The sequence below is a fragment of the Salmo trutta genome, chromosome 5 (assembly GCF_901001165.1).
Source record: "Salmo trutta chromosome 5, fSalTru1.1, whole genome shotgun sequence".
NCBI lineage: Eukaryota > Metazoa > Chordata > Actinopteri > Salmoniformes > Salmonidae > Salmo > Salmo trutta.
In genome coordinates this window covers 12,199,646-12,343,824 of record NC_042961.1, presented here as the reverse complement: position 1 = coordinate 12,343,824, position 144,179 = coordinate 12,199,646, and the positions used below count along the sequence as shown (strand labels likewise).

General features: G+C 42.7%; 5 protein-coding genes across 10 annotated transcripts; 4 read left to right on the top strand and 1 right to left on the bottom strand.

The window, feature by feature from the left end:
• Positions 1-50,053: 50,053 nt before the first annotated feature.
• Positions 50,054-67,738, bottom strand: LOC115193664 (TBC1 domain family member 12). 4 transcript variants are annotated; one of them, XM_029752536.1, is made up of 14 exons: positions 65,991-66,118; positions 63,673-63,850; positions 63,332-63,464; positions 61,187-61,308; positions 60,847-60,929; positions 56,978-57,095; positions 56,309-56,415; positions 55,975-56,055; positions 55,717-55,811; positions 53,827-53,898; positions 53,513-53,641; positions 53,032-53,141; positions 52,595-52,853; positions 50,054-51,791 (listed from the first exon to the last, which is right to left on the bottom strand). In XM_029752536.1, the coding sequence occupies exons 1-14, from the start codon at positions 66,088-66,090 to the stop codon at positions 51,723-51,725; spliced, it is 1,656 nt and encodes a 551-aa protein (XP_029608396.1). In that variant the 5' UTR covers positions 66,091-66,118; the 3' UTR covers positions 50,054-51,722. The 4 variants fall into 4 exon arrangements, with proteins under 4 accessions (XP_029608396.1, XP_029608394.1, XP_029608397.1 ...); XM_029752534.1 differs by lacking the exon at positions 63,673-63,850 and having other exon boundaries at positions 65,991-67,737; XM_029752537.1 differs by lacking the exons at positions 63,673-63,850; positions 65,991-66,118 and adding an exon at positions 63,614-63,633.
• A 13,939-nt stretch (positions 67,739-81,677) lies between these two features.
• Positions 81,678-83,081, top strand: LOC115193381 (D(1C) dopamine receptor). Its single transcript, XM_029752100.1, has one exon. It carries the CDS (start codon positions 81,678-81,680, stop codon positions 83,013-83,015), a length of 1,338 nt encoding a protein of 445 aa, XP_029607960.1. The 3' UTR covers positions 83,016-83,081.
• An 11,791-nt stretch (positions 83,082-94,872) lies between these two features.
• On the top strand, positions 94,873-96,805 carry fgfbp3 (fibroblast growth factor binding protein 3). Of its 3 annotated transcripts, none has more exons than XM_029752531.1 (2): positions 94,873-95,016; positions 95,751-96,805. In XM_029752531.1, exon 2 carries the CDS (start codon positions 95,858-95,860, stop codon positions 96,500-96,502), a length of 645 nt encoding a protein of 214 aa, XP_029608391.1. In that variant the 5' UTR covers positions 94,873-95,016; positions 95,751-95,857; the 3' UTR covers positions 96,503-96,805. The 3 variants fall into 3 exon arrangements, with proteins under 3 accessions (XP_029608391.1, XP_029608392.1, XP_029608393.1); XM_029752532.1 differs by lacking the exon at positions 94,873-95,016 and adding an exon at positions 95,066-95,143; XM_029752533.1 differs by lacking the exon at positions 94,873-95,016 and adding an exon at positions 95,216-95,262.
• A 13,836-nt stretch (positions 96,806-110,641) lies between these two features.
• On the top strand, positions 110,642-113,284 carry LOC115193662 (protein phosphatase 1 regulatory subunit 3C-B-like). The gene is made up of 2 exons (XM_029752530.1): positions 110,642-110,811; positions 111,260-113,284. The coding sequence occupies exons 1-2, from the start codon at positions 110,798-110,800 to the stop codon at positions 112,233-112,235; spliced, it is 990 nt and encodes a 329-aa protein (XP_029608390.1). The 5' UTR covers positions 110,642-110,797; the 3' UTR covers positions 112,236-113,284.
• A 16,640-nt stretch (positions 113,285-129,924) lies between these two features.
• On the top strand, positions 129,925-132,585 carry LOC115193661 (protein phosphatase 1 regulatory subunit 3C-B). The gene is made up of 2 exons (XM_029752529.1): positions 129,925-130,126; positions 130,575-132,585. Exons 1-2 carry the CDS (start codon positions 130,113-130,115, stop codon positions 131,548-131,550), a joined length of 990 nt encoding a protein of 329 aa, XP_029608389.1. The 5' UTR covers positions 129,925-130,112; the 3' UTR covers positions 131,551-132,585.
• The last annotated feature ends 11,594 nt before the right edge of the window (positions 132,586-144,179 follow it).

Below are 144,179 nucleotides of genomic sequence, written 5' to 3'. Positions count from 1 at the left end.
AAAGGACAGAGACTGGTGGGAGTGACAGGATCTGGAGAGTGGCCTGCAGTGTGTCAAGTTGTGGTGAATTGATCCTTGCCACAGGTCCTATTCTTGTCGATCAGTACAATCACTTCTACAAAGAAAGGGAAGAGAGAGATATGAAGGAATGAGACACTGTTGGCTAGGACCTCAGCAAGTAACCACATACAGGGCCTATCATCAGGGCCAGCCCTAGCCTTTTAGGGGCCCTGAGTTTTGATTGCCATCTGTGTTAGGTAGATTTACATTTTTGTCATTTAGCAGACACTCATCCAGAGCGATTTACAGAAGCAATTAGGGTTAAGTGCCCTGCTCAACAGTTGTTTCGCCTAGTCGGCTCAAGGATTCGAATCAGCAACCTTTTGGTTACTGGCCCAATGTGCTTAACCTCTAGGCTACCTGCTGACCCACAATATGGTTATCCTATCCACAATATAGTTAGCCTTACAGCAAAACAACTCCTTGCTCTTCCAGAGGACCCCTTTTGGATGACGGGACACTTCGCCACAAATAATCATTCTTGTGTGAAGATATAAAACAAAACGTTCAAGCGCTGGTCCCTGTTTGCTTTCAAGCAAACCACTGTCCCTGCTCCACTGGTTTAGTTGCCCTAAGGTATATGTGTAAATATAGGTCTAATAGACCAAATTAACCTGCATTTCCGTATGCTGTGTTTAAATCCAACGGACTCAAATACTATAACAAAATTGACTGGGCCCCCTTAGCGGTCAGGGCCCCTTGGCACATGCCCAGTTGGTAATCCTGCCATTATCACTGTAAGGTTTAGATAGCTCGGTGGCCTAATTTACCTAGCTAGCTAGCAAAAACTTTAGCTGACAATCGGAAAACTACTGAGGCAAATTTTGCAATTGGACCTTGTGTATTCTCCTATTCAAACTCTCAACAGTTTTGTCAGGGACCCCTTAGCGGCCGCGGGGCCACATGCGGTCTACACTGTCGCTTTGTGGACTGGCCGGCTCTACCTATCATGGTATCATTGCCAGTCTTCCAGCTGACACAGAGACGGAGCTCCAATCTCAGAACAGTGCAATGAGAATGTCTACGCATTTTTTCACCCCACACCCTCTGCCACAAACATCTCTGAAATCCCCAGATGAATTACACACAATCTTCATTATACAACCTTGGTGGAGTTTACCTCTATAAAAATCACAATCTGGGAGACATGACGTTCATAGGGACCAGGAGGGAGTTTTGACTGTGGTTTGTGTGTTGATGTAAATGTTTTTATGTGTGTATGTGTGTTTACAGTGTGTGTGTGTGTGTGTGTGAGAGAGAGAGAGTTGCGTGTATGTGTGTTCACAGTGTTTCTGTGCGTGTTTTTCTAGCCCAGGGGTAGGATGATTACAGGAGCATTCAGAGTGCAGGACACAGGTTCCATCTCTGTCAGCGTGCTTCAAACATCTGCTTTTGTTCCAGCATCTGCTCAATAAAACCCCTTTAACATTACCTCCAGCCAAACAGCAATTACAAGCGGGCCGCAGGGCAGAGGGGAAAGGGGGCGGTGGGCCGGGGACTCTGCAAACTTGCAGACGAGGAGCGGAATGCTCGGAGTAGCCCCGTCATCGCTGGACTGGAATGTCTGCCTCCCCTGCCTCCTGCCCTCTTTCACAGAGAATTTCTCAACTCTGGAAGAAAATCCTCCAGACAACAAAAGTGAGGGCACAGGTATGAGAAAAGGCCTTGCTCATCATGTGAGCTGATTTCTCGAAACCAAGGGCCTTCTTTGTGGATCTGAGTGTACAGGTGCAATTTGATTGCAATATCGCTGAAAATTGCTGTCATCTTAAACTTAAGTAATTCCAAATCACTGGTTCAAGATCCTCTCTGGCAGTTCTGTCTCAATTGCTAAACAAGAAAAGCTGTTTCGCTTGACCACTGCTTGACCACTGCTTGACCACTCTACATCAGTCAAGTGAAGTCATACTTTATTTAAAGCTCATCTCAGAGTTGATATCCACGCTTCAATCTAATTAACATAATAAAACAATCCTCATAAAAATCTGTTTTAGCTTGCGATATCTGTATTTTTGTATGGGCTGTCTCAATTATCCCATCTGCCTATGTTGACCTTCCGCATCTGTGGTCTGAGGTGGCAGGAGCACAGTGCTGTTTGCCAGACCAGGATGCATCCAAAAATCGGTCTTCTCATAAAAACGTCTGCAGCGTGTGAACAGCTTGGGCTATAAACGAATAAACTCTATGGACAGGTGAGACACTCACAAACACGATTGTGTTCTCTGTTTTGCTCTACAACCCCCACAAGCCCCACCAGACGTGTCTGAAGTTGGTACCGCCGATGTGCCAAAGTCCAAATGTTTGCCCTACAAACTAATATGACCCCATCGTCTGAAGGTAACCTGGTACTGGTTAAAAAAATTAATGGAAGTAGTTTTGTGCCGAAAAGGGGTTAAATAATATATAAACAGTACCAGTCAAAAGTTTGGACACACCTACTCATTCAAGGGTCTTTCTTTATTTTTACTATTTTCTGCATTGTAGAATAATAGTGAAGACATCAAAACTATGAAATATCACATATGGAATCATGTAGTAACCAAAAAAGTGTTAAACAAATCAAAATATATTTTATATTTGAGATTCTTCAAAGTAGCCAACCTTTGCCTTGATGACAGCTTTGCACACTCTTGGCATTCTCTCAACCAGCTTCATGAGGTAGTCACCTGGAATGCATTTCAATTAACAGGTGTGCCTTCTTAAAAGTTCATTTGTGGAATTTCTTTCCTTCTTAATGTGTTTGAGCCAATCAGTTGTGTTGTGACAAGGTAGGGGTGGAATACAGAAGATAGCCCTATTTGGTAAAAGACCAAGTCCATATTATGGCAAGAACAGCTCAAATAAGGAAAGAGAAACGACAGTCCATTATTACTTTAAGACATGAAGGTCAGTTCAAGAACTTTGAAAGTTTCTTCAAGTACAGTTGCAAAATCCAACAAGCAATATGATGAAACTAGCTCTAATGAGGACCGCCACAGGAAAGGAAGACCTTATCCTCTGCTGCCGAGGATAAGTTAACTGCACCTCAGATTGCAGCCCAAATAAATGCATCACGTAGTTCAAGTAACAGACATATTTTAACATCAACTGTCAGAGGAACCTGCATGAATCAGGCCTTCATGGTCGAATTGCTGCAAAGAAACCGCTACTAAAGGATTCCAATAATAAGAAGAGACTTGCTTGGGCCAAGAAACACGAGCAACGGACATTAGACTGGCGGAAATCTGTCCTTTGGTCTGAGTCCAAATTTGAAATATTTGGATCCAACCGCCTTGGCTTTGTGAGACGCAGAGTAGGTGAACGGATGATCTCTGCATGTGTGGTTCCCACCGTGAAGCATGCAGGAGGTTTGGTGGTGTGGGGGTGCTTTGCCGGTGACACTGTCTGTGATTTTTTTTTAATTCAAGGCACACTTAACCAGCATGGCTACCACAGCATTCTGTAGCGATATGCCATCCCATCTGGTTTCTGCTTAGTGGGACTATCATTTGTTTTTCATCAGGACAATGACCCAACACACCTCCAGGCTGTGTAAGGGCTATTTGACCAAGAAGGAGAGTGATGGAGTGCTGCATCAGATGACCTGGCCTCCACAATCACCTGACAACCCAATTGAGATGATTTGGGATGAGTTGGACCGCAGAGTGAAGGAAAAGCAGCCAATAAGTGCTCAGCATATGTGGGAACTGTCATGCTTGCTCCCGCTCCTCCTCCCTGGTGCTCGAGGGGGCCAGGCTACCCATCATCATACACTCCTGTTACCAACATTACGCGCAGCTGCGCTCATTGGACTCACCTGGACTCCTTCACGTCGTTGATTATCCCCTATGTCCGCATTGTTACGTATTGTGTTTGTTATGTGTTCCTGTCCAGACACTGTTCCTCTTCCATTTCATGTTCGTCAGCTAATAAACCTTCACTCCCTGTACCTGCTTCTCATCTCCTGCGTCGCACCTGAAAAAATATGTGACAGAATGCGGCCACCACTACAAGAAGCATCGGGGAGTTATTTCTGTTTTGCGGATGACGGTGGACTCGGGGGCCGCCATCGATGGAACCGGGGTTGTCTAAGCCAGCTCGTCGGGCTTCCATGCCCTAGCTGGATCAAGATGTTTCCTTGCCTCGGTTGGCTCGTCAGGTTCCCATCCCACGTCATGCTTCAGCCAGCCCATAGGGTTTCTATGCTGCAGCCGGATCTCCAGGCTCCTACGCCTCAGCCGGTTCTGTTACGCCTGCTCCTGCTCCTGCTCCTGCTCCTCCTCCCTGGCGCTCAAGGGCACCAGGCTACCCGCCATCATACACTCCTGTTACCAACATTACGCACAGCTGCGCTCATTGGACTCAACTGGACTCCTTCACTTTGTTGATTACCCCCTGTATATCTGTCTGTTCCTTGGTTGTGTTCCCTGTGTCCGCATTGTTCCGTATTGTGTTTGTTATGTGTTCCTGTCCAGACGCTGGTCCTATTCTGTTTCATGTCCGTCAGCTAATAAACCTTCACTCCCCGCACCTGCTTCTCATCGCCTGTGTCGCTCCCAAAACAATATGTGACAGGAACTACGTCAAGACTGTTGGGAAAGCATTCCAGGTGAAGCTGGTTGAGAGAATGCCAAGAGTGTGCAAAGCTGTCATCAAGGCAAAGGGTGGCTACTTTGAATTATCTCAAATATAAAATATATTTAGATTTTTTTTAAACACTTTTTTGGTTACTACATGTGTTATTTCACAGTTTTGATGTCTTCACTATTATTCTACAATGTAGAAAATAGTAAAAAATAAAGAAAAACCCTGGAATGAGTAGGTGTGTCCAAACTTTTGACTGGTACTGTATATATATCAAATCAAATTGTATTGGTCACATACACATGTTTTGTAGATGTTATTGCAGGTGTAGTGAAGTGCTTGCGTTTCTAGCTCCAACAGTGCAGTAATATATATTACATGTAATATCTAACAATTTCCCAACAATACACACAAATCTAAAGTTAACAAATGCAATTAAGAATATATAAATATTTGGACGATTAATGTCGGAGCGTCATAGACTAAAATATAGTAGAATAGAATATAATACATTATATACATATGAGATGAGTAATGCAAAATATGTAAACATAATTAAAGTGACTAGTGTTCCATTATTAAAGTGGCCAGTGATTTCAAGTCTGTGTACAGTTGAAGTCGGAAGTTTACATACACCTTAGCCAAATACATTTGATAGAGTTGATTGATGATTGAGTTGGAGGCGTGCATGGCCACGCAGTCATGGGTGAACAGGGAGCACAGGAGGGGGCTGAGTACGCACACTTGTGGGGCCCGTGTTGAGGATAAGCGAAGTGGAGGCGTTGTTTCCCACCTTCACCACCTGGGGGCGGCCCGTCAGGAAGTCCAGGACTCAGTTGCACAGGGCGGTGTCAGACCCAGGGCCCTGAGCCTAATGATGAGCTTGGAGGGTACTATGGTGTTGTATGCTGAGCTATAGTAAATGAACAGCATTCTTACATATGTATTCGTCTTGTCCAGATGGGATAGGGCAGTGTGCAGTGCGATGGCGATTGCATAGTATGTGGATCTACTGGGGTGGTAAGCAAATTGAAGTGGGTCTAGGATGCCAGGTAAGGTAGAGGTGATATGATCCTTGACTACTCTCTCAAAGCACTTCATGATGACAGAAGTGAGTACTATGGGGCAATAGCCATTTAGTTCAGTTACCTTTTCTTTCTTGGGTACAGGAACAATGGTGGACATCTTGAAGCATGTGGGGACAGCAGACTGGGATAGGGAGAGATTGAATATGTCCGTAAACACTCCAGCCAACTGGTCTGTGCATGCTCTGGGGACGCGGCTAGGGATGCCGTCTGGGCCGGCGGCCTTGCAAGGGTTAACACGCTTAAACGTCCTACTCACATTGGCCACGGAGAATGAGAGCCCACAGTCCTTGATAGTTGGCTGCGAAGATTGGCACTGTGTATATATATATATATATATATATATAAGGCCTTTTCTGAGCTTTCTTATATCTCCTAGATTTAGGACAGACACTTCAAAACCTTATCTCTTGTGATTTTTGCCATTTATGAATGTGTAATTCAATGCGTTTCTATGGGCTTTAGCAAAGGCTGACTTCTATATTTTATCAAATAATTTGTCAATATTTCATTTTTATACCTACAGGGGTCCTAAAATTATAAATCAAATAGTAAGATGACCATCTCAAAACAAGGGAATAGAACCGAAACTGGAAAAGAAAGACATTTTACGAGAAACAGAATCAGAACCGTGAACGAAAGTGACCTAATCTGTTTTGGAACAGAACCGTTATTTTAAAAGCACGGGAACTAATGTTAATAATGTCTTTTTACATTCCGGCCATTTTTTCCCCCATTTTCACAAAAAATGCAAAGCGCCTATGCAAAGGCCTCACACTGTCACTCAGAAACTTATTCCAATGTCTACCTTCCTGCCTTCTAGCTGAAAATCTTTGCCAGTCAGTGTGTATGCGTGTGTAGGCAACATGCCCCTCCCCCACCAGAGTAAAGTCTAGCAACCTATTGATGTTACAAGAGTGATTCAGAAATTAGGGAGAAAGATTTTTTATTATAGAAGAATGGATTAACCATTTTAATGCTAGTTAAGGATTCCATAGTTATCATGCTTCACATTGTATTTATTAACTACAAAAAGGTAAGATGTGTTTTTATTTTAATTCTGGTGTCGCTATGCACACACAAGCTTGTTAGCTAGCTATCTAGCTAGCTGGCTGGTCCAACGTTACGACTACTCTCTGAAGTTCAAAGACCTTCAAAGTTCCTCATAGAAGCTGCTCCTCCGTAAATATAATTCTGTGGACCTAATTCAGATAATGCATGTCATAACAACAAGATGTCCAGTGTTCCAACTCCTCAATCCTCTCTCGCTCTCTACCCACCCGCAAAATTTCAGTCACATCTTGCGCCCTACACTCTTCTGTCCTAACTACAGATGCGGTAACAGATTGATGTACATTCAACAAATCTGATCTAACAAAGTGGATATTCGTCATCCGTCATGATTTATGTCTTGTAACAGGCTCACAATGTGGTTACTTAAGACCGATTTGGATATAATTGGCTGTGTTCGCTGCATAACATTTAGAAGTGATTTCTAAATGCTAACTCCTGTTTGTATAAGCTGGTTAGCATAGCTAGCATACAGAAATCAGTGGGGGTAGTGAAAGTCATTTCTAACTGTAATGCAGTTAATTGGTGACGATGACATGAACATGTGTTCGGGTTGACGTCCATACAAGCATTATACTCTGATTCTTACCTCAACATATTGTGAAATACACGTATAAGCAATAGCTTAAATCTAGGCAAATTTTGCTGGAGGGCAGCCATGAGGACATTTGGGATCTTTCCCCCACAGCCCTTTCCCACTGCGTTTCCATGGCAATTCCCTTTTCCTTCAAGGTTTAGACTTTTAGGGGTTAACAAGTCTCAATACACTTTACAAATAATTAACCCCCCACCTCTGGAGAAACAGAGTAAGAGCAGACATACGGGGGGGGGGGGTGAGACAGAGTAGCGGGAGAATGCATGGGGTTAACCCAGCAAACCAGAAACATTTCCAGGACATAAGCTAACATTCCCATTAGGTTCTAGGTAGGGTTTGAGCTAACATTAGCATGATAACCTCCCACAAACATTGTAAGAGTGTTTTTATCATCAAATACTTTTTCTAAGAAAAGGTTTGAAATGATATATCCTTGGAATGCTCTCCTAACATTCACTAAAATGTTGTGCACACATCTGTAAAAACTACCACAGAACATTCCCCTAATAGTTCTCATTAGGTTGCCAGGCATTGTAATAACACAATGTTCCGGCAATGTTCTTATCACATTCTGCCACAACAAAATGTGGGAGCAATAGAAGTTGTTCTTAGGGAACATTACAGGAACATTCTGCTAATGTTGATGGATATGCTGTTCAAAACCCCCATAACAAGCGGGGGATATTTACAATGGTCTAATAAAGTTATAATATGATGTTAGGATATGTTGTTCCAAAAACATTCCCTGAACTTACAGTGCCTTCAGACCCCTTGACTATTTCCACATTTTGTTATGTTACAGTCTTATTCAAAAATGTATTAAATTGCTTATTTCCCTCATCAATCTAAACACAATATCCCATAACGACAAAGCAAAAAGAGGTTTAGAAATATTTGCAAATGGATTAAATAAAAAAACTGAAATATCACATTTACATAAGTATTCAGACCCTTTACTCAGTACTTTGTTGAAGCACCTTTAGCAGTGATTGCAGACTTGAGTCTTCTTGGGTATGACGCAACAAGCTTTACACATGTATTTGGGAAGTTCCTCCCATTATTTTCTGCAGATCCTCTCCAGCTCTGTCAGGTTGGATGGGGAGCATTGCTGCATGGCTATTTTCAGGTCTCTCCAGAGATGTTCGATCGGGTTCAAGTCCGGGCTCTGGCTGGGCCACTCAAGGACATTCAGAGACTTTTCCTGAAGCCACTCCTGCGTTGTCTTGCCTGTGTGCTTCTTTTAGGGCTAGGCGTCACGCTAGCGGGACAACTTCCAGTGAAACTGGAGGGCACGCAATTCAAATAAATAATCATAAAAATTGTGGATATTAAACATTTAGGTACATGTAAGTGTCTTATATTGGTTGAAAGCTTAAATTCTTGTTAATCTAACTGTCCGATTTACATTAGCTATTACAGCGAAAGCAGGCCATACGATTGTTTGAGGACAGCGCCCCACATCAAAATATTTTTCCACCGGCACAGGTTTCATAAATTCACAAATAGCGATTAAATATTCACTTACTTTTGAAAATCTTTTTGAAAATTGGATTTGTCATCCAAAGGTTCCCAGCTATAACATGCAATGTCGTTTTGATAGATAAAATCCTTCTTTATATCCGAAAAATTCAGTTTAGTTGGCGCCATCGATTTGAGTAATCCACACGTTCAACAGGCAGAGAAAGGAATCCGAAAAAATCTACCCCTAAACTTTGTTTCAACAAGTCAAAATAAATTTCTATTTACTCCTCAGATGCCCTAAAATGCAATCAAACTATAATATTTCTTACGGAAGCAAATATGTTCAATAGGAAACCGATTTTAGCAAGTGTGTTCTGTCTTCATGGCGCGCGCAAACATGAATTTCGAAGACTGTGTCCCTGTACTAAAACTGATATTTCTTCTTAGTTTATGAAGTTACAAGCCTGAAACCTTGAACATAGACTGCTGACACCCTGTTGAAGCCATAGGAATTGCATCCAGGAAGCTATGCCCTTATACTTTCCATTGTAAGAGCATGGTATCTCAAATAAATAATTCTGGTTGTTTTTTCTTTGGATTTTCTCCTACCATATCTATTGTGTTATATTCTCCTACATTATTTTAACATTTCTACAATTCTAAATTTCTGTTTTCTTTCCAATGGTATCAATTATATGCATATCCTGGCTTCAGGGCCTGAGCAACAGGCAGTTTACTTTGGGCACGTCATTCAGGCGGAAATTGAGAAAAAAGGGGCCTAGCCCTAAGAAGTTTTAATTAAGGTCATTGTCCTAATGGAAGGTGAATCTTTGCCCCAGTCTGAGATCCTGAGCGCACTGGAAAAAGTTTTCATCAAGGATCTCTCTGTACTTTGCTCCGTTCATTTTTCCCTCGATCCTGACTTGTCTCCCAGTCCCTGCCACTGAAAATCATCCCCACAGCATGATGCTGCCATCACCATACTTTACCGTAGGGATGGTGCCAGGTTTCCTCCAGACGTGATGCTTGGCATTTAGGTCAAAGAGTTAAATCTTGGTTTCATCCGACCAGCGAATCTTGTTTCTCATGGTCTGAGAGTCTTTAGGTGCCTTTTGGCAAACTCCGAGCAGGCTGTCTTGTGCGTTTTATTGAGGAGTGGCTTCCGTCTGGCCACTCTACCATAAATGCCTTATTGGTGGAGTGCTGCAGAGATGATTGTCCTTCTGAAAGTTTCTCCCATCTCCACAGAGGAACTCTGGAGCTCTGTCGGAGTGACCATCAGGTTCCTGGTCAACTCCCTGACCAAGGCCCTTTCCCCCGATTGCTCAGTTTGGTCAGGGGGCCAGCTCTAGGAAGAGTCTTGGTGGTTTCAAACTTCTTCCATTTAAGAGTGATGGAGGCCACTGTGTTCTTGGGGACCTTCAATGCTGCAGAAATGTTTTGGTACCCTTCCCTAGATCTGGACCTCAACACAATACTGTCTTGGAGCTCTATGGACAATTCCTTCGGCCTCAAGGCTTGGTGTTTACTCTGACATGCACTGCCAACTGTGGACCTTTAAATAGACCTTTAGATAGAATTGAACTGAGCTCAATTTCGAGTCTCATAGCAAAGGTATTTCTGTTTTTTATTTTTAATACATTTTGAAAAAAATTACTTTGTCATTATGGGGCATTGTGTGTAGATTGCGGAGGATTTTTTAAAATGTAATCCATTTTAGAACAAGGCTGTAGCGTAACAAAATGTGTAAAAAGTCAAGGGGTCTGAATACTTTCCGAAGTCACTGTAGTTCAGCAATTATGTCTGGATTCAAATGAATATGTTCTGGAAAAAAATATTACCGAACTGTTCTGTGAACGTTGATGGAGACGTCATCCTAAATACCCAAAACAACATGCAGGGAATATTCCCACAAGGCTCTCATCAAGTTATAATGTGATGTTACGTTTCCTAAACAAACTTCAGCAATTATGTCTGGATTCATTACAAGTGGTTCTGAGAAAAAGTTACTGGAATATTCTGCTAATGTTAATAGAGACATTATCTCAAACACCCATGTCAACAAACAGGGAATAATCCTACAAGACTCTCATAAAGTTATAGTCTGACGTTACTGACATGTTCCAGTAACATTCTCAGAACATACTGCAGCAATAACATGTGTGAGCAATTTAAGTTATTCTGAGAAAACATTCCTGGAATATTCTGATAATGCTGATGGAGATGTTATTAATAATCACCTATAACAACAAACAACAAACATTGCTACGAGAGTCTAATAAAGTTATTCTGCAATGTTATGACTTGATGTTCCAATAATGTTCTAAAAACATACTTCCATGATAAAGGAAGTGGTTCTAAAAACACTTTTTAGTTATGTACTTAGACCGCTACGCAACTGGGATTTAGAGCTGAGCTGGAAGTCTATAGGCACGGTAATGACTGGAAGTCTATAGGTACGGTAATGACTGGAAGTCTACAGGTACAGTAATGACTGGAAGTCTACAGGTACGGTAATGAATTGAAGTCTATAGGCACGGTAATGACTGGAAGTCTATAGGCACAGTAATGACTGGAAGTCTATAGGCACAGTAATGACTGGAAGTCTATAGGCACAGTAATGACTGGAAGTCTACAGGCACAGTAATGACTGGAAGTCTATAGGCACAGTAATGACTGGAAGTCTATAGGCACAGTAATGAATTGAAGTCTATAGGCACGGTAATGACTGGAAGTCTATAGACACGGTAATGACTGGAAGTCTATAGACACGGTAATTTTATTTATTTTATTTATTTATTTGACCTTTATTTAACCAGGTAGGCAAGTTGAGAACAAGTTCTCATTTACAGTTGCGACCTTGCCAAGATAAAGCAAAGCAGTTCGACACATACAACAACACAGAGTTACACATGGAGTAAAACAAACATACAGTCAATAATACAGTAGAAAAATAAGTCTATATACAATGTGAGCAAATGTGGTGAGATAAGGGAGGTAAAGGCAAAAAAGGCCATGGTGGCAAAGTAAATACAATATAGCAAGTAAAACACTGGAATGGTAGATTTGTAGTGGAAGAAAGTACAAAGTATCAATAGAAATAATGGGGTGCAAAGGAGCAAAATAAATAAATAAATAAATAAATACAGTAGTGGAAGAGGTAGTTGTTTGGGCTAAATCATAGATGGGCTATGTACAGGTGCAGTGATCTGTGAGCTGCTCTGACAGCTGGTACGTAAAGCTAGTGAGGGAGATAAGTGTTTCCAGTTTTAGAGATGTTTGTAGTTCGTTCCAGTCTTTGGCAGCAGAGAACTGGAAGGAGAGACGGCCAAAGGAGGAATTGGCTTTGGGGGTGACCAGAGAGATATACCTGCTGGAGCGCGTGCTACAGGTGGGTGCTGCTATGGTGACCAGTGAGCTGAGATAAGGGGAGACTTTACCTAGCAGGGTCTTGTAGATGACCTGGAGCCAGTGGGTTTGGCGACGAGTATGAAGCGAGGGCCAGCCAATGAGAGCGTACAGGTCGCAGTGGTGGGTAGTATATGGGGCTTTGGTGACAAAACGGATGGCACTGTGATAGACTGCATCCAGTTTATTGAGTAGGGTATTGGAGGCTATTTTGTAAATGACATCGCCGAAGTCGAGGATCGGTAGGATGGTCAGTTTTACGAGGATATGTTTGGCAACATGAGTGAAGGATGCTTTGTTGCGAAATAGGAAGCCAATTCTAGATTTAACTTTGGATTGGTGTTTGATGTTTGATGTGAGTCTGGAAGGAGAGCTTAGTCTAACCAGACACCTAGGTATTTGTAGTTGTCCACATATTCTAAGTAAGAACCGTCCAGAGTAGTGATGCTGGACGGGCGGGCAGGTACGGGCAGCGATCGGTTGAAGAGCATGCATTTAGTTTTACTAGTATTTAAGAGCAGTTGGAGGCCACGGAAGGAGAGTTGTGTGGCATTGAAGCTCGTCTGGAGGGTTGTTAACATGGTGTCCAATGAAGGGCGAGAAGTATACAGAATGGTGTCGTCTGCGTAGAGGTGGATCAGAGACTCACCAGCAGCAAGAGCGACATCATTGATGTATACAGAGAAAAGAGTTGGCCCAAGAATTGAACACTGTGGCACCCCCATAGAGACTACCAGAGGCACGGACAATGACAGGAAGTGTATAGGCACGGTAATGACTGGAAGTCTATAGGCACCGTAATGACTGGAAGTCTATAGGCACAGTAATGACTGGAAGTCTATAGGCACAGTAATGACTGGAAGTCTATAGGCACGGTAATGACTGGAAGTCTATAGGCACGGTAATGACTGGAAGTCTATAGGCACAGTAATGACTGGAAGTCTACAGGTACGGTAGCATACTAGCGTACCCATAGCCTTCCAGTCATTGCGCTAACTCTAGTTAGCATTGGCTCACGAAACTACCTCCAACTTCCTTCAAACTGCACACAGAGACATGCAAATGGTATCCTCAAGTTTATCTGACTCTGGGTAAGTAGACCCTCGTAAGTAGAATCTCTTTTGCAGCCAAGCCCAACATCTTTTCAAAACGATAACAACAAAAATAGGAGCACCTTGCAACAGTTATGCCAACCTAATGCAGCTCATTGAGTTTGGACCTGAAGAGCTTAGCTACCTTTGAAACTCAAGAGGTGTCTGTGCGTATTCGAAAAAATCTATGCATGATTGTTCCCCCTGGGATTGCTTGCATATACATTCAGCACCAATAACATCTTCATGAATCAAATACTAAAGTATCCTCTCAAACTGTCCTTTCTGGTCATGCACTGCCAGAGAGACAGTGAGAAAATTCCACACCTCTCTCTCTCTCTCTCTCTCTCTCTCTCTCTCCCAGCAGTCAGAGCCCTCCCCTATTCTCTCCGTCCCTCCCTAATCCATTTATCATTTACAGTAGGAGGTTACCTGCCACTCCTGGGTTATCTACACCCCAGCCACCAACCTCCACAACCCCATACTAATGGAAATGTCCCAGCTGAGAGCATCAAGCCTGAGGTTGCGTGGAGGAAGGCAGGAGGAGGGCCACTGGGTTGGGGAAATAAATCTCAACTCACAACTTCCCCCTCTGAATTCAACTGAAAACAGGCCGAATGTCTGGAATGCATGTCTGAGTTTGTGAATGAATATAACTGCCTTAATGTTGCTGGACCCCAGGAAGAGTAGCTGGTGCCTTGGCAGCAGCTAATGGGGACCCTTAATAAATACAAATACCACAACCACCACCCCACCTCCCTCCACCTTCAGACCCACCTCCCACCTCCCTCCACCCCCTCTTTACCAGAGCCAGCTTCAATGCACTGCAAGCAGGTTCTCTCTGCCCTGTGGCACTTTGTCAACACACTCGGCATTGGCTTGTGTATCTGTAAGAGTATGTGTGTGTGTCAACCCAATTATCTTGAAATCTCAAACTGAGTCACCAAAAGTGCAATGTCGAAAAAATGCCTGTCACAATATCAGAAGTCTGTTGTCGGCAGTCAGCAGACCAGGAAGTATGGGAGAACTTTTCTGAGCAGAAGGTCCAAAGGGAGAAACACTAGCATCTCAAGGTCAGGCCTGAGGAAAGGGCTCAGTTTAACTCTCTGGTTCAAAGCCCAGTGTGACCCTCCCCAATATGAGACGAAAGAGTCCCACTTCTGACTCTCCCTTTGAATCCCAGTGCATCACCTGCCTCAGAGTGCATCAAATCACTCTATATTGTTGAAAGGTGTAATTACATTGTCTGGGGGAAACCCGCTAATAGCCAAGCTGCTATTTGAAATTGTACACTGCGTGGTGATAAATTAGGGGGCTCCACCTTCTCACTCGTTTGAACCTAATATGAGGTGGTATACCACAATGGTACCTAAGTGAGTACACTTTTTTACTGATAGCATTTACAGTTGAGGTCATTTAGTAACAAAGGTGAGAGTGATGCTTTACGGACGTTGTAACAAATATATACATATTCAAAATGTAAGGAAATTCTATCTATGACAAAAGGAGAAGCTTTGCATTCCTTACAGGTGTATCTTTGCTTTAGGGTTTGACTTACATGGACCAGAAGCCTCTATTTTTCTAAACAGATAGCTCTGACATGGACCATTGTGATGCATTCTTGGAGCTCACCACAGCAGGGTACATTGGTAGACTCCATAGACACACCTGCTTATGAAAACAGTCTGGGATCTCCCCTTCATTACCAGGCATGTTCTCACACACCACCCAGCTGCCTTGTCAATCATTCTAAGGCCATGCACGTGAACCCTGGTCCCTTTCTAATTAATGAGCGAGGGACGTTTAACCTTATTCTTGAATGCCTTTAGACTTAACGAGGTACTAACGACCCTCCATTCATGACTGTGTCGTATGGCGTCTGAGCCCATCCAATTAAAATTGGGCCTCATGTGATGTTGATTGACCAGACACCCCAGTCCTCAACTTCTTTATTCATAAGCCCCATAAATACCTGGTGCTAAGATGCATCCCTTGTCCTAATCTTGTCCACATTCTGATTATGCCATGGACAATGAAACCATTTAAATCATTATAATCCAGCCTTCTAAAATCATTGACTGGTGCCACCATTGACTCAGGGTATCATGATGTGTCTTGAAATAAATAATAAATATTATTTTCAAAGAATATCTCACAAATCATTTACGTACAGGGAGAGACCAGGAAATCTGGTCACAATTTTGTATTTATTTATTTAACCTTTATTTAACTAGGCAAGTCAGTTAAGAACAAATTCTTATTTACAGTGACGGCCTAGGAGCAGTGGGTTAACTGCCTTGTTCAGGGGCACAATGCGGACACAGTGGACGGATAAGAGCCACATTTTAATACCATGTGAAGACGGTCTGAAAATGTGAGCAAAAGAAAGAAGGCATGTCAGCACCAGGTATAAACGGGACATGTGATCAGCCATGGTGATTTTAAGACAGCCTCCACTATTTATTAATTTGTAACTAGAGCGACTTGCATTACCCACCACTGTAGATTTGTTCTGGCCATGCAGCTCCTCAACAGCACTCAGGACCAGTTGCATGTAGCAGCCAGGTAAGAGTAGTAAAAGCATCCAGTCCTAACCCTCCCCCACGCCCCAAGGGCCAGATAGAGGCAGACACTGACAAGACAGGACAATAACCAGAGGAACCTCTAACAGAGGTGAGATAGGCTACTGTACGTATATGACAGACGGTATGGAGGAAATACATCTACAGCAGTTCAGTTGGCAAGTAATGTATGCAACATAATTACCCACTAAAAGGATGAGACTAAACATGTCATTGATCCCATTTGTTTGATCGTAAATAGGGAGAATACAGTAAAAGTAGAAGTCAGGATTGGGGTCATGTCACGCCCTGACCATAGAGAGCCCTCGCTTCTCTATGGTGTTTAGGTCAGAGCGTGACTAGGGGGGTGTTCTAGTCATTTATTTTCTTTGTGGCTGGTTTGTATGGTTCCCAATTAGAGGCAGCTGGTAATCGTTGCCTCTAATTGGGGATCCTATTTAGGAAGCCCTTTCTCCCACCTGCTTTGTGGGATATTGTTTTTGAGTGAGTACATGTTGCACCTCAGTACTGCATGGTCGTTGTTTGTTTCTTGGTTTGTTTTAAGTTTCACTAAAAATAAAGATGTGGAACTCCAATCACGCTGCGCCTTGGTCCGTCTCTCCACACGATCGTGACAGAATATCCCACCAACAAAGGACCAAGCAGCGTGAAAATGAGGTAAGGAAGTTTTGGACTTGGGAGGACATGAGAGGACACGAGACCCTTCCTTGGCGGGAGTCGCCAAGGAGCATAGGGCAACGACACCGGGGACCGCGGCCACAGAAACCCCAAGATTGTTTTTGGGGGGGGCACATGGAGCGGCAAACTCTGGAGGAGTACAACGAGGGATACTGGAGAGAGGTTTTGGCGAGTAGTATGCTGCAGCGCAGGCGCGTTAAAGAGCGCCTTCTCAGCCCGGTACCATCTGTGCCGGCTCTACGCACCAGGCCACCAGTGCGCCTCCCCAGCCCGGTACGTCCTGTGCCTGCTCCCTGCACTCGCCCTGAAGAGCCAGAGACTGCCAGGGAGGCAATGGGGAAGTTGGGAGAGAGAGAGATGAGACAGATGTTGTGCAAGTGTGTTCTGCTCAACCTCTGACCAGAGGATCTGGTTAGCAGTCTGGTGCAACCTGGGCCGGCTCCATGCTTCTGGGCTCCAGTGCGCCTCCCCAGTCTGGTACGTCCTGTGTCTCCTCCTTGTACTCGCCCTGAAGAACGTGTCACCAGTCCGGTGCAACCTGTGCCGGCCCCACGCATCAGGCCTCCAATGCGCCTCCACCGTCCGGTACGTCCTGTGTCTCCTCCTCGTACTTGCCCTGAAGAGCATGTCACCAGTCCGGTGCAACCTGTGCCGGCCCCACGCATCAGGCCTCCAGTGCGCCTCCCCAGTCTGGTACGTCCTGTGCCAGCTCCTCGTACTTGCCCTGAAGTGCGTGTCACCAGTCCGGTGCCACCTGTACCGGCTCCACGCACTAGGCCTCCAGTGCGCATTCACAGTCCAGAGCTTCCGGCAATGGTTCCCAGTCCAGAGCTTCCGGCGACGGTTCCCAGTCCGGAACCTCCTGCGACGGTTCCCAGTCCGGAACCTCCTGCGACGGTCCACAGTCCGGAACCTCCTGAGACGGTCCATAGTCCGGAACCTCCTGAGATGGTCCACAGTCCGGAATCTCCAACGACGGACAACGGACCGGAGCTTCCAGGGACGGTTAACGTCCGGGAGCTTCCCGGGAAGGTCAACGGTCCGGAGAGTCCAGGCACGGTGTCCAGTCCCACTCCATGGCCGGAGCCTTCTTCTGCACCGGTGCCCAGTCCAGGCATGGCGTCCAACCCAGCTCCAAGGCCGGAGCCTTCCTCTGCGCCGGTGGGTAGTTCAGGCACGGCGTCCAGTCCCGATCCATGGCAGGAGCCTTCCTCTGCGCTGGTGCCCAGTCCAGGCACGGCGTCCAGTCCAGCTCCAAGGCCGGAGCCTTCCTCTGCGCCGGTGCCCAGTCCAGGCACGGTGTCCAGTCCCGCTCCATGGTGGGAGCCTTCCTTTACGCCGGTGCCCAGTGCAGGCACGGCGTCCAACCCAGCTCCATGGCTGGAGCCCTCCTTTGCGCCGCTGCCCATTCCAGGCGCGGCGTCCAGCCCGGCTCCATGGCCGGAGCCCTCCTTTGCGCCGATGCCCAGTCCAGGCACGGCGTTCAGCCCGGCCCCTTGGCCGGATCCGGGGGCGGGGCGGGGGCTATGGCCCGCACCGGAGCCGCCACCGACACTAGCCACCCCCCCACCCTCCCCATTTGGTTTCAGGTTTGCGGCCGGAGTCCGCACCTTTGGGGGGGGGGGGTACTGTCACGCCCTGACCATAGAGAGCCCTCGGTTCTCTATGGTGTTTAGGTGAGAGCGTGACTAGGGGGGGGTGTTCTTGCCATTTATTTTCTTTGTGGCTGGTTTGTATGGTTCCTAATTAGAGGCAGCTGATAATCATTGCCTCTAATTGGGGATCATATTTAGGAAGCCCTTTCTCCCACCTGCTTTGTGGAATATTGTTTTTGAGTGAGTGCATGTTGCACCTCAGTACTGCATGGTCGTTGTTTGTTTCTTTTTTTTTTTTTTTTTAAGTTTCACTAAAAATAAAGATGTGGAACTCCAATCATGCTGCGCCTTGGTTCGTCTCTCCACACGATCGTGGCAGGTCAATTCAGAATTTCGCAACCCATGAATTCACATTTGATTTGGACACACCCCACAGGAAGCAGAATTTGAATAGAATTTGAACAAAATTTAGTTCAAAACAATTCAAAGAAATTAAATTGGGACATGAAGTCTCATTCCTTTTAGCATCTGACACTTATTAATGCAGAGAATGCGTATCATTTCAAATATGACAAAATTATCTTAGAATATTTCAAGACTGCACTGTAATTTTTTTTACATTCGTATAGTGATGTGAAGAAAAAATGAGCAAATTGAATTTTATTGAAATTCTATTTCCTTTTAATTCAAATTCAATTCTGCTTCCTGTGGGGTGTGGTCAACTCACGAGCAGGAGCTCACTGATTTGACAGCTCCAATGCAGTTACACCTCCGACACCGGCAAAACACCCGCTTTGGGGGTGTCGTTTAGCGCGGGTTAACACTTGATCTGATTTAATCTTGGCCTTAAAATGGACCCCAACCCTGGTAGAAGTGAAACAATTTAATTCAATAAGTATTTAATCTATATCACAACACAAATCAGTCCTGCTCAAAAATAGAATAGTAGCTATGATTGTTTGAATGTTAAAGCCCTCAGATTCTTGTGACTAAGATAATTGAAGGAAGAAACAGAGACAGAGTTCATTCAAACGTGTTATAAAATGAAGATTAAACAAAGAACGCTGGAGTCTCCTTGGAAACTGCATAGATGGCTTATCAATACCTTCACAATTCACAATAATTCACAATTACTTGTGAATACTGCAGAGTAAGGAAATCGGTGGTCCAAACTAAATGGATAGGAACAGATGAGCTGCTAAAAAGAAATGCCTTGAACAATGCAGGGTCAGCATGCATGGAGTGCCCTGGTCCCCGTTGGCATCCCCTCATCCCATGGTAATTATATTGGGAGAGCCATGCCAACCCGCCACCCAAGAGGGCCACCATCAATATGAAAGGAGAGAGGAAGTTTGGCCAGAGAAATAATGGGTGATTAAATGAGGAAGTAATAGGTTGGAGATACTTAATTAGACAATGTTGTCTTAATCTAATGGATGGCATAGGGGTGCCCCTCTCTCCCTCACCTCTCTCTCTCTCTGTTCTGATTCATTCTGCCTCTCTGTAATACAATAAGAGCACAGCCAGATTAATCGTCTGTCAGGGAGAGTTCAAACAACCATTACATCTGGGTGTATATGCACAGGAGTGTGCTAAAAAGGGATTGCTTGAAGTGGCCACGGGTGGTCAGTGTGAATGTGTGTGTGTTTGCATATATGTGTTTTTCTATACCGAGTGGAAGACACAGATTCCATCTTTCTGAAGTTATACTATAAATAAGAAATGAATACGTTATATAGCTTGATAATCATTAAGGTGGCGGTCATAGAAAACTTAAAGGATCCCTGCCTTGTAGACCTTTGATGTGATCTTTGTTTGAATGGATTCTGCAAGACGTAGGTATTAAATCTGGTGGAACTGGGACACTGACCACCAAGCATTTCCAGGGGCTACACTCAGACTTCACACTTTGCCATCAGCAACGTGCACGTTAACCCTTCTTCAGCAGCAGGCTACGTGAAGAAGAGAACCGCTTAGCAAACAACTTCTATTTCAAAAGGAGATCTGCTGACACAATCAATCCTTTCTTGGGCCTAGAGAAAAGCTTTTTAAAATGGAAGGACAATTGCAACAAAGATAACATTTTGCTCTCAGGCAACATTCCCGATGGGGTCAATCATACTTCCATTCAATGCATTCTTTCCTTTTTTTGGTTGCTTGAGAAAACAAAGACGAACGAGCAGAAGACAGAGAGAGGAGGAGGTAGCGAGGAAAAAAATTTGCACGGTTTTCTGAACTGCCACAAGTTGAGCCTGACAGGGAGCTTTCATCATTGAGGGCAACGTCAGTCAGTATGACTTACATCTTGCATTGGGAGAAGTGGGAGCTCCCTGAATGAGAAATATGACTACTATCTGTAAATTCTTTAGCATTGATCCATTTAGTGAGAAAAGAGCGGCGGCTCTGGGGCCTTGAAGCAGCGGCACCATAACCAAGCCTCTGTGACAGCTCCATCCATCCTCCCTGCTCCGGCCATGCCAATCAAACCCAGTGTGAGGTGACATCAGCCTGGTCCGGCCACTAGGCCCATTCTCCCAGCCCCAGGCCAAAATGGACCCCTGATTGACATCCTTTCAAACTCACTGGTGGGGGACGGGACAGGGGATAGTGGAGGCTCTGTGTGTGTGTGAGAGTGAGTGAGTGTGTGTGTGTGTGTGTGTGTGTGTGTGTGTGTGCATGTGAAGCCAGGGGTTGTGGTGTGGGGGGACTCTCCTGCGATGGCTACTTCAGTGCCAGCTGGGGTCCCGAACTGACAAACACAGCAACAATGAACAACAGGGCGCCCCCTGCCCGTTGCCCCCCATCCCCCCAGCTGAGTAATGGACCCTCCTCCTCCTCCTGCTCCACACTCACACAGATGTGCGCACATGCATGCATGAAAATGCACTCTTGCATGAACACACACACCCATTCTTTTAAATCAATTAAAATGTTTTGCTGATTTCTGGAGACAGTTGACAAAAGACATATTCAAGTACTCAGATCCCAAATAGCTGAATGTAAAAAGCAAAAACTATATCAAGTGAAGACAGATGAAGACAGAGGAGTGGGATCATACGATGAGAAACCCTTTGAAACCAAACCTTGTAAAAACAATTTGTGATTAGCTGTGTTTAGTTCTTTAAGCCCTGTTTCTACCCTGTTTGTGCAGTTAAATCTGCTGCAGGAGCAGAGCTGCGAAGTGAACCAGTCTAAATAAGTGTAATTGTCTCTTTCCCCTTTTCATGGAATTCAGTAATAGGATTAAATGCCACCTAGAAGGGCCATTGAACCGTTCAGTGAACTGCTGCAGTTCCTTCTGCAACCATAATCATATCAACCAGCAACGCTTCCTGTTCTGACAGAGGCTATTCAAATCAAACCGGTAACTGTCTTTCCGGAATAATTCAAAAATAACATTCTGATACATGTTGACTTAACGAGCTGTTTGTGGAGTTTCTTTTTTTCTGTCTGTAAAAACATTGCTTTGTACATGAACCGAAACGTGTACTCTTACAGCGCAAGAAGTAATTTCAGACTCATCCCAGAAACATGGTTAGCGTGTACATGATTGGACTGAGTGTGACAAAAAACTCTGGTTTCTTTCAGCCAATAGGCCTACATCTAACAGGTTTCTCTCATAACTTAAGTGGTAATGAGCTCAGCTTAGACACAAGCATTCTGAACTTGATATGATAATTGCATAGAGCCATAATAACCCTATTGAATGTTGTAAATGAAACAGGTGATGAATGAGGCATGATGACCTAATAGGACAGAATAAACAGTATTCTACTGTAAGGGTATTAGATCTTCTCTTGGTTCTTAGAGAACAGCCAGAGGATACCTTAGGCAACAGATATCCAGCAGCATCTCAGTGCCTCCCACACCCCATGCCACCTCAAGCGTTTGTCTGAGCGATAGCAGATTTTTGACTGGATGCCAATGTCTCCACTGAAGACCACAAAAAATGACAACTACTAGGAGTTCAAAAACACATCCTACGCACTCACTCCACTATGATGGAAAGTTCTTTCTACTTTTTTGTTCACCTTCACGCTGCACCATTTAATTGCAATAATTACAAGCAATTACACAATGTATATTCACTCCCCCAGGCTTCAGCATCAGTGGATTTAAAGACTCCTTGAGGAGACATGGAGGTCTTGTCCTTTAATGAACACTACCCCTAGAAACCCTTTTTTCTTCTTCTTTTTCTTCTTCTTCTTCTTCTTCGTCTTTGTCTTCGTCTTTACCGGCACATCATTTCCAATATGCACATTTATTTGACGTAAGATCAAGTTCCCAATAATTTATGTTTGTGTTGTTGTAGTAACATTATTGTAAATCTAATACAAACATTACCAGTAAGCAATTTATATGGAAGTTCAGTTGTGTGAAAATCCAAGAGTACAGTAGATTGTTTTTCAGGTTCAGTCAAAGTCTAACCTTTGACCCCTTTTCAAAACAACTATCAATGATTCAAATGAGCTGCTAAATCACTTGATATAATCTAAACCATTATAAATTGTCTACTGACTTAATCTAATTAGTTTGTTTGTATTAGCAGTGGTTTAAACAAACACCAATTACCTGGCTAATGACCTGACTGTTAGAGAGCTGCCTGTGATTGCTCTCTCCAGCTCAGTTGATTGACTCCTCTCACGGCCAGAACCACTAAGCAGCTTCTACTGAGCTGTGTTGGGCAGACATTTGCGAAACAGTCTAGTCGTGATCAAATGTTGACACAAAGCAGCAATTAGCAGGCGATGAAAGGCTTATTTTCATTCATTGTCACTATGGGTGTTTAATGTGTTTGTAATAGATAGAGGATGTTAGTTGATTAATAAAATGTTTGTGCTCAAACCAAATATTTTTAGTGCTTGGCCAATATTTGTGCATCAACAAAACACAAGAGAAAGAACGCAAAGGATTCTCTCACCGGTGTAAATCTCCTGTGTTACCCTCTAAAGATTTGTCCTTACCTGTCCCTATTCCAGAAGACACATACTTAGTATATGGCATGTATTTTGAAAACAGGAATACTTCAGCGTGCTATACACACTGTGCTATTTACTCAATACTGCTCCGAAACCACTGAATCTGTAGGCACATGCACAGTCATCATCAGGTTGAAACAACGGCAAATGCCTAGTAAGGACAAAGTGCAGGTACGTGCATATGGTTTTTCAAGAGCCCTGTTTATACCTGTAGGCTTGTGCTAACATGTGTCCGTTGTCCTGATATTGTCCACATTACTTTTGTGCCCAAAATTTCAGACATGGATCTACACATTGTAAGAAAACGTGTCTCTTATCTGTCCACTGTGTCCGCATTGTGACCAGATTTCCTGGTCCCTCCCTGTATGCAAATGATTTGCCATATTCTTTCAAAAATAATATGTATTTGTTTAAAACACATCTTGATGCCATAAGTCCATGGTTCCACCTGTCAGAGGTGGGATAATAATGATTTAAATGGTTTCTCTGTCTAGATCCGTCTACACTTGTAAGATTTTCAGACTCAATGCGTGCCTGACTACCTCCTGATGTCACAATGAGTCTACACCGGTCCAAAAATGTGTGCACAATCAGAATGTGGAGAAGTTCAGGACAAATGACGCATGTTAGCAATAGTTATCAACAGGGCTAAGGACAAGGTTGGTTCTCATCAGGTACATTGAGCAGGAGCTACCTATAGCCAGTAGCCTGACAACTCACACTAACTTCTTCCTCTGTCGTTTGCTACATTTTTTAGTCTGAGACTTCCATCATTGAAGTCGTTTGTGGTGATGGGGGCACGATGGGCGTTATACAAAACAAAGTCATCAGCGATTGGATCGTCTCTAACCAATCAGAGTATCAAAGCCTATGACAAAATTTCAAAGATGGCCCCGAATGTGTTCGCATTCAGTGAACGGTCGGTGAGGTTCTCAGATGCAGACTCATTGCGGAAAAGAAACTAACGTCTGTGGGCGTGGCGTGGCGTAGCGTTTGGCTGGAGCAATAAGTCTGGGTAGCCAGGCAACAGAGCCAGGCTCCTGCACCTTGAATCAAAGGGAGAGCCAGGCAGAGCTGAGACCCAGCACCTTATGAGTCCAAAGACAAAAGTAGGAAAAAGTAGGATAAATCAAGGTTAGGGTTAGGGTTAGGATTGAGCCTGGTTGTGGACATGAAGCCGTTTTGGGGAAGCTACTCTGAAAATATAGTTTTCCAAACTACCAATTACTTCACGCTGGAAGAAGCTGAGCAAAAATAAAGCTACCCTTAAGAAAAAAATATAGTTTAAAAAAGTTGTTCACTACATCAAAACTACAGTACCTCATGAAAAATGATCACATCTAAATCTGAAATGTCATATAATAAAAAGTTTGGAAACGTAACTGCAAGAACATCATTCTGGAGTCAGATGTTATCAGTGTAGTGAGATCTGTGTGACAGCTAGAAAGTGAGTGGGTCTGCTTTGCTGAGTGTTCAGGGAGAAAGAAAAAAAACGGGGGGAGTTTTTTGCAAAAAAAGCTATATATATTTATTTTGTTATGTAGTTGGTAGTCCTAGTAGTTACATGCTAAAAAGTAATGAACTACTGAAAGTCCTACTAAGATTTGACTTAACTGCCACCAAGCTACTTGCTAACCCTATTTGCTCCTGTAAATCACTCTAGATAAGAGCGTCTGTTAAATGACATGATTTAACCCCAGGGTCTCGTGCTTACATGGGCAGAGAACATTATGAAATATACAGGGTTTATGGACTAGAGGTTGTTTTTGGATGGAATTTTAGGAAACTTCATATGGACTTTCAGATAAACAACCGATGTCCTAAAGTCTCAGTACCCATTATAAACAACCTGGCAATGCTGCATGACATGGTTTCTGTAGTTTTCATGCTAGAGGTGCATTGCCATCAGCACTTTTTTTCTTAGCAATATGCAATTAGCGAAGGGGTCAAAGGTTAGACTAAATATAAGCCTGAGCCTTACTAGTCACTCAACAGATCCTTCCAATCCCCTGGATTACAGAATGGAAAACCACTGATGATGGATTTGACCCCCCCACACACTCTTCGTCCTCCCTCCCTCCCCCCACCCCCACTCTTCGTCCCCCCTCTCCTCAGGGACCAGACTGCTGCTGTGTCATGTCTTCTGTCGTGTCTCCGTGTCTCCATCTCTCCTCTCCTCCGTGTGAAACACAAACATACGTTCATTTTCCGTCACTCTGGTGGGTATTATGCAACGATGGAGTGCCTCAGTTCAGGCCAAACGATTACCTGGTGCTGAAAGGTGCTCAACAACTGCATTGTAGTTGACGAAACAAACACCGGCCCTGCAAATTCCAACATGAAAGCTCACTGTGCCACATACCAGGCTCACAAACATGAAAGGCTATATAGTTTGATCACCATAGAGTGCACCTTGAGTTCAGTGCAGTTCAACAACACACCTTCCCTCCCTTTAAGTCTTTGTAATACCTGACATAGTTCACTCAGGGGCCTTGATCTGTGGATGAAACTAGACAGTGAACCTGGGTCCAGTGAACCTGGGTCCCCAAACATTAAGTGTGTTATAGGTCAAGTCCCACGCAGGGTGTCCTAATAAGAAAGGCCCCATGAGCAGAGCAGACTACAGAGAGCCAGAAAGTCCTGCCTGTCAATTAGAATCTCCCTTCGACTGTTCCGCACCAGTAATCTCCTGCGTTAATATAGAGTGGCTGTGTTCTGGGGCCACGTAACCGTAGAAACGTGTCCCAGGGACTGCTTAAGGCGCTGCTTGGGTCCTTAGCATCAGGGGATGGTGCAAGATGTCTAATGGGGCGGCTTCTGGGGTGTTTGGGACCTAATGTTCAAGGAGGAGGCCCCACTACAAGGCTGGGGCCATGCCCTATATACCTGGGTCATGGGGTGGAATTAAAAGTGGGGAAAGGGGGAATACCAAAGAAGAACGGTTAGGCTAGACAGAAGGAGGTAGAGGAGGGTATGAGTATGAAAGCAAATCTGACATCAAACAGACCACATCATGAGAGTCTATGAACTTAGGTTGTGTAGGTATGTGACCAGTGATGTGCATTTTGATGACTCATTATAACAGGGCTTGCACATTGAACAAAAAGTACACCAAAATATGATTATAAAAATAATAATATTTAGTGAGGTAATTGCATATTAATTCCTCAGAAGGATTTTTGTGTTATCCTCCTGTTGAGAGAACACTTGTAATGATGATCTTCCTCACATATGTTTTATAACTTTTATTATGGCAATGTAACTATTTATAGTAGAATAAGCAATCTGACAGCATTATTAAAATATGTCATTTAAACGGAATATTGCAGCACAAATGTTTTAATAGAGCACATAGCACAGGTCTTATAAATGAAAACGTAGAACTCAGTGTGTGTTTGAGGTTCTCAAACAAATCTCCAAAGTAAGTTTATGGTCTGAACCAGTGTTCATTATTCATAAGACAGTGAGCTAAGCCTCCAAAGTGTCCCAGTCCTCAGAGTGATCACTTTCAAAAGAGAAAAGAAAAGGAAGAAATCCCCTAACAGGAGCAAGGAGAAACAATGGGGAAGAGAGAGCGAGATAAAGCAAGCAAAAGAGATAGAAAGAAAGAAAGAGAGAGTGAAAGAAAGTGACAGAGAGAGAAAAAGAGAGAGAGAGCGAAAGAATGAAAGAGAGAGCGAAAGAAAGAGAACGAGAGAAAGAAAGAGAGAGCGAAAGAAAGAAAAAAAGAGAAAGCGAAAGAGAGAAAGAGATTCTGGGTTGAGGAACACACATATACTGCTATCGTTTCTATTAGATACACCCTCATCAATGCTGCACCCCTCACTGCAACCCCTACAAGATGTGTACAAGCCGTTATTAATCAATGTAGAAAGAAGTAAAAACTCTTCCCACTGTCTCTGACAACACTCCGAAAAAAGCCACCCTTTACCACAGAAGCGTCTGTGTGTTGATTTGCGACTGTGGGGCCTGTGTGTTTGCCTTGTTAAACATTGACACCCAGACCTGCTTTCTGCCCCCCCCCACACACACACACACAACCTGCCTGGAAGGCAGACAGTGTGGGATAGTGTGTAAATCACTGAGCTGAATAGGGAAAGGTCTGGCTGTGACACGTCGCAGCAGCTCTGGGCGCAGGTCTCTCCACTGACCACAATCACTCCCACTGTTAACAGTTCACATGCTAAGTACTCACTAACACAGCATAGACTAGATTGGTATTCCCTATCCTGGAATTGAGCTATTGTTGGGGCAAGGGCATAGCCTTTGTGCAGCTTTCACACATTGTGGACCTGTATGACTGAGTGATCTTTTTGCTGTATGTGATTAAATGTTTTTCATTAACAATAAATGTCAGGTAAACATGATACCAGTTTCAAACATCTAGTTTTAAGGCAAGGTTATTTTCATAACTGCAATCAATTCTCAGCACATTCTCCATTCAGATTCTCTTAATTCTTTAAGTTGTATAAAATTACTTCTTACTTTAGTAAGCATGAAACCATGTGTTAATTAAAACAAAAAGCAAAAGAGGTGATCAGCCCAGGAGGCAGGCGCCCATTTTATTTCCAGTTTCCTTGGGCCTCTTCTCAATTGGATTTCGTGACTCCTTGCAACTTTCTTCCGTCCTCTCATCGCTTCCTTTTGAAAAATGTGTGAAGTGGTGAAAAGAAATGTAGGATTGGCAACAGTAGGGTTGGCAACAGTAGGGTTGGCAACAGTAGGGTTGGCAACAGTAGGGTTAGCAACAGTAGGGTTAGCAACAGTAGGGTTAGCAACCGTAGGGTTGGCAACAGTAGGGTTAGCAACAGTAGGGTCAGCAACAGTAGGGTTAGCAACAGTAGGGTTAGCAACCGTAGGGTTGGCAACAGTAGGGTTAGCAACAGTAGGGTCAGCAACAGTAGGGTTAGCAACAGTAGGGTTAGAAACAGGAGGGGTTTATTTTGTAAAAAAATGTGTTCTGAGAACTTAATGAGCCGGCGGTGATCCATCGGCTCATTAAGTTCTCCTGATCTAATAATGAGCTCAGTCAGACCCTTATGAACACTGACTGCAGCAATAATTGTATATGAGCGCGTCTCAAGTTTGGGGTCAATTGAACTTCATGTTTATTAATGGCAGACGTGCATAAAGATGGCGGCTTCTATACACATACCACAAATGCCCCGTTTTCTAAGTTAACTGTATTGTAGCTTATTCTCTGTATTTTTGTATCTGTATTAGCACAGTATACATGATCCCAATTCTAGCTCCAAGCAGCAATTTGAAAAAACTAAAATTAGATTCAACATGAACTTTAACTCAATCAATCAAAGTAATTAATCTCTTGGCATAACTAAGGCATACAAAAGAGATGCTACCTCTCAACACAAACGTCAGCTTCCAGGTCACCTGCACCTTCCCATCACATTTCTCAAAATGTAACGCAATTAACAAGCTCTCAGTTGGGAGCACATGGGTCAGCATACACACTCTGACCAGTGACCGCTCAGGCTGGTGTACTGTAGCTGCAGTGATTATAAGCGGTGGGGGAAACCTGGACGAGGTGGTTTAATTTGTCTGTATGTCCAGTGGCTGCTGATCCAGGACGCTTGTGATGACAGAGCTACAGAAACAGCGGTTCTGGGTGCCTGTAACCTCCTGAAAGAGGGCCCCACTGGGGCCAGTGGAGGGGTCAGTTGGTGGGACGCACAGGTGTTTCATACACTGTCCTATATAGACATCCTCTAAGAAGAGGGCTTGAACATGCTTGGACGCCTCCACAAGCTTCCTGGGGAGGTCCATGGAGAAGACATAGCTGTGGCCCACAGTATTAGTTGCGTATTAGGCAGAAGAGGCTAGTGGGAGGAGTTAAAGGAGGACAGGCTCATTGTAATGAAACGGTATCAAACATAGTGCCAGTAACTGAAAAGTTGCTGGATCGAATCCCTAGCCGACAAGGTAAAAATCTGTCATTCTGACCCTGAGCAATGCAGTTAACCCCCAACAACAACTTCTCTCCAGGGGCCAATGACATGGTCGTGGATTAAGGCAGCCTCCCGCACCTCTCTGATTCAGAGGGTTAAATGCGGAAGACACATTTCAGTTGAATGCATTCAGTTGTACAACTGACTAGGTATCCCCCTTTCTCTTTCCTTTGTTTGACTGTTCCATTTATTCCATTCCAGCCATTACAAAACCTGTCCTCCTATAGCTCCTCCCACCAGCCTCCTGTGGTACAGTCTCAGGAAACTCCTTCTTGGGAATGTATTATTTGGAGTTGAGATCTCTTATAACAGGATTTGAATAGATCACCTGTCCAGTCACTTAGTTCAACTTTGAAGGGTTAAGCAGCATGTTGATCAGGTTGTGCACCTTGAGGAACACGTCGGCGTCGATCTTCAAAGCACAGGAGGCGTTGGGGCAGCGAGAGCTCAGCCACTCCAGCATCACCATGGTCAGGTTTTTGTAGCAGTCCTTGATATCGCTCTGCAGCAGATCCTAGTGCTCTTTGCTCTCTTGCAGCACTTTCTCCTGGAGGAAGAACAGGCCTACCTCTTTCCCCAGTACCTGTCTAGCATTACTTTAAGTATTGCGGGCGCTATCACCAGCCACCATGTCGTAGGGCGCCACTGGCATTATCAGAATCAGGAAGGGGTTCCGCTCCAGGCATTTCTCCGGCTCATCCAGGATGAAGTGGTACTCATGTGGTTTTTCTACATGGTACATTCCTGGGGACACATACTGGGCTGGAGTGGTCAGTACTGCCTTGATTTCTGTGGTCAGATTAGTGATTATGGTCAGTGCTGTCATGATGGTTCTGGTTTCGTTATTTATGGAGCTTCTGAATTGAGGTTTCTGACCTGTTGAAGTGCTGAGTGGAGTCGGTTGCACTGTTGAACTGGCCCATTCTGCAGAGAGATTGGTGTAGATGATGACAATCACTGTGGAGGAGTTTGAGGAAATAGTTGTGGGAGCGGGACACCCGACAGTATCTCCCACCTTCTGGCATCTCCTGACTGGGAGGAGAGCAGGAGAGAGAGCTTCATGGATTATTGCTTTTTGGGAAGAGACTCAACGAGTGACACTGAGATTTTACACTTTTAAAATGTATGTCAGACAAAAAACAATGATTGCGAAGTTAAACGAACCATATACCTATGCACAAGGACTACTTTTAACAATTTCCACAGAGAATTTAACAAAAACACATTTACTTGAAGAACAGTGCAGCTGCAAAGTTTGGTAACAGAATGACAGCACAAACCGTCATTCTGTTACCACATTATGAATCTGCACTGTTCTTTAAGTTAATGTGTTTTTGTTAAATGTTCAGTGGAAATTGTTAAAAGTAGTCATTGTGCATAGAATTGTATAGTTTGTTTAACTTTGCAGCCATTGTTTTTTGTTTGACACATTTTAAAGTGAAGAATCTGTCTGTCACTCTGTTATCGTGGAATTGCCCTCCAATGGAATTGCCCTCCTGTTTTGTGCTGAACCACCAATGACCTCTTAATCTCTGCCTCAGGTGGGCTTTTCACAGGTAATGGGTTTCACATAGTGACATATGAATACTATAATTAACATGCAAGCAAAGAGAAATAATATGTTAATAAAAGCAACAAATGCACCTGTCACACGTTGACCTTAGTCACACGTACAGTGGAAAGACTATATCACACATTGATGATGGCCTAATTAGAGGTGCTATAAAAGGATAAATGATTAGGTACTAAGCTAATGGCTAACAAAGGCAGTGGAAGGTGGAACACATGGCAACAAAATCACACTAACATAGGAAATACTTACAGTAGGTAAAGGTCAAGATTGAAGGACTATAAATGACATGTCAAACATTTCTACAAACACTACACATTCACTAGCCATGCTTCCAGTCCATTAGGTAGCCACACTGGTAAACGGCTCCCCCTACACTGGTTTCCCTCCTCTTCTTAAACCTAGCAGTCACAGCATTGTGGCTTCCCCTTAATGCTTGCCATTTGCTTTAAGAGTTCTGCTCGCTTTCTTTGGAAGTAGGCGTACAGCCGGCTTGAGTTGGCTGCTTTAACATTGCTTTTGCTCTAGAAATCTCAGGGCTACAAACATTATTGGATACAGTATCAGCTTTGTCAGAAAACATCATAGGTTATTGTATACAGAGTGAGTGAAGCTCTTTACAATGGCTCTTAACCACATCAGCCTCTCTTTGAGGTCACCTGGGATCTGCCAACACAGGCCAGATAAGTTGTCCTTCTCCTCTACTGAAATACATGAATGGCTACTGGAGAAGACAAACACTTTGTTGAGCTGTATGTCCATGTTAGATTGAGTGGAATGATATAATACATGGGGATCATAATACATGGGGATCCATTGTAAATACAAAAATACAATACACATATATTAATGTGCTCATTATTTCTAAGGGTAAATATAATCAAGTAATCTGTCAAATCTTTCTCTATTTTCACCAGAGGCTTCTTTACCCTTACAGATACCCAACTCTAACCATTTGTTGCTTAGTAGCAAACACAGTAGCAAACACATATGTGTTAGATACTAAGCAACAAATGGAGCTTGGTATGGTACAGAAGCCAAACCATTCCTTCTCCTGCCTAGTGCTCTTTTTCCATAGATGCGTAATTCACTATTTGTCGGCTTTGGGGTGAAAAGTTCCCAGACTTTGTTTGGCTTGGAACAGAGCCTGCTAATCGACAGTTTCATTTTTTACCGTAAAGAGGGTGTGGGAGAAAGAGGGAAAAAGAGGGAGAAAATGAGAGAGAGAGAGAGAGAGAGAGAGAGAGAGAAAATGAGAGAGAGAGAGAGAGAAAATGAGAGAGAGAGAGAAAATGAGAGAGAGAGAGAGAGAGAAAATGAGAGAGAGAGAGAGAGTGAGAGAAAATGAGAGAGAGAGAGAGAGAGAGAGAGAGAGAAAATGAGAGAGAGAAAATGAGAGAGAGAGAGAAAATGAGAGAGAGAGAGAGAGAGAGAGAGAGAGAGAGAGAGAGAGAGAAAGAAAATAAGAGAGAGAGAGAGAGAGAGAGAGAGAGAGAGAGAGAGAGAGAAAAAAAATGAGAGAGAGAGAGAGAGAGAGAGAGAGAGAGAGAGAGAGAAAATTAGAGAGAGAGAGAGAGAGAGAGAGAGAGAGAGAGAAGAAGCCTTGAGACTGAAGGAGAGGGTCAGGAGGAGCTGACATTTGTCAGAGGTGGCTGAAATATAAACCCCAGTGCCGGACCACACCACACAGAATTTAGGGAAAGTCATGAGGCCTCGGTCAGGCCATGATGTCTCTGACAGATGTTGGAGCTCCATGTCTACCTCAAGGAGCCCTTTTAACCCTCAGCCATCAACAGAGTGAGGACAGACACACAAATGGGGCCTAAAAGTTACATTTCACCTCGGTTGGAATGTCTTTTCCCTCTTGCAGAAACCTTTTTTGCTGCAGAGTTCAAGAAGACTCAAGTGAGAATCCAGGACCCAGCCACACCCAGGGTGCAACAGTGAGGAGAGTATTATTTGATGCACACTCCACAACAGCAGCTGTAATTAAACTGTTGTCATACTCTATCCATTACCTCATGGTGAATTAAAATGGATGAAATGTTCAATGTCTTTTCTTCCCAGATCTGGTATGAGTGTGGCTATTTGGGGAACAGCAACTTTCCAAACCACAACAAAAGTAGTTTGCCACCTTGTAGATGCATGTCCAACATTTATCCGGTTGGTTTATTGACTAGTCTAGTAAATGCAGTTCAACCCTCAGTAGGGGTGCCAGGAATTTGTGTGTGGTGGCCTCTAGTGGTTAAAAATTAAGAGTTAACTCTGACCATCAACGTACTTCGTAAAGACAAGTGAAAACACATTTTTCCTAATCATTAGTATTTTTCTGTTGAAGCCTCGCCCAAATGTTGCACTAGCCACAGGTATTTAAAAAAATAATACTGTAGTAGTGGGTTGACTGCCACACCCTTACGTCAGGCTCATGTTGCTGACGGAATGTAAATTGAACAGGGGTTTATTAAGCTTCAACCAAAAACAAACAGTGGTCATCAGACCCTGCCCCTGTTGTGAGCATAAGTATACCTTAGTGCCACTTGAAATGATGTATAAACGTAAAACCTCCTTTCTCTTATTTACCTTTTCTACCTCATTGGTTTGTCCCAGACGTTCTCCTGTTCTTTCTTTCTCACTTTCTCCCTCTCTGTCTCCTATCTCCTTCAGTCGCTCTCTCATACATTCTACTGGTCTCTTGAACTCTTTCCCTCTCTGTCTCCTATCTCCTTCAGTCGCTCTCTCATACATTCTACTGGTCTCTTGAACTCTTTCCCTCTCTGTCTCCTATCTCCTTCAGTCGCTCTCTCATACATTCTACTGGTCTCTTGAACTCTTTCCCTCTCTGTCTCCTATCTCCTTCAGTCGCTCTCTCATACATTCTACTGGTCTCTTGAACTCTTTCCCTCTCTGTCTCCTATCTCCTTCAGCCGCTCTCTCATACATTCTACTGGTCTCTTGAACTCTTTCCCTCTCTGTCTCTCTGTATTCTCATTAATGGCTCTATTGAGGGGAGCCCCCCCCCTCCCCTCCCCTATTACCCCCCTTTTCACCGAAGCACAACGCTGACTCATCTGCCGCGCAGTGCAGTTCGTGCACAAGATGAATACAGAAGCTTCATTTTTTTTTCATTCTTTATTTCTCCTGCCAGAGGTTACTGACAGGTCAAACCTATTAGACTCTGAACTGTTTGCAGTATTAAAGAACACGTTTCAATAATTCACAACAGTCACTGGGCTTAGAGGATGGCATGAAACAAAGAGTAAAGTCCTGTGCTGAATAAACGATTTAATTCAGCCTTACAGCACAGTAAGGATGCTGAGACTTCTGTCCAAAACAGTGGAAAGCTGCAGCTTATGTAACGTAATGACCTTATACAACAGGCAAATCAAAAGGGGTCTTCTAAACAATGGCTGGTAATTATATTGATCAGGGAGAGTAAGGGGTCAACTGTAGTGTCAATGGATTTAGAAAATGTTCCATACCTATTTGAGAGTGTGAGAGTGTTTTATTACTTTTGGTAGAACAAAGAACTAGCTTGCCATGAAAGGTCTTGATTGCCATAAAACATGAAATACGTGTTTTCAAAGGTATTGAAAACATATTTTACCAATATGATTTATTTAGTAAAAACAGCTACATAAACTATTCTCTCCATATCTAGCAACACCTCTGAAGATTTTTTACAATGTCTTCAGAGTATGAATGTCACATGTATTTTCATTCTAATTTCTGCTGCTAACATACCTGACAACAAAGAAAAGGGGTCAATTGGAAACACCAGATGAAAAATAGACCACTTTTTCTGGAAAGCGTGTCAGTGCCTTCCCATACAGGGCCTAAGCCTTAAACCCAAGAAAAAATCAAATTAATGTTCTGGTGGAACTGAAAGACTCTTATCCCTCACCAATGTAAGATGTAATAGACTCACCCCATTCCATTCCAATCCCTTCCCCACCCCCCACAGCCCCCAACCCAGACGTCCCATGCCCACCACTACCCCACCCCCCACAGCCCCCAACCCAGACGTCCCATGCCCACCACTACCCCACCGCCCTCAGCCCCCAACCCAGACGTCCCATGCCCACCACTACCCCACCCCCCACAGCCCCCAACCCAGACGTCCCATGCCCACCACTACCCCACCCCCCTCAGCCCCCAACCCAGACGTCCCATGCCCACCCCTACCCCACCCCCTCAGCCCCCAACCCAGAGGCCTCCACAGATTTGGTACAGTAATACCATAGGCGTATGGCTCTACATATAGGTTGCACCCTTATCGCTTCTTACAGAGGCGCACAGACGAAAGAGGAACTCTAAATCCGCAAGAAGGCATAAACATTTTTATCAATATCAAAAGTTTTAATTTGAATGATACGGATGGGCTTATCTGTGTGAGTTTTGTCAAGTAAGCTAATCAGTATTACTATTGTCCAGCTCAGATTCACAGTAATTATATATATTTGAAGGCCAGGTCCTTGCCCAAAATATGTGGGCCTTGTTCTAGGTCAGCTACAGGTCAGGATTTAAACAGTCTCCATTTTGCAAAATACTTTTTTGGCTCTGAGTTAGAATTCTTAGCAAACGGATTATTCAATTAAAGCAGGCTGCTTAAGATGTAGTAAAAACATAAAACTATAAATTCATAAATGCAATTAAAGACAAAAAAGTGTCTGAAAACATTACAGCTGATCATTCCTTTGAGGTTGATTTTATGCGGCTTTCAGTCACAACACTGAATATGCAATATTTCAATGTTACCACAAACTGAGTAATGCGCAAAACCTGTACTCAAAATACACCTAAATGTTATTACATTGTGATATTTAAGGACGATAGTCTAATCATAAAGCCATGCAAATCAACATGTATCATAACGATTTTCTGTTTCACTACTACACAGATTTAGACTATGGCAACAAATAATTAAGTTCTAATAAGAGAGACTCGACCTTATTCACTGAGGCCAGTCCCTTTTTCTCCCAGCCAGGTGTACCAGTGTCTATATCTAAAGGGTGGAGTCGTATATGGAGTTGCATTACTTTTGTTGTTAACCCCTACTCCTTCAGACATACAGGAGACAGTGGCGGTCCTACCCAGCAGGCAGAGGGGAACATTACCTTGCCCCGACCTTGTTCCGCCCTTGTGGCCCAGACAGACAAATCCCCAAAGATTACATGTATAAAGCAAGAGGGTGTGTGCTTGGTTCAAAAGTACACCACCACACAAGATCACAAGAGTGTGAGGCCTACTGTCAAAGCAGTGTTTTTCAGCTGGGGTTTAATGACATATTTCCTCCAACAGGATGCTCTCCGAAAAATGGCAGGAAAACACTATTCCAAAACAATTTATATTAAACTGTGAATGACAAGACTTGAAAACTCATGGAGGCTACTGGCTCAGTAGCTAAACTAAATACAATTTCAAATGCCAAAAGTCCACTAGGGGCTCTTCAACAAGCTTACAGCACTGAACTACGTGCTGCCCTGGCCTGAATGGGCTGGATGCTGTGAGAGCGGTATGCTTGGCCCCTCTCTGAGCCAGTCAGAGATGGTTGTGAACTCTGGGGGAATCCGAGACTGATTAGGCCATGTCCCGGCGCCGTCATTAGCGCACAGTGGAGACTCAGCTTAATGGAGAGACACATCGCCGCTAATTGCCTCAATTTGGATGAAGCCTTGTGACAGCTCTATGGTGAAGAAGGGCACACACAAGGTCAATTGTCTTGCGATGGAATACTAAACTCATTTCTGATGTGTTATGACTGACTAAGCAGACGCTTATGAAGAAGGAAGGGTCATTATTTTAGAGTTCAGAGTGTACTTCACAACAGAAGGCTCTTTCCGCCTCAACGAACCATTTTAATTTATCAAATCATATCATTTCAACTTCCGTAATCTTGACGTCAAGTTTGTCAATTTGACTTCATAAAACCTTGCCAATATTCTATACACATGAATTGTTTATGAACAAGCAACAAGCAACATGCAGAAAAGTACAAGACAAGCAGTTTACGAGTTCACGATCAAACAAAAATACCGCCAAATTCAACAAATGGAATAATAATGGTTCCTTTATACAAAAGATTATTGTCCTCCAAGACATTTTTATACATAAAGAACACCAAACAAACTTAACTTCTAATACTATATATATATGTAGAAATGTCTATAGTCTTTATATATAAAAATGTCTTGGAGGACAATTGAAGTAGAAGTTTACAAACACCTTAGCCAAATACATTTAAACTAAGCGAATATACAGTGAATTATAAGTGAAATAATCTTTCTGTAAACAATTGTTGGAAAGATTACTTGTGTCATGCACAAAGTAGATGTCCTAACCGACTTGCCAAAACTATAGTTTATTAACAAGAAATTTGTGGAGTGGTTGAAAAACGAGTTTTAATAACTCCAACCTAAGTGTATGTAAACTTCCGACTTCAAATATATATTATTAGAATACAAGATAGAAAGGTTATTATACTGTATATATATATATATATATATATATATACAGTACCAGTCAAAAGTTTGGACACACCTACTCATTCAAGGGTTTTTCTTTAATTTGACTATTTTCTACATTGTAGAATAATAATGATGACATCAAAACTATGAAATAACACATATGGAATCATGTAATAACCAAAAAAGTGTTAAACAAATCAAAATATATTTTAAATTTGAGATTCTTCAAAGTAGCCACCCTTTGCCTTCATGACAGCTTTGTACACTGTTTTATATACAGTTGAAGTCGGAAGTTTACATACACTTAGGTTGGAGTCATTAAAACTTGTTTTTCAACCCTTCCACAAATGTCTTGTTAACAAACTATAGTTTTGGCAAGTCGGTTAGGACATCTACGTTGGCAATGACACAAGTCATTTTTCCAACAATTGTTTACATACAGATTATTTCACTTATAATTCACTGTATCACAATTTCAGTGGGTCAGAAGTTTATATACACTAAGTTGACTGTGCCTTTAAACAGCTTGGAAAATTCCAGAAAATGATGTCATGGCTTTAGAAGCTTCTGATAGGCTAATTGACATCATTTGAGTCAATTGCAGGTGCACCTGTGGATGTATTTCAAGGCCTACCTTCAAACTCAGTGCCTCTTTGCTTGACATCATGGGAAAATCAAAAGAAATCAGCCAAAAATTGTAGACCTCCACAAGTCTGGTTCATCCTTGGGAGCAATTTCCAAATGCCTGAAGGTACCACGTTCATCTGTACAAACAATAGTACGCAAGTATAAACACCATGGGACCACGCAGCCGTCATACCGCTCAGGAAGGAGACGCGTTCTGCCTCCTAGAGATGAACGTACTTTGGTGCGAAAAGTGCAAATCAATCCCAGAACAACAGCAAAGGACCTTGTGAAGATGCTGGAGGAAACAGGTACAAAAGTATCTATATCCACAGTAAAATGAGTCCTATATCGACATGACCTGAAGCTGCTCAGCAAGGAAGAAGCCACTGCTCCAAAACCGCCATTAAAAGAGCCAGACTACAGTTTGCAACTGCACATGGGGACAAATATCGTACTTTTTGGAGAAATGTCCTCTGGTCTGATGAAACAAAAATAGAACTGTTTGGCCATAATGACCATCGTTATGTTTGGAGTAAAAAGGGGGCGACTTGCGAGCCGAAGAACACCATCCCAACCGTGAAGCACGGGGGTGGCAGCATCATGTTGTGGGGGTGCTTTGCTGCAGGAGGGACTGGTGCACTTCACAAAATAGATGGCATCATGAGGGAGGAAAATTATGTGGATATATTGAAGCAACATCTCAAGACAGGAAGTTAAAGCTTGGTCGCAAATGGGTCTTCAAATTAACAAGGACCCCAAGCATACTTCCAAAGTTGCTGCAAAATGGCTTAAGGACAACAAAGTCAAGGTATTAGAGTGGCCATCTCAAAGCCCTGACCTCAATCCTATAGAAAATGTGTGGGCAGATCTGAAAAAGTGTGTAAGCAAGGAGGCCTACAAACCTGACTCAGTTACACCAGCTCTGTCAGGAGGAATGGGCCAAAATTTACCCAACTTATTGTGGGAAGCTTGTGGAAGGCTACCCGAAACGTTTGACCCAAGTTAAACAATTTAAAGGCAATGCTACCAAATAATAATTGAGTGTATGTAAACTTCTGACCCACTGGGAATGTGATGACTGAAATAAAATCTGAAATAAATCATTCTATCTACTATTATTCTGACATTTCACATTCTTAAAATAAAGTGGTGATCCTAACTGACCTAAGACTGGGAATTCTTACTAGGATTAAATGTCAGGAATTGTGAAAAACTGAGTTGAAATGTATTTCGCTAAGGTGTATGTACACTTCCGACTTCAACTGTATATATATATATATATACAGTGCATTCGGAAAGTTTACAGACCCCTTTTTTTTCTCCAGATTTTGTTACCTTACAGCCTTATTCAAAAATGTATGTAAAAAAACAATACCCCATAACAACAAAGCGTAAAACAGGTTTTTACATTTTTGCAAATGTATTAAAAATAAAAAACAGAAACAACTTATTTATATAAGTATTCCGATCCTTTGCTAAATATTCATACCCATTGACTTTTTTCACATTTTGTTACATTACAGACTTATTCTAAAATTGATTAAATAGTTTTTTCCCCTCATGAAACTACACACATTTTGATGTGTTACTTCAATTCAAAATGTATTAAATTGATTTGTTCTCACCCATCTACTCACAATTCCTTATAATGACAAAGAGAAAACATGATTTGAGAAATGTTTTGCAAATTGATTGAAAATGAAAATGAAATATCTCATTTAAATAAGTATTCACATCCCCGAGTCAATACTTTGTAGATGCACATTTGGCAATGGTTACAGCTGTGAGTCTTTCTGGGCAAGTCTTGAAGAACTTTCCACACCTGGACTGTGCAACATTTGCCCATTATTTTTTTCAAAATTCTTTAAGCTCTGTCAAATTGGGTGTTGATCATTGCTATTCAACCATTTTCAGGTCTTGCCATATATTTTCAAGTAGATTTAAGTCAACACTGTAACTCAGCCACCCAGGAACATTCACTGTCTTCTTGGTAAGCAACTCCAATTGTAGATTTGGCCTTGTGTTTTAGGTTATTGTCCTGCTGTAAGGTGAATTCATCTCTCAGTCTCTGGTGGGAAGCAGCTTTTCCTGTATGATTTTGCCTGTGCTTAGCTCAATTCCATTTACTCTTTATCCAGAAAAACTCCCCAGTCCTTAACGATTACAAGCATACCGATAACATGATGCAGCCACCACTATGCTTGAAAGTAGTTTGGAGTGGTGCTCAGTAATGTGTTGTATTGGATTGACCCCAAACTTAACACTTTTTATTCAGACAAAATGTGAATTGCTTTGCCACATTTTTTGTAGTATTACTTTTGGAATATTTGTAGTCTGTACAGGCTTCCTTCTATTCACTCTTGTCAATTAGGTTAGTATTGCAGAGTAACTACAATGTTGTTGATCCAACCTCAGTTTTCTCCTCTCACAGCCATTCAACTCTATTACTGTTCGAAATTCACCATTGGCCTCATGGTGAAATCCCTGAGCGGTTTCATTCCTCTCTGGCAACTGAGTTAGGAAGGACACCTGTATCTTTGTAGTGACTGCGTGCATTGATTGTAAGGAAGTCTGTGTGTAGCTGGTGTATTGGAGTCAGGTGCAGGACAGCAGATAGGAGTAAATAACCGTATTTTACTCAACATATAATAAATGCAATACAAAAACAGAGCCCACAATAACGGACCTTCCTACATAGAAACAATCACTCACAAACAAACATGGGGGAACAGAGGGTTAAATAATGAACAGGTAAGTGTGTAAGACAAAGACAAAACAAATGGAAAATGAAAAGTGGACGCCGCCCGAACCAGGAGAGGGACCGACTTCGGCGGAAGTCATGACAGTACCCCCCCTTGACGCGCGGCTCCAGTAGCGCACCGACACCGACCTCGGGGACGACCCGGAGGACGAGGTGCAGGGCAATCCGGATGGAGATGGTGGAACTCCCACAGCAACAAAGGGTCCAAGACGTCCTCCACCGGCACCCAGCATCTCTCCTCCGGACCGTATCCCTCCCACTCCACGAGGTACTGAAGGCCCCTCGCCTGACGCCTCGAGTCCAGGATGGCTCGAACAGCATACGCCAGGGCCCCCTCGATGTCCAGAGGGGGCAGAGGAACCTCCCGCACCTCACACTCCTGGAGTGGACCAGCCACCACTGGCATGAGGAGAGACACATGGAACGAGGGATTAATACGGTAATCTGGGGGAAGCTGTAACCTGTAGCATACCTCGTTCAGTCTCCTCAGGACTTTGAATGGCCCCACACGCCGCGGACCCAGCTTCCGGCAGGGCAGGCGGAGGGGCAGGTTTCGGGGCGAGAGCCAGACCCGGCCCTCAGGCGCGAACACCAGGGCCTCACAGCGGTGGCTGTCGGCGCTCGCCTTCTGCCGCCTCACGGCTCGTTGCAGGTGCACATGGGCGGCGTCCCAGGTCTCCTCCAAGCACTTAAACCATTCGTCCACCGCAGGAGCTTCGATCTGGCTCTGATGCCACGGTGCCAGAACCGGCTGATACCCCAGTACGCACTGGAAAGGAGAGAGGTTAGTGGAGGAGTGGCGGAGTGAGTTTTGGGCCATCTCTGCCCAGGGGATGTACGCCGCCCACTCCCCCGGCCGGTCCTGGCAATATGACCACAGAAACCTACCCACATCCTGATTTACTCTTTCCACCTGCCCGTTACTCTCGGGGTGAAAACCTGAGTTGAGGCTGACCGAGACCCCCAGATGTTCCATGAACGATCTCCAGACCCTGGACGTGAACTGGGGACCCCGATCAGAGACTATATCCTCAGGCACCCCGTAGTGCCGGAAGACGTAAGTGAACAGGGCCTCCGCAGTCTGTAGGGCCGTAGGGAGTCCGGGCAAAGGGAGGAGACGGCAGGACTTAGAAAAGCGATCCACAACGACCAGGATCGTGGTGTTGCCCTGTGATGGAGGAAGATCTGTCAGGAAGTCCACGGACAGGTGCGACCACGGCCGTTGTGGAACGGGTAGGGGTTGTAACTTCCCTTTGGGCAGGTGCCTGGGAGCCTTGCACTGGGCACACACCGAGCAGGAGGAAACATAAACCCTCACGTCCTTGGCCAAGGTGGACCACCAGTACTTCCCACTAAGGCAACGCACCCTGTCCGACCAATGCCAGGGTAACCAGAGGAGGGTGATGTGTGGGCCCAATAGATCAAACGGTCGCGGACAGCAGACGGAACGTACAGGCGCCCAGCTGGACACTGGGGGGAGTGGGCTCTGTGCGTAACGCCCGCTCTATGTCCGCCTCCAACTCCCACAACACCGATGCCACCAGGCAAGAGGCCAGAAGTATGGGAGTGTGATCCATGGACCGCTCCTCTGTGTCATACATCCGGGACAGTGCGTCTGTCTTAGCGTTCTGGGAACCTTGTCTGTAGGACAGAGTGAAAACAAAACGTGTAAAGAACATGGCCCACCTTGCCTGGCGAGGTTTCAGTCTCCTTGCCGCCCGGATGTACTCCAGATTGCGGAGGTTCGTACAGATGAGAAAAGGGTGTTTAGCCCCCTCAAGCCAATGTCTCCATGCCTTCAGAGCCTTGACAACAGCCAACAGCCAACAGCCAACAGCTCCCGGTCCCCCACATTATAGTTTCGCTCCGCCAGGCTGAGCTTCTTCGAAAAGAAAGCACAGGGGCGGAGCTTTGGTGGCGTGCTCGAGCGCTGAGAGAGCACGGCTTCTATCCCAGCCTCGGACGCGTCCACTTCCACTATGAACGCCAAAGAGGGATCTGGATGAGCCAGCATGGGAGCCGAGGTAAACAGAGCCTTCAGGTGACCAAAAGCCCTGTCCGCTTCAGCGGACATCTGCCAATTGGTGCCCTTTGCTAGGCATTGGAAAACCTCCCTGTTCTTTGTGGTTGAATCTGTATTTGAAATTCACTGCTCGACTGAGGGACCTTACAGATAATTGTATGTGTGGGGTACAGAGATTAGGTCGTCATTAAAAAATCCTGAGTCCATGCAACTTATTATGTTACTTGTTAAGCACATTTTCACTCCTGAACTTATTTAGGCTTGCCATAACAAAGGGGTTGAATACTTACTGACTCAAGACATTTCAGCTTTAAATGTTTTATTAATTTGCAAAATAAAGAAAAAACATGATTCCACTTTGACATTTTGGGGTATTGTGTGTAGGCCAGTGAAAAAACATCTAAATTTAATACATTTTAAATTCAGGCTGTAACACAACAAAATGTGGACAAAGTCAAGGGGTGTGAATACTTTCTGAAGGCACTACAGTATATGTTGTAGGAAAACACAAATATGACATTTGTCATTTCTCTCTTAGCCATCCTAAGTGGGAAATTAAGAAACAATTGAGGCTGATGGAAATGTTCTAAAGGTTTGAGAAAGACAAAATAACATTTAAAGAAGACGTGTGTGTTCAGACTTCAGACGACTGAGTAGACTACAGTTCCTCCAAAAATGACAATTGAACACATTTCCATTTACTAAAATGTAAATAAAAATACATGGTAATTTCATGAGTGTTCTTTTTTATGTATAATCCACCATTTAAAGGATTTATTGATTGTACCCAATACAATAATGTGATACATTTGCTGTAAGTTAACCATAAATGTTAAAGTTGTGATGGGACCAGGGCTAGCACTAGCCTTTCGGGGACCCTACAGTAAGTAAGATTTGGTTGGGGCCCCCACCACCTCACGGGCAAAGCATTTTAGTGCCCCACCTCTTGATGTGGAAGAGAACATTTTTACGTTTTAAAGTTAATTTCCTTAAATTCCACAGATCTTGCCAGTGGACATAGAGAAAATTCTGCCTTGGCACATGCTCTTCGTGTTCAGTAGGTAATTCGGTAATGATTACTATAAGTTTAGATAGCTGGCTAGACTAATTTATCAATCAAAAAAATGTTAGCTGACATGGGCTAACATAACAGGAAAACTGCTGATGCAAAACCACATTTCGAATTTTGAAATTGCAACTTGTATATTGTATTCTAACTCTCAACAGTAAGTTGAGACCCAGACTGAGTTCCTAAAAGCAGCCAGGGGCCTAAGCGACGGCTTATGTGCGCTATTGACTAGGGCCAGCCCTGGATGGGGCAAATATGCTTTTTTCCCCAGAAATGAAGTGGAAAGGACCAGGGATAAGCTGCTTTCGCGTGAGGAGCGCTGAGGACCATGGAATGAGTGGATCTGACAACGGGGAGGAGGGCTGTATGTTTTTCTCTTTGGAGACACCAGTGGTGGCACGTTCAACCGCTGAACCTGCTGGCCAATCACCTCCTCCCGTTTGGCCTGTCACCCTACATCAGCAAGGTCAGAGGGCTAGGCGCCTCGCAATTAATGAGGCGGCACTGTCTCAGCTACGTAACAAACTCAACTAACTCCACTAAAAGTTCATGTCACATAAAACTACATGTAAAGCAATGTAAAGTGTATCTAACCATGCCCTCTGTTTTTTTTTACTTTCATTGGTATCTATAACATGGACGGAAAAAAATAAGATCAGTTTTATTAGACAAATAAGCACACAATTCCCCGTTGTAACTGTTCACCCTTGTAATCAGATCATGCTTCATGAGGAGTCAGGAACAAAGGGATGCAAATTCAAATTAAATCTGCAGCGGGGTACTTGGCCGTTTGATCGCTGGGCCCTTTCATGCACTTTAATCACTCCTGACAGCCCTTTCTAACAGATTCTGTGACAAACTTCTCAATTTTACTTGGGATTTTTGAACTTTACTTGCTCCTCCGGGTCTGTCAAACAATTCAAATCAATGACCCAATTGACCAGTGGGCCCCTTGTTGATAACCTCAATGAGCTCTATGTGCCATTCATTGTGTGAGGCAAAATGCTGATAGCCTTTTCTGGTAATTAAACATTCATTTCCCGCTGAATACAAACACCGGGTGGCTGATTCACATCAAATGTGGGGACCTCCACTGCACTGTAGCAGAGCAGAGCCGCAGGTGCAGGGGGGACCGCGCGACCCCAGACTTTCCCACATACTGGACAACTCATTAGGTCATCGTAATAAGGAAGCACATTTTGTTTTATCAAAAAAATCTCATTATTTCTTCAACAAAGACGCACAGTGACCTAATTGATGCTGTAGCTGCCCCCTTGTTATCTGAATATCCTTTATATAATGCCTGTCTAATTGCAACTTTGAGCTAACTACTTCCGCGCCATTCTGTGCACATATTTTACCCGTGCAAGTGTAAGGGGAGCTAAAGAGAACTGGCCTGGACCTCACCCACTCCTTTCCCCATGATATGTGTGCGAGTGAAGCAGAAACTCTGCCATGTTTTGCAGCTCAGTGGTGCATTCTGTATTCCACAATAAAGTATATGTATCTGAATACCAATTTTGTGAAGGGAATTATTTCTAAATTATGGATTTAAGGGGTTGCAACTGTGTTGACTTTCTAAAATCGTTGACACTTCCACCCGACAATGCCCCACCACTACGCCTTGTTCTCTGTCGCTAGTCTGCCGCTGTGCGTGTCAGCGTGATTTCGGGAGGACCCCCCTCTCTCTCCCCTGGTAATATGAATGCTAATCCTGCGGAGGCCTTGGCTGGTCAGCTCCGTCCTTGAGTAGGGGGTCAGGGGGAGCCGAGGGGGCAAGTGGACTCGTGGACGGGGAGGAATCTAATAGCACCTCTCTGGTAGGGGCTCAGGGTATTAAAGCAGGAGGATTAAGAGGGTTAGTCTGAGGAAAGACAGGGCACAGTGCCCCCCACCCTCAGCGTGAGAGGTATGCTGAGCTCTCAAGTCTCACATGGTTACCATTCAGATTAGGGAAAGACTCCTAAAAAGCGAGGATGGGAAGGTGGAGAGGAGAGGGGAGGGAGGGGAGGCTGCTCTGACCTCTGGGCCCTACAACAACCATCTCATCATCTGCTCTCTGATTCACACCAGTCAGTCCGTCGAAGCCCAGAGCTGGCCCTATCGAGCGGTCTGTCTGTCTGACAAGGCACAAAGAAGACTAATGGAACACGTAAAGACACTGGGCTATGACAGAGGACACACATAGAACTCCCCAACTAATACTGAATTGCATTGGGGAAAAAATGCATAGAAAATTCATGGTTGCACCAACTCTGGGGTTCAAACTTGAATGTGTGTGTGTGTGTGTGTGTCTGGTTGGTATGACAGAGAGTGAAGGATAAGCTGATTAAAGCCTTTAAAGCGGCAGGTCTGAGTGCTGCTCGGCCGACGCCTCCTCTTAAGCCTCTGACTCTCATTCAGCCTCATGTTCCCGAGCACAGAGGAAAGACATGCACCATCTCTGAATCATCTACCTATTGATCTCCCATCAGAGTAAAGAGGGGCATCCATGACAACTGAAACACACAAACACATAGCAACCCTGTCTCATTTTCTTCAACCATTAACGTCAGCGTTGACTACCAGCTTTGCGATGGTGTCAACAACAGCTTTAATGGCAGTGACATATTTCCTGCATTTGTGCGTCACACTGTGGATTGGTGTATAGTATGTATCAAGTTTCTCAATTCAACTGCGTGTTTGTATTGGAAAATGTCACATAGGACATAATAAAACAGGAAAGTAATACCCATGAATGAGTCACGTAATAGAAATCATTGCAAAACCCTTGTCATAACAAGTGCCACAGTTAAGTAATAGCCTAGTCAATGTAATGTCTACAGCCCAAATTGTGACATAATAAAATACCAATTATAGTAGTGCAATGATCTTTGATTCTACAGAAAATTGAGAAACAGATTCTCAAACTATTCCACATTAGCCACATGGGTGGTTCCAAGAACAGACTTTCTTTTTCAGTCATGGACGTCAATTTGTCTGGTCCAACTGTCTTTAACAAACACCTTGATGTCAACTCAAAGGCCTTGACTGGGGATCACCTCCACTCTTGGAGTTGACGTCCGACTTCAAAGTAATAAGCTGAAAGGCAAAACCTCTCAACCATAAAGATGATCACTGCACAAGTCAGACCACACACATCTATATGAAGCCTGAGGAGGAAAGCCATTCCATTATGGGGGGGGGGGGCATCAGCCAATATACATTTGAAGTCGGAAATTTACATACACTTAGGTGGAAGTCATTAAAACTCGTTTTTCAACCACTCCACAAGTTTCTTGTTAACAAACTATAGTTTTGGCAAGTCGGTTAGGGCATCTACTTTGTGCATGACACAAGTAATTTGTCCAACAATTGTTTACAGATAGATTATTTCACTTATAATTCACTGTATCACAATTCCAGTGGGTCAGAAGTTTGCCTTTAAACGGTTTGGAAAATTCCAGAAAATGTCATGGCTTTAGAAGCTTCTGATAGGCTAATTGACATCATTTGAGTCAATTGGAGGTGTACCTGTGGATGTATTTCAAGGCCTGCCTTCAAACTCAGTGCCTCTTTGCTTGACATCATGGGAAAATCTAAAGAAATCAGCCAAGACCTCAGAAAAACATTGTAGATCTCCACAAGTCTGGTTCATCCTTGGGAGCAATTTCCAAACGCCTGAAGGTACCTCGTTCATCTGTACAAACAATAGTACGTAAGTATAAACACCATGAACCACGCAGCCGTCATACTGCTCAGGAAGGAGACGCTTTCTGTCTCCTAGAGATTAATGTATTTTGGTGCGAAAAGCGCAAATCAATCCCAGAACAACAGCAAAGGACCATGTGAAGATGCTGGAGGAAACAGGTACAAAAGTATCTGTATCCACAGTTAAACGAGTCCTATATCAACATAACCTGAAAGGCCGCTCAGCAAGGAAGAAGCCACTGCTCCAAAACCGTCATTAAAAAGCGACTACAGTTTTCAACTGCATATGGGGACAAAGATCGTACTTTTTGGAGAAATGTCCTCTGGTCTGATGAAACAAAAATAGAACTGTTTGGCCACAATGACCATCGTTATGTTTGGAGGAAAAAGGGGGAGACTTGCAAGCAGAAGAACACCATCCCAACCGTGAAGCACGGGGGGGGGGGGGGCAGCATCATGTTGTGGGGGTGCTTTGCTGCAGGAGGGACTGGTGCACTTCACAAAATAGATGTCATCATGAGGAAAATTATGTGGATATATTGAAGCAACATCTCAAGACAGGAAGTTAAAGCTTGCTCGCAAATGGGTCTTCCAAATGGACAAGGACCCCAAGCATACTTCCAAAGTCGTGGCAAAATGGCTTAAGGACAACAAAGTCCTCAAAGCCCTGACCTCAATCCTATAGAACATTTGTGGGCAGAACTGAAAAAGCGTGTGCGAGCAAGGAGGCCTACAAACCTGACTCAGTTACACCAGCTCTGTCAGGAGGAACGGGCCAAAATTCACCCAACTTATTGTGGGAAGCTTGTGGAAGGATACCCGAAATGTTTGACCCAAGTTAAACAATTTAAAGGCAATGGTACCAAATACTAATTGAGTGCATGTAAACTTCTGACCCACTGGGAATGTGATGAAAGAAATTACAGCTGAAATAAATCATTCTCTACTATTATTCTGACATTTCACATTCTTAAAATAAAGTGGTGATCCTAACTGACCTAAGACCGGTCATTCTTTTACTAGGGTTAAATGTCAGGAATTGTGAAAAACTGAGTTTAAATGTATTTGGCTAAGGTGTATGTAAACTTCCGACTTCAACTGTACCTATGCTCCAGCTTGCAGTATAGCTTATGGTACATGAGTCCCGACTGCCTGGAAAGACCAACTATAAGGACATCTACACACCATATATACCCCATATACAAAACCAAAACACATTTATATCAACAACAGATTGGTGGCTGGTCAGAGGTAGAAAAGTGAGCAGCAGTGTGTGTGCGAGCGAGAGAGAGAAGCCAAGAGGGAGGGGTAGTAGACTAATTAATGGTCAACATTCTCCTTCCTGTCCCCAGGGGTTGGGTGGATCACTCATCTCCAGGCTCTCCCCAGGGCAGGGCAGCGGGCTGTGGCCTTGCCCCCCTACCCTACCCAGTCTACCCCATCTCACTGGAACCCCTCACTGGAGAGACATATTCCCCAACAGCTCCAAGTGAGTGTATGACTGTTACTGTAAGAAGAAGAAAGAGACGAAAGGCAGCCTGCATGTGGCAAACATTACATTGTATGTGGTATCACTTTATTTTCAGAGTAGTCTACACTTTTGCCAATTACATTTAGTCATCCAAAAACATACATGATACGAAGTACTGGGAGATAAGCGCAGGTATGCACATACAGTACCTTCAGAAAGTATTCATACCCCTTGACTTATTATACATTTTTCTGTTACAGCATAAATTCAAAATTGATTAAATGTATATTAATTCTCACCCATCACCCCACAATTACTACAATGTTGTTGATCCATCCTCACTTTTCTCCTATCACAACCATTAAATTCTAACTGTTTTAAATCACAATTTGCCTCATGGTGAAATCCCTGAGCGGTTTTCTTCCTCTCCGGCAACTGAGTTAGGAAGGACGCCTGTGTCTTTGTAGTGACTGGGTGTATTGATACACCATCCAAAGTGTAATTAATAACTTCACCATGCTCAAATGGATATTCAATGTCTGTTTTTTTTTTACCCATCTACCAATAGGTCCCCTTCTTTGCTAGGCATTGGAAAACTTCCCTGGTCTTTGTGGTTGAAATTCACTGCTCAACTGAGGGACCTTACAGATAATTGTGTGTGGGCTACAGAGGTGAGGTAGTCGAACATCATGCTAAACACTATTGTTTCACAAAGAGTGAGTCCATGCAACTTGTGAAGCATATATTTACTCCCGAATTGATTTAGGCTTGCCATAACAAATGGGTTGAATACTTATTGACTCAAGACATTAACTTTTCATTTTTTATTAATTTGAGAAAAACATGATTCCACTTTGACATTATGGGGTATTGTGTGTAGGCCAGTGAACATTTTGTATTGAAAATTCAGGCTGTAACAAAATGTGGATAAAGTCAAGGGGTGTGAATATCTTCTTACTTTTGTCATGCAGGGGATGTTCAGTGACATTGGCCGGCTCTTATGTTATACTCCCCCTGGTGGATGTATCCAACCACTACATAGAATTGCCTTACCTTATACTTGCATGGCCTTTCCATTTCCTTGGCAACAGTAACCAGACAAATACATGAGCATGATTATTAGAAAATGCAATTAACTGTGTTTTGGATTTTTTTCAAATAAATTAGATCAGATAGTGTAGTGTCTTACAAAAAAAAGTGTTTTGCTTAGAAAAAAATAAGTAAAAACAAACCCCACTCAGCAATTCTGTTGCCCAGATATTTATTTACACATTCAACTAGTGGCCATTTACGAAATAGATCTTTTTTACATTACATATACAGTACCAGTAAGGCATATGAAAACTGTACAATTGTAAATTGGACAAAAACAAGCGGAATGATTATTTTACATGAAGCAATGCTACAACTTAAATAGTATGCATACAGACCAAATGTCAATCTTAAAATAAATGAAACATCTTGCAAGAATGTTGTTCTCCTCCACTACTTTCTAAATATTTAATCAAAGCACTGTACTATCACCAACTGTAGATTTAACTCAACATAAAGCAGTTACTCAAACATGTTTCTCCAAAAACACTGCATCATCATGGGGCCCTTGAGATTCATAATGCACTTTTATTTCGAAATGATTCCCCCCCCCCTCTTCAGGGCTTTATTTAAAAGGCCCAGTGCAGCAAAAAACGTGATTTGCCTGTGTTTTATATATGCTTCCACACTACGAGGTTGGAATAATATTGTGATAATGCCCTTTTAGTGTTAGAGCTGTTTGAAAAGACAGCCTGAAATGTCAACCTGTTTTGGTGGCATGGAGTTTTGGCCTGCCTGGTGACATCACCAGGCAGTACATTTGTTAATACACCAATAAGAAAGAAAGTTCCAAATCCCTCTGCCAATAACATCTACTATTCCGTTTTCCCCTCATTCAGACCACTCCCAGACACTGCGATCAAAATTCTTCCTTGAGAAATTGCTCTTTGTTAAGAAGCTATTTGTTTGTTTTCAATTAAAATAGTCAAAAAGAATCACATTAAGGTACTTAATTGTTACCCAGAAATGATTTGATATTGAGATAAAAATGGCTGCATTGGACCTTTAAACTAACATAAGAGCACTCGGATTCAATAGTTTTCCAAAAGATTTCACCAAGTCGCTCTTTGATTTACCGTTGGTATTTCCTATTCCAGAATCACTGTATGCCAAGGGTCCTGTTGAATTAGTAAACACGAGGAAAATACTGTATGTGTATATCATACATTAATACATACAAATATAGGTACATATGTTTAAGTTCATATTTACAAACACTTAGTCGTGGAGAAATTTGGTATAACCTAAAAACAAAGAGACAAGTACATTTAACAGCTTTACAATCTGAAGGTATAACATATTTCTGACCAGACTGTATGGGTGAGTCAGTGGTTTCATGGTCCACCTAAGGCCTGTTTATAATGCTGTTATTATGTGAGTGTGTGTATGTGGAGATATATGTAGGGATGAAAATGGACATATAATTAATGTGTGTAGTGTATGCAAACCAATGGAGTGTTGATAGGAGTTCTGGGAACTCCTTATAGCCACTTGCCGTATGCGCAATAACAACGACAGAACTCTCCCGGCCTAAAGTATTTTCTACCAGATTTCATCATTCATAGTTGCTAATGCTTCTCTGATGCACCAACATTCATTTCAGTCACACTTCTGATGCCATTTTTGTGTGTGTGTGTGTGTGTGTGGGGAGAGATATGTAGGGATGTGTTGCCACCTCCCAGTATTACATCCATTTGGTGTCCATTTCATAACCAAGCAAAGCATTCCTGTTGCCTTAGCAACAGTCCCCAGAAGAAATCCAAGTGCGTGTGTTACAGATTCAGAAACACATTGGGTAGTGGGGTTCGTGTGTCTAAACCGTTAGCTTCTTGGAGCCGGACTGTGGTTGGCTATTTCCTTACTGCCATCCTTCATCAATGCAGAGAAGACCTAATGGAAATATGTACATGTAAAATTAAATACATAGAGTAGTTCTACATATCCAACAGAAGGTACTGTTGATACAAAAACAAAGCAAAAAACATACAAGCTTCCCTCTCCTCATCCGTTTTCCTCCAAAACCACTAATATTTAAAGACTTTAAGAGAAGAAGCAACATGGTAACAACTACCCAGGAGTCCTCTCCCCTATAGAGTGCGCCAGCTTGTAGTCCTAAAAAATGGAAATGAGGGCTTTTGGGATAAATGCCGAAAATAAGGTTTGAAGTTAACACAAGCTTAGATCTTCTTCTACGTTTTGTTGTGAGATAATATCAGTCAGTTAACATGACCTTTATGAATTATGATGCCTTTATGTGCTTGTTTTCATTACATCAACACAAAAATTCACAAAACGTGATGTAGCTGATGACGATTATATCTAGAACCAAAACGTAGAAGATCTAAACCAGTGTTCACCAGATTTTTTTTTGCAGTTTATCCAAAAAACCCATTCATTTTCCCATAGACTTTGGCCAACAAGCCATTGAGGAGTTTGCCTCTGTTAGTGCCTACAGTAAGACGCCATTATTATTGCTCTCTATCGGTTGTCATGAAGGGAAGATGAAGGGAAAAGGAAGCCTTTGGAGAGCACTGACACCACCCCATCGTAGCACTGATAAAACCCATCCACAGCAGGCCCCACTTTATAAAAGTCATTAAATAGATGCCCACTTTTCAAATATTGAATTGGAATTCCAGTTTACTTCTGCTCCACAGGTCAGAGTATAGAATCAGACAGTGGGTCTAACTGACCTGGCCCCACTTGCGGTTGCTGCTGAGCATCTGTGTGGCAGTGATGCAGCTGAACAGGTTGTCAGCGGCCATGTCATCAGGCAGGCGGGTGAGGAACTGGGCCATATGGATGAAGTCCATCTGCAGTAGGACCTCCTGGTAAAGGCGCAGGATGCCCAGGCCTGTCCGGAACAGACACTCCTCCCCGTCCCGACAGAACACATCCCACACGCGACACGCCACGTCCAATGGCAACGACTTACTGTACAGGGTGAAGATCCTGCAGGAATGGACCGACACACACAGAGGTCAACAACGGTTTATTGGCGAGGTGAAGCGAAGCACATGCAAAGGTCACTTTATAAACTGACAATGAATAGAAATGGACAAAGTCTCGAACCATTTTACTTTAGTTCAATGAGGGCAAGCACTGAAGTTTCATGTTGTCCTGCACTCACCAGTCTATGAGATAAAGGTCAGGGGTGAGGTTGTTGATCTGAAAGTGATTGAACAGCCGTGGGAGGTTCTCTTCAAAGAACACCTCGAAAGCAGCGAAGTATTTCAACATCTGAAAACAAGAGGAAAAAAAGGTTTACACCATGGAAATAACAATTATTTCTTCAGCATTATAAACTGGCTGTTTCGAGCTCTGAATGCCGATTGGCTGACAGCCGTGGTATATCAGACCGTATACCAAGGGTAAGACAAAACATTTACTTGAACTGCTCTAATTACGTTGGTTAACAGTTTATAATAGCAATAAGGCACCTCGGGGTTTGTGATATATGGCCAATATACCACAACTAAGGACTGTCCAGGCACTCCACATTGCTTTGAGCGAAAGAACAGCCCTTAGCCGTGGTATATTGGCCATATACCACACCTCCTCAGGCCTTATTGCTTAATTCTCGCAAGACAAAGTTGTGTGTGTGTCAGTACCAGGTCGTGGTCCACTCTGAAAAAGGCCATCTGACAGGGCTTGTTGAGTAGGTTGGCGAAGGCGATGAAGGCTTCAGCTTCCTCCAGATTCAGGATTAGCACTGCAGCGATGAAGGACATCCCCTGGACCTGGAAAACACAAGGAACACGTCTTAGATCAATTCATTTTTCACTAAAATAAACAGTTCCATTAAGAACAGAATCCAATTTAATTGCAGACGTAGGGAGAAATCAGTTCACGGGACAAACATTTAGTCAACGTGGATTGAGAGAAAACACAATTATCTAGGATAAATGAAGTGTTTGCTACTTACATAGCCCACGTCTGGTCTATAACACGTGTATGCCCCCAGAACACTGCGCAAGAGGTCATGATAGGGCCCACCCTATAGGGAGAGTATGAGTCAAATTAATGTCTTAACTTTTTACTTGAGGTTTATATTGCTTTTGCATATGTACCAAGATGTTCAAATAAACCGAACACTGACCAAACAACAGTGGCACATTCAAAGTCAACACCAGCAGATCAATGAGAAGAATACATTAAAGAACAAAAGCTTCCACACACCACAACACCAGGATAATAACAGCCGTGGACAGTATGAGGGTTCTGTTTCTATAGTAACAACCACAGAGATATCAAGCCTCTGAGATCAGGTACTGTATTGGTGATGACAGGAGAGACCTACAGTACCAGTAAAAGGTTTGGACACACCTACTCAATCAAGGGCTTTTCTTTATTTTTTTTACTATTTTCTACATTGTAGAATAATAGTGAAGACATCAAAACTATGAAATAAAACACATGGAATCATGTAGTAACCAAAAAAAAAGTGTTAGTTAAATAAAAATATATTCTAGATTCTTTAAAGTAGCCACCCTTTGCCTTGACAGCTTTGCACACTCTTGGTATTCTCTCAACCAGCTTCATGAGGTAGGCACCTGGAATGCATTTCAATTAACAGGTGTGCCTTGTAAAAAGTGAATTTGTAGAATATCTTTCCTTCTTAATGCGTTGGAGCCAAACAGTTGTGTTGTGACAAGGTAGGTGTGGTATACAGAAGATAGCCCTATTTGGTAAAAGACCAAGTCCATATTATGACAAGAACAGCTCAAATAAGCAAAGAGAAACAACAGTCCATCATTACTTAAATACATGAAGGTCAGTCAATACGGAACATTTCATGAACTTTGAAAGTTTCTTCAAGTGCAGTCGCAAAAACCATCAAGCGCTATGATGAAACTGGCTCTCATGAGGACCGCCACAGGAAAGGAAGACCCAGAGTTACCTCTGCTGCAGAGGATAAGTTCATTAGAGAGTTACCAGCCTCAGAAATGACAGCCCAAATAAATTCATCACAGAGTTCAAGTAACAGACATCAACATCAACTGTTCAGAGGAGACTGCATGAAATCAGGCCTTCATGGTCAAATTGCTGCAAAGAAACCACTACTAAAGGACACCAATGAAAAGAAGACTTGCTTGGGCTAAGAAACACAAGCAATACCGGTGTCCTTTAGTCTGATCAGTCCAAATTTGAGATTTTTGGTTCCATCTCCACATGTATGGTTCCCACCATGAAGCATGGAGGAGGTGGTGTGATGGTGCTTTGCTGGTGACACCGTCTGTGATTTATTTAGAAATCAAGGCACACTTAACTAGCATGGCTACCACAGCATTATGCAGCGATATGCCATCCCATCTGGTTTGCGCTTAATGGGACGATCATTTGTTTATCAACAGGACAATGACCCAACACACCTCCAGGCTGTGTAAGGGCTATTTGACCAAGAAGGAGAGTCATGGAGTGCTGCATCAGATGACCTGTCCTCCACAATCACCCGACCTCAACCAAATTGAGATGGTTTGGGATGAGTTGAACCGCAGAGTGAAGGAAAAGCAGCCAACAAGTGCTCGGCATATGAGGGAACTCCTTCAAGACTGTTGGAAAAGCATTACAGGTGAAGCTGGTTGAGAGAATGCCAAGAGTGTGCAAAGCTGTCATCAAGGCAAAGGGTGGCTACTTTGAAGAATCTCAAATATAAAATATATTTTTGATTTGTTTAACACTTTTTTGGTTACTACATGATTCCATATGTGTTATTTCATAGTTTTAATGTCCTCACTATTATTCTACAATGTAGAAAATTGTAAAAATAAAGAAACTCTTGAATTAGTAGGTGTGTCTAAACTTTTGACTGTACCTTCTGAAAAATAAAGAGAGAGGGGAAGGTCCTGGAGATGTCCAGCTTTATCAGGTCCAGACTTGACTCTCTGTCTGTCTGCAATGATCCAGAGTCTGTTTTGGAGAAAAACAATTACAAATGGACTTTTTCATGCAAACATACAATTAGCTTTTTTATAATGATCAATAAACAAAGCACAAAATGTGTTTCTAACTTATTTTAAATAATGATGGGGCTAATTCTTGCTCTGGGTCTTTGTGTTGCCATGGTACCTACCCTCTATCTCATTTTCAGAGCTGGTCTCACTGAAGCTCTTCCACCTCTCCTTGGCCCGAGACAGAAATATCTCAAACAACTCTACAGTATCAGACACAATCAACAATACTGTGGTTAATTATCGCTTCATTATAGTTTATCCAGATTATATACGGCTACTGGTCGTTCAACAGACTATGTGGGCGGTAGGATGGCTGTCATTATCACAGTAGGCAACTGCTTAGATTGTATACATTAAAAGCTGCTGTAACAGTGAATATTAGCAGACCGGCTGTGAGAACGGAGAGGGGGGGGGGTTGGATAGACAGCGTTAAGTAGAGTGTTGTGTTTTTACCGGGGGTGATGTTGAGCTCGTTGCCGATGGCCAGGCTCCAGACTCGTCCTCGGACGCTGGGAGGAAGGCCCTGCCACCAGAGCTCTCTGACTCGACGCGTGTTACGCCTGCCAGGGGACACAACAACACACGTCTATCATTCCAGAGGAACTTTAACAGTGTTAAAACTATGGTAAAGTACCTGAATAGTCTATATATGTCAGTGGAGGCTGTCGAGGACGGCTTATAATAATGGCTGGAATGGAGAGCACGGAATGTTTTCAAACACATGGAAGCCACGTGTTTGATACCATTCCATTTATTCTGTTCCATTACTGTGAGCTGTCCTCCCCTCAGCAGCCTCCACTGTTCTATGTACATTTGACACCACAACCTATTTCAGCCTCTGGTAGTCATTTGTTTCAAATGAAAATAATGTTCAGGAGGATTATTTGTGACAAAGCAAGAGGTCTGCTGTAGCTCAGTTGGTAGAGGCTGGCACTTTCAATGCCAGGATGGTGTGTTCGATTCCCAGGACCACCCATATGTAAAATGTACGCACGCATTAATAAGTTGCTTTGTATAAAAGGTGTCAGCTAAATGGCATATATTATATAGTATCAAGTGTTTGTGCTGGATGATAAAATGCATTAAAACGGTACTGATCCCCTCAGTGTAGGGAATACTGACATGCAGTCCCAGTTGGGCAGGACGTCATTGTTCCAGATGACCATGGCGTTGGCGATGCTGTCCTCCTGTTTAAACCTCTCCTTCATCTGACGCCTCTTCTTCTGGGCCTCCTTCAGCTCTGACAGGGCAAAGAGAGAGAATGGGTTAAGCGTGTGTTAAAGTTCATTTTTCAACTTTATTGTCCCAATTGGTTTGGCAGCAAAGGAGCATAAAAACAACATTGAACATACAGTTGAAGTCAGAAGTTCACATACATCTTAGCCAAATACATTTAAACTCAGTTTCTCACAATTCCTGATATTTAATCCTAGTAAAAATGCCCTGTCTTAGGTCAGTTAGGATCACCACTTCATTTTAAGAATGTGAAATGTCAGAATAATAGTAGAGAGAATTATTTATTTCAGCTTTAATTTATTTAAATCACATTCCCAGTGGGTCAGAAGTTTACATACCCTCAATTAGTATTAGGTAGCACTGCCTTTAAATTGTTTAACTTGGGTCAAACGTTTCAAGTAGCCTTTCACAAGCTTCCCATAAGTTGGGTGAATTTTGGTCCATTCCTCCTGACAGAGCTGGTGTAACTGAGTCAGGTTTGTAAGCCTCCTTGCTCACACATGCTTTTTCAGATCTGCCCACACATTTTCTATAGGATTGAGGTCAGGGCTTTGAGATGGCCACTCTAATATCTTGACTTTGTCGTCCTTAAGCCATTTTGCAGCAACTTTGGAAGTATGCTTGGGGTCATCGTCCATTTGGAAGACCCATTTGCAACCAAGCTTTAACTTCCTGACTTCCTGTCTTGAGATGTTGCCTCAATATATCCACATAACTTTCCTCCCTCATGATGCCATCTATTTTGTGAAGTGCACCAGTCCCTCCTGCAGCAAAGCACCCCCACAACATGATGCCACCCCCGTGCTTCACGGTTGGGATGGTGTTCTTTGGCTTGCAAGTCTCCCCCTTTTTCCTCCAAACATAACGACGGTCATTATGGCCAAACTGTTCCATTGTTGTTTCATCAGACCAGAGGACATTTCTCCAAAAAATACAATCTTTGTCCCCATGTGCAGTTGCAAACCGTAGTCTGGCTTTTTTATGGCGGTTTTGGAGCAGTGGCTTCTTCCTTGCTGAGCGGCCTTTCAGGTCATGTCGATATAGGACTTGTTTTACTGATGATATAGATACTTTTGTACCTGTTTCCTCCAGCATCTTCAAAAAGGTCCTTTGCTGTTGTTCTGGGATTGATTTTCACTTTTCGCACCAAAGTACATTCATCTCTAGGAGACAGAACGCGTCTCCTTCCTGAGCGGTATGACGGCTGCGTGGTCCCATGGTGTTTATACTTGCGTACTATTGTTTGTACAGATGAACGTGGTACCTTCAGGCATTTGGAAATTGCTCCCAAGGATGAACCAGACTTGTGGAGGTCTACAATTTTTTTCTGAGGTCTTGGCTGATTTCTTTAGATTTTCCAATGATGTTAAGCAAAGAGGCACTGAGTTTGAAGGTAGGCCTTGAAATACATCCACAGGTACACCTCCAATTGACTCAAATGATGTCAATTAGCCTATCAGAAGCTTCTAAAGCCATGACATCATTTTCTGGAATTTTCCAAGCTGTTTAAAGTCACAGTCAACTTAGTGTATGTAAACTTCTGACCCACTGGAATTGTGATACAGTGAATTTTAATTGAAATTATCTGTCTGTAAACAATAGTTAGGAAAATGACTTGTGTCATGCACAAAGTAGATGTCCTAACCGACTTACCAAAACTATAGTTTGTTAACAAGACATTTGTGGAGTGGTAGAAAAACAAGTTTTAATGACTCCAACCTAAATGTATGTAGACTTTGACTTCAACTGTAAAATTCACATGGCTCACAATGACCTAGTTATAGTGAATACAATGAGCTAGCTAGTACTTTAAGTCTTAGGGCAGACAGCTATCAATACACATGTACAGTAGGCCTACTAGTGACCGACATTAGCAACAGCACAAAAGTATGACAAGCCAAAGTTGCTTAATAACTAAAGTGCTCTTTGCATTCTTAGATCATCCGGTCAACAATGTGCTGACAAAAACAAAAAACATCAGCAACATATTACCACCGTCATACTCGTCCTCATCCCTAGCCTACCGCAGTCTCTTCCCAGTATTTAAAAAGGCAATGGCCATAGGGGTGAAGGAGTGCTTGTACCTGTTAGTCTTAACAGTGGGGCTCTAAACTGGGAGCCAGAGAGTAGGACCTGGGGCCAGTTGCATAAAACTTAAGTTAACGTCCCCCTTATCCCTTAAAGTTTCCTTAACTGTAAGTCAGTTGCACTAAACCTTTTAAGGGGAATTTTCCCCTTAAATTAAGTGAAACAGTTAAGGGTGCCCATGAGGTCCCTTAACTGCTTCATTCAGTATGGATATCAATGTAAACAGCATTTGTGGAGGTGAATGTTGCTTTCATCTGCCCTGGTTACAAAATGAAAACGTCCACCAGCTAGCTAGCTACTTAGCTAAACAATGGAAAGTACGCAATCCATGGCTACAACGCGTGTTATTATCTTCTGTATCAATTGGTTTCGCCTGTCTTAAAATGCAGAAGCTCTATTTTATTGCAAAATAAATGTGATCTCTTCAATGAGACCTTCAGTCAGTGAATCAGGTCACCTCCATAGTAACCAGTGACTCTTTCTGCTGTACATTCCCTCAAAGTACCATAAAACCTTTAGGTTATGCCCTTATCTAAGGAAATGTTTGAGCGGCTCTTCGCAACACCCTTAAAAATTCCCTTAGGTAAGGGAACATAATTCCTTAAGGATAACCCTTAATCTGCATTGCTTGCTGTTTGGGGTTTTAGGCTGGGTTTCTGTATAAGCACTTTTATTTTTTTAAACTAGGCAAGTGAGTTAAGAACAAATTCTTATTTACAATGACGGCTTACCCCGGCCAAACCCGGACGACGCTGGGCCAATTGTGCGCCGCCCTATGGGACTCCCAATTACGGCCGGATGTGATTCAGCCCGGATTTGAACCAAGGACTGTAGTGACACCTCTTTCACTGAGATGCAGTGCCTTAGACCGCTGCGCCACTCGGAAGCAGAGATGTAAAAAGGGCTTTAAGTACATTTGATTGGATGTTTTATGCAACTGGGTCCTGGACTTCATGGTATACGGGAGGTGGGCACAGTCAGACAGGATGGATTCGGTCTTCCTCACCACTTGTCTGTTGTGCAGATCAGACAGACTCCTCTGCTGGATCAGACAGACTCCCGTCATCTTACTGCCCACTTTCACTACTCTAGGTAGATATTTTTTGCTTTTACACCAAGGTTGCCGTACCAGCAAAATCATAGAAAATGTTAATACAGACTATGTATGACTTATAAAACAGTCATCAAGGTCCTGTCGACCGGGAACTTTCCCAGTTTCCAGAGACAGAAAATGCACTGCTGGCCTTTCATACACGTCAGTGTTACACTCAAAGTTCAATGTATCATCAATCATTTTGCCAAGATACTTGTAGTTGTCTATAGTGTTTACTACCTGGCCCTTAGTGTTCTGAAATCAATACACATACTAAACCTTTGGCTGTCACATTCAGTTGTAAGAATGCACTGTCACACCAATGCACTAAATCATCAACAACAGGGCTGTGGGCAGTTTCATTGGCACGAAGGAGACGGACTATTACAGTCATTCTCAAACTTCAAGATCGGTTCTCTAACTGGCTATGACAATCAACAATCAACAGTGTACAGGATATAGAGGAGCGGTGAGAGGACACACCCCTTTGGGTGTTGTTGATGACAGCTCCCTGACAGGCACACAGTCCCCCTCTGGGTGTGTGTAGACAGTTAAAACTGTGGTTAGCACATACCTCTCCTCCTGGCTCCTGCCACCATCTCGTCATACTCTTGTTTGTGACGCATGGCCTCCTCAACAGACTTGGCAGGAAGGTTCCTGAACAGAGGGGACGAGATAGATGCCTTCAGAGAGAGGCGTGTGGTTTGGGCATACACACTGGCCATACAGAGTATCAGGAATTACATGTGCATGGTGTTGAGATAAGGAAAACAGGCCATCCCCCTGTATGAGGGCTCTGCTCTACACACACACACACACACACACACACACACACACACACACACACACACACGGGATGTGTACCGAGGGAGCAGCCAACCGGAGGATATATATATATTTTTTTAAACACTCACGGTGGCCTGTCCTCTAGTATCAGAGCTGTGGTAGACAACGGCTCAAACTCCAGGTTCTTCCGCCGCGCTGCAGAGAGCTGGACCTGGGGGCCTGGAGCTGGTCCAACCTTCACCTGGTACTCCTTTACATAGAAACACAGGAAACAAGGGGACAAAAACATGTTTACAATGAGGTTTAAAACCCACGTGTAGGCTGTTCTTCACTGTGGTCTACAATCAAATCAAATAGCCCCATGCTTCATAAACAGGTGTTGACTAACAGTGGAAGGCTTACTTACGGACCCTTACCAAAAACGCAGAGAAAAAAATGAAATAATAAATAAATATTAATAACACGAGGAATGAGTAAGAACTTGGCTAAATACACAGGGTAGCAGTACTGAGTCCTATGTGCAGGGGTACGTGGTAATTGAGGTATATGTACATATAGGTAGTGATAAAGTGACTAGGCAACAGGATAGATAATAAACTGTAACAGCAACGTGTGATGAGTCAAAAGAGTTATTGCAAAAAGGATCAATGCAGACAGTTAAATAGTTAACCAATAGCTACCCGGACTAACTATTTAGCAGTCTTATGGATTGGGGGTAGAATCTGTCCAGAGTCCTGTTGGTTTTAGACTTGGTGCATTGGTACAGCTTGCCGTGCAGTTGCAGAGAACAGTCTATGACTCCCTTTATGTGTGGCTGGACCAGTTATTGTACATAACACACCAGTGTTCATCCATCAACTATGGCCCATCTTTGCTCCTGTAGAAGGCAGCCTAATGGCTATGGGAGGCAGGGCTGTCAGGGCTAGGGACATTCTGTAGGCTTAATAGTGTCTACTTTGTCCTATGCCTTTTCTGCCGTGTGTGTGTGTGTGATAAAAAACCTCATTCATAGACCCGGGTTAACCACAGGACAACAGATCCTTTATGGGGTTAGTCCGGATGAGACATAGTTATCATTCATCACCCCCACCACGATGGAGTTGGTTCACCAATGCGTGACGTTCTCCCTATCCCACAGTTAGTGTAGTCATGGATAATGCTTCTATGGTCATGTACTTCTGCCTACCTGCTTCACATCTGGTGGTCTGATGGGTGAAACATATTTTCTATAGTTCCATGCAAGATGGTGAATAATATGCGATTTCGAAAAAAGGCTTCCCATAGCCCTTGATTAAAGAGAATGTGATTAGGTGTCGATTCAGGCTCAACTGTCTGGATTATGATCCTGATGAAACAAAAACAAGATTTTTTGTCAGTATATTGTAGTTTACTACTTTGTTGTGGAATGGGAATAATCTAAGTGTAACATCCTACTGCTTGCCTTCATCATTATTCATTGAGCTTCAGTCTCAGTTGACCGCTGCTGTAAACAAGTGCCCAGTGTGTGTCTGTCTCAATCTCATTTAGAGCAGCTCAGAGTCCCACCTGACGTGAGCATGGTAGGAATGCTAACCCACTCAGCGCAGTGCCGGGGTGCACATCCTCCGTAACAGTCAGAGGAAGAGGGCCAGTGCGGAGTGGGGGGGGGTGAGCTGTCAGAGACACCGCCACACACCATGCAGAAGTGGGGTTGGGGGGGGGGCAGAGTAGCCAGCTGGGGCCTCAGCTGCAGACTGCAACAGCAGAGCAGAGAGACAGCTACACACCGTCCCCCACCACCACCAGTGGTTTAACCAAGAACACCCCCCGCCCTTCCATCCAGACACCCACTCCTGTCCCTTTGCCTCAATTCCCACCTGTTGCAGACATACACACCACCACCAGAAGGAGCAGCATTACAACAGAGACATTAAATGGACATTTCCATCCCATTAGTTTGAGTTGGCAGTTCCTACAATGTTAGAGTTCCAGAGTTTGGATACCAGATCATTTATATGACACTAGACCAACACAAATATATCTTGATCTTCATTCATTTTTATGGGTAGAACTCAAACAGGTTGTGGTTGAGTCCGTCGGGTTGTGGTTGAGTCCGTCGGGTTGTGGTTGAGTCCGTCGGGTAGTGGTTGAGTCCGTCGGGTAGTGGTTGAGTCCGTCGGGTAGTGGTTGAGTCCGTCGGGTAGTGGTTGAGTCCGTCGGGTAGTGGTTGAGTCCGTCGGGTAGTGGTTGAGTCCGTCGGGTTGTGGTTGAGTCCGATAGCGAGTGATACTAACCTGCTGGATGGTGAAGGAGTCTTTAGGATCTTTAGTAGTGTTCTCCCTCAGGGGAACCTTTCCAAACAACCTCCACCCAGGAGCATTCTGGGAAGGTGGCTTTGGCTCTTTGGGCTTCCTAGAAAACAGGTTCCTGGAGGAGAGAGTGACAAATATTTAAAAGAAGAGAGAGACAGAAATCTGGAAGGAAAATGTACATGGTGAAAGAGGGTGGTACAAATCTCAGGCAAGTAGAGGATGGAAAGAAAGGTGTTGAGCAATGAAAATATAACATGTACACACATGCTCGCACAAACACACAGTCCCCTGAGGTTTCCAGGCTTTTATCCTGCCCTGTGTACCGTAGGTATGTGAAGAGTTGGGTTGGGCCATCAGCGAAGCTGCAGTGATATGAGAGAGTTTCTGGCTGTCTGCTGGGTGGAGTGAGTGTGTGGTACAGTGGGGGCCAGGTCGGCCATGTTTGTTCTTCCCTCGTTGTGAAGGAATTCTGAAAGGCACCCTCCCCAAGGTCTTGTGTTGCTACGGATGGTTGGATACAGTACATCAGTGACAACTCTTATACAAAAGTGATCAAGGACACTGTCCATCATCTAGCATCCCCAAACACCTGAAGATTATCATCATCATCATCATCCCAACCATGCCATCATAATCACCTCAGTGGAATCAAACATAAGAATCCGGCACCACAAACAAGTATTTCCTCTAATGTTGTGCACACAGGCAGTGGGACACAGTGAGCCGTAGATCACGTGTCATTCATTTCAAAGTGATCAACAGTGTGGTACAAAAAAGTTCATTCCATCTGCAAACACAGATTTTGGTTGGATGATGACGTTGACAACCGCTGAGTGCTCGTTGCTAGCTCAGCGTAGTACTAGGTGTTAGCCTATGCCTCCTCATAATGACTAAATGGCAACCTTGACTGTCAAGGAGTGCACGGAACACAGTACCAGCAACACCACAAGTTATGAGAGTGCGCAGTGCTCACAGGAACCTGAGCTCAGTATCGATTGCAGTTAACATAGGATAATTGAACGACGTGCTGTGGCGATGCTTCTTACGCAGCCTGTAAACTAATGGAGGTATAACTTTACCTAGTACTGTAGCTAGCAACCCTGTCCCTGACCCTCACCAAATGACAGGTCCCATGTCTCCGGGCCATGGATAAAACATCTAGGGGCTGTGGGGCTGGGTAGCACAGAGCTCAGCCACAACACTCCTCACAGCACCTGTCACAAGCAGCTCTCTGTCATTAGACAACATCCTCACAGGTTAAGGAGGGGGTTCAGTTTGTTGCGGTCTGGTCTGCATACAGGACGAAGAAACTGCTTTGGAGATTTTAGTTTAGGAGGACTATGCCGTGTGTATAATAAGCTTTAATGGAGAACTGCTACAAAGGCCTATCCTATATAGCTAGGCCTAGCAGTGACAACTTTCTAGAATAAGAGTGTCTCCACGGCATTGCAAGCAACTCAAAATCAATACTCTGAAATTGAATTGATTCAGCTCCAATCGTACAGTACTTTTATAGGGGTGAGAGTGGGGTAGGCGGGGGGGTAGCAGAGAGATCGAGACAGATAGAAAACATTTTCTCTGCAGTCTCATTGCTTGTTGTAGTATGAAATCCAGGCAATAAAAAGGTAGAACACTGCAATTCTCTCCAACATTACCCTGGGCTGCAGGAGAAACTGGAGGCCTGCAGATCTCATTAAGTCAACACAGGGAGGGAATAGTGTTACAGGTAGACGTTGTGTTGTACAGGATGTCTTATCCAGCTGTCAGGCTTCAGATTCTATTTATCCTAGCTGATATTAAAATGCTTCCTGAGTTTAAAGTCTCTTTGCTGTTCAAGCATTTTTGCTTTAATGGAACAAAACAATAAACCAGCTGCCTTGTGCTTCATCAACCTGTTCATCTGTAGAAGTTGGATGATATGGGTTCATTTCATTCACAAGCTACACATCCGCCCTCCTGGCAAACCCACATTAGCAGGATGATGATCATGAGGAGTTGTGATCGTTTTCTCCAGTCTGCTGCCTTGCACTGTAACGAACATGAAGACGCACCAGATAAACAATGACATTGACCAGGCCTGCGGGTGCTAGATGCATTCAGTAATTATGCCTGGGCCTAGGGTTGCAAAATTCCATTAACTTTCAAAAAATGTTTTTTCCAGAAATACAGGATTTCCTGCTCATCACCTCATAATTCCAGGAATTCTCATCCCAGGATTTCTGGAAAACCGGTTATTTAGGGAAAGTTACCAGAATTTTGCAACCCTACAGTATGGGCAGAGTCACTACAAAACATGGTCATTATGGATAACCAGCTGCTGGAATAGGGTAGTTGGCTGCTTGTAGGGTGGCCCATCAGTCTCATTAACTATAAATGGTACTGTGGATGCCATCGGAAGTCTAACCCTAAGGAGATAGGCCTCACTGAACTATTGCTTAGTCTACCATATCCTTTACTACCACAATAACTGACTAATATCCATTACTACTCTCAACACATGCTCACTATGGTAATTCAACATAGAGCATTCACAAATAAGATGTTTACCAACACGTGTATGTGTGGGTTTGTTGTAGTGGTGGTGAGGGAGTGTGTGTGTGTGTGTGTGCAAGTGCAGTGATGGTTACGCTTTTCATATTACCTGGTGAAAAAATCAGAGATTCCAAACTTCTTAGAAGAGGACAGAGCTGTCGACCCGTCGAGGAGTTTCTCTGGGGCACTTTGACGACGACCGATATCATAAGTGTTTCTAGAGCCGTCGGCACCACCCTCATCTCCAAATAACATATCCCCATCCTCCGGACTGAGAGGGGTGGCATCACAGCTCAGAGAGACTGTGATGTTTGGGTTAGTCCTGAGGCTGAGAGGCCTAGCTGGGAGACTGCACTCACTCAAATCCTCTCTCATGCTGGGTTCTGTGTTTGGACTGTTGCTGGTGTTTTCAGAAAGTGTTGACGGCGAGGGAGACGGGAGTTTGGCACTCGATTCTGAAGGGACACCCTCAGAGTCCGGAACACTACTCGCTGCGTCGGGGGGCTTGGCAGCCGCTGGGGGAGCTCCCTCTGGGCTGCCATGCCTCAACCCCCCGCTGTTTCTCTCACATAATGCAGGTGATGACTGGATGTTTTGGCGCTGCAGATTAGAAGTGTGCACCACGACGACATCAAATGGAACATTTGTGGTTCTTTCTGAGGAAACAGCATCAAAATCACATGTAGCTTCAGTGTTTACAGTATGCAGGCCACCATTTGCTACATTTACTTCCATGACAGAGCAGTCAAGTCCTTGGCATAGCAGTCGGTTGCATGTGTCCATCTGGCTACAATAATCAGTATCCACATCTGTAGACCAATCATCATTTGATAAATAGCAATCCATATCCCCGTTGGCCATCTTCATGTCCAAATCAACAGTGTCTGTGAAAGTGGAATTCTGTTGATGGTTGTCTGTAGGCCTACATGACAATGGAGAGAGAGATGGCGGCTGTGGCCCTGGTTCCATATTAGAATCCCCCTCGTTCAGTGTACCCGAGTTGGAATCTTGAGTCTCCCCCTCATAATCCAGTTTTCCCCGCTGTGAAACACGAGCCAGCTGCAGTAACATTCCGTTCCCCTCCTCGTGTCTGTAGGCGCTTGCAGCTGTGTCTGAGCAGGAAAAGGGCCCCCCGCTCCCCCCTCCATCTTCAGACCCGACCATCAGCTGAACCGATGACTCAGTAAATCCATTAAGTCTGTGGTCGTTCGGGTGCGGTGGATCGTTGCACAGGTCTGAAATTACACCGCTTTCATTCATCTGAGTGGGGAGACACTCTGCAACCAAATCCCGCATTATTGTATTCCCAACTCGGACGTTCTGCGATGGTAACACGACACAGTCAACGATTGGATTCTTCCTATTGCTGGCAATATAAACATAACCTTTCCCCGTTTGACCCTCATCCGCCACGCATACTCGGCTTCCGTTGTCGTCCAATGGGCGAGACGTTGCTATTATATTACAGTCGGCATGTGAACCGTAAAATTTACCTGCCTCTTCGTTTTCGTTAACATCGACGGGCAAAACAAGAACCACATCTCCATGTTCTGCTGTTTCCATTTCATGTACCCTCCGCGAAGCTAGTTACAGCTTCGGACACAAAATCCTGCAGCGTCGCCACCTCGGACGTCTGAGCTCCCAGTCTTCGTTGTTCTTTGAGAGCGTGACCATGTTTTGTAGTCTGTCGTTTTTAATCAGGCAGACCCACAAAAACAGCATGCTATTTTGAGGAACGTTTGGTCAAAATAACATTTCAATCGGGCCTGTGCTGTAACAGATTAATGCAATCCCTATGTACCAGTCAGCAGCACTAATACCACAACCAGTAGCCATTTTGAAGTGTTCATGACGTCACGTCTTTCCCAACTCGCTAAACCCAAAAGTCAGATGTCTTGGATACGAAGTGACATCTTCTTTTGAGAAAGCGTAATTGCATCTAGGAATAAACCATAGTCTACATACTCTGTGGAATACATTTGCATGATATTTTTCTGTGATAGCCTATTGATATAGCTAGCCTACCTTTTTCAATAGTTGAACCAAAGACAATAACCCTTTGGTTGAATAGTGGCCATATTTAGGGTGGATTGTATTTTTCTTTTATAGAGGGAAAAGGAAGTTATGTATTTGAGTGTGTGATACCAATTAATCGTCTGAAAGTTGCCCATGTTTGCTATGTCTCTCTCATGCTCAAGTTCTCGATGGAACCGCCAGAGGACGTTGTGACCACGCTTGAAAGACGACTTATACGACCATTGTATTCACAAAGTGCAGTAGGCCTAGGCCATATAAACTCAGCAAAAAAAGAAACGTCCCTTTTTCAGGACCCTATCTTTCAAAGATAATTCGTAAAAATCCAAATAACTTCACAGATCTTCAATGCAACGAGTTTAAACACTGTTTCCCATGCTTGTTCAATGAACCATAAACAATTAATGGACATGCACCTGTGGAATGGTCATTAAGACACTAACAGCTTACAGATGGTAGGCAATTAAGGTCACAGTTATGAAAATGTAGGACACTAAAGAGGCTTTTCTACTGACTCTGAAAAACACCAAAAGAAAGATGCCCAAGGCATCACAATGTAGGCTATGTGTTACAGCACTACTTTTGGTGTCCCCCTCAGGAATTGCTCTTGAGAAAATGTCATGTAATTGTCCCCTCCAAAGTTGATATCAGATTTTCGCCCCTGGCCCAAGGTCCCTGCTCATCTGCGTGAACATGCCTTAGGCATGAGGACTGCAGATGTGGCCAGGGCAATAAATTGCAATATCCGTACTGAGACACCTAGGACATCGCTACAAGGAGGCAGGACAGACAGCTGATCGTCCTCACAGTGGCAGACCACGTGTAACAACACCTGCACAGGATTGGTACATCCGAACATCACACTAGGCTGAGAGAGGCTGGACTGAGGGCTTGTAGGTTGTAAGGCAGGTCCTGTTGTAAGGCAGGTCCTCACCAGACATCACCGGCAACAACGTCGCCTATGGGCACAAACCCACCGTCGCTGGACCAGACAGGACTGGCAAAAAGTGCTCTTCACTGACAAGTCGTGGTTTTGTCTCATGAGGGGTGATGGTCGGATTCGCATTTATCGTCGAAGGAATGAGCCTTACACCGAGGCCTGTACTCTGGAGCGGGATCGATTTGGAGGTGGAGGGTCCGTCATGGTCTGAGGTGATGTGTCACAGCATCATCGGACTGAGCTTGTTGTCATTGCAGGCAATCTCAAGACATCCTCCTCCCTCATGTGGTACCCTTCCTGCAGGCGCATCCTGACGTGACCCTCCAGCATGACAATGCCACCAGCCATACTGCCTGTTCTGTGCATGATTTCCTGCAAGACAGGAATGTCAGTGTTCTGCCATGGCCAGCAAAGAGCCCGGATCTCAATCCCATTGAGCACGTCTGAGACCTATTGGATCGGAGGGTGAGGGCTAGGGCTATTCCCCTGAGAAATTTCCGGGAACTTGCAGGTGCCTTGGTGGAAGAGTGGAGTAATATCTCACAGCAAGAACTGGCAAATCTGGTGCAGTCCATGAGGAGGAGATGCACTGCAGTCTTAATGCAGCTGGTGGCCACACCAGATACTGACTGTTACTTTTGATTTTGACTCCCCCTTTGTTCAGGGACACATTCCATTTCTGTTAGTCACGTCTGTGGAACTTGTTCAGTTTATGTCTCAGTTGTTGAATGTTGTTATGTTCATACAAATATTTACACATGTTAAGTTTGCTGAAAATTAACACAGTTGACAGTGAGAGGACGTTTCTTTTTTTGCTGAGTTTAGAAGGCATCATCAACTAGATTCAGCCACGGGCCTATTTTTTCTTCAGCAGATGGTCGTGGGGCCGGAATATAATTACAAATAATTTGTAGAATGCAAATTGACCGCAAGAAGCCCAAACAAATATAATGTTTGCCAAAAACAATAATTTCAAACCGTGCTTACATTTGCATTGTTCACTTGTCTCTCTATTATGCATGGGAATACTTGGGAACAGTTAAATGAAAATCACTTGGAGCTGATTTCCTGGTGTTTTTACAGTCTTATGTAAAAAAATGTTTTTTGTTGGTGCTCAGAATACTTTCGGGGCCAAATACAACCACGGGCCGCCAGTTGGGGAACCCTGCCATATAACATTCTAAGTGTTAGGCATATGTAAGGGTGTAATTATTTTAGTACATCAATACAAGAGGTTCTCACAGTATCTTGGCTTATTTACTCTTCTGTTTTCATGAGCCATTTTTGTTTTTGGAATGAATAGAATGGTTAGAGTTGGTAATAATGTAATCACAGTACTGTGGGTTCCTTTTACACAAAATAAACCCCTTTTTAGAGTTCAAAATTGCAATGCATACAATAAATGCTTCACATTCTTTGAATGAACCTTGACTCTGTTGCCTACTTTTAGTAACACAGAACATAGACACCAAGACAATAACATTGAAGCAAAACCCTGTACACAATGAGTGTATGACTTAACCTATGGAACCGGTTCCATAAACATTGAAAAAAAAATACCCCCAAAAAATAGGTAACTTTGCTTTAGCAATAAGAAGGCTTCACTATTATCACAGAGTATCTACTATTGTTTTGGTTGCCTCCATTTTTATTAACTCATCACTCTACCCGTCATCTCGCTACTCCACCCCCCAATTTTAGTTCACCCCTTCAAAGAGACTTTCCGCAATCCTCTATTTACTATCCTCAGTAATCGGTTGCCCTTTATTCATAGCCTTACACATACAGTGCATTCGGAAAGTATTCAGACCCCTTGACTTTTTCCACATTTTCTTACGTTACAGCGTTATTTTAAAATGTATGAAATTAAAAATGTTCCTAATCAATCTACACACAAAATGACAAAGTGAAAACAGGTTTAGACATTTTTGCAAATGTATAAAATATAAAAAACAGAAATACCTTATTTACATAAGTATTCAGACCCTTTGCTATGAGACTCGAAATTGAGCTCAGGTGAATCCTGTTTCCATTGATCATCATTGAGATGTTTCTACAACTTGATTGGAATCCACCTGTGGTAAATTCAATTGACTGGACATGATTTGGAAAGACACACACCTGTCTATATAAAAGATCCCACAGTTGACAGTGCATGTCAGAGCAAAAACCAAGCCATGAGGTCAAAGGAATTGTTCGTAGAGCTCCGAGACAGGCTTTTGTCGAGGCACAGATCTGAGGAAGGGTACCAAAAAATGTCTGCAGCATTGAAGGTCCCCAAGAACACAGTGGCCATCATTATTAAATGGAAGAAGTTTGGAACCACCAAGACTCTTCCTAGAGCTGGCCGCCTGGCCAAACTGAGCAATCAGGGGAGAAGGGCCTTGGTCAGGGAGTTGACCAAAAACCCGATGCCATCTCTGATAGAGCTCCAGAGTTCCTCTGTGCAGATGGGAGAACCTTCCAGAAGGATAACCATCTCTGCAGCACTACACCAATCAGGCCTTTATGGTAGAGGGGCCCAGATGGAAGCCACTCCTCAGTAAAATACACATGACAGTGGGCTTGTAAAGTGGTTGTTCCACTGGATATCATAAGGTGAATGCACCAATTTGTAAGTCGCTCTGGATAAGAGCGTCTGCTAAATGACTTAAATGTAAATGTAAATGGCTTGGAGTTTGCCAAAAGGCATCTAAAGACTCAGACCATGAGAAACATGATTCTCTGGTCTGATGATTCCAAGATTCCTGGCTTAGGAAGGCCACCAAAAAATCAGAAATTTCCATCCCCAATTACAACATTTTCCGACAAGATAGAACTGCCAAAGGGGGCGGAGTTGCAATCTACTGTAGAGATAGCCTGCAGAGTTCTGTCATACTATCCAGGTCTGTGCCCAAACAATTCGAGCTTCTACTTTTAAAAATCCACCTGTCCAGAAATAAGTCTCTCACCGTTGCCACTTGCTATAGACGCCCCTCTGCCCCCAGCTGTGCCCTGGACACCATATGTGAATTGATTGCCCCCCATCTATCTTCAGAGTTTGTACTGTTAGGTGACCTAAACTGGGATATGCTTAACACCCCGGCCGTCCTACAATCTAAACTAGGCCCTCAATCTCAAACAAATTATCAAGGAACCTACCAGGTACAACCCTAAATCTGTAACCATGGGCACCCTCATAGATATCATCCTGACCAACTTGCCCTCTAAATACACCTCTGCTGTCTTCAACCAGGATCTCAGCGATTACTGCCTCATTGCCTGCGTCCGTAATGGGTCAAACGACCACCCCTCATCACTGTCAAATGCTCCCTAAAACACTTCAGCTAACAGGCCTTTCTAATCGACCTGGTCCGGGTATCCTGGAAGGATATTTACCTCCTTCCGTCAGTAGAGGATGCCTGGTTGCTTTTTAAAAGTGTTTTCCTCACCATCTTAAATAAGCATGCCCCATTCAAAAAAATAGACATAGCCCTTGCTTCACCCCAGACTTGACTGGCCTTGATCAGCACAAAAACATCCTGTGGCATACTGCATTAGCATTGAATAGCCCCCGCGATATGCAACTTTTCAGGGAAGTCAGGAACCAATATACACAGTCAGTTAGGAAAGCTAAGGCTAGCTTTTTCAAACAGAAATTTGCATCCTGTAGCACTAATTAATAAAAGTTTGGGACACTGTAAAGTCCATGGAGAATAAGAGCGCGTCCTCCCAGCTGCCCACTGCACTGAAGCTAGGAAACACTGTCATCACCAATAAATGTACGATAATTGATCATTTCAATAAGCATTTTCCTAAGGCTGGCCATGCTTTCCACCTGGCTACACATATCCCGGCCAACAGCTCTGCACCCCCCGCAGCAACTTGCCCACGCCCCCCCCTAAAGTCTTTGTAACATAGATAGTCTGGTAACATCAGAAGGTGGGAAACGGAACCATATTTCGGTAATCCAACCAGTTGAAAATATGCGTTTGTACTTAATGAATATGATCTCAGATCAGTTGTTGTCTGAGACATTACTACTAATGACAGGATGACATAAACTGTATCTTGGAAAGTCGACACATTCTAGTTATCAGATTCACATGGAATTGTTGTGCAATTTAAATGTTTAAATATGAAACTATTTGTGAAAAGATGAAATGTAATTTTAGCTTCTTAAATGAGAGAACGGTTTGTCATAGAGAAACTCTGCTCACTCAGAGGCCCCGCCCAAGTGAACAGACATTGGTTGTAAACTATGAAACACGCCCTTCTCTTCACCCCGATATAAGTCCGTTGACGAAAATCCAACTTTCTGTTCCGAGGTTGTTAGGACGACGGTCCAACGTTAAAAGGGCTCAGATAATAACCTAACGAAATTAGCATCGTGTTCAATGTGAAGGTGACGATCGACACGCCGAAAGGATGAATTTCAACTATACCAGCCAGAATATAGCACAAGCTTAAAAGTATGGCAACTTGGTATGAACTTTGAACTCTTATTCACTCTAGAAGTGATACCCCCTAGCCGTTGAGTTAGCAGCAGCCGCTGTAAACGTGGGCTAGGAAAGGACGGATAACGTATCCAGTCTAACACACACAACGATACTACAACTTACCCTGTTTACCACCAGAGACATTCTTCAGAGGACGAGATCCCTGCTGTGCAACCTGGCCTTCCATCTATGTCCAACCTTTTGAAGCGCAGCTCAGAGTAAATATTCCTTGCATTTTCCTTTTCCAAATGGCCGGTTATTTAGAATGCATAAGATTCTGTATTTATGATAGCATAGCTTCTCCCTTTCTTACTCAGTCTTCCCACTCGTTCATTCAAAACCCAACCCCCTCTCTTTGTGTAACCAGCCGTCATAACTGTTCCGTCCCCTAGGGACGTTTTCCTTTATGACATCATTTGTAATCAATGTATGATCCATTCTGTGTAGATGTAATTCTGTGTAATTATTTAGGTATTTAGTAAATAAATAATTAAACCACATTTTGTATTGCTGATTCAACTTGTTAGCCAGGGTTCGTGAAAATAACCAAGAATTTATAACTTTCAGATGAGACTGAATAAGGTGAGGATTACATATTGACTGCTACTGATTTAAAAGATTACTAGGTCTTTAAGAGTTTATTCGGAAGATAACAGCTCTATAAATATTGTTTCCTGGTGCCCCGACTTTCTAGTTAATTACATTTACCTGATTAGCTTAGTCAGGTAATATTAATTACAGAGAAATTATTTTATAGAATAGCATGTCATATCACTTAATCCATAGCCAAAGACACGACAGTATTTTGCACCCCAGTATCTCTACTTGCACATCATCATCTGCAAATCTATCACTCCTGTGTTAATGCTAAATTGTAATTATTTTGCCGCTATGGCCTATTTATTGCCTTACCTCCCTAATCTTACTACATTTGCACACACTGTACATAGATTTTTCTATTGTGTTATTGACTGTACGTTTGTTTATCCCATGAGTAACTCTGTGTTGTTGTATGTGTCAAACTGCTTTGCTTTATCTTGGCCAGGTCGCAGTTGTAAATGAGAACGTGTTCTCAACTGGCCTACCTGGTTAAATGTTTTTTTTTTATTTATTTTTTTAAGATTGTACTCAGTATCATGCAGTATCATGCTGTTGGGATGTTTTTCAGCAGCAGGGCCCGGTAGACTAGTCAGTATCGAGGTTAAGATGAAAGGAGCAAGGTACAGGGAGATCTTTAATAAAAAGCTACTTCAGAGAGCTCAGGACCTCAGACTGGGGTGAAGGTTCACAACAACTCTAAGCACACAGCCAAGACAATGCAGGAGTGGCTTCGGGATAAGTCTCTGAATGTCCTTGAGTGGCCCAGCCAGAGCCCAGACTTGAACCCAATCGAACATCTCTGCAGAGACCTTTTTTTTGCCTTGTCATTATGGGGTATTGTGTGTGGATTGATGGGGGGGATTTAATCAATTTAAGAATAAGGCTGTAGCGTAACAAAAATGTGGAAAAAGTCAACAGGACAGAATACTTTCAAAATGCACTGTAGGTTATGCTTATTCATATACATTCTATATATAGGACAAAAATCTGAAAATCTTTCACAGGCAGTAGTGGTGACGAGGCACATTTAAAACAAACGGCCATTTTAACCCCTTGAACTTCTCCAAAAAGAAATAAGCTGTGATGAAACTCATTGTCCATTTAGGTTCTCTACCAGCTTGAAAATGTTTTGCCAAATATCTCACCATTCACATGTTATATATACAAATATTTTTCTTATTAGGCTACTGTCCAGAGCAATAATGTCCAATAATTTAAGCTAGTATAATGTTCATCACTAGGCCTAAAGTACCAGTCAAAAGTTTGGACACACCTAGTCATTCAAGAGTTTTTCTATATTTTTACTATTTTTTACATTGTACAATAATAGTGAAGACATCAAAACTATGAAATAACACATATGGAATAATGAAGTAACCACAAAAAAGTGTTAAACAAATGAAAATATATTTTATATTCTTCAAAGTAGTCACTCTTGATGACAGCTTTGCACACTCTTTGCATTCTCTCAACTAGCTTCACCTATAATGCTTTTCCAACAGTCTTGAAGGACTTCCCACATATGCTGAGCACTTGTTGACTGCTTTTCAATCACTCTGTGGTCCAACTCATCTCAATTGGGTTGAGGTCAGGTGATTGTGGAGGACAGGTCATCTGATGAAGCACTCCATTACTCTCCTTCTTGGTCAAATAGCCCGTGCACAGACTGGAGGTGTGATAGTCCCACTAAACGCAAGTCAGATGGGATGGTGTATCGCTGCAGAATGAAGTGGTAGCCATGCTGGTTAAGTGTGCCATGAATTCTAAATAAATTACAGACAGTGTCACCAGCAAAGCATCCCCACACCATCACACCTCCTTCTCCATGCTTCACGGTGGGAACCACACATGCGGAGATCATCTGTTAACCTACTCTGCGTCTCACCAAGACAGGGCGGTTGGAACCAAAAATTTCACATTTGGACTCATCAGACCAAAGGACAGATTTCCACCGGTCTAATATCCATTGCTCATGTTTCTTGGCCAAGCAAGTCTTTTACTATTATTGGTGTCCTTTGGTAGTCGTTTCTTTGCAGCAATTCGACAATGAAGGCCTTAGTCAAGCAGTTTCCTCTGAACAGTTGATGTTGAGATGTGTCTGTTACTTGGACTCTGTGAAGCATTTATTTGGGCTGCAATTTGAGGCTGGTAACTCTAATAAACGTATCCTCTGCAGCATAGTTAACTCTGGGTCGTCCTTTTCTGTGGCGGTCCTCATGAGAGGCAGTTTCCTCACAGCGCTTGATGGTTTTTGCGACTGCACTTGAAGAAACTTTCAAAGTTCTTGAAATGTATGCATTGGCTGACCTTCATGTCTTAAAGTAATGATAGACTGTAATTTCTCTTTGCTTATTTGAGCTGGTCTTGCCGTAATATGGACTTGGTCTTTTACCACATAGGGTTAGCTTTTGTATACCACCCCTACCTTGTCACAACACCACTGATTGGCTCCAATACATTAAGAAGGAAAGATATTCTTCAAATTAACTTTAACAAGGCACACCTGTTAATGGAAATGCATTCCAGGTAACTACCTCATGAAGCTGGTTGAGAGAATGCCAAGAGTGTGCAAAGCTGTCATCAAGGTAAAGGGTGGCTACATTGAAGAATCTCAAATATAAAATATATTTTTATTTGTTTAACACTGTTTTGGTTTCTACATGATTCCATGTGTGTTATTTCATAGTTTTGATGTCACTATTATTATACAATGCAGAAAATAGTCAAAATAAAGAAAAGCCCTTGAATGAGTAAGTGTGTCCAAACTTTTCACTGGTACTGTATATGTTGGCTAAACATTAACATGATTGACATCACTGTTGTTGTCTCTTGCTAGGCACATGAGGTTTTGTTATGTCTGCTAGGGTTGGGAGGAAATGTAACATAGTTTTAAAAGAAAATGAGGACCAAGCACGCCCACATTCTCATCGACAGGCTGTAGTGGAGCAAGTCGAGAGCTTCAAGTTCCTTGTTGTCCACATCACCAACAAACTAACATGGTCCAAGCACACCAAGACAGTCATGAAGAGGGCACGACTAAACCTACTCCCCCTCAGGAGACTGAAAAGATTTGGCATGGGTCCTCAGATCCTCAAAAGGTTCTACAGCTGCACCATCGAGAGCATCCTGACTGGTTGCATCACTGCCTGGTATGCAACTGCTCGGCCTCTGACCGCAGGGCTCTACAGAGGGTAGTGCGCACAGCCCAGTACATCACGGGCCAAGCTTCCTGCCATCCAGGACCTCTATGCCAGGCGGTGTCAGAAGAAGGCCATAAAAATTGTCAAAGACTCCAGCCACCCTAGTCATAGACTGTTCTCTCTACTACCACACGGGAAGCGGTACCGGAGTGCCAAGTCTAGGTCCAAGAGGCTTCTAAACATCTTCTACCCCCAAGCCATAAGACTCCTGAACATCGAATCAAATGGCTACCCAGACTATCTGCATTGCCCCCCCTTTACGCTGCTACTACGCTCTGTTTGTTATCTAAACATAGTCACTTTAGTAACTCAACCTACATATAAATAGGCCGTCCACATTGACTCTGTACCGGTACCCCCTGTTGGCCCTAGGCCTAATACTGTAGGTATACTATTGCCTATTATTTCCACAACCATGCGTAGGCCTATTTACTACTATATTACTGTTTTTTTATTGCTTTGGTGCAATTTTTCACAAGGATGTGGTACATTTTCACAACTCTTAGTACAAAATTCAAAGCAGATCAGCAAAACTCTAAGCACATTTTCAATTGATTAAGTGCAACACACAAAATCACAGTCATTTCACCAAACTGAATCAGTGTTTCATCTAGAAATCCATTTTTCACATTGCAATACATGTTCATATGAATTAATTTCCTTTCACAATGCAATGCTTTCTTTTACTTTTGATATGATTCTCTTCTCATTTGTTAAAATACATTTTACTATTACTTAATTCGACTGCTCTTAATTGACAAACCTATAGATTTTAAACTGGTTTGTCTACTACAGACTTTGAAAAAACACCAGTCTTAACATCAGAGAAGAGGCGACTCCGGGATGCTGGCCTTCTTGGCAGAGTTCCTCTGTCCAGAGTCTGTGTTCTTTTGCCCATCTTAATCTTTTATTTTTATTGGCCAGTTTGAGATATGGCTTTTTCTTTGCAACTCTGCCTAGAAGGTCAGCATCCCGGAGTCACCTCTTCACTGTTGACGTTGAGACTGGTGTTTTGTGGGTACTATTTAATGAAGCTGCCAGTTGAGGACTTGCGAGACGTCTTTTTCTCAAACTAGATACTCTAATGTACTTGTCCTCTTGCTCAGTTGTGCACCGGGGCCTCCCACTCTTTCTATTCTGGTTAGTGCCAGTTTGCTCTGTTCTGTGAAGGGAGTAGTACACAGCTTTGTACGAGATTTTCAGTTTCTTGGCAATTTCTTGCATGGAATAGCCTTCCTTTCTCAGAACAAGAATAGACTGATAAGTTTCAAAAAGTGCTTTGTTTCTGGCCATTTTGATCCTGTAATCGAACCCACAAATGCTGATGCTCCAGATACTCTAGTCTAAAGAAGGCCAGTTTTATTGCTTCTTTAATCAGGACAACAGTTTTCAGCTGTGCTAACATAATTGCAAAAGGGGTTTCTTATGATCAATTAGCCTTTTAAAATGATAAACTTGGATTAGCTAACACAACGTGCCATTGGAACACAGGAGTGATGGTTGCTGATAATGGGCCTCTGTACACCTGTGTAGATATTCCATAAAAAATCTGCCGTCAATATGCATATGTGTGTGTGTTAGCGTATGTGGTTTGTGTGTGTGTGCGTTGGAGTGTCAGTGTAGTATGTGTGAGTGTGTGGATAGAGTCTAGTGAGTGTGCATAGAGCCAGTGCAAGGGAGTCAATGCAAAACAATTAAAGATACATAAATAATAAAGGGGGTCAATGTTAATAGTCTGGGTAGCCATTTGATTAGCTGTTCAGCAGTCTATGGCTTGGTAGTAGAAGCTATTCAGGTGCCTTTTGGTCCCAGACTTGGCGCTCCGGTACCGTTTGCCATGCTGCAGCAGAGAGAACAGTCTATGACTTGTGTGGCTGGAGACTTTGACCATTTTTAGGGCCTTCCTCTGACACGGCCTGGTATAGAGGTCCTGGATGGCAGGGAGTTTGGCCCCAGTGGTGTACTGGGCCGTACACACTACCCTCTGAAGCGGCCTGCGGTCGGATGCCGAGCAGTTGCCATACCAAGCGGTGAAACCAGTACACCACTGGGGCCGAACTCCCTGCCATCCAGGACCTCTATACCAGGCCGTGTCAGAGGAAGGCCCTAAAACAATTCAGTCATGAGTCCAGTCAAGATGCTCTCAATGGTGCAGCTGTATAATTTTTTCTTCACAACTGCTGTTTTTTTGGGATCATAATAGTTCCTTAGTGATATGGACACCGAGGAACTTGTTGCTCTCGATCTGCTCCACTACAGCCCTGTCGATGTGAATGGTGGCATGTGGTCTTAATCAAATGATCCATAACCTATAGCAGGCCTGGGAAATTCCAGTCCTGACTACAATAATCACCTAATCATGATCTTCAGTTTAGAATGCAATTTGATTAAATCAGCTGTGTTTGCTAGGGATGGAGAAAAAGTGTGAAACCAATCAGGCCCGAGGACTGGAGTTGCCCACCCCTGGCCTATAGGCTATGAAGTGCATGCTCACAGAAGCACAGTTATATTTCTAAGATAGCTGCTTGGATGGTGTAAATAAAATATTCCAACCCTGAGCCCCGTCCTGCCCTGCTTTTGCTGATCAAAAACAGTTGTATGCTGCCTAACCAATAGCTGGGCTGTGTAAGCCTTAAGTGGCATTTCTGGAGGCTTCTTCCGAAAATAATTTTTGATTATGCCTAGTGCAAAAAATGCAGTTTGAAAATGAGAGTACAAAGATGAGAAGGAGGACCCGGAGGTTCACTTTGATAACTTGCTACTACAATAATTGATTTTATTAAAAACAATATGTTTTATTAAAAACAATTCTGTCCTAATATTTATATATTTCTTAATTCCCTTTTACTTTTAGATGTTTGTATATTGTTAGATACTACTGCACCGTTGGAGCTAGGAACAAGCATTTCGCTACACCCACAATAGCATCGGCTAAATTTGTGTACGTGACCAATACATTTTGATTTGATTTGATCTTTCTTGCCCATCATGCATTTATCAGAGTTATTGACCTCACAATAAACCAGATTACATTGTGGTGCTGAAACTTGGGCGGCAGGTAGCCTAGTGGTTAGAGTGTTGGACTAGTAACCGAAAGGTTGCACGATCAAATCCCTGAGCTGACAAGGTAAAAATCTGTTGTTCTGAACAAGGCAGTTAACCCACTGTTCCTAGGCTGTCATTGAAAATAAGAATTTGTTCTTAACTGACTTACCTAGTAAAATAAAAAAGACACAGCACAATCAAATGAACAGCTCATGGTGCTGAAAGTAGGCAAATATGAGTAAGAATAATTAATTTCAACCATCTTCCTTTTAATTAGACTTTACTAACCACAACAGGGCTTTGTGTTGGAGACTATTTCTTCCTATTTAACCTTAACTGCAGTGGGCCAAATCAGGTTCACACAGTGTTTCTTGGTAGTCTTAAACTTATCTACTTTGAAACAAAAGTATACACCTCACACACATGGTTATGGACTAAAAAAGAAGAAGACACCTGCACCTTATCAGATATAGAGTTCTGATTATATAAAGTGATCTTTAACAGCACCTTTGCCCGCGATGCTTTATGCTAGAAACAAGCTGTAAAATACCAGGGAAAGATGTGACTCAGATGCATGGGGATATAATTAGTTTGTTTCTTTGAAATTCAGAGGCTGAGCTACAACCTTCTATATCCGAGGAGACAAATACATTGACTTTGCTTGGAAAGTAATCTAATTCTGTCCCTATCAGTTGATTAAGCTATTCACTTTCTGTACAATTGAAGATGTTAAAACCCAGAAAGCTTTTAGGGAAACACGTGTGACCTTCTCTCGTTGGGTTAAGCCACAGACGAAGATTAGCTAGCAGTTAAAGCTTACATCTTTTTTCATTGGTAGGCCTACTCTGTCTGGTGTGAAAAGGTAGGCCTAACTTTTCAATGTACCATGCTCAGATTCCTAATGACTTCTCAAATGTAATTATTTGCCTACAGGGACAGTTTCATGGCAAACATGACACACTGATTTTGCATTGGAGAAATATGATAAGATGAACACATTGGCCTATCTCTCTGTCCATTCTTAGCTTGTTATTTCGATAATTTGTGTGGTATTAAAAGATATTCTGCTAATATGTAAAATGATGTAGAATTGCATGAAATGTTTGGGAAACCTGTTGTAGGCTACAGATATGTCTGCCAATTTACTGGATGAGCTGGCCACTGCTGCTAATTATGTCTCACAGTTAGTGTCATCCTTGAGATGTCCATCCTTACCCATACCCAACCCCCTTTACATTTCAACTTCAATTGGGTGACGTCAGAGTTGTGACGTTTCAAGGATACCGTTTAGACATTTCAATTGTCTCACCTTCTATGAATCATAGCCTATCACGAGAGAGGGAAGCAACCGATAGTTTTGGACGTTTTCTGTAGCCTCCTTTAGACCATTTGAATTGATCCGTTTGGAAGCTCTCCGCTATATGAAAATAAAGACAGTGAACAAATACGTGGTTCAATGTGAAATCGAAACGTTTCTACCCAAAGACAGAAAAGTGCAAATGGAAAACTATACTGGAAATGAAACTCAAGTTCGTTCGGAATCGGACGGCACAGACGAGGAGACCGGCGGGAATGGCGTGCGCGCGCTAATTGGATGCATTTTGTTTCTCCTCATTGTGTCGACACTGCTGGGGAACATGCTCGTGTGCGCTGCCGTAGTTAAATTCAGGCACCTCCGGTCCAAGGTAACCAACTTTTTCGTGATTTCTCTGGCGGTGTCTGACCTCTTCGTTGCCGTGCTCGTGATGCCATGGGAGGCAATATCTGAGGTGACTGGCACCTGGCTGTTTGGTAGATTTTGTGGCATCTGGATAGCTTTTGACATAATGTGCTCGACGGCATCTATTCTTAATCTGTGTATCATAAGCGTGGACAGATACTGGGCTATAGCTAGTCCTTTTAGATATGAACGGAAAATGACCCACAGAGTTGCATTTATCATGATTGGAGTGGCGTGGACGCTGTCAATTCTCATCTCCTTCATACCTGTCCAACTGAACTGGCACATGGCCGAGGAGGAGACGTCAGCGGGAAACTTTAGCAACCACTCTGAGAATTGCATAGCAAACTTGAACAAGACCTATGCTATTTCCTCATCACTGATCAGTTTCTATATCCCAGTGGTTATCATGGTTGCCACTTACACGAGGATTTACCGTATTGCGCAAACGCAGATACGGAGGATATCCTCCTTGGAAAGAGCCGCGGAGCAAGCGCAAAATAACCAACACCCAAACGTTTGCGCGCACGAAAACGCATTAAAAACTGCTTTTAAAAAGGAAACAAAGGTGCTAAAGACCCTCTCCATTATCATGGGAGTTTTTGTGTTTTGCTGGCTGCCTTTTTTTGTCCTAAACTGCATGGTACCTTTCTGTGACCCTCCGTGCGTAAGCGACACCACGTTTACAATTTTCGTTTGGTTTGGTTGGGCCAACTCTTCGTTAAACCCTGTCATTTACGCATTTAACGCGGATTTCAGAAAAGCCTTTACAACTATTCTGGGCTGCAATAAAATTTGCTCAAGCAATACAGTGGAGGCTGTTAATTTCAGCAATGAATTGGTCTCCTATCACCACGACACAACGCTCCAAAAAGACGCACAAGTCTTGATGGCTACACAGCATCCTCACGCAATCCCAAAAGTGGGAGAGGACACAACCCCACTGTCCGACAAAGTTTCTCTTATCTCAAACGCATCTCGCAATCACAAGAACACGTTGCTGCCAGCCATCGTCCAATTCCAGTGTGACGGGGAAATATCACTGGATACCATAACGCCATTTACTTCAGCCGGAGCCATGGAATGCGACTCAATCCCTGGTCAAATCCACGATTAGAATCTTGCCCAATTAATTGTAGGTTATGATTAATTGAAGTATTGCATTCTTGATTTGTTTATTTAAAATGATATTTTATTGTAAGATCATTAACTTATTTTATGCCGTGCGTAAGTCCGTGCGTAATGTTATAATATCTTTATTATCTCACTGATCGTCAACGATACATTTATGCTGTGATTCTTTTAAATAGGCATGTCTTGATAAATGAAGGAATTCACAAAGAAATGTTAGCCTAGTTTTAGTCTTGTCACTACACACATTTCTAATTATGGGACACAATTGAATGAATAAGAGATGTTGTGTATTGTATGAGAGGATATCCATTACATTTTGTTGTGAATGCTTTTTATATTCATGCAAAAATACTTGCTTTAATTCATGAGAATGGTGGTGGTATTTCTGTAGTCAATTAGCTCTCAAACACGGGAGTAATCTATTTATCTGCAATATTGGTAAAATCATTATTCATAAAAAGGCAATGATTTTGGTATAAGTTGAAATGTTTAATCAGATATATAATATTGGAAACATAACTTGACATTATTATGTTGTGAAAATAGCTGTAAAAATGTCTTGCAATCTCTTTGCCACCTTTTTACCTCTTACTAAAGTCAAGTCAAGCCACATTTTATTTAAAGTGCATTTCACAATGTCTCAAAACACTATAGAGAAAATTAATGACAAAATATAAAATACAACATTTGTAAATTTAATATAATTCGAAAAAATATGTAGAACAGATTATGTTCTTGCCAAGTCACTTCACTATAATTGTATGATGCATCTGTCTTCTGTATAGTTCCTGACAACACCATGTAACCCATGGTAACTGAACCACATCTTTCCCTCTGATAATTGCATCTATTTTTATTTTATGATTATTTTAGTGTCTTAAGCTGCTCTGCAGTATTGGGAGATAGAAAATAGTATAGTGAGCCCTAATCCAAACTCCAATGTTCCCAAATGTTATCAAAATACAATTTGGAATAGGATCTAAATTATCTCCCATTGCCTCCTATGAATCTAATATGAATACATAGGCCTATCTTTTATAGGCGTTGTAGCCTACTGTTCCAAAATGAGTACATTTCACTTCACATCTGTTTAAAAAAAAATACTTCAGATTCCTGAGAGCATCAAATTACCCCAGCGCCCCTTTCATCTTCACAGGACAAAGGGTTGAGAAACAAAAGTAGCAGTATCCAGGACACTGAGGAGGCTGACCTGGTGAACCGCATGGCAGGTGTGTGGAGTGGACTGGACACACACACACACACGAGTGTGTTTCATAGATACACAAGCTAGCCAATGGTAGTGGTGGTGGAGTGGGGGGTTGGGTGGGGGCTAGTCTGAGTGCATGCCTGTATTTCCCCCCCAAAAGCCTCAGTTGCTGTAATGTCATACTACCATCTCATGTTATTAGTGATGGTATTTCAGCATATTAATATGACATTATCCTCCTCTCACCTCCCCTTCATTTAGCTTTCCAAATGGCTGCAGACATTTAATGAGACATTTCAGAGACCGTAATTAGTTTTACCATTTTGCAGTTTGACATTTTAGCATGGACTCATGCAGTGACTTGATCAAAATCTAGAATTTTAAAATCATTTTTTTAAATTTTGAATTTCCATTGATATTATATCTTTAGGAAGAGCATGTGGAAAATGAACTTAGGCAAAGAGAAATAGATCAAACATGTATACCTGAGCGTATATAGCCACACCACACAAGGGTGCACACACACACAAACTACTTTAATACTTTTTCCATTGGCAAGATGAGCAAATTTAGGCATGACATGCCAGCAACAAACTCTGACACTATACATCCAAGTATATCTGACTAAATTATGAAAGACAAGCATTGTAATTTGAATTCCAAAAAAGTAAGTGTGGAAGAGGTGAAAAAATGATTGTTGTCTATCAACAATGACAAGCCACTGAGGTCTGACAACTTGAATGGAAAATTACTGAGGATAATAGCAGACGATATTGCCATTCCTATTTGCCATATTTTCAATTTAAGCCTACTAGAAAGTGTGTGCCCCCAGGCCAGGAGGGAAGCAAAAGTAATTCCGCTACCTAAGAATAGTAAAGCCCCCTTTACTGGCTCAAATAGCTGACCAATCAGGCAAATTATATTTGACCAGATACAATGCTATTTTACAGTAAACAAATTGACAACAGACTTTCAGCACGCTTATAGGGAAGGACATTCAACAAGCACAGCACTAACACAAATTACTGATGATTGGCTGTGAGAAATTTATGATAAAAAGATTGTGGGGGCTGTTTTGTTAGACTTCAGTGCGGCTTTTGATATTATCGATCATAGTCTGCTGCTGGAAAAACTTGTGTTATGGCTTTACACCCCCTGCTATATTGTGGATAAAGAGTGACCTGTCTAACAGAACACAGAGGGTGTTCTTTAATGGAAGCCTCTCCAACATAATCCAGGTAGAAGCAGGAATTCCCCAGGGCAGCTGTCTAGGCGCCTTACTTTTTTCAATCTTTACTAATGACATGCCACTGGCTTTGAGTAAAGCCAGTGTGTCTATGTATGCGGATTACTCAACACTATACACGTCAGCTACTACAGCGAAATGACTGCAACACTTTACAAAGAGCTGCAGTTAGTTTCAGAGTGGTTGGCAAGAAATAAGATAGTCCTAAATATTAGTAAAACTAAAATAATTGTATTTGGGACAAATCATTCACTAAACCCTAAACCTCAACTAAATATTGTAATAAATAATGTGGAAATTGAGCAAGTGGAGGTGAGTAAACTGCTTGGAGTAATCCTGGATTGTAAACTGTCATGGTCAAAACATATTTATACAACAGTAGCTAGATGGGGAGAAGTCTGTCCATAATAAAGTGTTGCTCTGCCTTCTTAACAGCACTATCAACAAGGCAGGTCCTACAGGCCTTAGTTTTGTCGCACCTGGACTACTGTTCAGGCGTGTGGTCAGGTGCCACAAAAAGGGACTTAGGAAAATTGCTCAGAACAGGGCAGCACGGCTGGCCATGGATGTACACAGAGAGCAAACATTAATATTTTTTTAAATTTAACCTTTGTTTAACTAGGCAAGTCAGCCTCTCCTGGCTCAAAGTGGAGGAGAGCTTGACTTCATCACTACTTGTATTTATGAGAGGTATTGACATGTTGAATGCACCAAGCTATTTGTTTGAACTACTGGCGCACATCTCGGACACCCATGCATACCCCATAAGAGGTCTCTTCACAGTCCTGAAGTCCAAAACAGACTATGGGAGGTGCACAGTACTACATGTAGTCATGGCTCTATGGAAATCTATTCCACATCAAGTAACTGATGCAAGCAATAAAATTAGATTAACGAACAGCTAAAAAATAAACCTTATGGAACAGCGGGGACTGTGAAGCAACACAAACGTAGGCACAGACACATGCACACACACACGCGCGATAACATACGCACTATACACACACGTACACATGGATTTTGTATTGTAGATATGTGGTAGTGGTGGGGTAGGTGCAGGGGCCTGAGGGCACACAGTGTGTTGTGAAATCTGTGAATGTATTGTAATGTTTGTAAAATTGTATAACTGCCTTAATTTTGCTGGACCCCAGGAAGAGTAGTGGCTGCCCTAGGCAGAAGCTAATGGGGATCCATAATAAATACAAATACAAAACTGAAAGATTGCTAGTTCAAATCCCAGAGCTGACAAGTTGAAAAATCTGTCGATGTGCCTTTGAGCAAGACACTTAACCCAAATTGCTCCAGGGTCGCTGTTGATAATAGCTGACCCTGGCCGTAATCCCACTCAGAGTGTGTCTCGAGAGAGAGTTGGGATATGCAGAAAACACAGGACAAATATAAGCACCCACCAAATTATTATTATTATACACACACTTCTCTCTGTGCCCCTTTGTGTCTAATGAATCCCCACACACACATCATTTGTAAAAACATCTGCAAAATAATCCAGGTCCAATTTATGATTGTTATAATAAACCTGAGTATTTCACAAATCTAAAATTAACCAGTCCTTTGTGTAATTTTAACAGTTATCACCAAACTTTCTCTCTCTCTTTCTCTCTCTCACTCCATTTTCTTAATTGACTGTAAATATGTGATATTTCTATCTTTTCACAAGAACACTGACCTTTAAGACACCGCTCACATGGTACCTGTCTGAGGTTTACTATACTAAAGCACATGATGTTTGCCTGCATCAGAAAAGGTGACCCCCCACCATCCCACCCCGAAATGACATACAGATCAATGAGCTGAAATTCTGCCCGAGGATAGAAACTAAAGTGCTATTTGCTGCAAAGGTTAATCAGCTGTAGAGTTACATTCTGAAAGTGCCTGTGCATTTGAACAATGTTACATTTAATTGGTGAAACATCTCAGGCCAGTCATGAATGCAAAGTATTGATCATGTCTCTGAATGAGGTTGTATCAATTTAGACAGTCCATCACGATGGTGCACAGCCACAATGTTATTTTCAGTCTGTTTGGCTCTATGGGAGATGACTAAAATACAATTAAGGTGTCTATTGTCCAGAAATATTCTTTCATCTTGTTATCAACTAGACCATTCACTGTCTGTATGAAATCATTATTTAATTTCTGTTTTCAAGGTAGAAAATGTTTTAGACACACATGCACACACTCATACAGGCAATCATCCACATACATTTTACCCATACCTGAGGGAGAGTAAGGATTCAACCTTATTATGGCTTTCTTGACTGAATTCCATCAGTCCAGAAATTGCCCTGTGTGAGAGGGTCCCTGTTGTGACCAAACACAGCTAATACTGGGTGACATGATTTCAGCCCGAGGAGAGACTTGCATACGTTGCCTCATCAGAAAATGTTGTTCCATAAAATACCATAGATACTATACTTTAGATGTGCAAACTTGCAAAAGGACGTTATTGTTGTAACCCATTGTTGGTGCATTATTTTCTGTGTCAGAATGGGAAGGGGCATTAACCCCTTTCCTAGCCAAAAGACCCCGACTAGACAATCATTACTTCTCTCTGTAGTCGGAACGGTGCTATGCCAGAATGTGGACACCACGGAGCCGGTGCGAGATATGGCTCAGAAAATGTACCTCAATCCAGGGATGGGAGATGGAGCTGTACTCCTAATTATCCCAAAATTATGAATCGAGAAGATTAAAATACTGCTAGTTTTTTTTATTAACCTGACTTTTTCGTCCACATGCTAGGCTAGCTAATTCTAAAGCGACTCGTTGGATTCGACAACACTTCCGGTAGCTAGGCCCTACTTTCCTCAACGCTAGATGTCGTATTTCTATGGAATCCAATGGGAATTAGCTATTGCATTGGTGCCTATGGCAGAGCCACCCGTTATGTAGACTGGAATTGTCACCATTGTTTTCAATGGTAAAAGGCCATTTAGAGAAATCTTCATAATCAACAATCTTTGACTTCAGTCATGTTTATTTGACATTTACATCATGTGACCTCCTGCAGAGGCTGTTAATCAGAGGCTTGTTAGCCACTAATTATGGCCAGCCTCATTCTGTTTCCATAATGATGACAAATTGTTTCTCAGGTGGTCTGCTGGGACAAGAGATAGTGGGTGTGGTTGATTATATCTGTAAAGCCAACCTGGTCTCAGGACAATTCGTATGATTTGGGACATTATTTATGCCCCTCCATTTAGTATGATGCTATGTGAGGTTATATTACATTGTGTTACATTATGAATGGAATAGCGGTCATATGAATTGAAGGATGTATAGTATCATCCGTTATACCCGGTCGTACAATACCATACAATATGGAGGACGTCTTGCTCTGAGGCCAGGCTGCTTGTTTTGTTAGCATTTGTGGATAATGTTAGTGGCTAGCAGGTTAGGTGAAACTAACATATCAGATTAGGCTACTATGGTTAATGTTAAGGGAAGGATTAGCTAACATTTTCTAAGTAATAGCAAAACGCTTGTGGTTAGCTAAAGTTGCTAATCAACTAAAGTTGTCCCCGATGTGATTCAAACAGGTGACCTTTGGCTTGCTAGACAGCCTTAATCGACATCATCATTGCCCAGGAATAAGTTGTTGAGGTTTAACTGCCTTGCTCAAGAACAGAACAGCAGTTTAAACCACCTTGCCAGCTCTGGGATTTGAACCAGCAGCCTTTTCAGTTACAGACCTAACACTCTTAACTGCTAGGACACTCATCCTCCTCGACCAACATTCTGACTTTCATTTCTGTCTTATGTAATCAGGGCCCGGTTTCCTGATAATGATTCAATTTAGGCTTACAAGTGAAACATGCAGAGAGAACCTTCTTTAAGCGCATCATTGAAGCGTGTGTTGATACTGATAGGATTGAAAGGAAGGCAGTGCTGCTCTCGAATCAGCTTTCACCACTCAAATCTTACTTTAACATTACAATTATTTCACAATACTGGATCAGCTTCTAAAGAGTTAAGCAGGTAGCCTGGCGAGTAGGAGCATTCGGCCAGTAACCGAAAGTTTGCTGGATCGAATCCCCGAGCTGACAAGGTAAAAATCTGTCATTCTGCCCCTAAGCAGCAAGGTAGTTAACCCACTGTTCTCTGGGTCCCGAAGACGTGAATGTCGATTAAGGCAGCCCTCCACACCTCTCTGATTCAGTGGGGTTGGGTTAAATGCGGAAGACACATTTCAGTTGAATGCATTCAGTTGTACAACTGACTAGGTATCCCCCTTTCCCTTAATACCACTGCAAATATTGAGGTGGCTTATTCTAATGCTTAATAATAATACACTTAATCACAGATTTGGCACATCTTTGCGCACATGTTGTTACACATCATGACATATACTGAAGCAAAAATTACAGACATTAGCCTACAATTGTCAAAATATGATTAAATTGATTGAACGTGAAATTGATTTCAGTATGATTGAAATAGGCCTATCCTACTGTATATTTTAATGCAGTCATCTCGGGTTTAATTTCAAGCATCTTTTTATACTATGCTTGTTTGTAACATTTGCAAAGGAATTGGCAACTTTGTATTTGTAGTCAACTTTGTTCTGAGGTAGGGCCCCCTGAGTGGTGCAGTGGTCTAAGGCACTGCATCGTGGTGCTAGCTGAGCCATTAGATATTCTGGGTTCGAGTCCAGGCTCTGTCGCAGCCGTCTGCGACCAGGAGACTCATGGGGCGGCTCACAATTGGTCCGGGTTAGGGGAGGGTTTGGAGAGATGTCCTTGTCCCATCGCGCACTAGCGACTCCTGTGGCAGGCTGGGCGCAGTGCACGCTGACACATTGGTCTGGGTTATGTGGGCATTGTGTCAAGAACCGGTGCTGCTTGGTTGGGTTGTGTTTTGGAGGACGCACGGCTCTCAACCTTCGCCTCTCCCGAGTCCGTACTGGTAGTTGCAGTGATGAGACAAGACTATAACTACCAATTGGATACCTCGAAAAAGGGGGTAAAAAATACAATTAAAACAAACTTTATTCTGAGGTTATCAGTGGTCACAAAGAGAAACCATTCGATTCTATATTTAGCGGAGATCTGCTGTGTGTAAAATGACGCAGGAGGGCAAAAAAGCATCGATCGACACACTTGCTGTTCTACGAGTGGTTTGAGGCAGTCGGTAAATAACAAGCGTTTTAAAGTGCAACTTTAGTAACAGTGGTTTTTGGAGACAGCTCAGAGATTTAACGATTCTCCTATGAAGGTTTCAATGATGAAATTAACTTTAAAATGATATGGGAAAACCGTGCCCAGACCATTAGTAGGCTACATATCATACCTTGGAGGTACACAAACATATGTATAATGATATCCTTCATATGGCTCTGAGGCCAGCCTATTAAAGTACTGCTGGACTAAAGAGTATGCTCAATGGAGAATCTATTTGTGCTTTAGTAGTCCTTTAATAGGCTTAATCTGGGTCCAGGAAAACTAGTCTGTTTTATATTAATCAGATAAATAAGAATCTCTAAATAAAGACACTGCATTAATTTAGTAACATTTCACCCCAAGCGTAACTTGACAAGATCTTGTAGCTCATGTGATTATGCCAAGTTCAATGCTTTTATTTGCAGATCCTGCGTTTGAGATAATGTATAAAGGAGAATGTAAGAGCTGGGCCATTCAGTCTGTTGACACTCATTGAATCAACAGGAAACCCACTAAGCATTTATCGACGGCGATGTCATTTGGATGTTTTTTTTCGGTCCTGTTCGGATGTCTTTTTTTGTTTCTTGGGGTATTTTTTTGTTGGTGTACTTGACCAAATCTGAACCAATCATAGACGTCTATGTTTGGTTTAGATTTGGTCCAGTCCAGACCAGCCTTGATTTGGCCCAAACACAGACATCTATAATTGGTTCAGATTTGGTCTAGTCCGGACCAAATCTGAACCAATCATAGACATCCATATTTCACAAGTTTGGACAGCATAGCACAGTACAGTACAGTACAGTAGAGCACAGCAGATTACAGTACAGTACAGTACAGTACAGTACATTAAAGAAAAGTAAAGTATGGTACAGAACAGTACAGAAGGGCACAGTAGAGTACAGTAAAGAAAAATAAAGTATAGTGTACTGTATTGTACCCTACTGTACCCTAATGTACTCTACTGAATTAAACTATACTGTACTGTACTACTCTACTGAATTAAACCAAACTGTTCTGTACTCTACTGAATGAAACTCTACTGTACTGTACCGTCTACTCTACTGAATAAAACTAGACTGTCCTGTACCATACCGTACTGTACTGTACTATACTGTGCTCTACTGTACTAAACTGTGTGATGTTCAAACTTGTAAAATATAGCCTAGACGTCTATGATTCGTTCAGATTTGGATCTGGTCTGCACCGACCAAATTTGTACTTGTTTGGGGCGGAGCTCATCAGAATAATACCAAGCATGCTTTGCAAGTGTTTGTTTTTACATTTATACCAAAAAATACATATTTTCAACATCTGTAAATTATATATTTTCCAGACATATTTTCAAGCTGTTGAGATTTGTACATTTTCCCAGGGCTCTATGCTCACAAAGGCTCCTTTCAAATGCTGAATAACCTGGAATGATGGTGCATTTATCAGTTATACAGTTTAAAGCCATTATTTGTGCGTTTTCCCCAAAGTTGACCTTTAAAGGAACTATCCAGTGTTTCCAGATTGCTCTGAAATATGACCTATAATTAATTAGAATATGAGTGAAATAGTTTTCATTCCCACATGTTTTTATTAGGTATGTTGAAAAGCAGCTTTTCTGTGTTGCAATGGTGTGGGCGTACCCCAACACCAGTATGGTGTCGGCGCATACCGCTCATTAAAAATATCCATGCGAGTAGGCTGCTGATTGGCCAGCTTATCCTCTTCAGGAGGATGACATCATCCTCTATGAGGAAATAGCAAGCATTTTTGAAACGGTCTGTTTGAGAAGTTTGAGGTAGGCTTTTTTTAAGTTGTAGTTCTTTCTCCAATTTATGCTATGGCCACAAATACAAAGATAGGAAGAGTCAACAACATTATTTGGCTATGAGTTAACAGAAAATTTACTTTTAAAACTGAGATTTTCACTGTACAGATACTTTAAAACTGCAACATTTTCTCTCAGCCTAGTGGCAAAATGTATTTAGTAGCACAAAATTATACTGAATTATAAATACACACACACATATATATATATATATATGCGCAACATACAACAATTTCAAAGATTTTGCTGAGTTACAGTTCATATAAAAATTCACCCAAAAAATATAGATTTTTAAACATTTTTGTGGGGTTGAGGGATCTTCCACTTATCCTTCCATTTATACAGTTTTTCAAATACCCCTCCATATAACCCTGAAGAGAGGCATAATCAGTCATGTCAAACTGTGTAGAACTGCAGGAAGTGTGTTTTTTTTAATTCGCCCTTGACACACACACACACACACACACACACACAACTCAAAAAGAACAAAGTGAAGTGTCTCATGTTATGAGCATAGAATGGATTGACAGTGCCACCATACCAGTGCACTTTTGTCTAGACGCGTGACAGGATAGCAAAGCCAGGCCATCAGTCAGTATGTCTGTGTTCTTTATGCAATTCAATGAAACACTGATTACTAGGTGTCGCAATGGAAATTGGTGCTGAGGGCAATCTTCATTGTATTTACATACACTATGGTAACTTTGCTGCAGAGCACGGTGCTTCTCCTCTGCTTCACAATTACATTCCCTTTGTCATTACGGTCCGAGGGGTGACGACAGAGGCATTGCTCGGCGCCTCAATCAGTGTCTAATCACAGTCAATGGTTTCTTAAAGGCAGTCAGCTAGCAGCACATTGATTGCGAACATCTCTCGACAACAATTTAATGGAGATTGGTCTTCTCAATCCTCCCGCCTCGTCAAGGACTCTCTCAGTGTCATCAGCAGAGTGAAGGGAAAGATTAAGCTTGAAGGAAGGACAGAAAAAAAGCTAATAGAATCACATTTCTAGAGAAACGTAACTTGTAGGCCAACTTAAAACCCTGTTCACACATTTTGTTTTCGCAGAATTCTGCCGACGTGTGACCGTGTGAATGCAGTAATGGCGTCTGCAATTTCTCTCCTCAAACCCACACGTGTAGGCCTAGCTGTGTTGCTGTGTGTCAACGAGCGGTGGCTGTTTTCCCCGATTCAATATGGTGTCTTGCTTGGGAATATTGAGGCACTGAATCCCATTCACCTTTCAAGAATAAACACACCACTAGAGGGGGTGAGTGTTGCTCTGTCTTCAGCTGCCATATAGTGCTATTCCCTATCCCCCACTATCTCTCGATTAAAGACTGACTATTGGTTGTTGACAAATACAGGAAAAGAGTATTGGGGAAAGTCAATAGCCTATGTTACATACTGAATGAACCGGATAGATGTCTATGTTAGCAATTAAATAAAGATCATCAATTAGAATGTGTCAAATGATTTATGAGGAGACTGAGGGGAAGAAAGGGCTCACGGACGTACAAACAAGTTCTTGTTGTGTACATTTGGCCACCTAGAAAAACGATTGGACTTGGACACTGTATTGGGCACACACACATTATCATGTATCGTACCTGCTAGTGTGCACGCATGCATGGACGCAGTAGACATACACACAATAACCACATAGCTGTTCTCTCTGCGCCAACGTAACTGCCACCTCTCATTCTGTGCCAGCAAAGAGGGGAGCACAAAGTATACGCAGAGTACCACCGAGGGCCTAGGTTGGCATGGACTCAGCCTCTGGCAGTGGAGTGGAACACATTATCACTTAGTGTGAGCTTTTAAGCCTTTGGCCGTTCATTTGCCAAGTCCCCACAAGTGACTTTTTCTCACCAGGTTAATCTGGATGCATACTGATAAACGGAGAATATCCTCTTGTCAAAAGACCTGGAATTAAGACCTGGAATAAAATCATATATACAGCATGCTGGCAGCGTGGGCTCTGCTGACATACTGTATATATACAAGTATACTGAATTATTGTACATAATAAAATGCCATTATCCCAGTACAGTCACCATGGTCTTCAATGCTCTTGAAAATACATTATGCTGAACATAATCAAACAAATGCATTCTCTACATTCTCTCTACATTGTTCACTGTACTGTCACTCAATGTGAGAGCTGCTTAAGAAGTCTGTGTGTTGCGAGGAAACGTTGGCAAGTGTGTACATTGTCTTCATTGTCTTCTTAGCCGTGAAGAGGGGTTGTGTTGGGTATGGGTGTGTGTGAGGCAACACGCCATGACCCAAACTCCACCTCCCACCCCAGCCCCACACACAGATAATACAGTCTTTAGGCAGGGGGTTGAGAGGGGTATTGTTACAGTAGGAGGGGGCCTGCTTAAGGGAGGTCTGGGCAGACCCATTTATGCCCTGAACACTCCTCTCTCTACCCCTCCCCATTCTCCTTTATCCTTCTATAACCCTTTTTTATGCAAGCGTCCCGGGCCCCTGAATTTTCAATAGCAGCAAACACTGGGTCTCCACATGGTAAGTGCAACCTTTAGATACCAAATACCAAATGTTGAAACTGGAAATAAATGGATTAGTACATTTTGTTTTTGCAGGAAGGTGTACTGTATGCATGCTGTGCATGCAATTCTTTTTCATGTTACTTGTAAGTCAGAAAATTCTGAGCCGACTTGGGGGTGTTTGTTTTGGTGCATGTCTTTGTTTTGTAGCAGTATATTTGATCACTCCAATATGGTTTCCTTCGCAGGGCAGGATACACTCAAAGTAAGGATTTTCAGATTAGTCCTGTGTAAAAAGCATGAGCTGATTCTTACTAAAAAATGTTTGCAGAGGTGATTTTTATACGGATTAGTCCCGTGTACCAGCCTTGCTCCAGAGAGGATTCCCTTGGTACAGTGTGCCCACAGCTATCTATAGCTTAGAGCTGAAGCTTTCCTCGCTTATTGATTTAATGCGGTGTAAAAAAAAGAAACAAATTGTATTATGATTAATTTAAAAGGTGCACTGAAAACAAACATCATAGGTGTTGTAAATGTGCTGTACAGTTGGTAAACGTAAAATTTGTTATGAATGTGTTTTTATTGACTAATTTTTGCACAGCTTTTTGGGGTATTCTAAACAGGGAACATAGCAAAATGTAGTGAAACTTGTCGTGTTTTTATGAAAAGAAAGAGAATGGGTTATCTATGTAAGGTGCGTTTAATTCACTTATGTTTCACTTTGTTTTGCCTCTCCTGTTTCACTCCCTGCAGGTATTTTGATTGTGGCGCGTCCGATTTTCGTTTCATTCGGGCGTGCTACTGATGCTTGGCTGCATTTGAATAAAGAACCCTTCAAGTAGCAGTAATCACCCCGAGTCATGAGGTTCCTGTGGCTTCTGTTCTTCCTCCTGTGCCTCCCTGTCCTGGCCTTCACTGAGGCCAAACGCCAGAGCTCCGACAACAAGATGTCGCTGCCCCCACCACCACCAGCGGCAGACAAGAAGCCCAAGAACTCTGTCCCCAGCTCAGGAGGGTTCAGCACAAAGGTTGGCCACAACTGTACCTGGGATACGTCCGGGGAGGGCGTAGTGAACTTGCTTGTCAGCTGTAGATCCGAGGAGCAGACCTACTGGTGCCGCTATGCTGGACAGCCAGACCTGTGCCAAGCCTACAGTGACAGGAAAGCACAGGTCAGGCATTGGAAACAATTGGTGGGCAAGCTGAAGAAGAGGAGGAGTGCGTGTGACGGTGAAAAGGTGCTGAAGACCCGCTCATGCAAGGCCCCCATGGAGTCGCACATGAAGCTCAAAGAGAAGGGGAAAGGCGGAGGAAAGAAGGATCCAGTGCCCCTAGATCCGGAAATGGTAGAGAAGGAGGAGAAGAAAGAGGAGAAGAAAGAGGATAGGACTCCGTTGTTAGAGGAGAGGGATGGAGAGGTGAACGACATGGAGCCAGTGGAGAATTATTGTGCCGAGGGATGGCATTCTGTCTGCTCATTCTTTGTAAGTTTTTTTGAAGGTTAAAGTCTTTGTAAGGTTTTTGTAAGGTAAAAAAGGGACAAAGCTGATGAACTCACCTCTGTATCCGGGCTTACTTCTTTGCTAGGTAAACAAAAATGTTTTTGTATAAAGTGATATAGAGCCTAAATATAGGCTGCAGAGATTTATTTGTGTTTATTTTATTGTGAAACTAATCTTATTTTCTACAGACAATATTTGCTATTGTTCATTTGTAGTCACTAGACTTGTATCAGATTTATATTTTTTAACTTTAACACAGCATACAAAATTCTACCTGTGAATAAACATACCGTACTATATAACCATTTAACAGTTATTCGACTCATTTAATAAATCAACACAGATGACATGGTTCTTTTTTTACAAGTTGTTAATTAGTAGGACTATGTGGATGATATAGTTGCCTGGTATTTCTATTGTCTATTGTATTTCTAAGTGCTATTCCAGGAGCTGGGGAAATACGGTAATACTGTATTCAAAATCACAATAATATTGACAAGATCTTTTTGCTGTAGTGTATACACTTGATAATAACAAATCAATTGTAATCAGCATGAGTAGGATAATCATGAGAACCTTTTATGTATTTTCCACCTAGTTCATCCCTTGAAATTGTTGCAATCCCAGCTACAAATTAGTTGCCAGAAAATAAATCATCTCTCCAGCCATCGTTTATTTTTCTTTACCAAAACTATGTCAACATAACACAGGAAATGCAGTTCTTAAAAATGGCCAACCCTGCTAATCAACAGATTATTTTCAAGTCTTTGTAAGTAGTGAAACTTAGGGTCACGTCTGTGAGACCTCGTGAACAGAACTTAGAATAGACATAATGAAAGAGTTAATTGAAAATATATCTTGGAAACCTGTTGTGATCCGTTTCTGAGGTGATACTGACATGTCTCCTCTTGTGACACATGGAATATCCACATTTTCACAATTGATTGCATGCTCTCCGTGAAATAAATCAGTATTGTGACTACAGTAATAAGTGGATGTTTAGAAATAGTTCCCCGAAAAAAATCTAAAAGTACAATCTTATTTATCTGTGGTTCTATCATGACTTTCTTATCCATGGTTGGATTGAGATTATCTTCATGAGACAACTCAGTGTGGTAGTCAATTGAAATACTATCTGTCTGGTCCAGAGTTGCTATGTTTGTAAGCCATTGTGTTATGTGGTAGCCAGTGGCCACAGTCCACAGACAACACACATCCCATTGTGAGTTGCCAATGCTAGCAGATGGCAGTGGGTACCTCCTGGCACTATATTGGGTCCCACACTATTTTCACATTAGACTCAGTTACAAACAATTCAATGAAAGAAACAAATCTGTTTTTTTTGTGTTGTGACAGGGATAGAAGTCCAGCTAAGCTGTTTAAGTGTCCTATTTTGTTCAGGTTAGCAACGCAAACAACAAAATAAAATAACTTGGACTGATTAGACCAACCAGAGCCACAGAGTTCTGCCTAAAAGTCTCACTGTGCTTTTGTGTGTGTGTCCATGTGTGGTCTCTGTGAAATGTATGTGATGATGATGGCCAATTCGAAGGTGGGTTTGTAAATAGGAAGAGGATGGGCTGACAGTCATGGTGTGATTCATCCCGCCTGAACCAGACTTTTCCTACGGGGAATTGATACTCCTCCCTGTCTCTGTGTCTTTCTGTCACAAAAATGTCCTCCATAACTCTTTGTCTCAGTAACATACTGATTACGCACCTCTGAAAGCAGTACATGTGATGTTCATTTCAAAGTACATTGTTGTTTGGGTCAGCAACTCAATCCCAAATCAACTCACACTAGAGATATAACCGTTTGTTCCTCAGGCCTACTCCAAAATCATCTGCAAAATGTGATGATCTTCCTTTGATAGCACAGCCCAGCATGCCTCCAACCTCTCCAAGCCCTTCATTTACATCTGTAGCACCAGTGGTGTAGTGGAGTGTATAGCCAGGTATACGCCGTATACCCACTTATTTTCAGTGGGCAATGTGTATACTCACTTCTTAATCCCCACCAATACATATCAATGTAGTGTAGTGGAGGTATACGCCATACCAATTAATACACTCTTAGAAAAAAGGTGCTATCTAGAACCTAAAAGGGTTATTCGGCTGTCCCCATAGGAGAACCCATCGAAAAAAAACTTTTTGAACCCGTTTTTCTAAGAGTGTAGGGGTGATGGAACAGATCTGAATGTTTAGCTTAAAATGTTGATAAACTATTATTTATTCACATTTTAGGCGCAGCAATGTACACACGGCAGTAGGCCTATGCGTGAATGTTCCAAAATGCAATTTGGGGGGAAAACATCATTCTAAAATGCGCACCGCACATGCAAACAGTTTCATGGACAGAGATGGAAATATCTGATAGAAAGAGGCGGGTGAGATTCAACGACTATCATGGGTTGCGAATATGATTAGAATAATGTCTTTGGCTGCTAGACATTGAAAGAAAGTTGAAAGATTTTGTCTGTAGGCTACTTTGAGGCAATGTAAGACGTGCCTCATAATATGAAGTAAAACGTCCAGGTTTCAAACAATGAAGGAACCGGAAAAATATAGCAGTGCTAATGATAGACCTAACCGTCTTTTGATAGATGGTAAGGCTTTCCCCAAAACCTTCTTATTAAATGTTAACTAGCTACATAGTAGCCTATACTTTCCTGACAAAATTAAATGGACCATTTATTTTGCGAACTCCATCTCATGTGCTACAGAAATAGCAAATCAAACAACATTGCTAGGTGCCTGCACACTTGACTTAAAGGATAACTACTCTCAAAAATACAACATTCTTAGATTTTTCCCAGACCTCAAAAGTGGTCTCCTGATGTAGTTCAAGCATTGTTATGGCATTAGAAAATAACATTTGGTTCTTTTCTGTTAAAAAAGCGTGACTTTGAGAAACAAAACCTGAAAATATTTGTGAAAATCGGAAACCTGTGAATTTCAGACTCAGTTTATCTGTTTCAATTGCAGACCTACTATTAGCCTACTGCACAGTACAACTTGGGTTGGCCTGACTGTGAAAGACTAAAGTCATTCAGATTGTCACTGTTTCTCATAGAATTTGTCACACAGAGGGCCTTTCCTTCGCAGGGCCGGCCATTTGGAAAAATGGTGGCAAAATTAGAGTATACCCACTTCTCCAGGCACCACTACACCACTGCGCAGCACATACAGTACCAGTCAAAAGTGTGGACACACCTACTTATTCAAGGATTTTTCTTTATTTTTACTGATTTCTACACTGTAGAATAATAGCGAAGACAAAACTATGAATTAACACATATGGAATCATGTAGTAACCAAAATAGTGTTAAACAAATCAAAACTATTTTAGATTTTAGATTCTTCAAAGTAGCCACCCTTTGTCTTGATGACAACTTTGCACACTCTTGGCATTCTCTCAACTAGCTTCATGAGGAATGTTTTTCCAACAGTCTTGAAGGAGTTCCCACATATGACGAGCACTTGTTGGCTGCTTTTCCTTCACTCCGTGGTCCAACTCATCCCAAACCATCTCAATTGGGTTGAGGTCGGGTGATTGTAGAGTCCAGGTCATCTGATGAAGCACTCCATGACTCTCCTTCTTGGTCAAATAGCCCTTACACAGCCTGGAGGTGTGTTGGGTCATTGTCCTGTTGAAAAACAAATGAGAGTCCCACTAGGCGCAAACCAGATGGGATGGTGTATCGCTGCAGAATGTTAAGTGTGCCTTGAATTCTAAATAAATCACAGACAGTGTCACCACCATAGCACTCCCACATATCACACCTCCTCCTCCATGCTTCACGGTGGGAACCACATATGCAGAGATCATCCGTTCACTGACTCTGCGTCTCACAATGATGAGGCGGTTGGAACCACAAATCTCAAATTTGGACTCATCAGACCAAAGGACAGATTTCCACCGGTCTAATGTCCATTGCTCCTGTTTCTTGGCCCAAGCAAGTCTTGTCTTCTTATTGGTGTCCTTTAGTTATTGTTTTTGTTGTTGCAGCAATTCGACCATTAAGGCCGGATTCACAGAGTCTCCTCTGAACAGTTGATGTTGAGATGTGTCTCTTACTTGAACTCTGTGACACATTTATTTGGGCTGCAATTTCTGAGACTGATATCTAATGAACTTATCCTCTGCAGCAGAGGTAACTCTGGTTATTCCTTTTCTGTGGCGGTCCTCCTGAGAGCCAGTTTCATCATAGTGCTTGATGGTTTTTGCGACTGCACTTGAAGAAACTTTCAAAGTTCTTGAAATTTTCCAGATTGACTTACCTTCATGTCTTAAAGTAATGATGGACTTGTTTCCCTTTGCTTATTTGAGCTGTTCTTGCCATAATATGGACTTGGTATTTTACTAAATAGGTCTATCTTCTGTATACCACCCCTACCTTGTCACAACTGATTGGCTGAAATGCATTAAGAAGGAAAGAAATTACACAAATTAACTTTTAACAAGGCACACCTATTAATTGAAATGCATTCCAGGTGACTACCTCAGTAAGCTGGTTGAGAGAATTCCAAGAGTGTGCAAAGCTGTCATCAAGGCACAGGGTGGCTACTTTGAAGAATCTAAAATCTAAAATATATTTTGATTTGTTTAACACTTTTTTGGTTACCAAATGATTCCATATGTGTTATTTCATAGTTTTGATGTCTTCACTATTATTCTACAATGTAGAAAATACTCAAAATAAAGAAAAACCCTTGAATGTGTAGGTGTGTCCAAACTTTTGACTGATATTGTATATCATTAGGACACACACACACACACGAAGGAGAGGAATGCTTATATGCCTGTCTCAACCTAGGGTCCTATCTTTAGACTCCTCTCCAGGGTGGCTCTTCTGCTCTCCACAGTCGCTCCATTGTCCCTCATAGACAAAATAGAGCAGAGATGACTTGTATGCCTCTGCCGTCAGAAGCAGGGCTAAGGAAGAATCTGAATACACTACTGTGACTGACTTGGTATGCAGACAAACAGTGAACTCCAAAGAAGAAAAGAAAGTCGCACACTACATTCTTAATTGCAATGTGATTAATTTTACTTTGCAAGAAGGCCTACATCATTTAAGCTTTTTCCATGTCTGCCATATTACACACCTCCACCAGCACCCATTAACAGGTAAATTGTTATTTCATCCAAGCAAAGTTTTTACTGAGTTTCAACAGCAGCAACTTAATATGTCCTTATGTTTACAAGGGAAATGGGCTCTCCTATAATCACCAGGGGCAACTGGCACAGACACACGTTTGTATCTGATGATGACAGAGAAATAATTGGGCGCAAATCCCGTCAATTTCCAGACTTGTGCATTCAATTACCAGATGCTTAAGATTGAACAGCAACGCTACCTGTGATTCAGAGGTTTAGATGGAAGCAAAGGGACATTTGGAATCACACGTGAAACAAGATGTCTGGCTGCACAGTTACATCCTGTTGTAAAGCCTTGTGTACCACTTACCAAACGTTTATGCTCATCAAACCATTCGATGTTGGTGCCATTGTGAAGCTAGTACCATTCTGGTAGGGTAGAGTGGGGTAAGTTCAGCCAAATGTTTAGATGAGCCACCCCTTGTTTCTAGGAACCATACACAAAGTTAATAATGTTACCAAATATTTAGGAAGATGTCATAATTTCATGTAGTCTGTGAATGAAGAAACCACATGGAAAAAGTGGTAAATAAGTTAGGTCCAAAAAGCAGATTGTTTGACAAAGTAAAATGTGTTCTTGTGTTACAGGTTTCATAATACATTCTATCTAGACAAAGTAGATCATTTTAAGGTTGTTTTATACATCAGTTGGGATCTCTATAAGCTACAATATGAAGTCCTAAACCTAGCATGAAAGTGCGTCCTTGTAGCTGTGTGGGCGGCAGGTAGCCTAGTAGTTAGAGCGTTGGAATCAGCTCAAATCCCTGAGCTGACAAGGTAAAAATCTGTCGTTCTGCCCCTGAACAAGGCAGTTAACCCACTTTTCCTAGGCCATTATTGAAAATAAGAATTTGTTCTTAACTGACTTGCCTAGTTAAATAAAGGAAAATAATAATAAAATAGTTAGCCTTGGGGTAAGTTGAGCCAATTGCCATTGGGGTAAGTTGATCCAATTGCCACCATACCCCTTACAAATGATGATTGCATTTTGCCTAGTATTTTTGCAATGTGTCATGCATATGAACTCAAGATAGTGCATGTTTATTGTTAGAGCAGACATCATCATGCCCCGTGTATACAAACGTAAAACAAGCAGGGGTCTAGCCTTCCTTGAGGTTCTTGAGAGAGCAGCCAAGGAAGTGAGAGAAGGGAAGAAGTCCATTTGAGCGGCAGCAAGGATGAATAAACAGACTGAATGACACTGAAGAGGTACATTGACAACAAAAAAATGAACATGTATCTGTGAGAGTGTAATGGAGTAGCAGAGGTCTTATCTGATGACATGGAGTCTGAGCTTGCTAAACATATCAAGAATCAAATGCGGAGAACTTGCCTATGAATTGGCGCATCAAAACAAAATCCCTGTCCTTAACAACTGATAAAGAAATGGAAGGGTAAGTGATATTGAACAGAGAGATCTATATCTGAATGTAGGCATACATTTGAAGACGTCCTCTAGTGATTATTTTAACTTTTACTGTTGAAAAGCGATATCCCAAGTAGAAATACAGTAAAGTACACACACTAAAGGTTAAAACAATACAAAATAGACAACTGAAAACTTCAAGGAGTAGGGCCTGTCATCTGCCTCCCCTCTTACTTGAGGAACAATAGAGGAGCAATAGAGTACAAGTAAGATTTTGTGTGTGTGTCCCACTTATGCTATGTCATGACTTACCTGGACCACCTATTGAGATGTTCCTTTTTTAAGTAAATCAGGTGTTACATGTAAGATGTGCCAATGAACCACTTTTTTGGACAAGCTATGTTTTCAAAACTGTTATGTTGACATTAATTCAAATTATTTCCAGGGATACACAGAATCCTGAAATATATGTTGATGTATTTGTTAGAAATAATACTATATTTCCCTTGACGGAGTGATGCTGAATGTAACAAATTGCTCAACATACCCCACTCTTCCCTACAAGTTTGGTTGACAATCTGAAGGTAGTCGTTGGTGACAAAGTGGTGGCCTAGGTGATTTCTAGTCCCTTCATTTTTGTCAGGCTGTGTTTTGTCGACTTGAACACAGCTACCATGAGCTTAAAAATTATATATTTTTTATTATCTATGTTTATTGCTGATGAAGACTAGGAATTTTAATTGATGGTCTTGTGATGATGTGGGATGCAGCTTTTCTTGAAGAAGATAATCAAGGAGACTTGCAGAGAAGTAATGAAAGTTCTGTAGTTTACAGTCTTGTAACAGTGTTCAACAAAATAGAGGCTTGGTTGTAATTTGATGTTGTGCATATTGTATTTTTGCAGTGAATGAAATACAGGAATGTCAGACAAACATAACAAACATGCTGCCATTTTATTTAAAGCAATTTTCAAATATATGATAATGTTTTTCTTCTAAACAAATGCTTAGTATTCTCCAAACCTTTCTCAGCTTCACTTTGTGTGACTGCAGTGGCACTATAGACTATAGTGAGAGAGCCCTATTTTGAGATCCACATCACGTTGGATGGAGCTAGAACACCACATGCAAATTAGTTATAGGCCTACATCTCCCAAAAGTGTAATCTTCCCCCATTTCTCTGGTCTCTTAAAGCCCTCCCCCATCCCCCTGTCCCATGCAATTCATAGGGTGTTAATTTGGCCGTCATTCAGTGCTCGTAAATTAAGTGCCCAATAGGCATGCTGCCAGTGTCCTGTCACCCCCAGCCCCACACTCAGCATCTTCATGGTGGGCCTCTTTCTAAATGTCCTTGTCCTCCAGACATTCAGTTAGACCCTCCAGTATTCCGGATTTATTTTTATTATTGCAAAATCAATTATTCCCCGCATATTATGCGAGAGCTTGCAAATTTGACCCATCACTGCACTATTTCCACATAAAACGGTCAAATCAGTGAAGAGATTTGATTAATCTGGCGCTGGCGTCCAGGTAGGCATGTTTTGCACCGGGTGAAGCTGACCGCATTAGTTTTGGAACCGGGCTGCCATCTGGGCATGAGCCAGGTTCCAGTTCAAAGCCCACGGCGAAGTCAGGTCAAAACAAAATGTAGGTAATTAAGCATGTGGAGTATTGAGTAAGATTTTGTGTTTTCACGTGCAAAAGTTACTGTTTTTGATGGAAACACTTTATCTGCATTCCCAATTAAAACTAGTTTGAAAATTCTGACATATTTTATGAAAAATAGTATATTTTATTTGTATGTTTCTGGACAATGCACCATAATGTCATGTTGACAACATGGCCGAGCGGCGAAGACTACAGTTTGATTTGAGAAAGGCGCTCCTCGCTCATCGCTTTAGCCTGTTCACGTCACGGGCCATAGACTGGAGCCCCGCTGTTCAGCATAATCGAATCCGACCCATTTTTATTGCATAAAACTGACCTATCACCGCAGTGCAAAAATAGGGCCCGCAATTTCAACCAATTTACCGCATAATATAGTTCGATCAAGCCACACGTCACCAAACTCGTTTGGTATTTCGGGACAAATTGGACAAACTCATCGCATATTGCCAAGCAAAATGCCAGAATTGCTGCAGCTAAATCAGCATTTTTGCTGGCAAATATCACCAAAAAACCCCGCAAAATCCTGGAGGGACTGTTCAGTGGGACAGAGCAGAATAGGTAACATCTTTGATAGATCTGGAAAAAAGCTCTGGATGGCTTCCCACATAAAGCAAAGTGGACAACAGATAGTTTAATATACTCACCCATTAGTATGGTACATTTGAAAATGTTTCTTTAATCCTTTATTTGACTTCAAGAATGTCAATACTCATGTTTTAGTGTGAACTGCCCATGAAGATGTTGCCATCTGCTGGAGGATATTACTCCCTACAGTGTCCGTCCATCACCACTACTAAAAGGCGAGTGGATTTACACATGGTGCCTTTCTGAAAGTATTCACACCCCTTTACTTTTTGCACATTTTCATGTCTTACAAAGTGGGATTCAAATGGATTGAATTGTCAATTTTTGTCAACAATCTACACAGACAGCTAGACAGCCATTTTCAAGTCTTGCCATTTTGCCAACCTGATCAAAACTGTAATGTCATCTTGGTAAACGACTCCAGTATATATTTGGCCTTGTGTTCTAGGTTAACGTCTTGCTGAAAGGTGAATGTCTCCCAGTGTCTGTTGGAAAGCAGTCTGAACCAGCTTTTCCATTAGGATTTCGCCTCTGCTTAGCTCTATTCAGTTTCCCTTTATCCAACAAAAAAAACCCTAGCCCTTGCTGATAACACACATTGAAGGTCACCAAGAACATAGCGGCCTCCATCCTTAAATGGAAGAAGTTTGGAACCACCAAGACTCTTCCTAGAGCTGGCCTCCCGGCCAAACTGAGCAATCGGGAGAGAAGGGCCTTATTCAGGAAGGTGACCAAGAACTAGATGGTCACTCTGATAGAGCTCCAGAGTTCCTCTGGGAGAACCTTCCAGAAGGACAACCATCTCTGCAGCACTCCACCAGTCAGGCCTTTATGGTAGAGTTGCCAGACGGAAGCCACTCCTCAGTAAAAGGCACATCAAATCAAATCAAACTTTATTTGCCACATGCACTGAATACAACAAGTGTAGACTTTACCGTGAAATGCTTAATTACAAGCCCTTAACCAACAGTGAGGTTCAAGAAGAAAATAATTACCAAGTAGGCTAAAATAAAAAGTAATAACAAAAGTAACACAAAAAGTAACACTTGACAGCCTGCTTGGAGTTTGCCAATATTCACCTAAAGACTCTTAGACCATGAGAAACAAGATTCTCTGGTCTGATAAAACCAAGATTTAAGTTGGTCTGAAAGTCAAGCGTCATGTCTGAAGGAAAGTTGGCACCATCCCAACTGTGAACCATGGTGGTGGCAGCATCATGCTGTGGGGATGTATTTCAGCGGCAGGGACTGGGAGACTAGTTAGGATCGAGGGAAACGGAGCAAAGTACAGGGGGATCCTTGAAGAAAACCCGCTCCAGAGCACTCAGGACCTCAGAATGGGGCGAAGGTTCACCTTCCAACAAGACAACGACCCTAAGCACACAGCCAAGACAACGCAGGAGTGGCTTCGGGACAAGTCTCTGAATGTCCTTGAGTGGCCCAGCCAGAGCCCGATCGAACATCTCTGGAGAGACCTGAAAATAGCTGTGCAGTGACACTCCCCATCCAACCTGAGAGAGCTTGAGAGGAACTGCAGAGAAGAATGGGAGAGACTCTCCAAATACAGCTGTGCCAAGCTTGTAGCGTCATACCTAAGACTCAAGGCTGTAATTGTTGCCAAAGGCACCTCAACAAAGTACTGAGTAAAGGGTCTGAATACTTATGTAAATGTGATATTTTAGTTTATTATTTGTAATACATTTGCAAAAATTATAAAAGACTGTTTTTGCTTTGTCAAAATGGAAGTTTGTGTGTTGATTAATGAGGAAATAAAATGAATGTAATCAATTTTACAATAAGGCTTTAACGTAACAAAATGTGTAAAAAGTCAAGCAGGTAAGACCTCCCCAAAATGTTGACAAATTGTAATTCACTTCTTGGCTTCTGCTTCTGCACTTTATACTCAAACAGACACAGGCTGACTGACTGCCAAATTTAATGTTGAAGTATGTCACAACACATTACACTCAGTGGTACAACCTTCCCCTTACTGTACGCTGTGCTTCTCTAGTCTATTGACCCTCTCTACCCAGAGGGGCTTGGTATTCTGTTATTTTCTGTTATACTCTGTAAGGAGCGTGACACCTTTGGTTGAAGTCAAAGTCTCTCCTCAATGTGCTACTGCCTACAACTTGCTACTGCCTACAACATGATTTACATGTATTACCACTGGTGTCAGGGCAAAGAAAGAGATGTTTCATCAGCCAAGCATATCACAGATTTCAGCCAATCAGCAAGAGTGATCCTCTCCTGACCACCAGGCCACGACTCACTGCAAGGTCAGTGCGTGGGCAGGCAGTAACCTAACCATGCCAACTGGCCTGTCGGAAAATCCATAAGTCATTGACTGGACTTTCAGGGTGTCAGAACTTCTACATTTTTTGCCAGGTTTGTGTTGCAACGTTGCTCAATCCAGTATCCCTGACCATAAACAAATAGGCTAGTTTTGATCGGCAATTGCTGATATGTATGAATTATCGGATTCCACACCTGTTTAAAATAACTATGTGGCTGGAGGTCAAGCTAAATACACAGTGGAAGACTGATAGTGGTGTTGGCCCATGTGAGTGTCTATCTAATGTGAGTGGAGCCACTGTGGAGAAAGATGCTACTGGGGCTGTCCCACTCCCATTGATCATCTGTAATGGTCAGGGATAAGGACATTGTAATATTTATACTATCCAACTGAGGAGCATGCAGTATTACAAAAATCTCATATTCATCTCTGGTTGGGATACAAATCTCTGAATGCTCAGGGTCAGTACTCAACACCACCAACTCCCAAATGGCCGTTATACTATGGATCTTCAGCCAGGTCCACCAAAATGGTTGCGTCCTTTCAATTCTTGTTTTTGTATTAAATTAATTTATATGAATGATTATAAAGCATTTATTGAACGTAATTACCTCAGCTATTAGTATGACAAAATTAATACAGAAACATTTGGACTATTCACGACACACTGGTATTCCTAGATATGTTTTACTTTACTTTGCTTTCAATTATTAGATTTTTTTTTGCCATATCTGAACAAGTGTATATTTATTAAACCATGAATGTAATCTACGAGTAAAGATAACTACCATGACCATGAGCATAATAACTGGCAACTACAACACATAATGCATTCACTATACACTAATCACAGGTATCCTTGAATTATGGATGTTAGTTTGTAACATTATGACAAAGGTTTTGCAATAGTGCTTTGATGAAGGAGCTTGCTACGGCCCAAATATTTAAGGGAATTAAGTTGCCATCCTGAACAATCTTTAAACATCAAATATATTCACTCAATTTAAAGAATAGGAAAACACACACAGTGATTTGATGACTGATTTCTATATACTAATTTAAAAACCAAAACATATATATGTTTAAAGTGAGAAGTAGGCATTGGTCTGAAGCCGAAAAAGAATGGAAATTCACATGAGCACAAACAATGCCTACTCCACCCATGCTCTACCAAGGTTTTCCAGCGCACATCCGTTGACCTACTACAGTAGCTATGTTGGCATATGTTGTCTTGGATTCAAAACTTAGGATTCAGGTTACTTAGGAGTCAAACCTTTTCAAACAGCCTAATTCATACTCTTCAGATGAATAATGGACTTTACAGTGTCCTGCAATTAAAATAATATATAGGACCAGTCGGTCGGCCAGATAGGTTTTCTAAGCTAGAAACACTTGAACAAACTTTAAAAGACTAATGTTAGGCAATTTTTTTCAACATGAATAGCGAGGTGATTTCGAGGTAAGAAGAGCTTCTGTTCCTAATAGCCTGCTAGAATAGGCTACTGAGGATGGAGTCATAATTTCAATCACCTGTAGCCTAATCTGACTGACTATCTTCAATCTAATGTGTTCTAACAACTGATTAGCAATTGCGATAGAGCTTTGATAACTTCAAATTCAATTAACTAAACATTGCCATTAATAACTGCATAATAACACAAGGCTACAACAACAAACTGAAGTTACATGCTTTTTATTAAATCTGTTTGCCAGCTCCAGGTAGGCTACACAAGTGGCACAAATTGATTTGCAATGATTCCAGTGATATCATCATTTAAACATATTTATTGTATGAAATGGTAGCCTACAATGGCATACAGTATAAATTACTATATGATGGCCAACAGATGCAAATGTATCATTATCCACATTTCATGTCAGTTTCTTAACAGAAGCACGCCAGGGAGTTCCATAACTTCCATTTCCAATTTCAACTTGTGCAGCCCCGAGACCCAAGAACTGAGCATGCTTGTTTGATACCGTTTTCCATAAGCAAAGTAGACATTAGAATTGAGTTTAAACCACGTCCAAGTGAATTGATCTAAGGCACCCAAAGTCGTTTTCAAGTACTTTGCTGCCATTATTTCTTGATGCGCATCAGTTATTGCATGTAAGTATGTTATATGGAAAAATAGGTGTTTCCATAAAGACGATCTAAATAGCGTACCTACACTGGACTTGCAGAGTACTGCTCTGGTGCCTCTCAATCACCCGACTCAGCCAATAGTGGACTGAGCTGCCTGCTGCAGTGCTTTCTCAACATTCACACACACCCACCCCTTTAGGCTCTCCCCACCACTCACTCACTCACTCACTCACTCACTCACTCAGCAACAGCCTGCCTCACTGCCTGATAGTCAGCAGCAGCGGTCACAGTGAAATCTTTTTTTTTAAAGAGAAATGCCATAGCGGCCGCGGTGCGACGTAAAAGTAGCCCCAAAACCCGCAACCCATGACCAATACATTTTCACATGACATCCTTTTCAAAGTAGCCTAATTTGCAGGAACACTGCGTACATGGCAACCCTGCTTTATGGACACTGTAGCCTCAATTTAATCTAGAATTTAAGGTAGGTTTGGCGACCGGCGTGAGACAAAATCATTAAACTGAGATTTGCTAAAATCATATTTTTTGCCATTTAAAATACATTCCTCACTTCTGTTTCCATTCATATTTTTTCATTTTTAAACTCTCTGATTCAGAGGGGTTGGGTTAAATGATTAAGACACATTTCAGATGAATGCATTCAGTTGTACAACTGACTAGGTATCCCCTTTTAAACACATAAACCAGAAATAGTGAATTGGCTGCAGCACATCATCAATACCAGCAGAGGTCTACAATGATTCTCAAATAGAAAGTGTCAGGATGAGGAATCCAAACTGGCCCCCCTTAAATAAAAAACTCCATGTGGATTGGCTAGAGACCAAGACATATTTTCTCTGATTGGTTGAAGCTATACTCCTCAGATCTTTAATTGGTTGTTTGAGAAACTATGTGAGCAAAATATGCAAATTGGCTCAAAATGGCAGTTGAAATCACTGGCTCTCATGCTTGGGAGACTGAACTGCAGAGAGAGCAAGGGGGCATGCCTGCTCAACACTACTGACTGCAAGTTATGAATTCATGACAAGATACTTGAACAAAACTAGTTATTACAGTACATTTTAAAGCATATCTTGTTCAATCATCGTTGTCTTGGAACCTCTCTCTTTATTTTTCAAATGAGTGCCACGAGGTAAGGATCATTGTTTTGTCTTTAAATGTAGCCTTACAGTAGATGTTTGCAGTTCAAGGCAATAACTCATTTGGATGGGTTCTCAATTTGTAAGCAGAATAAAATCTTGTATTGATCATTTTACAAAGTTTTTGGTTTTCATTTAGATTTTAGGAGTAGCACGATCATGTCAGCTGAACAAAAATCTATGGTTGGCAATAACTTTTCTGGTGAAGTAGATGTTCTTCCAAAAATGTTGTCTGCCATGTAATATCATGAGACTAAAAAAACATACATTTAGTAGATACGTAACGGGGCCCCGTTATGTACCTAGACATTGACCTGTATAATATAGTGAAGTGCATAATGAACACATTTAGATGAACACATTCGAGGACCTCAAAAGACCTGAAGATAAAATATTGAAGGACTTTATTAAAATACATTCTGTTTGTTCCTCCTTCCTCAGGGTCCTCCACGTATTAAATTCATCAGCAATGCCGGTTCCTGTTATGCCTGTAGACATCGCTATGCGGATGTACATCACACACTCGCCACCTCTCCGGAGCTTCCTCAGTTCCCATGAGGACTTGAGGGCCAGGAACCGGGCAAACCACTACAAGCCCCTACGGCCCTGCATCAGCTCCCAGAGGCCCCTGGAGGCCCCCAGTCTGGTCTGGAAGAGCCCCAAGACAACCATGAAGACCTCAAAGGGCAAGAAGAGAGTGGTCTTTGCCGACTCCAAAGGCATGTCCCTCACAGCCATCCACGTCTTTTCAAAGTTTGATGAGGAGCCCATGCTGACCAACTTTCAATTTGACCTCATAGACCTGGAAAATGCCACCATGGAGCTGAAGATCAGCCCCAAGCGAAGCCTGGTGCTGGACTTTCCCCAACCCGCTGCAGACTATCTGGCCTTCCGGAACCGGCTGTTGAAGAACTCTGTGTGCCTGGAAAACTGCACACTGCAGGATAAGTCCCTCACAGGCACCGTGAAAGTACGAAACCTTGGCTTTGAGAAATCTGTCCATGTCCGGGTAACTGTTGACTCATGGAAAACCTACACAGACATTGACTGCACCTTTATGAACAACATCTACAGTTGCCAGGACACAGACACATTCGCCTTTGTCTTCAAACTGCCCCGTTACGTACCTCCTTATAATAGAGTCGAATTCTGCATATGCTTCAAAAGCAAAGACCAGGTTTTCTGGGACAATAATGACGGGAAAAACTACATTCTCAAACCAATTGGGTGGAATGGAGAGGATGTGAAAACACTTCCCAAAACCCCTGTTGAGCGTAAGAAACCAGAAGAGCACAAGAACTCCAGTAAACTACTGGAGATGGGGTTTGACCAGTTTGGAAGTCCACGCTCATCAAGTGGACTCTTTCCTGGGTTGCAAAGCTGGGGCCGAATTGAGAATGGTGCCAACTACTGGTGAAATTAGGGAAGACTTTCAGCTACAGTGAATAGTTATAACAGGGATAGACTTGGAGCAGAGGGATAGCAGTACTAGTGACATAACTTATCTTAAAATGTCAAAAGCTGCTTTGAATGCAATGAAGCACATCAATAAATAAAAAGTGTATGGAAATATGGACCATGGTTTGTTTCTACTGCTATTTGGTTACCATAGAGATACTTTCTTAATATGATCAGAGAGACGGAGGCAATTGATGTTTGTTTTATTTTACATGTGATTCTTGTGTAAAGTAATTTAGTGCCTTCTCAATATCATGCCTGTTGTAAAACAAATACCCATTGAAATTTAAGTTTGACAATTTGTAACCTGGTGTAAGCCCATTTTCAGGGTTGGAATTTCCGTAAGCAAATGCACTAATTGAGATGAACTTCCTGATTTCCATACATACAGTATGTGGTGGGATTGGACCAATGGGATGTCCTTCATATTGAAGGGTAAGAGTGGTATCATCCATCTGTGAAAAAATGAAAATGAAATACAAATGTAAATTAATTTCTCAGTAAATAAGGCAAATGATAAAATGCACGTTCAACTTTCAAAATATATGTTTGTACCTTCAAAATATGTTTTTATTCAAGACTCGTGTCATTTGATTTCTCAACATTGCTGTCTCATGTATCTCTTTTCAAATGCTTATTATTGTATTTGATGCAATGTGAAGTTGTACTGATAAGATACCATCAGGAAATGTAATTATCGCGGCCTGTTGTCTCATACAGGAGTTACTGCTGGTATGTTTTTCTTTCCCAATAAGTGCCATGATACTGTTAAGTCAGTATTACAGAACTGTGCCTTGTGGTGGACCTATTCTGTTTAACTGGGCTCTATGAATGGTGATTGTTCTATAAGTGTAAATCTGGTGTGTGTTGAGCAGTGGTGTGGCTGAAGTATGTATGTACACTATTTTATTTTATTACTGTGAGAAAAGGTTGGTCATTGTGCTCATGAATGTGTGCTTAAAGTGTATGTGATCCTTTTAGAAATAAAATGTTATATTGTACAAAACATTCATGATCCCCAGTCACTTTTTCATTACCTCTTGAGGGGTATGCCACAATGCAGGTTCTAATAATGGCAAAGCTCTCTTCGTGTCACTGACACATTTTAAACAGCTGGCTTTGACCGTGAGGCATCGGAGAGGGTTGAAGTCATACCCCTACTACAGACTCCATTTTACACCTTGGTCAGCAGCATGACAAATAGCTGGCTGTTGACCGCTCATGCCGGAGGAGTGCTGAAAGTAAACTCCAGTCTTGCGACACCTTGGTGTTAGAGCAGTGTGGATACACACAGCTGGATATTACATAGCTAGTTCACACAATAGGGGAGCCTTCAAGTTTCAGTGTGTCATTGGTTATTACATACATAACTTCATACATTTACAGGGGACAAGGTGAACCGAGTTATATTCTCATCCTTCTCTTCTTTCAGAGGTAGTGATATGCCAATGCATTATTTTGTCAGTGGAATGTAAATTAAAGTGTTCTTTGACTCCAGTCAGTTTCCTGTGCAGAATCATACCCAGCAGGACACATAACTCCTCTGCCTCAACAGGAAGAGCCCTCAGGATAAGACTGCTCACCAGCCCCTGAATGATACCAATATCCTGAAACCTCCTGATAAACAACAGTCTTTGCATTATGGAGGATGACACAATAAAATATCTTCCTGCAAGAGGCATTACTGTAAAAAAAACACGAGAAGCATTCACTACTCTATATCATATCAGACTCGCCTTGAAACATCCAGTAAACCGCACATGCTAGTCGGTTAAACATTCCGTAAGTGAAATATTAACGGAGCACTGACAACTACTTGAGGTTAACCTGATAGAAATGATGCAATTACCAGTAGGTGCCCTTCTTTGCGAACAATAGGAACAAATCCCTGGTCTTTGTGGTTAAATCTGTGCTTGAAATTCACTCCTTGACTTAGGGACCTTACATGTGTGGGGTACAGAGATGGGGTAGTCATTTAAAAATCACGTTGAACACTATTATTGCACACAGAGCGATTCCATGCATATTATTATGTGACTTGTTAAGCACATTTTTACTCCTTAACTTATTTAGGCTTGCCTTAACAAAAGGGTTGAATACTTATTGACTCAAGACATTTCAGGTTTTCATTTTTTATTAATTTGTAAACATTTCTAGAAACATAATTCCACTTTGACATTATGGGGTATTGTGTGTATGCCAACGACACAACATCTCAATTTAATCTATTTTAAATTCAGGCTGTAACACAACAAAATGTGAAAAAAGTCAAGGGGTGTTAATACTTTCTGAAGGCACTGTAGTTGCTATGTAGGGACATTTTACCACTTTTCAACCTCAACATCATCCAAAAACACTGATGACATCATCTATGAGCAGACCAATGTTAGTAAAGAGACTTGTGCCGCTCAGTTGGTTAAAATAACTTAATGCACAACAGATGATGTCATCAGTGTTTCCAGATGATTACTAACAAACATGAAACCTGCCGTTTTCACATATGTGGATGTTGGGTTGGTGCTGGAAAGTACTTACAGTATCTTATAGTATTCCCATTCTTACATGGCTGAATACATTTTTGTTATTTATTTAACTAGACAAGTCAGTTAAGAACAAATTCTTATTTACAATGACAGCCTAGGAACAGTGCCTTGTTCAGGGGCAGAAGAACAGATTTTTACCTTGTCAGCTCGGGGATTCAATCTAGCAACCTTTTGGTTACTGGCCCAAAGCTCGAACCACTAGGCTACCTGCCGCCCACGAAGGAAATAACAGGAAATATGCAATACAGAAGCGTGTACACTTTCCCCAGCACCTGAGTATTGCTCGGTAGCACTGTTTTCCACCCAAAAAGAAATTCTAACTTTCTACTAAACTGGATAATTTACCCATAGATAACACCTCTAGATGGATATGTCAAGAACCTTTGAAAATCATTGTCTGCCCCTGCAAGTAGAAATCATCCATAAATCACCCATCAATCAGCCTGCCATGCTATGGAATGTCTCTGTCTATTTTTAGCCTAACTGCACCTGTGGAGTTTCCACACTTGAAGCCATGGCACCTGCCCAGCCCTGCCCAGCCTTGACCTACTTTCCTTGGACTTGATTAACCGTGCCAGCGGTGGGGTCAGCAGACGAGTAGAGAATAGAAACTGATACGACATGGTCCTGTTGATAGTCTGCTGAGGCTATCATGGTGCTTGATAACTGACCTGTAGAGAGGACAGGGAGGAGAGAGGGGGAAAGAGAGAGAAAGAGGGAGATAGGGGATAAAGGGATGGAGGAAGGGAGAGAGAGAAAGTGTGAGATGTAGCGAGCACAGGAGGTGGGAGGCACCTTAATTAGGGAGAACGGGCTTGTGGTAATGACTCGAGTGGAATTAGTGGAATGGTATCAAATACATCAAACACATGGTTTCTAGGTGTTTGATACCATTCCATTTGCTCTGTTCCGACCATTATTATGAGTCATTCTCCCCTCAGCAACCTCCTGTGGTAGAGAGAGGGTTGGCTGATAGAGGTGGGGGAAGGGTTGGAAAGTAACTGATTACATGTAATCAGTCACATGTAATCTGATTACAACAAAAGCTGTAACTGTAATCAGTTATGAAACCAGCAAAAAATATTGTAATCAGATTACAGATACATTTGAAAAAATACATGGAGCGGGTGTTGCTGGCTGATGGCCACCTCTACTAAAGAACACTTTATTTGCCCTCAGCCAATGCAGTAGTAAGTATCAGCCTACGTTACATTAGGGTGTGAGTAACCTAGATTCAAAGTGTGTCTGTATGGGATTGACAGCGCAGTCAATCATAACCCTCATATACCTTATCTGCAATTGTCACGGCTGTTTGAAGGAGCGGACAAAAATGCAGCGTTTTTGTAGTTCCACATATTTACTTAATGCAATACATAAATAACTTGAAAATAGGAAAACAACAAACCGTGACGCAGGAGGAACAAACACACTCACAAAAGATAATAACCCACAAACAACAATGAGGAAAAACCCCTACTTAAATATGATCTCTAATCAGAGGCAATGAGGGTCAGCTGCCTCCAATTAGAGATCAACCCCAAACAATCCCAAAATAGGAATAGACAAACTAGAACCTAAACATAGATCAACCCAAAACACCCCCTGTCACGCCCTGCCCTACTATAGAAAATGACATCTTACTAGGGTCAGGACGTGACAGTACCCCCCCCCCACAAAGGTGCAGACTCAGAATGCAAACAAACAAAAAACAACCACAAAACACAAAGGGAGGGTAGGGTGGGTGACTAATGTCTATGGCGGAGGCTCTGGTTCCGGGCGTAGTACCCCCACCGCCCGCTGATCCCCCCGCTTCTGTATGTCCGGAGGAACCAGACCATGGATCATCGCTGGAGGCGCCGGTTCACCAATCGCCACTGAAGACTCTGGGCTAACGGCTGCTGCTGAAGACACTGGGCTGCAGACCACTGTTGAAAACTCTGGGCTGCAGACCGCCGCTGAAGGCTCTTGGCTGTAGACCGCCGCTGAAGGCTCTTGGTTGCAGACCGCCGCTGAAGGCTCTGGGTTGCGGACCGCCGCTGAAGGCTCTGGGTTGCGGACCGCCGCTGAAGGCTCCGGGTTGAGGAGCGTCGTCGGAGGCTCCGGGCTGAGGAGCGTTGCAGGAGGCTCCGGGCTGAGGAGCGTCACCGGAGGCTCCGGGCTGAGGAGCATCGCTGGAGGCTCCGGACTAGGGATGCGCACTGGAGGTCCGATGCGTGGGACTGGCATAGGTGGCGCCAGACTGGTAACATGCACCTCAGGTCGAGTGCGGGGAGCAGGAACAGGACACCCCGGACTGGGCAGGCACCCTGGAGGCCTGATGCGTGGAGCTGGCATAGGAGGCGCCAGACTAGTAACACGCACCTCAGGGCGAGTGCGGGGAGCAGGCACAGGACATACTGGGCTATGGAGGCGCACTGGAGGGAGAGTGCGAGGAGCTGGAATAGGTCTCACCGGACTGGGGAGATGCACTAAGGGCCGAGTGCTCACAGCAGGCACTGGCTGTACCGGGTTATGGATGCGCACTGGAGGAATAGTGCGAGGAGCAGGAATTGGTCTCACCGGACTGGGGAGACGCACTAAGGGCCGAGTGCTCACAGCAGGCACTGGCTGTACCGGGTTATGGCTGCGAACTGGAGGAATAGTGCGAGGAGCAGGAATCGGTCTCACCGGACTGGGGAGACGCACTAAGGGCCGAGTGCTCACAGCAGGCACTGGCTGTACCTGGTTATGGATGCGCACTGGAGGCCTGATGCGTGGGGCTGGCATAGGAGGTGCCAGACTAGTACCACGCACCTCAGGGCGAGTGCGGGGAGCAGGCACAGGACGTACTGGGCTATGGAGGCGCACTGGAGGGAGAGTGCGAGGAGCAGGCACAGGACGCAATGGGCTATGGAGGCGCACTGGAGACCAGGAATGCTGTGCAGGCATACTCCTTCCTGGCTGAATGCCAATCTTAGCCCGACAACGATGAGGAGCTTGCACCAAGCGCACCGGGCTGTGAAAGCGTATGGGCGATACAGTGCGCATAAACTGCATAGCTCGGTGCTTGCCTTGTCACCCGCTCCCCACGGTAAGCACGGGGAGTTGGCTCACTCTGCCAATCTCCCCGTGTGCCCCCACCCCCCAATTTTTTGGGGGGGCTGCCTCTCGCACTTGCCTCGTGGCTTGTACAGCGCCTCATAGTAACGCCGCTCTGCCTTCGCTGCCTCCAGTTCCTCCTTCGGTCGGCCATACTCCCCAGCCTGACTCCAGGGTCCTTCCCCGTACAAAATTTCCTCCCAAGTCCATTTCACCTGCTGCTCCATTCCACGCTGCTTGGTCCTTTTATGGTAGGTTATTCTGTCATGGCTGTTTGATGCAGCGTTTTCGTAGTTCCACATATTTATTTCAACGTGAAACTTAATGCAATACATAAATAACTTGAAAATAGTAAAACAACAAACCGTGACGCAGGAGGAACAAACACACTCACAAAAGATAATAACCCACAAACAACAATGAGAAAAACCCCTACTTAAATATGATCTCTAATCAGAGGCAATGAGGATCAGCTGCCTCCAATTAGAGATCAACCCCAAACAATCCCAAAATAGAAATAGACAAACTAGAACCTAAACATAGAAATATAAAACATAGATCAACCCAAAACACCCCCTGTCACGCCCTGCCCTACTCTACTATAGAAAATGACATCTTACTAGGGTCAGGACGTGACAGCAATGCTGAGAATTCAATGCACATGATTGTATACTAACCTTTTACAGTGTTTACTGAACTGCTTACAGTGTATTTTCCAAATGATTGGTCAATATCACAACATAGTTCATAAATCATAACATACTTTCCATACATGATTTATGTGCATTGAAGAGATACAGTTGAAGTCGGAAGTTTACATACACCTTAGTCAAATACATTTTCACAATTCCTGACACTTAATCCTAGTAAAAATTCCCTGTTTTAGGTCAGTTAGGAGCACCACTTTTTTTAAGAATGTGAAATGTCAGAATAATAGTAGAGAGAATGATTTATTTCAGCTTTTATTTCTTTCATCACATTCCCAGTGGGTCAGAAGTTTACATACACTCAATTAGTATTTGGTAGCATTGCCTTTAAATTGTTTAACTTGGGTCAAACGTTTCGGGTAGCCTTACACAAGCTTCCCACAATAAGTTGGGTGAATTTTGGCCCATCCCTCCTGACAGAGCTGGTGTAACTGAGTCGGGTTTGTAGGCCTCGCACACACTTTTTCAGTTCTGCCCACAAATTTTCGATGGGATTGAGGCCAGGGCCTTGTGCTGGCCACTCCAATACCTTGACTTTGTTGTCCTTAAGTCATTTTGCCACAATTTTAGAAGTATGCTTGGGGTCATTGTCCATTTGGAAGACCCATTTGCGACCCAGCTTCAACTTCCTGACTGATGTCTTGAGATGTTGCTTCAATATATCCACATAATTTTCCTTCCTCATGATGCCATCTATTTTGTGAAGTGCACCAGTTCCTCCTGCAGCAAAGCACCCCCACAACATGATGCTGCCACCCCCGTGTTTCACGGTTGGGATGGTGTTCTTCGGCTTGCAAGCCTCCCCCTTTTTCCTCCAAACATAACGATGGTCATTATGGCCAAGCCGTTCTATTTTTGTTTCATCAGACCAGAGGAAATTTCACCAAAAAGTACGATCTTTGTCCCCATGTGTAGTTGCAAACCGTAGTCTGGATTTTATATGGTGGTTTTGGAGCAGTGGCTTCTTCCTTGCTGAGCGGCCTTTCAAGTTATGTCGATATAGGACTCCTTTTACTGTGGATATAGATACCTTTGTACCTGTTTCCTCCAGCATCTTCACAAGGTCCTTTGCTGTTGTTCTGGGATTGATTTGCACTTTTCGCACCAAAGCACGTTCATCTCTATGAGACCGAACGTGTCTCCTTCCTGAGCGGTATGACGGCTGCATGGTCCCATGGTGTTTATACTTGCGTACTATTGTTTGTACAGATGAACGTGGTACCTTCAGGCGTTTGGAAATTGCTCCCAAGGATGAACCAGACTTGTGGAGGTCTACCATTTTTCTTATAAGGTCTTGAGATTTTCCCAAGATGTCAAGCAAAGAGGCACTGAGTTTGAAGGTAGGCCTTGAAATACATCCACAGGTACACCTCCAATTGACTCAAATGATGTCAATTAGCCTATCAGAAACTTCTAAAGCCAATTTTTCAAGCTGTTTAAAGGCACAGTCTACTTAGCGTATGTAAACTTCTGACAAACTGGAATTGGGATACTGTGAATTATAAGTGAAATAATCTGCCAGTAAACAATTGTTGGAAAAATTACTTGTGTCATGCACAAAGTAGATGTCCTAAACGACTTGCCAAAACTATAGTTTGTTAACAAGAAATTTGTGGAGGGTTGAAAAACGAGTTTTAATGACTCCAACCTAAGTGTATGTAAACTTCCGACTTCAACTGTATACATTGCCTTCGGAGAGTATTCCACATCAGTCATTGGCTTCATCACTAAGTGCATCGATGACGTCGTCCCCACAGTGACTGGATGTACATACCCCAACCAGAAGCCATGGATTTCAGGCAACATGTGCACTGAGCTAAAGGCTAGAGCTGCCTCTTTCAAGGAGCGGGACTCTAACCTGGAAGCTTATAAGAAATCCCGCTATGCCCTCCGACGAACCATCAAACAAGCAAAGGGTCAATACAGGACTAAGATCGAATCGTACTACACCGGCTCTGATGCTGGAAAAGCACACAGCTGTCTATATGAGGTCCTACAGTTGACAGTGCATGTCAGAGCAAATACCAAGCCATGAGGTCAAAGAATTGTCTGTAGAGCTCCGAGGCACAGATCTGGGAAAACATACTAAAAGATTTCTGCAGCATTGAATGTAACCAAGAACACAGTGGCCTCCATCATTCTTTAATGGAAGAAGTTTGGAACCACCAAGACTCTTCCTAGAGCAGGCCTCCTGGCCAAACTGAGCAATCGGGGGAGAAGGGCCTTGGACAGAGAGGTGACCAAGAACCCGATGTTCAATCTGATAGAGCTCCAGAGTTCCTCTGTGGAGATGGGAGAACCTTCCAGAAGCACAACCATCTCCGCAGCACTGCACCAATCAAGCCTTTATGGTAGAGTGGCCAGACGGAAGCCACTCCTCAGTAAAAGGCACATGACAGCCTGCTTTGAGATTGCCAAAATTCACCTAAAGACTCTCAGACCATGAGAAACAAGATTCTCTTGTCTGATAAAAGTAAGATTGAACTTGGCCTGAATGACAAGCGTCACGTCTGGAGGAAACCTGGCACCACCATCCCTACTAAGATGAACGGAGCAAAGTACAGAGTGATCCTTGATGAAAACCTGCTCCAGAGCACTCAGGACCTCAGACTGGGGTGAAGGTTCACCTTCCAACAGGACAACGGCCCTAAGCACACAGCCAAGACAACGCAGGTGTGGCTTCGGGACAAGTCTCTGAATGTCCTTGAGTGGCCCAGCCAGAGCCCAATCGAACATCTCTGGAGAGACTTGAAAATAGCCGTGCAGAAACGCTCTCCATCCAACCTGACAGAGCTTGAGGGGATCTGTAGAGAAGATTGGTAGAAACTCCCCAAATACAAGTGTGCCAAGCTTGTAACGTCATTCCCAAGAAAACTCGAGCCTGTAATCACTGCCAAAGGTGCCTCAACCAAGTACTGAGTAAAGCGTCTCAATACTTATATAAATGTTATATTTCAATTTGCAAAATTTTTAAAACATATGTTTTCGCTTTGTCAAAATGGGGTATATTTTTTGATTGATGAGAAAAAAAACCAATTTAACATTTTTTAGAATAAGACTTCAACTTAACAAAATGTGGAAAAAGTCAAGGGGTCTGAATACTTTTCCGAATATGCTATATATATATATATTTAAAGGGTTTTGCCTGTGTTTATCTAGCAAACATAGACGTTGAGAGGGCACCACAAGTTAAGCCATGACAACATCGACAACATTGAAAGCCATCTCTGATGAGCATCCAGTATAATGTTACATTTGGCAAAAACTTTATAGCAGGTAAGACCTCCCCCAAAATGTTGACAAATTGTAATTCACTTCTTGGCTTCTGCTTCTGCACTTTATACTCAAACAGACACAGGCTGACTGACTGCCAAATTTAATGTTGAAGTATGTCACAACACATTACACTCAGTGGTACAACCTTCCCCTTACTGTACGCTGTGCTTCTCTAGTCTATTGTCCCTCTCTACCCAGAGGGGCTTGGTATTCTGTTATTTTCTGTTATACTCTGTAAGGAGCGTGACACCTTTGGTTGAAGTCAAAGTCTCTCCTCAATGTGCTACTGCCTACAACTTGCTACTGCCTACAACATGATTTACATGTATTACCACTGGTGTCAGGGCAAAGAAAGAGATGTTTCATCAGCCAAGCATATCACAGATTTCAGCCAATCAGCAAGAGTGATCCTCTCCTGACCACCAGGCCACGACTCACTGCAAGGTCAGTGCGTGGGCAGGCAGTAACCTAACCATGCCAACTGGCCTGTCGGAAAATCCATAAGTCATTGACTGGACTTTCAGGGTGTCAGAACTTCTACATTTTTTGCCAGGTTTGTGTTGCAACGTTGCTCAATCCAGTATCCCTGACCATAAACAAATAGGCTAGTTTTGATCGGCAATTGCTGATATGTATGAATTATCGGATTCCACACCTGTTTAAAATAACTATGTGGCTGGAGGTCAAGCTAAATACACAGTGGAAGACTGATAGTGGTGTTGGCCCATGTGAGTGTCTATCTAATGTGAGTGGAGCCACTGTGGAGAAAGATGCTACTGGGGCTGTCCCACTCCCATTGATCATCTGTAATGGTCAGGGATAAGGACATTGCAATATTTATACTATCCAACTGAGGAGCATGCAGTATTACAAAAATCTCATATGCATCTCTGGTTGGGATACAAATCTCTGAATGCTCAGGGTCAGTACTCAACACCACCAACTCCCAAATGGCCGTTATACTATGGATCTTCAGCCAGGTCCACCAAAATGGTTGTGTCCTTTCAATTCTTCTTTTTGTATTAAATTAATTTATATGAATGATTATAAAGCATTTAATGAACGTAGTTACCTCAGCTATTAGTATGACAAAATTAATACAGAAACATTTGGACTATTCATGACATACTGGTATTCCTAGATATTGTCACGTCCTGACCAGCAGATGGAGCTGTGGTAGTAGTTTGAGGGCCAGGACGTGGCAGTCTTGTGTGTGTCTTGTGACTCCTAATCAGGAACAGCTGGGAATCGTTGTTCCTGATTGGGAGTCATATATGTAGGAGTTGTTTGTCACTGGGGTTTGTGGGTGGTTGTTTTTACACTGCGTTTTGTATGCCTGTAAAACTGTCACTGTGGTGTTTATTGTTTTTTCAGTGGATGCTCTACTCCTTTTTTTGAAAATTAAAATATGAGTATCCACACTTCCGCTGCGCCTTGGTCCTCCTTACAACAGCACGAAGGATTTTGTGACCGATATGTTTTACTTTACTTTGCTTCCAATTCTTAGATTTTTTTTGCCATATCTTAACAAGTGTATATTTATTAAACCATGAATGTAATCTACGAGTAAAGAACTACCATGAGCACAATAACTGGCAACTACAACACATAATGCATTCACTATACATGCCCTAATCACAGGTATCCTTAAATTATTGATGTTAGTTTGTAACAATATGACAAAGGTTTTGCAATAGTGCTTTGATGAAGGAGCTTGCTACGGCCCAAATATTGAAGGGAATTAAGTTGCCATCCTGAACAATCTTTAAACATCAAATATATTCACTCAATTTAAAGAATAGGAAAACACACACAGTGATTTGATGACTGATTTCTATATACTAATTTAAAAACCAAAACATATATATGTTTAAAGTGAGAAGTAGGCATTGGTCTGAAGCCGAAAAAGAACGGAAATTCACATGAGCACAAACAATGCCTACTCCACCCATGCTCTACCAAGGTTTTCCAGCGCACATCCGTTGACCTACTCCAGTAGCTATGTTGGCATATGTTGTCTCGGATTCAAAACTTAGGATTCAGGTTACTTGAGTCAAACCTTTTCAAACAGCCTAATTCATACTCTTCAGATGAATAATGGACTTTACAGTGTCCTGCAATTAAAATAATATATAGGACCAGTCGGTCGGCCAGATAGGTTTTCTAAGCTAGAAACACTTGAACAAACTTTAAAAGACTAATGTTAGGCAATTTTTTTCAACATGAATAGCGAGGTGATTTCGAGGTAAGAAGAGCTTCTGTTCCCAATAGCCTGCTAGAATAGGCTACTGAGGATGGAGTCATAATTTCAATCACCTGTAGCCTAATCTGACTGACTATCTTCAATCTAATGTGTTCTAACAACTGATTAGCAATTGCGATAGAGCTTTGATAACTTCAAATTCAATTAACTAAACATTGCCATTAATAACTGCATAATAACACAAGGCTACAACAACAAACTGAAGTTACATGCTTTTTATTAAATCTGTTTGCCAGCTCCAGGTAGGCTACACAAGTGGCACAAATTGATTTGCAATGATTCCAGTGATATCATCATTTAAACATATTTATTGTATGAAATGGTAGCCTACAATGGCATACAGTATAAATTACTATATGATGGCCAACAGATGCAAATGTATCATTATCCACATTTCATGTCAGTTTCATAACAGAAGCACGCCAGGGAGTTCCATAACTTCCATTTCCAATTTCAACTTGCGCAGCCCCGAGACCCAAGAACTGAGCATGCTTAAAACATTTTTTTGATACCGTTTTCCATAAGCAAAGTAGACATTAGAATTGAGATTAAACCACGTCCAAGTGAATTGATCTAAGGCACCCAAAGTCATTTTCAAGTGCTTTGCTGCCATTATTTCTTGATGCGCATAAGTTATTGCGTGTAAATAGTCGTGTTATATAAAAAAATAGGTGTTTCTATGAAGACGATCTAAATAGCGTACCTACACTGGACTTGCAGAGTACTACTCTGGTGCCTCTCACTCACCTGACTCAGCCAATAGTGGACTGAGCTGCCTGCTGCAGTGCTTTCTCAACATTCACACACACCCACCCCTTTAGGCTCTCCCCACCACTCACTCACTCACTCACTCACTCACTCACTCACTCACTCACTCACTCACTCACTCACTCAGCAACAGCCTGCCTCACTGCCTGATAGTCAGCAGCAGCGGTCACAGTGAAATCTTTTTTTTTAAAGAGAAATGCCATAGCGGCCGTGGTGCGTAGTAAAAGTAGCCCCAAAACCCGCAACCCATGACCAATAAATTTTCACGTGACATCCTTTTCAAAGTAGCCTAATTTGCAGGAACACTGCGTACATGACAACCCTGCTTTATGGACACTGTAGCCTCAATTTAATCTAGAATTGAAGGTAGGTTTGGCGACCAGCGTGACTATAATATTATCTGCTTATTGTTAGAATGTGGCTTTAGATCTTGTATCAAAGAGATTCAAATCGATTAATTTGGTCTTAGAGGATGTATAATAGTTAATTTATGACCATGGCCCAAAACCAATTGAGCCAGTAAATACAAATATCGCTCTTGCAAACAATTGATCAAAAGAAAATCCCCAAGTGACCTTTCAAAATGTACTTGATTTTATCTCTAGGGGGAGATAAAATCATTAAACTGAGGTTTGCTACTGTAAAATCATATTTGTTTCCATTAAAAGACATTCCTCACTGTCACCATTCATATTTTTTCATTTTTAAACTCTGATTCAGAGGGGTTGGGTTACGTCTGTCGCGACGTAACCTGAACGCCCATCTGCGGCCTGCTAACCATTAGCTGTCTTATCGGCTGCTATCTTAATAGGTCTATCGGACTATTTTCTTGGGCCCCTATAACTATAACTATTTTGCCAATTGGATTGGTCCCCTCTACCACACGGAACCCCACTAATCTATCGACGGAAACGCACGAGGTGGCTAAAAACAGACCATCTTCTGCCAGCTTGCTACCCATGGCCTGGCTAGCTGTCTGAATCACCGTGACCCCAACCAACCTCACTACTCACTGGACCCTTATGATCACTCGGCTAAGCATGCCTCTCCTTAATGTCAATATGCCTTGTCCATTGCTGTTCTGGTTAGTGTTTATTGGCGTATTTCACTGTAGAGCCTCTAGCCCTGCTCATTATTCCTTATCCTACCTTTCAGTTCCACCACCCACACATGCGATGACATCACCTGGTCTCAATTATGTTTCTAGAGACAATATCTCTCTCATCATCACTCAATGCCTAGGTTTACCTCCACTGTATTCACATCCTACCATACCTTTGTCTGTACATTATACCTTGAAGCTATTTTATCGCCCCCAGAAACCTGCTCCTTTTACTCTCTGTTCCGGACGTCCTAGACAACCAATTCTCATAGCTTTTAGCCATACCCTTATGCTACTCCTCCTCTGTTCCTCTGGCGATGTAGAGAAGAATCCAGGCCCTGCAGTGCCTAGCTCCACACCTATTCCCCAGGCGCTCTCTTTTGATGACTTCTGTAACCGTAATAGCCTTGGTTTTATGCATGTTAACATTATAAGCCTTCTCCCTAAACTTGTTTTATTCACTGCTTAAGCACATTCTGCCAACCCGGATGTCCTAGCTGTGTCTGAATCCTGGCTTAGGAAGACCACCAAAAACTCTGAAATCTCCATCCCTAACTACAACATTTTCAGACAAGATAGAACGGCCAAAGGGGGCGGTGTTGCACTCTACTGCAGAGATAGCCTGCAGAGTTCCGTCCTATTATTCAGGTCTGTACCCAAACAATTTGAACTTCTACTTTTAAAAATACACCTCTCCAAAAACAAGTCTCTCACCGTTGCCGCTTGCTATAGACCACCCTCTGCCCCCAGCTGTGCTCTGGACACCATATGTGAACTGATTGCCCCGCATCTATCTTCAGAGCTCGTGCTGCTAGGTGACCTAAACTGGGAGATGCTTAACACCCCAGCCATCCTACAATCTAAGCTTGATGCCCTCAATCTCACACAAATTACCAATGAACCTACCAGGTACCACCCCAAAGCCGTAAACACGGGAACCCTCATAGATATCATCCTAACCAACTTGCCCTCTAAATACACCTCTGCTGTTTTCATTCAAGATCTCAGCGATCACTGCCTCATTGCCTGCATCCGTAATGGGTCGGCGGTCAAACGACCTCCACTCATCACTATCAAACACTCCCTGAAACACTTCAGCAAGCAGGCCTTTCTAATTGACCTGGCCCGGGTATCCTAGAAGGATATTGACCTCATCCCGTCAGTAGAGGATGCCTGGTTATTTTTTTTAAATGCCTTCCTCACCATCTTAAATAAGCATGCCCCATTCAAGAAATGTAGAACCAGGAACAGATATAGCCCTTGGTTCTCTCCAGACCTGACTGCCCTTAACCAACACAAAAACATCCTGTGGCGTTCTGCATTAGCATCGAACAGCCCCCGTGATATGCAACTTTTCAGGGAAGTTAGAAACCAATATACACAAGCAGTTAGAAAAGCCAAGGCTAGCTTTTTCAAGCTGAAATTTGCTTCCTGCAAATTGTAAAGTCCACTGTAAAGTCCATGGAGAATAAGAGCACCTCCTCCCAGCTGCCCACTGCACTGAGGATAGGAAACTCTGTCACCACCGATAAATCCACTATAATTGAGAATTTCAATAAGCATTTTTCTACGGCTGGCCATGCTTTCCACCTGGCTACCCCTACCCCGGTCAACAGCACTGCACCCACCACAGCAACTCGCCCAAGCATTCCCCATTTCTCCTTCTCCCAAATCCAGTCAGCTGATGTTCTGAAAGAGCTGCAAAATCTGGACCCCTACAAATCAGCCGGGCTAGACAATCTGGACCCTCTCTTTCTAAAATGATCTGCCGTAATTGTTGCAACCCCTATTACTAGCCTGTTCAACCTCTCTTTCGTGTCGTCTGAGATTCCCAAGATTGGAAAGTAGCTGCGATCATTCCCCTCTTGAAAGGGGGGGACACTCTTGACCCAAACTGTTATAGACCTATATCTATCCTACCCTGCCTTTCTAAGGTCTTCAAAAGCCAAGTCAACAAACAGATTACCGACCATTTCGAATCCCACCGCACCTTCTCCACTATGCAATCTGGTTTCAGCGCTGGTCACGGGTGCACCTCAGCCATGCTCAAGGTCCTAAACGATATCTTAACCGCCATCGATAAGAAAATACTGTGCAGCCGTATTCATTGACCTGGCCAAGGCTTTCGACTCTGTCAATCACCACATCCTCATCGGCAGACTCAATAGTCGTGGACTCTCAAATGATTGCCTCGCCTGGGTCACCAACTACTTCTCTGATAGAGTTCAGTGTGTCAAATCGGAGGGCCTGTTGTCCGGACCTCTGGCAGTCTCTATGGGGGTGCCACAGGGTTCAATTATTGGGCCGACTATCTTCTCTGTATACATCAATGATGTTGCTCTTGCTGCTGGTGTGTCTCTGATCCACCTCTACGTAGACAACACCATTCTGTATACTTCTGGCCCTTCTTTGGACACTGTGTTAACAACCCTCCAGACGAGCTTCAATGCCATACAACTCTCCTTCCGTGGCCTCCAACTGCTCTTAAATACATGTACAACTAAATGCATGCTCTTCAACCGATCGCTGCCTGCACCTGCCCGCCCCTCCAGCATCACTACTCTGGACGGTTCTGACTTAGAATATGTGGACAACTACAAATACCTAGGTGTCTGGTTAGACTGTAAACTCTCCTTCCAGACTCACATCAAACATCTCCAATCCAAAGTTAAATCTAGAATTGGTTTCCTATTTCGCAACAAAGCATCCTTCACTCATGCTGCCAAACATACCCTCGTAAAACTGACCATCCTACCGATCCTCGACTTCGGCGATGTCATTTCCAAAAGAGCCTCCAATACCCTACTCAATAAATTGGATGCAGTCTATCACAGTGCCATCCGTTTTGTCACCAAAGCCCCATATACTACCCACCACTGCAACCTGTACGCTCTCGTTGGCTGACCCTCGCTTAATACTCGTCGCCAAACCCACTGGCTCCAGGTCATCTACAAGACCCTGCTAGGTAAAGTTCCCCCTTATCTCAGCTCACTGGTCACCGTAGCAGCACCCACCTGTAGCACGCGCGCCAGCAGGTATATCTCTCTGGTCATCCCCAATGCCAATTCCTCCTTCGGCCGCCTCTCCTTACAGTTCTCTGCTGCCAATGACTGAAATGAACTACAAAAATCTCTGGAAACACTTATCTTCCTCACTAGCTTTAAGCACCAGCTGTCAGGGCAGCTCACAGATTACTGCAGCTGTACATAGCCCATCTATAATTAAGTCCAAACAACTACTGTATTTATTTATTTAGCTCCTTTGCACCCCATTATTTATATTTCTACTTTGCACTTTCTTCCACTGCAAATCTACCATTCCAGTGTTTTACTTGCTATATTGTATGTACTTCGCCACCATGGCCTTTTTCACCTTTACCGCCCTTATCTCACCTTATTTGCTCACATTGTATATAGACTTATTTTTCTACTGTATTATTGACTGTATGTTTTACTCCATGTGTAACTCTGTTTTGTTGTATATGTCAAACTGCTTTGCTTTATCTTGGCCAGGTCGCAATTGTAAATGAGAACTTGTTCTCAACTCGCCTACCTGGTTAAATAAAGGTGAAGTAAAATAAATTAAATTAAATGATTAAGACACATTTCAGTTGAATGCATTCAGTTGTACAACTGACTAGGTATCCCCTTTTAAACACATAAACCAGAAATAGTGAATTGGCTGCAGCACATCATCAATACCAGCAGAGGTCTACAATGACTCTCAAATAGAACGTGTCAGGATGAGGAATCCAAACTGGCCCCCCTCAAATAAAAAACTCCATGTGGATTGGCTAGAGACCAAGACATATTTGCTCTGATTGGTTGAAGCTAAACTCCTCAGATCTTTCATTGGTTGTTTGAGAAACTATGTGAGCAAAATATGCAAATTGACTCAAAATGGCAGTTGAAACCACTGGCTCTCATGCTTGGGAGACTGAACTGCAGAGAGAGCAAGGGGGGCATGCCTGCTCAACACTACTGACTGCAAGTTATGAATTCATGACAAGATACTTGAACAAAACTAGTTATTACAGTACATTTTAAAGCATATCTTGTTCATTCATCACTGTCTTGGAACCCCTCTCTTTATTTTTCAAATGAGTGCCACGAGGTAAGGATCATTGTTTTGTGTTTAAATGTAGCCTTACAGTAGATGTTTGCAGTTCAAGGCAATAACTCATTTGGATGGGTTCTCAATTTGTAAGCAGAATAAAATCTTGTATTGATCATTTTACAAATGTTTTGGTATTCATTTAGATTTTAGGAATAGCACGATCATGTCAGCTGAACAAAAATCTATGGTTGGCAACAACTTTTCTGGTGAAGTAGATGTTCTTCCAAAAATGTTGACTGCCATGTAATATCATGAGACTAAAAAAACATACATTTAGTAGATACGTAACGGGGCCCCGTTATGTACCTAGACATTGACCTGTATAATATAGTGAAGTGCATAATGAACACATTTAGATGAACACATTCGAGGACCTCAAAAGACCTGAAGATAAAATATTGAAGGACTTTATTAAAATACATTCTGTTTGTTCCTCCTTCCTCAGGGTCCTCCACGTATTAAATTCATCAGCAATGCCGGTTCCTGTTATGCCTGTAGACATCGCTATGCGGATGTACATCACACACTCGCCACCTCTCCGGAGCTTCCTCAGTTCCCATGAGGACTTGAGGGCCAGGAACCGGGCAAACCACTACAAGCCCCTACGGCCCTGCATCAGCTCCCAGAGGCCCCTGGAGGCCCCCAGTCTGGTCTGGAAGAGCCCCAAGACAACCATGAAGACCTCAAAGGGCAAGAAGAGAGTGGTCTTTGCCGACTCCAAAGGCATGTCTCTCACAGCCATCCACGTCTTTTCAAAGTTTGATGAGGAGCCCATGCTGACCAACTTTCAATTTGACCTCATAGACCTGGAAAATGCCACCATGGAGCTGAAGATCAGCCCCAAGCGAAGCCTGGTGCTGGACTTTCCCCAACCCGCTGCAGACTATCTGGCCTTCCGGAACCGGCTGTTGAAGAACTCTGTGTGCCTGGAAAACTGCACACTGCAGGATAAGTCACTCACAGGCACCGTGAAAGTCCGAAACCTTGGCTTTGAGAAATCTGTCCATGTCCGGGTAACTGTTGACTCATGGAAAACCTACACAGACATTGACTGCACCTTTATGAACAACATCTACAGTTGCCAGGACACAGACACATTCGCCTTTGTCTTCAAACTGCCCCGTTACGTACCTCCTTATAACAGAGTCGAATTCTGCATATGCTTCAAAAGCAAAGACCAGGTTTTCTGGGACAATAATGACGGGAAAAACTACATTCTCAAACCAATTGGGTGGAATGGAGAGGATGTGAAAACACTTCCCAAAACCCCTGTTGAGCGTAAGAAACCAGAAGAGCACAAGAACTCCAGTAAACTACTGGAGATGGGGTTTGACCAGTTTGGAAGTCCACGCTCATCAAGTGGACTCTTTCCTGGGTTGCAAAGCTGGGGCCGAATTGAGAATGGTGCCAACTACTGGTGAAATTAGGGAAGACTTTCAGCTACAGTGAATAGTTATAACAGGGATAGACTTGGAGCAGAGGGATAGCAGTACTAGTGACATAGCTTATCTTAAAATGTCAAAAGCTGCTTTGAATGCAATGAAGCACATCAAGAAATAAAAAGTGTATGGAAATATGGACCATGGCTTGTTTCTACTGCTATTTGGTTACCATAGAGATACTTTCTTAATATGATCAGAGAGACGGAGGCAATTGATGTTTGTTTTATTTTACATGTGATTCTTGTGTAAAGTAATTTAGTGCCTTCTCAATATCATGCCTGTTATAAAACAAATACCCATTGAAATTTAAGTTTGACAATTTGTAACCTGGTATAAGCCCATTTTCAGGGTTGGAATTTCCGTAAGCAAATACACTAATTGAGATGAACTTCCTGATTTCCATACATACAGTATGTGGTGGGATTGGACCAATGGGATGTCCTTCATATTGAAGGGTAAGAGTGGTATCATCCATCTGTGAAAAAATGAAATACAAATGTAGATGAATTTCTCAGTAAATAAGGCAAATGATAAAATGCACGTTCAACTTCCTTTGTACCTTCAAAATATATGTTTTTATTCAAGACTCGTGTCATTTGATTTCTCAACATTGCTGTCTCATGTATCTCTTTTCAAATGCTTATTATTGTATTTGATGCAATGTGAAGTTGTACTGATAAGATACAATCAGGAAATGTAATTATCGCGGCCTGTTGTCTCATACAGGAGTTACTGCTGGTATGTTTTTCTTTCCCAATAAGTGCCATGATACTGTTAAGTCAGTATTACAGAACTGTGCCTTGTGGTGGACCTATTCTGTTTAACTGGGCTCTATGAATGGTGATTGTTCTATAAGTGTAAATCTGGTGTGTGTTGAGCAGTGGTGTGGCTGAAGTATGTATGTACACTATTTTATTTTATTACTGTGAGAAAAGGTTGGTCATTGTGCTCATGAATGTGTGCTTAAAGTGTATGTGATCCATTTAGAAATAAAATGTTATATTGTACAAAACATTCATGATCCCCAGTCACTTTTTCATTACCTCTTGAGGGGTATGCCACAATGCAGGTTCTAATAATGGCAAAGCTCTCTTCGTGTCACTGACACATTTTAAACAGCTGGCTTTGACCGTGAGGCATCGGAGAGGGTTGAAGTCATACCCCTACTACAGACTCCATTTTACACCTTGGTCAGCAGCATGACAAATAGCTGGCTGTTGACCGCTCATGCCGGAGGAGTGCTGAAAGTAAACTCCAGTCTTGCGACACCTTGGTGTTAGAGCAGTGTGGATACACACAGCTGGATATTACATAGCTAGTTCACACAATAGGGGAGCCTTCAAGTTTCAGTGTGTCATTGGTTATTACATACATAACTTCATACATTTACAGGGGACAAGGTGAACCGAGTTATATTCTCATCCTTCTCTTCTTTCAGAGGTAGTGATATGCCCATGCATTATTTTGTCAGTGGAATGTAAATTAAAGTGTTCTTTGACTCCAGTCAGTTTCCTGTGCAGAATCATACCCAGCAGGACACATAACTCCTCTGCCTCAACAGGAAGAGCCCTCAGGATAAGACTGCTCACCAGCCCCTGAATGATACCAATATCCTGAAACCTCCTGATAAACATCAGCCTTTGCATTATGGAGGATGACACAATAAAATATCTTCCTGCAAGAGGCATTACTGTAAAAAAAACACGAGAAGCATTCACTACTCTATATCATATCAGACTCGCCTTGAAACATCCAGTAAACCGCACATGCCAAACATACTGTAAGTGAAATATTAACGGAGCACTGACGACTACTTGAGGTTAACCTGATAGAAATTATGCAATAAGAACGCAAAAGCAATGGACACCTTCCATTTACAGATGTAGGATCTTAATTTGATCACCCGGTTCTAGTAGAACTTTCATGCAATGCAGGGCATTTGAAACTTGTGGTGTATTTGAGGTTTAAAAAGGCTTCTGAAGTCTGTAATTTGTACTTTTAAATTTCAGACTTGAACCAACATAATAATTCACATTTCCTGTTGCTGCCGGATTATTTTCCTGCTGTGGCAAACTGGCTCAAATTACGATCCTACATCTGTAGTATAATATGCTAAAAACAGACCCTTTTAAGGTAATCTTTCCCTAGGACTAGGTGCATGAAAACAAAAAAATAGTTGTGTGTTTTGAACAGAGGTCCACAACCAATACAAATATAACCTACATTTTCACCTGGTGAAGTTTTTTTGTCCTGTGGGTGCAGGAGACAGTAGTTTTATTGATAAAAACAGTTTTCATAAGGAGTCCTCAAGGCACAATTTTATGCATCTAATTTGATTTGTAAATTGTATTTTTGAACTGTTCCAGATATACAGTTGGACATAATTTGTTTCATCATACTGTGAACCAAGGAGCCTTTGCGTGCTCTACTCAGTGTTATCTATGATACAGGATAGTTAATTAAAATCTCACAAGGCACATGAACCCACACACCACTCAATTGCAGATATAATAGAAACATATCGTTAATATGCAGTTCATAAACACAGCACTAAAACTGAAGAGGTTTACAATGGATCACACCTACAAAATGTACCTAGACCAGGTGTAGATGTTGGTATTTACAACATGGTGTGTTTTGCCATCATCCAGACATGAAAATAGAATTGTGGTGGTTCATAACAAGGGGTGGGAGGTTGATAAGAAGAGATTCATTATTTTCTCTGAAATTCTGGTGGAACCAAAATACTATTTTTCATAACTTTACAAATAAAACATTGTGTTGAACTTCTGACAATAAAAGGTAAGGAATTCTATCCACATTGTTCCATCCAGTCTGTTCCAAGGAAAACAACATAATGGGATAGCTAGCAACTTGTAAACAATTACCCATTCCTATAAGTGAGTACTATTTTAATAGTAATGTTAAATAATACACATTGGCTGTTAAGCCAATTATATTATATGACTGTTGCCTCCCGTTTAAGTTTATTGTGATGGCAATGATGTTTGTTTTTGATGATAATTATTAGGTGACGGTCGCTAGCTACAATGGCATCTCCAACCTAGCCTAGCTTTTAGCTAGCTACCTAGCTTGACTTGCTTTAAAGATAGACAAACAAATTGAGGAAAAAGTAACTAAACAAAACACGTTTTATTCTCACCTGAAACAATATATTTATCCTGTCTTGAATAAAAAAGGTAATATTTTGCAATCTCCCAAATTAAATGTTGATCTCTGACAAGAGACAGGCTCTCCTCCATCTTGCGTTACAAACCCTACACTTGTCCATTCAGTAGTGGGGCAAGACTCCGTGAAGATGACGTACGGTGTAATGAAACACGTCACGATGTAAATGGGGCAAAACAGTGAAAAAAAATGGGCAAAGAGAAAATAGAAAAATAATAGACAGGAATAAATACATAATGATCACAACTTGTCTATATACAGTTGAAGTCGGACGTTTACATACACCTTAACCAAATACATTTAAACTCAGTTTTTCACAATTCCTGACATTTAATCCTAGTAAAAATGCCCTGTCTTAGGTCAGTTAGGATCACCACTTTATTTTAAGAATGTGAAATGTCAGAATAATAGTAGAGAGAATGATTTATTTCAGCTTTTATTTCTTTCATCACATTCCCAGTGGGTCAGAAGTTTACATACACTCAACTAGTATTTGGTATCATTGCCTTTAAACGTTTTGGGTAGCCTTCCACAAGCTTTCCACAATAAGTTGGGTGAATTTTGGCACATTCCTCCTGACAGAGCTGGTGTAACTGAGTCAGGTTTGTAGGCCTCCTTGCTCGCACACACTTTTTCAGTTCTGCCTAAAACAATTCTATAGGATTGAGGTCAGGGCTTTGTGATGGCCACTCCAATACCTTGACTTCGTTGTCCTTAAGCCATTTTGCCACAACTTTGGAAGTATGCTTGGGGTCCTTGTCCATTTGGAAGACCCATTTGCGAGCAAGCTTTAACTTCCTGTCTTGAGATGTTGCTTCAATATATCCACATAATTTTCCTCCCTCATGATGCCATCTATTTTGTGAAGTGCACCAGTCCCTCCTGCAGCAAAGCACCCCCCCAACATGATGCTGCCACCCCCGTCCTTCACGGTTGGGATGGTGTTCTTCGGCTTGCAAGCCTCCCCCTTTTTCTTCCAAACATAATTATGGTCATAATGGCCAAACCATTCTATTTTTGTTTAATCAGACCAGAGGACATTTCTCCAAAAAGTACAATCTTTGTCCCCATGTGCAGTTGCAAACCGTAGTCTGGCTTTTTTAGTCTGGCGGTTTTGGAGCAGTGGCTTCTTCCTTGCTGAGTTTCCTCCAGCATCTTCACAAGGTCCTTTGCTGTTGTTCTGGGATTGATTTTCACTTTTCGCACCAAAGTACATTCATCTCTAGGAGACAGAACGCGTCTCCTTCCTTAGCGGTATGACGGCTGTGTGGTCCCATGGTGTTTATACTTGCGTACTATTGTTTGTACAGATGAACGTGGTACCTTCAGGTGTTTGGAAATTGCTCCCAAGGATGAACCAGACTTGTGGAGGTCTACAATTTTTTTCTGAGGTCTTGGCTGATTTCTTTAGATTTTCCCATGATGTCAAGCAAAGAGGCACTGAGTTTGAAGGTAGGCCTTGAAATGCATCCACAGGTATAACTTCAATTGACTCAAACAATGTAAATTAGCCTATCAGAAGCTTCTAAAGCCATGACATCATTTTCTGGAATTTTCCAAGCTTTTTAAAGGCACAGTCAGATTATATATGGAAACTTCTGACCCACTGGAATTGTGATACTGTGAATTATAAGTGAAATAATCTGTCTGTAAACAAATGTTGGAAAAATTAGTAGATGTAGATGTAGATGTCCTAACCGACTTGCCAAATCTATAGTTTGTTAACAAGACATTTGTGGAGTGGTTGAAAAACGAGTTTTAATGACTCCAACATAAGTGTATGTAAACTTCCGACTTCAACTGTACATGGGGTACCAGTACCGAGTCGATGTGGTATGAGGTAATTGAGGTATATATACACTACATGACCAAAAGTATGTGGACACCTGCTAATCGAACATCTCATTCCAATATCATGGACATTTATATGGAGTTGGTCACCCCTTTGCTGCATTAACAGCTTCCACTCTTCTGGGAAGGCTTTCGACTAGATGTTGGAACATTGCTGCGGGGACTTGCTTCCATTCAGCCACAAGAGCATTGGTGAGGTCAGGCACTGATGTGGGCGATTAGGCCTGGCTCGCACTCTGCGTTCCAATTCAGGTCAGGGCTCTGTGCAGGCCTGTCAAGTTCTTCCATACTGATCTCGACAAACTATTTCAGTATGGACCTCACTTTGTGCACCGGGGAATTGTCATGCTGAAACAGGAAAGGGCCTTCCCTCATCTAGAATGTCATTGTACACTGTAGCGTAAAAAAATCCCTTTACTGGAACTAAAAGGCCTAGCCCGAAACATGAAAAACAGCCCCAGAACATTATTCCTTCTCAACCCAACTTTACAGTTGGCACTATGCATTGGGGCAGGTAGCGTTCTCCTGGCATCCGCCAAACCCAGATTCTTCCATCGGACTGTCAGATGGCAAAGTGTGATTCAGATGGCAAAGTGTGATTCATCACTCCAGAGAACGTGTTTCCACTGCTCCAGAGTTCAAAGGCGGCAAGCTTTACATCACTCCAGCCAACGCCTGGCATTGCGCATGGTGATCTTAGGCTTGTGTGAAGCTGCTCGGCCGTGGAAACCCATTTCATGAAGCTCCCGACGAACAGTTCTTGTGCTGACGTTGCTTTCAGAGGCAGTTTGGAACTCGGTAGTGAGTGTTGCAACCGAAGACAAACAATTTTTAGGTGCTATGCGCTTGAGCACTAGGCAGTCCCCTTCTGTGAGCTTGTGTTGCCTACCACTTCATGACCAGGGCAGCTCTAGCCGGGCAGAAATTAGACCAACTGACTTATTGGAAAGCTGGCATTCTATGACGGTGCCACATTGAATGTCACTGAGCTCTTCAGTAAGGCCATTCTACTGCCAATGTTTGTCTATGGAAATTGTATGGCTGTGTGCTTGATTTTATACACCTGTCAGGAACGGGTGTGGCTGAAATAGCCGAATTCACTAATTTGAAGGGGTGTCCACATACTTTTGTATATATAGTGTATGTACATATGGGTAGGGGTAAAGCGACTATGCAACAGGATAGATAATAAGCAGTAGCAGTGTATGTGATGAGTCAAAAGAGTTAGTGCAAAGGGGAGGCAATGCAGATAGTCCGGGTAGCTATTTGGTTAACTATTTAGCAGTCTGGGTTGCTCATCTTTTCAGTTTGCTGCAGCTAGCGACTGGAACGAGCTGCAACAAACACTCAAACTGGACAGTTTTATCTCAATCTCTTCATTCAAAGACTCAATAATGGACACTCTTACTGACAGTTGTGGCTGCTTTGCTTGATGTATTGTTGTCTCTACCTTCTTGCCTTTTGTGCTGTTGTCTGTGCCAAGTAATGTTTGTACCCTGTTTTGTCCTGCTACCATGTCCATGTTCTGCTGCTGCCATGTTGTCGTCATGTTGTGTTGCTACCATGCTATGTTGTCATGTGTTGCTGCCCTGCTATGTTGTTGTCTTAGGTCTCTCTTTATGTAGTGTTGTGTTGTCTCTCTTATCGTGATGTGTTTTGTCCTATATTTTTATTTAACACATTTTTATTTTTAATCCGAGACCCTGTCCCCGCAGGAGGCATTATGCTAGGCCATCATTATTTGTTCTGATTTGCCTAGTTAAATAATGGTTAAATACTTTTTTTAAATGACTAGTAGAAGCTGTTCAAGGTCCTGTTGGGTCCAGATATGGGGCATCGGTACCGCTTGCCGTACGGTAGCAGAGAGAACAGTTCATGACTTGGGTGGCTGGAGTCTTTGACAATGTTTAGGGCCTTCTTCTGACACCGCCTGGTATAGAGGTCCTGGATGGCAGTGAGCTCGGCCCCAGTGATGTACTGGGCTGTGCGCACTACCCTCTGTAACACCTTGTGGTCAGATGCCAAGCAGTTGCCATACCAAGCGGTGATACAGCCCGTCAATATGCTTGTTCTCAATGGTGCAGCTGTATAACCTTTTGAAGATCTGAGGGCCCATGCCATATATTTTCAGCCTCCTGAGGGGGAAGAGGCATTGTCATGACTTCTTCACGACTGTGTTGATGTGTGTGGACCGTGTTAATGATGTGGACACTGAGGAACTTGAAGCTCTCGACCTGCTACACTACAGCTCTGTCGATGTGGATGGGGGGGTGCTCGGCTCCTTTGTCTTGCTGACGTTGAGGGAAAGGTTTTTATCACTGACCTCCTCCCTATAGGCTGTCTCATTGTCGTTGGTGATCAGGCATAGCACCGTTGTGTTGTCAGCGAACTTAATGATGGTGTTGGAGTCATGCGTGGCCATGCAGTCTTGGGTGAACAGGGAGTACAGGCATGTACCCCTGAGGGGCCCCCGTGTTGAGAGTTAGTGTGGCGGATGCGTTGTTGCCTACCCTCAGCACCTGAGCACGGTCCGTCAGGAAGTCCAGGATCCAGTTGCAGAGGGAGGTGTTCAGTCCCAGGGTCCTGAGCTTAGTAATGAGCTTGGGGCGATTGTCATTTGCACAGGTTACCTTGCCGTTTTTGGGCACAGGGACTATGGTGGTCTGCTTGAAACATAGACATGGTCAGGGAGAGGTTGAAAATGCCAGTGAAGACACTTAACAGATGATCAGCGCATGCTCTGAGTACGCATCCATTTAATCCACCTGGCCCCATGGCCTTGTGAATGTTAACCTGTTTAAAGGTCTTACTTACATCGGCTACGGCGAGCGAGATCACACAGTTGTCCGGAACAGCTGGTGCTGTCGTGCATGGTTCATTGTTAATTGCCTCGAAGCGAGCATAGGTCGCATTTACAGTGCCTTCAGAAAGTATTCATACCTCTTGACTTACCCACATTTTGTTGTGTTACAGCCTGAATGTAAAATTGATTAAATATATACACTGCTCAAAAAAATAAAGTGAACACTTAAACAACACAATGTAACTCCAAGTCAATCACACTTCTGTGAAATCAAACTGTCCACTTAGGAAGCAACACTGATTGACAATAAATGTCACTTGCTGTTGTGCAAATGGAATAGACAACAGGTGGAAATTATAGGCAATTAGCAAGACACCCCCAATAAAGGAGTGGTTCTGCAGGTGGGGACCACAGACCACTTCTCAGTTCCTATGCTTCCTGGCTGATGTTTTGGTCACTTTGAATGCTGGCGGTGCTTTCACTCTAGTGGTAGCATGAGACGGAGTCTACAACCCACACAAGGGGCTCAGGTAGTGCAGCTCATCCAGGATGGCACATCAATGCGAGCTGTGGCAAGAAGGTTTTCTGTGTCTGTCAGTGTAGTGTCCAGAGCATGGAGGCGCTACCAGGAGACAGGCCAGTACATCAGGAGACGTGGAGGAGGCCGTAGGAGGGCAACAACCCAGCAGCAGGACCGCTACCTCCACCTTTGTGCAAGGAGGAGCAGGAGAAGCACTGCCAGAGCCCTGCAAAATGACCTCCAGCAGGCCACAAATGTGCATGTGTCTGCTCAAACGGTCAGAAAGAGACTCCATGAGGGTGGTATGAGGGCCCGATGTCCACAGGTGGGGGTTGTGCTTCCAGACCAACACCGTGCAGGACGTTTGGCATTTGCCAGAGAACACCAAGATTGGCAAATTCGCAACTGGCGCCCTGTGCTCTTCACAGATGAAAGCAGGTTCACACTGAGCACGTGACAGATGTGACAGAGTCTGGAGACGCCGTGGAGAACGTTCTGCTGCCTGCAACATCCTCCAGCATGACCGGTTTGGCGGTGGGTCAGTCATGGTGTGGGGTGGCATTTCTTTGGGGGGCCGCACAGCCCTCCATGTGCTTGCCAGAGGTAGCCTGACTGCCATTAGGTACCGAGATGAGATCCTCAGACCCCTTGTGAGACCATATGCTGGTGCGGTTGGCCCTGGGTTCCTCCTAATGCAAGACAATGCTAGACCTCATGTGGCTGGAGTGTGTCAGCAGTTCCTGCAAGAGGAAGGCATTGATGCTATGGACTGGCCCGCCCGTTCCCCAGACCTGATTCCAATTGAGCACATCTGGGACATCATGTCTCGCTCCATCCACCAATGCCACGCTGCACCACAGACTGTCCAGGAGTTGGCGGATGCTTTAGTCCAGGTCTGGGAGGAGATCCCTCAGGAGACCATCTGCCACCTCATCAGGAGCATGCCCAGGCGTTGTAGGGAGGTCATACAGGCACATGGAGGCCACACACACTACTGAGCCTCATTTTGACTTGTTTTAAGGACATTACATCAAAGTTGAATCAGCCTGTAGTGTGGTTTTCCACTTTAATTTTGAGTGTGACTCCAAATCCAGACCTCCATGGGTTGATAAATTTGATTTCCATTGATTATTTTTGTGTGATTTTGTTGTCAGCACATTCAACTATGTAAAGAAAAAAGTATTTAATAAGATTATTTCATTCATTCAGATCTAGGATGTGTTGTTTAAGTGTTCCCTTTATTTTTTTGAGCAGTATATTTTTTCTCTCACCCATCTGCAGTACACACAATACCCCATAATGGCAAAGTGAAAACATGTTATAGACATATTTGTACATTTATTGAACATGAAATGCTCACACCCCTGAGTCAATACTTTGTAGAAGCACCTTTTGCAACGATTACAATCTTTCTTGGTAAGAGCTTTCCACACCTGGATTGTGCAGCATTTTCTCCATTATTCTTTTCAAAATTCTTCAAGCTCTGTCAAATTCATTGTTGATCATTGCTAGACAACCATTTTCAGGTCTTGCCATAGTTTTTCAAGTAGATTTAACTCAAAACTGTAACTCGGCTAATTCAGGAAAAGGCCAACTAAAAGAAGAATCCACAATTTATTAAGATAGGGAGTAAAAATAATATGGAGCAAAACAAACAAGTGCAAACAACAAAAATCAGGCTTCTTTCAAACTTAAATAGGTTGCACTCGAATGCTAAGCTCAGCTCAGCTCAGCTCAGCTCAGCTCAGCTCAGCTCAGCTCAGCTCAGCTCAGCTCAACTCAGCTCAACTCAGCTCAACTGAACTGAACTGAACTGAAGCGTAGCTCTCCCAACATCTCTCACGCTCAACTGGAGCGCTGTGCCAGCCACTCTTAAATAGCACCTGGGCTAGCACAGGTGAAACACCTTCCGACTAATGAGATGGACAAACCAGCATTTACTTACTAACGAGGTGACACCAATCGATGAGCCCTACACGCTAACGTGCTACCTCAAAATACTAATGGAAACACCAAAACTGGTAGCATGTTGTTTAAAAAGAAAGATTTTTTTTATTATTATTTATTTATTTTTTAAGGGGTAGCATGTTGTTGATCCATCCTCAGTTTTTTCCTATCACAGCCATTAAACTTTTTTACAGCCATATTACATCAATTAAACTCTGTTTTAAAGTCACCATTGGCCTCATGGTGAAATCCCAGAGTGGTTTCCTTCCTATCTGGCAACTGAGTTAGGAAGGACACCTGTATCTTTGTAGTGACTGGGTGTATTGATAATTTGTGACACTTTATCTTTTGTGTGTATTCTGTATTTTTCTGTAAGGTTTCATGGACACGCTGCTATTTCCCTGTTTTCTCTTCTTGCCAGGTCACCCTCGCAAAAGAGGTTTTTAACCTCAATGGGTTTTACCTGGTTTAATAAAAGTTAAATAAAAAATACAAATAAAAAAAATATCCAAAGTGTAACTTCACCATGTTCAAACGGATATTCAGTGTTTCCTTCTTATTTTTTACACATCTACCAATAGGTGCCCTACTTTGCGAAGCATTGGAAACCTCCCTGGTCTTTGTGTTTTAAATTCACTGCTCGACTGAGGGACCTTACAGATAATTGTATGTGTGGTAGTCATTCAAAAATCATGTTAAACACAATTTTTGCACATAGAGTGAGTCCATGCAACTTATTGTGACTTGTTAAGCACATGTTTTTAGGCTTGCCATAACAAAGGGGTCGCATGCTTATTGATTCAAGACATTTCAGCGTTTCATTTTGAATTAATTTGTATAAAATGTGAAAAACTTAATTACACTTTGACATTATGGGGTATTTTGTGTAGGCCAGCAACACAAAATCTCAATTTAATCAATGTAATATTCAGACTGTAAGTGAAGGGGTGTGAATAGTTTCTGAAGGCACTGTAGCTCGTCTGGTAGGCTTGCGTCACTGGGCAGCTCGCGGCTGGGTTTCCCTTTGTAATCTGTGATAGTTTGCAAGCCCTGCCACATCCGACGAGCGTCAGAGCCAGCATAGTAGGATTCGATCTTAGTCCTGTATTGACGCTTTGCCTGTTTAATGTGTCATTGGAGGTCGTAGCGGGATTTCTTATTAGCGTCTGGATTAGTGTTCCGCTCCTTGAAAGCAGCAGCCTTTAGCTCAGTGCGGATGTTGCCTGTAATCCATGACTTCTTGTTGGGATATGTACATATGGTCACTGTGGGGATGACATCTTCAATGCACTTATTAAGGAAGCCGGTGACTGATGTGGTAAACTTCTCAATGATATCTGATGAATCCCGGAACATATTCAGAACAGTCCTGTAGCTTAGCATCCGCTTCATCAGACCACTTCCATATTGAGTGAGACGCTGGTACTTCCTGTTTTGAGTTTTTGCTTGTAAGCAGGAATCAGAAGCATAGAGTTATGGTCAGATTTGCCATAGTGAAGCTGAGCCTTGTATGTGTGGAGAAAGGTGATCAAGAGTTTTGTCCCATTGATAGGATGCTCAAATGGAGTTTATTCAGTTTGTTCTCCAGTAACTGTACATTCACCAACAGAACAGAGGGCAATGATGGTCTATTTGTTCGCCGACGTAATCTTGTTAGGCCACCTCGCCTGCCTCTTTTTCACCCCGGGGATTAGGGGTTGGTCTGTAGTAAGCAGAATATCTACAGCTGCCGACTCGTTGAAGTAGAGATTTTCATCCAAATCGAGGTTAGTGATCGCTGTTCTGATGTCCAGAAGCCATTTTCTGTCATTGGAGGCATTATGTACAAAAAAAGTTAAGATCAGCATAAAAAAACACACAAAATAGCAGAATTGGTCAGGAGCCCATAAAACGGCAGCTATCCACTACATCACCATATCATCTTAACCACAGTCATCTCCACAGTCTCGTATGAGCTTACTTATGTGATGTTATGGTATTTTTTTCATTACAGCACAGCAAAAAAGGGCTATGCACCATGAGAAATAGGGACACTGCACCATGAGAACTGAATGCCACAACTAATCTACCTTCATACAGTGTCGCTTGAAATTTACAGAAGGGGCCCATGCTGTTAAGTGCATGGCAGGCCTGCCTGCACACTGGTGAATAGCAGTCAATCTAAAGCCAAATACATTACAATAATGAAGTGATACAGCTGTATTATGATGAAGCATTCCATACCACACATCTTAAAAGCCTGCACCTAACCCATCACATATTTTAGGTTAGATTCTAGGTTTACCTTGCATTTATATT

What these genes read in the sequence shown, in the direction of transcription:
- LOC115193381 (XM_029752100.1), top strand. Translation starts at nt 81,678, where the DNA reads ATGGAAAACTATACTGGAAATGAAACTCAAGTTCGTTCGGAATCGGAC.
- LOC115193664 (XM_029752534.1), bottom strand. Translation starts at nt 67,444, where the DNA reads ATGGAAACAGCAGAACATGGAGATGTGGTTCTTGTTTTGCCCGTCGAT. An exon ending in ATAGACCAGACGTGGGCTAT is followed by an intron (nt 53,642 to 53,826) that starts GTAAGTAGCAAA and finishes TGTGTTTTCCAG; the next exon opens with GTCCAGGGGATGTCCTTCAT. An exon ending in GACCTTTATCTCATAGACTG is followed by an intron (nt 52,854 to 53,031) that starts GTGAGTGCAGGA and finishes CCATTCCTGCAG; the next exon opens with GATCTTCACCCTGTACAGTA.
- fgfbp3 (XM_029752531.1), top strand. Translation starts at nt 95,858, where the DNA reads ATGAGGTTCCTGTGGCTTCTGTTCTTCCTCCTGTGCCTCCCTGTCCTG.